We start from the raw sequence: 144,179 nt of genomic DNA, 5'->3' as shown, positions 1-144,179 counted from the left end.
TGGAGTGACAGCCAGAAAAAAATACCAGGGGGATCACCCTCACACCCACACAATCTTTATTAAGCTCCTCCAACCCCCACCCGCCCCCTCCGCCTTTCCCACGCAGCAGCCAGAAACGGCAGAAGCTCAACGACAAGCTGCTTCAGATACCCCGTGTTGGGTGTCTATTTTTAAACCACACGCCTGTGTATTGGGCCGAGTCAGCTTCGTGTGTTTCTTAGCGCTGAGCTCTGGCTTTTGCAACACAAATGCTGTAAACCCATGTTTCCTATCCTGCCGCAGAGATAAGAGAGTTTCTGTTATTCGGGCAGACAGGCCGCCTCTGCACAACAACAATGAGCCCTGCTGAAGACACTCAGGGCTCACACACATGCAAAACAAACATGCACATTCTTTCTCTCGCTCTGTAAACATGTTTCTGTGTGTGTGTGGGGGGGGGGACAAAAATATGTACACGTGCACAAACAAATGAACACTCTTAGCAATATGCATGCAATTCTTCAGTTATTATTTTTAGACCGAAGCAGCTGAGTTTTTTTTTTTTTTTTTATTCAACCATTCCGAAAAATGACCTTGATGATGAATTGTCCATAAAATTTTATTTTAGTCAAGGTAGAAAATCATCTAAATTTAACATTTGCATAACTGCTGTAATAATAAGAATGATTTTATAGTTTAAGAATCCATTGAATGGCTATAAACAAAGTACAGACAGGAACACGGGCATGGATAATACACCGGCAAACACACTCATACTTGCATACATGCACTCTGTCCCTTTGTCACGAAATTCATCAGACCCAAAAGTGTTTAAAAGGTGTGATAAGTGACACCAAACCAGCGACAACAGCCGAAACCTTTCTCAGGGGAGGACCCCCTTGTAGCTGCGCTGGATCTCATCCCATCGGGTTGTTTTTGTGTTGCTGCAGCTGTTTTTAATTGTCTTAATGCATATGCAACACTTGACATAGTTTGGCTTTTCTGACCTACTTTCACCTCCAGTACGTCTCTGCCTCTCTCTCCTTCAGGTTAGATGGAGGCAGAAAGGTGGAGACAACAGAATGTGAAGAATCTGGCAAGTGACTAAAGCTGTGCAGAACGATTAAGGAAATTTCTTGAAAACCTAATCAAAGCCATGCCGTGTCCGTGTTTCTGCAGGTTAAATCTCAAGGGAGTCACTCTGATAGCTTGTGATCTAATGTGTCAACCAGCTGCAGATGTTCTCATTTGGAAAAAAAAAGTCCCAGATAGCACAGCACCACTGTGGTGCAGTTTAATATCTCTAGTACAATCTGTTTCCCTTGTTTGATGCACCATGGCCCTTTTCAGCTAAATGCCAGTGCCGTTAATGGAACTTGTCATGCACAATGCCTGTTTTTGTCTTTAAATGTCACTTTAAAACTCATGTACTGGTGCATATTTTTTCCAATTTGCTACTTAATTATAATTATCACCCACATCACTGGAAATATGGCTGGAGAAGAAACGACAATAATGATTTTGGATGGAATCCTTTTAGCCCTGCCATGTACAGATTATATAGGCGGAGGATTATACAAACCTATTTCATTCATTGATTTGATTTAAAGCCCCTTGTCCACCAGCTTTCCTGTGTGCCTCTAACAAAGGAAATGACTGTTTAACTGCAGCTTGCAAACACTGAACAGGCTCATGTGTTTCATAAAAGAGGACATAGCCAATTCGATGTCACCCATTAGTTTGTGGACTACTCAGTCTCAAGTTTGGTATTTTGGCCATCAAGAGTGTGAAGTTATCAGCTAAAGCTAGTGCTTACAGCCAAGTTAGAAAGGTTCATCCATAATGCACATTATCTGTGATATTTACTGTAATTCTCAGTTTGGTTAGGGAAAAGCAGGCTTAAAAAATGTCACAGCTGACTCACGAGACTGTATTTTAGTACAGCTAAATGCTGAACAATATGTTTTTAGGCGAACAAGAAAGCCCTGCCTAAAAGCATAACCAGCTTTATCACCTATTTTACTCTAAAAAGGATCATAACTGGCCAAAATGAACATCATGCTAAAACGAAGAAGACTTGAAACTGGCGATTTAGACCATAAACTCATTAAGAAAATCTTTACTGAGGGAATAAATCAAGTGAGAAGTTGGGTCATTTTCTCATAGACCTCTATACAATCTGACATATTTTTCAAACCAGGGACGTCACCCCCTGCCGGCCATTAGAAAGAATGCAGTTTTTAGCATTCGCTTCACTTTTGTACAAGTGTTTATACATTTTTGTACGCTATCAGACAACTAGTAAATGCAGTATACCCCCTGACAAGGACAAACATAAAACTAAAATTGGTCCAGCTTTGTATATATAAACTGGTGATAACCAACTGCAGACACAAGGATTATGCAACATATCCTCATACAACAGTTTGTATGATATCTTACAAAATTCTATGTGTGATGTTGAAAAATCAGTGCGCCTGCACAAGCCTGTGCATTGCAGAACCTATATAGGAAAAAAAACTACTTGGTTCACTTGAGGAAATGATCGTGTCATTAAATTCCAGTCAACATAATTCATTTAAACCCCAGCAGATAAAACAGAAACTACTTGCACAGATAGATGTCACTATGAGAGTGTGTAAAAATACATGTATATATACTTTGTAATCTGGTTAACTGACCCTTTAATTTTAAATACATACAGGTATATTTGGTTGTCCGCACTAATAGCTTGTTGGGCTCCATGTTAACAAAGCCACTCAGGCCATAACAGAAAAAGTGATACACTTCACAACACATTTATATATCTGACATGTTGAAATGCAGACGGTGATAACAGGCAGGAAGTCGCAGATTAAAGTCAGTTATGAAACCTCACAGCCTCTAAAATAAATGTAACATGTATTTGGCCTCCATACATATGACCCCTGTAGTATGTATGGAAAGTTTTTCAATGTACAATATGTGGTATCTGTTTCTAAAACTCCAGTTTTTTGCTTTCTACTTTTAACGAGTTACATTTATAACCTCTACATTATGCACCATTTAATTAACCCTGGGAATAAATGACAGTTCGAATGGATAAAATAATCTGTAAACAGCAGCTTACATTCAATATTTCACCACTTTCCTACAGTTCACTGTACTCTCATTTTGTATCTGTATGGATTTCTGTAATATAACTAAACAGAGACACACAGGAGAAAAGATGAGGCTGTCTGATCCTTTAACTTTTACTTCTCCATGGATCTGTCTCTGACTGTCTCTTGCTCCTCAGCCCCTCCAGTCTCAACCTCTCTCTCCTCCCTCTCTTTGAACTTCTCTTTCATTTGTACTTCTTTCATCTACCTTTCTCTCATGCGATTGGAGGAATGCCAAAAAGTCCTCAGAGAGGCCAAATACGAGCGGCACTGCATTCCTGTCTGCTCTGCTGTGTCGAGGTGGACAGGTTAGACAGGCGGATGGAGGCACGTGACTCTGCTGGTGACAGATGGGAACACGACCCAGAGGTATCCACCTCTGCCCCCACAGCCTCCAACCCCAGCCTCACGCGTCTCTCTGGAGGATTTCACTTTCTCAGGCTCTTAGTTATGTGCACACCCGGTCATATGCAGCTTAGCTGTGGTGTGATTTAATCTAAATCCTTTATGATAGACAGTAGAGAGATGGCAAGAAATGAGTGAGAGAAAATGTAATAAAGGTCCTCGTCAGATGTTGTGGTTCATTGTTACAATCTGAACCAAAGCCTTTTCTCTGCTTTTCTGCCAGCAAATGACTTAAGTAAGCTTTATTTTTTGTAAATGTTTAACTAAATCAACACTTTTTTGCTAAACGTTTCCGTATGTATATCCATAAAAATATTAATAATGCCCTTTTGCCATGAGGTCACATTTGAATATTTGTTGACACATTTTGCAAAAATCTTCAGCATTAACATTTTGCATTGGCAGTGAACACGATGTTAAATATGAACCTTTCCTTATTATGCAAAAGAAAAAATCTGGGGGGGTGTAACATTCCCTTTTAAATGTACATTTTTTATTACTGCAAATGAATCTCATCTTTTGAATTTGTATTAAAAAAATAAAATCACTGAAAAATCAAAGCAGTACAGTTTTGTGCTTTTAGTTTTTGTTTCACGGGGTTGAAAGGTTGTTTAGAAATTTGCCCTGTGCTGGATTCTTTTGACAAAGCAGGCTCCACACACAAACACACACACACACACACACACACACACACACAAAGCTATGTCCCTTTCACCCTTGGGTTGTGCAGTTCTGTATGCAAACACACACAGTGTTCAAGTTCAATCCCATTTAATCACAAGAATCCTGACTGGGTGCATTCCTGTCGCACAGAGTTAGTACGATTTGCTTATTAGAGCAAACAATGGTATCTGTCAATTTCATTTTCATAAGCTGAAAGATTACAGGACGATGCGCTTATCCTCTGTATCCAGTCCAGCGCACCGCAGTTCCTCTGCTTTCCCACGTCCGACGGGCACCATGTTGTATGTGAGTTTAGTAAACTGATTGTGAGGTGGATTCAAACACTGCGGATGTTTCCCATCACGCAAAGCTGCTGCATGTTTTCTATATTATAATAACATGAGATGAGAGTGAAAACACAAAGGCGGTTCTTGTACTTGTTTCAAGAGACTCTTCCAATTCTTTTCTGCATTTTTCTGCCAGCGCTGTGTCACTGAAGTGCCAATATTCACATTAAAGAGCAGCCTCTCAGGTGTTATTGTTATAGTACAAGAGAGAAGCCTCTGTTCAGACCTGCTGACTCCAAGTTTAATGAGCTGCTGCACCTGAAAGTCTGCATTGCTCTGTCACTGACAACTACATGCTGATTCAGAGTAGTGAATCCAGTGATCTTGACAGAAGAAAATGATTAATGATGCACAAAAGTGCACAAATTGTTAGAATATAAGCAGTCGTACATGCTCTGTGTAAGTGCTTGCATATGGGTGGGTTACCTATGAATTTCAGTGCATTTCTTTTAACTATGAACAGCCACACTGACATATTTTAATGAACTGGTTAAATTTATATCTGACCATTCTATTTAATGTTGTGAAGCAAAACTACTTGGTTAAAGATAGGAAGAAAGATCAAGGTTTGGGTTAAAATAACTACTTCTTTATAAAACTACTGGACACAGTTAATATGATGTGGGCTGTACTGGAGAATTTGAGGTTTTTACGTACAGAAGTTAATTGACAGCTTACATTTAAGTTTGTGCACACTTTATTCAGAGCATTATAATTATTATTATAATTATTTATTATTATTATTATTATTATTATTATTATTATTATTATTATTAATAATAATAATAATAATAATAATAATAATAATAATAAAGCATTAAATAAATATTTAAGGACACAGGTGATACACGAAGATATGCACCATTGCTGTTTTGAGCACTATTTGCGGTGTTAGCAATATTAGGTGCTAGCTGCTAGCTGCTGGCTCAGCCACCGCCATGTTGAAAGCCATGTGCAGTTAATTGATATGCTCTGAATGTTGTGCAAAGCACCTCTAAAATGACTTTGACTTTTGGTTTCCTAAGGGACACGAACACCAGCTTCCTTGGAAAAAGGATTTCCTTTGAACCCTCTTTTAATAGTTACTACAGCCAATAGAGGTCGCCATCCATAACTACCAACGTCTATATGGGTCTTATAAGCTCCGCCTCCTTATAACTATGAACCATGGATGAGAACATTCTGACTGCACATGAATATTCCTTCTATTTAACTGCAAATCCATAAAAAACATCCAACTCACACACTTGTACAAAGACACACACATGCAGACACGTTGGCTGAATGCATGTGTGTTGCATGTAAAAGTATATTCATGAATATAAATGAATGTAAGATATATTCATGAGTGGATGTTTGCTGCAGGGCTGGATTACTGTTGCTTTGTTTCTGTGGAAATCATCTGGATGGACCTGCATTGTATTTGCCTGCTTTTGTGTTTGTTCTAAAGTATGTGCATTTGCATGAAAACGATTTTGTGAGCTTGTTTGTGCAGTGCGTCACATTCTTTCTGTGTGTGTGTGTGTGTGTGTGCAGGTGGAGGAAAGAGGGGGCAGCTTGCAGCAGGGAACCGAAGAATTAAATGAAGGAAACGGGAAGGAAATGACGAAGGCCTGCTCTCCGAAAACTGCAAAACTGCCACTCTCTCTTTGTCGTCCTGTATGGAAACTTGGACACATGCACACACACACAGCCTGTTGTTGTTGTGACTGTGATGAAAACTGTGGTACACAGGATCTGAGACACAGGATGGTAAACACTGAACTTGAAGAATAGAAGGAGATAAAGAGGGGAAAGAAAAAAGTCACGGGTTAGGTAGGCAGACTATAAGTGAGTGAGAAATAAGAAAAGAAAGTGAGAAAGATGTGGGCAGACACAGACGGGAGAAAAAATATTTTGAAAAAGACAAACCCTACTGCACGGGAAAAGTTAAATGGCAACTGCTTGATCCTTATATAACACAATCTTACTTTGCCTTCTCATGAGTTATGCTACTTTCTGAGCGCTTTCTAATCATAACAGCTGATAACTTCAATAATTTTCTCTTCATTCAGCACTCATTTTGTCAAAGTCAGCGTCCCATTTTTCAAGCGGCTGTCACCTCTTTTTGGCATTAAGCTCTTGAATTGAGTGGGAGCAGGTAAATCATGCACAAATAAAATGATTATTGCACATTTGAGCAGCGGCCAAATAAAGCTTTTATGTGCATTAACTTGAGAGCAAGGTTCTTCCACACAAACATCGCTGTCGCTGCCTCAACACAACAGGCCTGGATCAACAGGACGGGGAGATGTTTCCTTTTGTTTGTTGAACCAGCCTGCGATCAGCAGCATTAGCATCTAAAATGTTAATCGCTGAAAAGCTGCATTGATTTCAGGATATTTCTCTTTGACCTTCAGATTCAGGAGCTCTAAGACAGACATGATTCATCTGCAGGCGCCCGACACAAAAACAGGACCGTCAAAGGAAGGTCAAAGGTCACTGCAAGAATGTCATTGGTATGTTCGTTATCACATTTTTTCACACAAATGCGCATAATACACACACACACACACACACACACACACACACACACACACACACACTTTTGATGTTCTGTGTCTTGTCTTTCAGTTCAACAATGTTGTTTTGATTGAGGTTGTTCTGTGAAACTATTGTCTCCAGAATGAGATTTAATCATTCCCGTAACAGAAAAACAATCCCCCCACACAATCCCACACACACACACACACACTCCAGACCCATCCCCCTTCGCCTGATGAGCAGTTCATCTTCGAGTGACATCTTTTTTTTAGTTTGTGTGTATGTGTTTAGCGGAAAATTAATGTGTATTTGTATGTGTTTCTATGTCAGTGCTGTGCGGGCACACACTCGCTTGGCATTATGCACGTTTTCTTTAATTTGTCCTTGACTTGTGTGTGTGCTTACACATTAGAGCCATATTTGTGGAAACATTTGACTCTAAGGACCAGTTAATTGGGGACGCTTGAAGCCATGTCGCCAATTTATTTTGTGGGGTCCCCCACGGTTCTACTTTGGGTCCCCTGCTATTGACTCTCTGGGCTTCAGTTATAATGTTCAGGGGAAAATAATTCCCTCAAAGCTGAACTCTGTTAAAAAAATATCAAGAAGTAATTAAGAAATTGCCTGTAGCGAACAACTGTTCCACCACAGTTTCAATGAACTAAGAAAGATATTTACACTGTTTAATCCTATTTTTTAAATGACATTACTACGTCAAGTAGCCACATAAGTAGTCATTCTACCCCAAACACTGATCCTTTTCTTTAAACTTAACCAAGCCATTTTGTTGGCCAAACCTAACCAAGTAGTTCTGTTTCACAACGCTAACCAAGTCCAACTCTGTAACTGTTTCACAATGTTAAGTCATATTTATATATTATACACATATGTTATATATTATAGTCTTCAGTAAAAGTCTGTTTAATGTCTCCAAAAGTGACACAAGTAAATTGTGCGTGTGTGTCCCAAAATAATTGGGCGACAATTGTGTCCACACACATGCATATTTTCGAGCACAATCATGCTTATAATGATCTGGGTGTGGCACCAATCAGATACTGAACATTACATTCTGTAATATAATAGCGTTGCATTTTGTGCCACCTGAATATTTGGCACCAAACGAAAATCCACAACAGACACATACTAAAGGCAACAGAAGGCATTTTGAATGAGCCCACAGATAAAAACAGACACACTATCAGAGAGTTTCCCAGTGATAACTGCTGAGTTTGCGCTCAGCAACAAAGTAAATCTCTTAATCAGTTGTGTTTTTATAAAGAAAAATCTTCTCTCTGCTGCTAGTTAATACAACACAAAGTCCAGCCGGTTCATGAAAACTTGCTGGTCTAAGCACACAGTGTAAGGTAACTGTTTCACAGGAAAAATCCCCTGGTGAACAGGAAGTGATGTGTTTTATGTTCTTGGCAGCAGCAACAGGAGGATGAAATGAGGAAAAACTTTGTAGTTGGTATGACATGAAATAACAAACCTGGCTGAACTCAACTGTCAGTGGAGAAACTAAAGAGAATCTATAATGTTCAGCACAAATTAAAGATCACAGTCATATGCAGCCACTTTAAGGTTCAGCACTAGGTAAGCCAGGTGACATAGCAACAGCAAAGGGCAGTGTGCTTTTCCTCAACGGTGTGTGGCTCGTGAGAGCTGATGACATGCTAATTCCCTGGAGACAGCGTCGTAGGGGGGGTGAGATTACAGTCTGGCTGTGGAAGTCCAGCAAGGTTGCTCTGTTGTTTCCTGGAGCTCATGGCCTGTGTCTTAAGAGGCTTTAAGAGGCTTGGAAGAGATGAGCTGCCATCTGGCTAAATCCCGAACAGGCAGCCACACATGGTCGTTAACATGTTGAAAAGCAAAGGCCTGCTGGTGACTGAAAATATGGCTTTTTGTACCTGAAAAAATATTGTGAAGGGATGATGAAGAAATATGTTTATTAAGCAAATTAACGTTTTCTCATAAAAATGGTTTGTATGATATCTAACAAAAACTTATGCCCCATTTTTCTTGCCCAGTAGGGCTGCAACTAACGATTATTTTCATTATAGATTAATCTGTTGATTATTTAAATGATTATTCAATTAGTTGTTTGGTCAATAAGATGTTGAAAAATATCAATCAGTGTTTCCCAAACCACAAGATGACGTCCCCAAATCTCTTGTTTTGTCCACAAACCAAAGAGATATTCAGTTTATTGTCATAAAGGAACAAAGAAACCAGAAATATTCACATTGAAGAAGCTGAAATCAGACAATTTGGACTTACTGTCTTTAAAAAACTGCTCATACCAATTATTAGATAATAAAAATTGTTGATGATTAATTTAATAATCAGTTATTGTTTGATTAACCGATTAATTGTTGCAGCTCTATTGCACAGTACTACAAAAAAGCCACTCGATCAATCACTGTGCCTCCACAAGAGTCCACAGTGCAGAACCTGTCTGGGCAACAAAACGACTTGGTATTGTTTAGGAAAAGATTGTTGGTTTGATTAAAATGTCATGTGAGCAGAGTTGAGTGGTGAGAATTTCTGCTCCTTGCTAACAGAGCTGTTCGCTCTCTCTGCTCCCTGTCTCAGTGCTGATCCAGGCTGCTCCGCTCAATATCAGTCCATACACATCTCTGATTTTGTTTGCTCCAAAACAAAATAATCCTTTGTGATCGGCAACAGCCAGTTTTGATAGACAATAGTGTGAGAATCTGTGTGAAAATCCCAGTAGATCAGCAGTTTCTGAAACCAACAACCATGCCACCTTCACAGTCACTTAAATCACATTTGTTCCTCATTGTGGCGCTCCGTTTGAATTTCAGCAGGCTGTTTTCACCATGTCTACATGCCTAAATGCCTAAATGCACTGATATTTACATTAAAGAGCAGTTGAACATGTGTACATATTAAACTGGCCAGTGAGTGTATATGATTTCTGTTGCGATACAAACATGATAACATGATGGTATGGCAATGATTATAATAGGGATGAACAAAATGAACACTATATAACTGTAATTTTTTAATTCTTCTTAACCCTTAATAGGGCACTCATTGAAATACTAACAAATTCCAAATTTCAACCCTAAAGAATATTGGAGGATATTACATACAGTCAGAATGTGGACTGTGGAATGTGTAAAAAAAAAAAAACATACGGACCCGGGGGAGGGGGGTAACATTTTGAGAAAAAAGTTAACGAGATTAAAATGGCAAATTTACGAGAAAAAAATGTGCAGATTTATGAGATTTAAAGTGGTGAATCTGCGAGAAAAAAGTTGCTTTTTTTCATTTTTTTCTTGTAAATCTGTGACTTTTTTTCATGCAGATTTGCCACTTTAAATCTCTTAAATCTGCAACTTTTTTCCTTGTAGATTTGCCACTTTAATCTAGCGAATCTGCAATTTCTTTCTCAAAATATTGAGAATCTGATCATTGTTGATCAGCTGGAAGAAATCCATGTGGTTCTACGACCAAACAGAGACCCCATTTTCATATCCACTGAAGTTACCAAATATAGTTCTTCGCCCGATAAAGGGTTAAGCAAGAACTTGATTTAAGGAAAATAAGAATTAAGTTTTGACTTGTATTAATAAATATTAAGCATGAAGAGCCCACTGGAGATGTTGCCATGTTGCATCATCTGTTATACATACCATAGCAGTGATTTGGTTCAGCAGCAGGGCTGTGGGTGTCGACAGTTTCACACATCACATCAGTGTCAAGTACAGTACGAACCTGCAGGTAAGGAACGTGCTGGCATACGGCCTTCACCCTACCAGTCTGCTCAGGTTTGTCAACAGGCTTCAAAAACTGTTTACTCTGTCTTCTGTTTCAGCTGTGAAGATTGCAGCTCTGCCCTGTTTAAAATCTGTTTAAAATACCGCCAGGCTGTCAGTCATTGACCTGTCAGTCAGTAATGCAGACTGTCAGCTCAACACAAGGAGATTTAGTCTAATTACATTTTTTTAAGTATAACCAGTCACACGTTACACTGAAAGTAGAGTGTAAACATCATCAGCTGAGATCCAGTCACCTACAGCAAGTTTTACAGCAGTGTGATACTGAGTCGTGCTGACACCGAGCAACAACCGATAAACATTTCTGGGATTTTTGCGAACAAAAGACCCTGTTTTGTTTACATTCCCCTCGCAGGAAGACACATGGTTTGTACTGTCTGCCTGCAGCAGAGAGACACATAAATCAGGAACACAGAGCTGAAAGCTGTTTTGCTCTCTTCGTGTGGTTTCTTCTGTTAAGTTCTCAGATCTCCTGATCAGAGTGAAAGGGGCAATCCAGGGTATAAATGACCTCAATCATTAAATCACTAACCTCAAACCATCAAAAAGGCAAGCATTTGCAAATTGACCACGAGCAAGGCATGCAGCCCAAAGAAGACTGTTGGTAAGCTGTTAAAATGACTCAACAGAGGGGGAAAAGTGCAAATCTTTTCTTAAATTTTGAAGAAACATAGTTTTAAAAATTGTTGTTTTTTTAGTGTAAAGTATGCAAAAAATATCTAACACAAGAGGAAAGATGTGCCGGCACTGTACTATTATATCCAACATAATCCAAACATAGTTGGCACATTTCAACAGCACTGCAAGCTGTAGCCTTAAATGATCATAGAGTTTGATCAAAAACTGTTTAAACAAAAACTAAACATTATAACCGTATTAGTTTTAACTTGCTGTGCATGATTAAACTAGTAACTTTGTGATATTGGACATAGAGGACCGTATCTTACACTAAAGCGGTGGCACAATACCATTTAAATTAGCAACTTTAGAAACACGGTTTTAAAGGAAGTGAAAGGTGGCAGTCTATTCATGTTGTGCCCAAAACACATCTATGACTAATAATAAAGAATAATAATGAGAAGTTCAATTTATATTTTTGTTCATAATTTATGTCCCATACTGCCTGAGTTCCAAGCTTGAAACACGTGCTGAAACCCAGAACACCCAGTCCAAGCTTTTGTTTGTCCTTTGTGTCATTTGTGCACATATACAGGATATTAAAGTCCTTCAATTTCCTATATTCAGCGTCTCCACTCCTTTGTTTTTCATGTTACTTCTGCCCCATTATAGGTCATTACTGAGCTGTATGGGGTCCGTGTTATCCTGCTGCTTTTTATGTATATAGTTAATTTTGTTGAGTTTTCAACATGGACTTCTATACTGTATATATACATAAAACGTATGTTTTCCATGAAGAGTAGAAGCAGTAAAATGGCATCATATAATATAATTTTTAATGACCCCGTTATCTTGTCAGTCCACGCTAAAGATTTCTGGGACCAAAGTACTAATGTGTAAATGGGAAGGAAAACTGTATTTTGCAAAGGTGACTGCACCCCACTGATCAGGTCATCTATTGCTAAGCTTTGAGCTGTCAGTAGGACACCTGCTCACGGCTGTGTGACATGCTGGCAAAATGCTATGAATCGAACAGCAGCACACATACTTTCACAGCCAACACAATGCCCTGCACAGCATTGATCTAACTGCAGTGGTCAGGACATGTCTATCAGTGACAAGGTCTGGCTGTTACAGGTCACGCGGCTCAATGGAAAATTGAGGTTTGATTAATCTAATCAATGCCTCTGAGTGTGAGGAGTCTCTTAGTAAGTATGTCACTATGTTCAACACCACAAGTCCTTCACTGATGAATAAGTATTGACAGTTAAGAATAATCCCAAGCAGCAACCTCTGGGACTGAAAATTAAAGCAAATGCATTAAAAAGCTTTCGAATGGCCAGCAGGGGGCGACTCCACTGTTTGTATAAAGAAATCAGATTGCATAAAAGTCTATGAGCAAATGACCCTATTATTCGCTTGCTTTATTACCTCAGCAAACATTTCCTTATGAGTTTATGGTCTCAATCGATTGTTTCATCTCTTCTTTAATACAACATGATGTTTATTTTGAGTGTGCTTTAGTGCAGGGCTACTTTATGATTGACTCGATGCTGCAACAGTGCACTGTGTGTCAATTTTAACATTTTTGTCATGCTTTTCTGTCACATCATGGTCTAAAACACAACCTAAACTGACTGCAATCATTTGCTAATCCTTCGTGACAAATATTCAATTGAAAACAGTACAAACACAACATATTTTGTGTTAGAACTGATTATTTTTTGGGGTAAATTTCGACAGTCTACACAGCCTTTGCTCAAAACACAAACACTCTCAGCACAAAGTGCAGCATTCAATATCATAAAAGTTTATGTGTCTCGATAACAGCTGTCATAAAAACACAGCTATCTGCAAAGCAGGTGAACATAAAGGAGAATCTTTGACAGGAGTGTTAACTTTTACACCTTTTGGTTTTTGATTTTCTCAGATTGGGGATATAATTGTATTTTGTTCCTCAGATGTAGGATCTGGTGTCCCAGGTCTTCCTGCCAGCAAATAAAAGCACCTACAAACACTCACGCACACACACAGAAACATGTGCATCCTATGGGACATGCCAAAGAACTGAGGTGTTGGACATTGCATCTGTTTCCTGTCTGTATTTGAAACAGGAAAATTACACATGTGGATTTCTCCATACTTTCCTCAAATGTGGACAGATCTGAAAAGTAGGACACAGTATCTGTGGAATAAAGTTGCTCAAAACCTGCTTTCACTTTGCTCCCTTGCCTCTGAACAATAAAAGCAGAAGAAAGCGAGTGTTTTGGGGCCATGGATGTATCTCAAGTCTCCTGATACACAAAGCATGCTGATGGGTATCTTGTTAAAAACACAAAAAGGCCTCACAAATCCCATTTTGGATTCGGCATTCTGCTCAGACAGAAAGTCTGTCCGAGGGTCACCCCGTGATTTTCTCTTTCCCCTCTGTTATTATTCCATTTCCTCCCCGTGAACGGAAAGACCGAAATAACCCTGCTGAAATCTATGGCTCTCCAGGGGCAAAGCTTTTGTGTCGGAGCAAGTGGAAAACAAGAGCAGCGGTGGCTGAATGGGACACTGCGAGATCTAGAGTTTCAAGGCCTCATGGGGCTCCGTCCATAGACACAGACACGGCTCATTACATGAGCAGACTGTATGGAGACCAACCGAGAAGAGTCTTGTGAGACACTCAGCATGTATGATTTACGGGGGAAAATTGTAGGTCGGACTCTTGTCTGAGTGACGGCTGAGTGCACAGTGATGAAATATTCTGTAAGTACCTGTAACTGTGGATGTGGTAAACTGAGGAGAAGGAGAGGTTATGATCCTGGCTGAAGGAAACTAACGCTGAGTCCCATAAAATCTTTTTCTCCCATGCATCTGTTTGGAGCCCCACTACCTACTGTAGCTTTAAGGGTGTTGCTTGGTCCACCACTTGACAGACTAAAATATCACAACAACTTTTGGATGGATTGCTGTGACATTCTGTATAGACATTAGTATCACCCTCAGGATGAATCTTTATCATCTTGGTGATCACCTGACATTCAGTAAGCTCCAAAGGCAGGTCAAAGTTTTCCTTATTGCATGAAATATTGCAACATGCACTAAATCTTGCCACTGTGCCTTACATACCAACTTAGTATGTCATGTTCTATTCTGTGTTTTTTCTGTTGTTGTTTTTATTTATTCTACCTTAGTATTTTATTCTATTGTATGATATTGATCTGAAGAACATCAATTCATTTTTTCAGCATTCACATTAGTGCCACTATCAGGTCGACATTTGTGTTTTTCGTTGAGATAGCTTGACAACTTTTTTAAAGGATTGTCATGAATTTTGATGCACAGATTGATTTATATTAGACATGTAAACAGCTTGGTAGGAATATTGTCTTTTTTCAGAAAAAGGGCAAAAAATGAATATTTTGTGAATGTAAAAGTGCTCATGCATGGGGCACATGCAAAAACATTTTAGTATTCTTATCTTTTAGGCTTTAGAAAATAAATAAATACATTCATAAAATACAATTAAATAACACAATGTTTCAGTCATGAGAATATATTAAAAAAATAACATATATATATTTCTACATACAGTACATACCTATACATTTAATATTTTTTTCTTAATTTTCTCTTACTCACTATAATTTATAAGAAATTTTCCAATCCAAATCACTTCAAAGTTGAAATATACAAACCATTCCTAAAAAACTGCACATGATTCCTACAAAAGGTGTCGTCAACTTTGTTTGTGAAGAGAACATTTTTTAAAATGATGAATGCTGCAAGTTCTGCAAAATCACTGGTAGACTAATGAACAATATGGTTCTTTTAGTATTTTAGCATTTAGTCCTCAGGACTGCAGTGGCTGCATCCCACAGTTCTAGCTCCTAGCTTGGCCGTACACTCCTAATCTATGACTTTATTTTTTCATCCAACTTGTACATTTTATATTACATAACCCAACTTCCCAGCCACCGGTGCATAAAATCACTGACATCTATATCTGAATGTTTTTCAGACACAGTTGCTTTTAATGGATGTGCTTTCTCAATAATTCATTAAAGCAAGTCTGTCGCTGCCTGTTGATGCATCTGTTCTCCACTTCAGGTCGGAGAAGATGAAGACAGTTGAGCATAAAAATGACTTGCACCTACACACATACAGGAGTGGACTTGCATGCATAGACGCACACACATATGCAACCCCCCGAGGACAGCTGTCAGGTTCACACTAATGAGAGCTGAGACTGGCACCATAATGGATTTTTTTTTCTGTCTCTCGCTGTCTGTCTGTCTCTGTCCTTCTCACATTCACAGCATTAAACCTGTCTGACACTGTGTGCTTGTGAAGCACGGCATCAAAATACATCAAGCTCTCCAAAAAAAGGCCAATAAAGTTTGCAACAACTTTGCCTAAAAGGTCTGCTGCACTTTTAATTCTATGTTATGCGTTAAATGACCCTCAGTGGTTGTTTATGTAGTTGAGGAGTGTCTTAATTACACACCTTTGCGTCACAAATAGCAGTGTTGCATCCAGCTCCTCCTCACCTGCCTCTGCTGTCTACATAGAGCATCTAATTATGATCAGAGGGCATGCTGGGACATGTTGCTCTCTGTCACTATTTCTAGAGATTTGTTTTTAATGTTTCCACAGTCAACAGAGGGCCACCGTCCCTCCTCGCTCTGATTCAACCCCCTGACATCTTAGAGCTGCCGGTGTAATCAGATCCGGGCTCGCTAACTAACAGCTCCGGTGCTTTCCCGGCCGTCCTCATGCATTATAGACGAACAGATTTTCTGGTGTGGCTCAGAATGAAGCTGCATGTCTGCCTGGCACTGGTGACGGTCCAAAACAACTATGGCCTGCAGCTGCGTTCCACAGGCAGATAATTAGGAAACTCCAGTCTCATGCTTCTGTGTACCACCAGACAGTGACCGTCATTTATTTAATTTGGTGTCCTTAAAATTGTATCTTTTATTCAATTCTAATGAGATTTATCTTGAAGGGTTTTCATGTATCACAGAGAATACTTCATTGAGCCCTGAGATAAACTTATATACAGTGGTAGAGAGTACAGTTACTCAAATATTAGGCTGTTTAGGGTCCTTTACTAGAGTATTTTGTTTTTAGGCAAAACACTTATTGTTAAGTAGTTTATTTGTAGTAGTTTATTTTGAGGGGGAGAAACAGACAAGTTGTTAATCAAAACAAAGCATTTTTTGTCTGTATGGAATCTTTAAAGAAGGCGAGACACTACAGTCAAATGTGAGATTTTGGGCTATTCTGCTTCAGAGCAGTGGGAAGGAAACATCCTAAATATACATTTAGGTGTTTATTTTTACCACACTTTGTCTTTTTTTGTCTAAGAATTTCTCCTAAATTTACCCAAAGTTAGCATTAGTTAATGCCTTGTTTGAATATTTACACATAAAATTTACAGGGAGAAAAAAACAGAAAACATTTTTTTCTCAATGTTGTAATCAACTGGGTAAGTTTCATGGTGATACGTATGATATATATGTTTTTTTTTATTTATGTTTACTGCACCTTATACGTCTAGCAAAAAGTATGGAATTGTGTAATACATATATTTTATTAATTATTAACTTTTCTTATACTGCAGCAGTAGTATTCAGGTCCTTTACTTAAATAAAGGTACTAATAACACACTCTGCAATTACTCCACTACAAGTAAAAGTCCTGCATTCAAAGCTTATTTCAGTAAAAGTACAAAAGTTTCAGCATCAAAATGAATTTAAAGTATCAAAAGTAAAATTGCTTGTTATGCAGAATGGACCCACTCAGATTATTATATATACATATTTCAAATATATTATTGGATAATTATTTTTGATGCATTTATGTAAGCAGCATTTAACCTGTTGCTGTTGTCCAGGTAGGGCTAATTTCAACTATTGAATATACTTATATGTGGTCCTATTTATAAACATGTGTAATAGTTTTAAATTAATCCTATTTTTTCATGTTAAATTTTGACCTGAAATGTAACTTAAGCTGGTAGATAAATGTAGTGCAGTAGAAATATAAAGTTATATATGTGGAAATACTCCACACAAAGATTAATGAAGTTTAGTACTTGAGTAAATGCACTTAGTTACATTTCACCACCGTGTGTATATGAGTATAATATACATTGTGTGTTTAAAGTGTTTGTTGACGACAAGTGGTTGTCGAACATGTAGCTGTCAAATATATATATATATATATATATATATATATATATATATATAGGCCTCTGCGACTGCCAGAAATGTGTCTTGTTGCATAGCCTCTTTCACATAGACCTGGCAGTAGGTTAAGCAAACACCTGAGTATTTGTTCAAGGGGAAAGTGAACGTGACGTGTGAATATGAAAAGTATATTTTATTCTGTCTTATCAGCCGGGAACTCTTGTCCTCTCCTTTGACAGCTACGTGTTCGACAACCACTTGTCGTCAACAAACACTTCTTTTAATTGTGTGAGTGGGCTGACTGCACATGTGGCTCACACCCAGGTAACGCTGGAAGATTTCGAGATTGCTTCTGCAGAGGTTGCATGAGAATGTAGGTCAGGGACAATATTGAACTATAAATGCGTCGAGCAGCTGTGACAAAAAGGAGAAGCAGACAAGCGGCCTGGTGCTCTGTCTATACGTTCATGTGGTTCACTAATTATACTGAGCCGGGCACACGCTAGTGATGTCATGCTGCCTTTGCGGTACAAGGGCAACTCCTGTGAGGCTAAATAGAGAACAGAAACTGCAGAAGGGTCTGGCTTTTAACCTTCTAAGTATGTGTTTCAAACAAGGCTGAGGAAGTGCAAATCAAGATTTTATATATAATATAGGCCGACATTATCCTACTGCCAAATTTACAAAAAAATGGCCCTTTTTCTGCCCTTTTTTATACATACCAGAGAAACAAATATACTATGATTGTGAAATATCTTTGGATTCTCACTTTTATGAAGCTATTAACTGGTCTAGTCTTTAAAATATTGCTTGCTGCTATGATCATGGTGCTCTTGAGTATTTATGCATGTTATTTGAATTATTTCTATCACTATCTATATGTCTATAAAAACTCTTCAACAACGAAAAAGCAATACAGTTTAGGGAGTTTATGGTACTTTTTTCCTTTAAACCGCTGGCTTAATATGTCTGTATATGCAGTGGTGGAATGTAACTAAGTAAATTTACTCAAGTATTGTACTTAATGTTGATGTACTTTACTTGAGTATTTCCACATATGCAACTTTATACTTCTACTCCACTACATTTCATGGGCAGACATTATACATTTTACTCCACTACATTTAGCTGACGGCTTTAGTTACTTTTCAGGTCAAGATTTAACATAAAAGCGTGATAAATTTAAAGTAATTAGACTTTTTATTTAAATTAAAACTCATAACAGCATATAAGGTAATTGATATTAGCCCCAACTTGAGAAAATTAAAACTCAGCTTACATAAATGCATCAATAATAATAATAAAAACAATCTGAGTTGGTCCATTCTGCATAACAATATTTTTTACTGTTGATACTTTAGGTACATTTTAATGCTGGTACTTTTGTACTTTTACTGAAGTAAGTTTTGTCTACAGGACTTTTTTTTATATTGGAGTAATTCTGCAGTGTGGTATTAGTACTTTTACTTCAGTAAGAAATCTGAATACTTCTTCCACCACTGTATATATGTTTGTATATGTATGTAATTCTGATTTCTTTGTTTTTGTTTGCTCTGTCCTTTCATATTCTAATTTTAAGTTCTTCATATAATTTCATATAATTTACATATTTGGTATGTGCTGATATTGTTCCCCTGATATTTTTTACCTATTTCTTTTTTGTGCATTCATCAATAAAAAGTTTTTTAAAAAATTTAAAAAAACCTAACAGACTTTCTACACCATCACCCAATGAGGAAGCACACTAACTGTGTGGGTTTCTGCTGCAATTTAAACTCACGTACATGATTTAACAAGCCACAAACACAGCAACAATTTTATGTGTGTCTGTGTCTGTATGTGTGTGTGTGTGTAATGTAATGTAATGTGTGTGTGTCCTGAAAGCACGTCAATTCATAATGAGCTGCTGTGAAGCTTTTTATAGGGCTCACCAACCGCTGGCTGAAATACATTAACCTTCTGTCTCTGGATCTCGTTCTAAATCCATGGTGGGTGTGTTTTTGTTTTCAGTGAATACCTCAGCATGGCCAATGGGATTGTGTCAGCTGGTGAAACACTGTCTGTGCAGATAACAATCCCCATATCCACCTCCTCTGGGCAGCAGGGAGCCTGTTTTTCTCTCCCTCCCTCCCCATGTCTTATTCAGCCTGTTAGTGTGCAGCGTCAGGGCTGCTGGTGTTAGTGAGAATATGCCTGGCGGCTCTGGAGGAGCATCTCTGCATGCTGTGGGCTCTGGGGTGCGGCCCTGTCAGACAGACACATAACACTAATGGCTTATGTGCGTCGATACATCAATAACTGTGTGTTCCAACTGGTGCTTTTCTATCTGACTGACTGAGAACTGTGTGGCGTGTACCTGTTGCTGTATGTGGAAAGGAAGTGACAGTTTCCACACTGAGAGCAGAACGAGAAGTGGTGGCACTGACCACAGTCATGACAGCCAAACGTACCACCATCAAACACAAGGAAGTGGCTTTGTCTTTTATCAGCTTCTCTTCTATTTATTAACTGCTGTTTTAGTGCAGTCGTACGAACATGTGACACTACTAAAGCATGTCATGTCGTGGACACATTAATAGATCAGTGGTCTCTGGGGAAAGGCTTGCAAAAGGCACCAAACAACTCCTACACTGCAAATTATTTGTTTCTTACCAAGATAAAAAACTTCAGATTAAGAAGTGTTAGATAATATATCTTGTTTTAAGAGTTAATTTCTTATTTTAAGCGTTCAACATGCTTATTTCTAGATTTAATAATCTTAATTTAAGAAATCTTGTCAAGTGAAATTATCTGTCCATGCAGCAAGATCATTTCCCTCAGATTTAGTGTTTTTATCTTGTTTTTAGACACACCTTTTTTGCAGTGTACATAGAAGCATGATCCTCAGGTTCTGTTTGTTGTGTTTGTAATTTTTTCTTTACATCTCCATGTTGTTTTTTGTAGTTGTCTTTGGTTCACTTGGTTTGTGTTTATGCTGATGATGATTTATATCTCTATATAATATTTTTGTGTGGGTTTGTAGCTGTATTGTCTATTTGTAATTGTTTTTTTTTTTGTTTCTCTCCATATTACTGTTTTATCTCTCTTTGTAGATGCTTTGTGCCTTTTCGTGTTCATATTGTGTTTCCTTGTACTCAGTTTGTGTCTCTTTGTGATTGTTTTGGGTCTTGTGAGGTCATTTTGTGTCTCTTTAATGTACTAATGTATGTCTTTTTCATCATTTTGCTTCTCCATGTTGTTCTTTTGTCTCTTTTTCCAGACATTCTGTGACTCTTCATGTTCATTTTGTGTTTCTTTGTAGTTATTTTTGGTCTCTTTGAGGTCATTTTGTGACTCTTTGCAGAGGTTTGTGTCTCTTTAAGGTGCTTTTGCATGTCTTTTTATCATTTTGTTTCTCCATATTGTTGTTTTGTCTCTCTTCGTAGTCGCTTTGTAACCCTTGTGTTCATTTTGTGTTTCTTCATTTTTATTTTATGACTCTTTGTGACAGTTTTGGGTCTTGTTGTGTCATTTTGTGGTCTTTTTGTAGTCATTTTATCTATACCTTTTATTCTGTCTCTTTCATTGATATTTAATGGGTGAACCAGAATTCCCAGGTGTTGATGTTGTTTGCAGCTAAAATTCTGTTTAGCTCATGTTGGAGATGAAGAGAGGCTGTCTATCGTTCTGCCTGTGTTTTAATGAAATGTTACTGTAGCCTCAGTGTGACATTCAGCTATAATGTAAAATAAATATGATTTAAAAAATTGGATTTGGTTGACAGATATTGATTAACAGAGTTCTTATCTAAAGGGCCAACCTGACCCCTTGGGCCCCTGGGACTGAGCCTTGTAGACCCTGTTCAGTAATCAATCCATAAATGAAACTTCAATAAGCAGAGCAGATCATGAAATGTACCCGCTGGTTCTAAATGTACTGTTCTGCATTACAGTATAAATCTTTACAGCGCTTGTTTATACCCTTATGAGCTCCTCTGAAGGAGCACGGATGAATAGCACATAAAAAACAGTTAGTATGTTGTTAAAAGACCTCTGGTGCTTTAGCCGCCCTGTCATTAAAGGACCCATGTGATGTTCTAACAGCTTGCGCTCGTGGTGACGTCCTCCTGTGTGGCCTGGCTTCCCTGAGGCCGGGCAGGATGAATGGGCCTTCAGTGCCTTAATTGAATATTTTCTGCAGCCTGTTCCCTGAAAGCAATTTGCAGAGAAAGGGCAAAGATCCAAGACCATTAAAGGAAATATATATACGTAAAACCACGCAGATAGTCCAGCGACAACCTTGATGATATCTGTAGATATACAGCTGAGAACTATGTTCCCTCTGTTTCCCACCACCATGTGAGGTTTATTTAGCGCTGCAAGTCTGACCTTAATTTGAGCCTCTCAAGGTAAATCCCCACTTATATGAAAGAGCACCACAGGAAACATGGCTTACTTGTTTTCCAATAGAAATCTACACATGAATTTCAACCACTTTGCTTTTTTATTGATAATTCTATGAGGTTCACATAACAAACCACATTTCCTTTAAAAAATAACATATTTATACTTTAAACATCTTTACTTTACATCATAATACATAAAGGTGTTTTTTCTTTTGCACAGCAAAGATATGACATTTATGTTTCAGACAACATACCAACAGACATTATGTACATGTAGTCAACATAATACTTGAATGAATTCAACAACAACAGTGCAAAATAAAGTAAATGAACAGGCTGTTACAGGAACATTAAGGATGCCTGTTTAGACCCACTGAACCACTTAGGAGAAGAAACAAAACGTGCTTTAAAAACGGAATGTTTTTTGGATCATGATGAGCATCTTTCAACAGAAAAATGCCAGAAAAAAAAGTTAGGTAAACAAGCTTTAGGATACAACAAATCCTCTTAAATAAAAGAGATGGAATTAGTGCCGTGCGTCCTAAGGCGCACAGGGATTTCATCGGTTCAACCAGTCATCTCTCAAATTGGCAAGCACTTGCTTTTTCCATTTTTTCTATGTTTGCACATTCTTAAACATTCAGCAGCCTAACTGTGTCCATGTGCGGTAACTGTCTCAGCACCTTCTTTCCTTCCTGGATCATCTCAATTAGTCGCGGAGGCACCAGATTAGACAAACACTCCAACACAAGGTTGACGACAGAGGAAACTGTGGCGACATTGCGGCTCAACAAAAAACAGAAATTATTCAGGCAATTTCCTGCACCTTTACCTCCTCAAAGCCATTAGTGAGTGGAGGCGGCTCGTGGTTGCTCTCTATGGAGGATTCGCTCCCCGTGCTCTCTCCAGAAAGAAGTCTGGTGACTCTGAGGTCAGATTTCAGTGTCTGCACGTCGTTTCCTATACACATCTCTCCCAAGTCATTAATAATCTGAGTCAACTCCTGTTTGCCATTTGCAACACAATCATCCGTGTCCAGAATGTCCTCACACTCAAAGTGCATCGCCTTCTCCTCCTCCTCCTCCCCGATTAAGTCCTCCGTGATGGAGCCCAGTTTGGGCGCGCTCCGGCTGCGCTCCACCGGGGGTTTGTAGTAACACTGTCCGTTCAGCAGCTTCCTGATGGGCACCAACGGGATGGTCTGCTCCCCTATGAGCTGCTGCTGCTGGTGCCTGGCGTCGTCCCTCCGCTTAAGTCTCTTGAACTCAGCCAGAGCTGTCGCCGAGGTCTGGTACAGCAGCAGCGCCATGGCTTTTGCCTTCTCCGGCTTGGACACAAGCACTGCGTGGCAGCGCAGCATCACGGCCTTGTGCTTCATCTCGTGCCTGTAAACCCAGGCGAAGATCTTGGGTAGCCTCGGGTCCGCGACGCAGTAGGTTATCCGGTGCAGCAAGTACAAGTGCCCCGGTCTCCTGGCCTTATCGTCCAAATGCACCATCCGGATCCCCTGCGAGCTGATGGTCAGCCTCATCTTGGTGCCATTCTTGCCCATCTCGCTCTTGCCCCAGATCTTGCTCACCGCCACGTCCGTGCAGCCGTCCCCTTTGGACTGGATGGTGGTGGCGTTCCCCAGGTAGAGCACAGTGTACGTGGGGTCCTCGCTGGTGATCTTCACCTTTTTCCTCTTTGACTTGAACATGCTGCCCACCCTGTTGAGCGCGCTCTCGGGGCAGGACTTGGCGAAGGAGGTGAGCGCAGAGTAGTTGAGGCTCACCGCATAACCCTTCTGCTTGGTCTGCTTGTCTTCCTCAATCAGGTCGAACTTATTCTTCTTCCAAGGCAGCATTTTCCAGCTGTTTCCAGCAACAAAGTCTACTGAGAGAGAAAGAAAAAAATAAACTTTGTATTTCTACTAAATCCTAGAAGGGTTTTTCTCCCTGTCAGGTCATTTATGAGCTAGTCTACGAGCGCAAAGACACCGTACTTTATCTGTTCATCCCCTAAAGTACTCTTGTCCATTGTGGTGTCTGCCGTCCTGTCTCATTGTAGTTCTCAATACAGTCTGCCGCTGTAGCAAGAGCTTCAATGGTTATATGCAGGAAGAAACCATTTGAGTGAGACTGTAGGGGGGGCTGAACCAAATGAGAATAGACCTGGAGGCTATTGGTTTGTGCTCATTGATACAAAACTATTAGGTTCCCCTGGTGTTTCAAGGAGGCTGCAGTATAATTTTGTTTACAGTTCATGTTTATTATTAGAAATATACATTCCTTTATACAAGGGGTTACTGAGGAAGTCAATAAATATCTATATAATGTAGCCTAACTATAGGAAAATTATAAGACATTAGAGACATTATTAAGACATTCCCCCCTAAATTTCTATTGGACCTTTATTGTGATAGCATAAGTGATAAGAAATGTATTTTTTTGTTTTCAGTGAAAAAATAAATCACCACTGAGTGCAAACTGAGTCCCTAATGATATTTTAATGTCTCAGACATAATTAGGATACCGTATTCCCACAAAAATCAATTTGAAGATGTTTTGAGTCACTCTTATTTTTTTTCCAATTTAGACTGATAATGAGTATTTTTAAATTATTTTTATATTTAAACTTTTTATAGCCTTTTCAGTTTAAACATACGCTACACATTTAAAACAATAGCCCCATACGAATTAAAGTAAGAATAAGAAAATAAGAAAAAGAAGAACTAATCTCTTCCATTTAAAATATATACTTTAAAAAAACAACTTGGAAATTAAATTGTGTTCTCTGTGGCTGAGATACGATTTTAAATATATATATATATATGTATATATATATATATATATATATATATATATATATATATATATATATATATATATGATATATATATATATATATATATATATATATATATATATATATATATCAGATAAAATGCTAGGCTATAAAATTGAGAAATATGGAAATATCATTCAACGTAGACCAGCCAAATATTTACAATGTCTGTCAGTTCATCATGTAGGTTGAACACATACAGTCTATGGTTGAACTAGAAGTAATGTAGGAGAGTCACTGCTGTTTTATGCTGCCCTCTTTTGGTTCACATCAGAAATGCGTTTTTTAATCTTCTGTATGTGTTTCTATATGATGATGAGGAATGGAATTACTTGCAACATTACACATTTTGGTTTGTAAATTTTAATCAGCGTTACTTATACATTCATGAGGGTTTTATGTATTTATATTTATTATCTGGTAAAAATGACGGCAGTTTGGCAGGAGGAACGAATATTGGTACTGTCCCATTTTTTACAGGGCCTCTTTGACAGCTGGACCAATAAATGGACTGTACCATAACCAGTTCATTGCAGATGCTTACAATACATTAGTAAGTATCCCGGGTATTATTAGTTAATTGTGTGATATAGTGTGATAATTTTTCACAACCTAAATAAAAATATATAAAACAATATCTTTACGTAGTTCAGTTCAGTTCGATAGGAAACTCGATGGGTTGTCCCATTTCCGGTTTTTACGACAACAACGCAGTGCACATGGGGCACAGGAGCTAGTGAGTTTTGGGACAATTTAGACAAAGTATATTACAGTTTTCGCGTTAAGTATATCATATATTTCATCACAGAAGCGAAGACACATCTGGAATAAGAATGGGCAAGAAGAAAGCGGGCGGAGGAGCCGGACTGGGCCGAGCTTTGATAAAAGAGAGACTTCAGGCAGGCCGAGGGAAAAAGAAAGGCGACACCTGGGTATGTAATGGCAACAACAAGCTTATGTTAAACATGTTTACACAAACCTTACAGGATAGTTAATTCACCATTCATGATATATTCTGAAATTCACTGTTGTCCCTGTTTCAACTGCCACTCAACACGTGGGGTCCGGGAGAGCTGTCAGTAGCTCTGAAACGTGTGATTTGTTACGGCACCAAACTACCTTGAAAAAATATACTTTTATCGTTTCCTTGCATATCGGCAACGTGGAGTACTATTATTAATATTTTATCATAATTGATCAGCTCCTGTGTTAAATTCGGCATGGAGATAAAATATGCAGGGCCATTTATTTTTGCCATCACTCACAAGATTTTAAATGTGACATGGAATTAGACCATATCGCATATATCAATATAGTCCAAGTTTTTTTCTTTCTTTATATATAAATGTTGCCCTTACTAGGGTTTGTTATATTTAGTTATTTTGTAATGTCCGTTATTCTTTTCTCATATAAATATATTTATTTCAGATAAAGATTGGACTATTTTATTTAACAGGTCATTTTTATTTAAGATGTTTTTTTATTTAAATGTGCACTTTATAAAGCTTTGATTATGAAAAACGGTAGTTTTGTTATTTTGCAGTATTTATGTTCACTTAAATAAACGGTTTCAATAAAACTACTAGCAACATGGCATATTTGACTTTGACTGAACATTTGCTCTCACTTTGTGATAAAAATATTGGGATATATATCGTGTATTGATATTCAGCCTAAATATATCAGGATATGAATTTTGGTCCATATTGCCCAGCCCTAGGTTACAGTCAATTTACAAAGTCATTGTGTAAGTATGTATTATGTGTGTAGATGCTTTTGGTCTGTAGTACTTACTGTAACTCTAGATTAATATGTGGTTTGTTTTTTAAATAAAGGCTTTATTTAATCAGGAAGTTAACCTCAGGACTCTGTAGAAATCCCTATCATCACAGCCCTATGCACTGTAAATTATTCCAGACAAGTGGGCAAAACATCAGCAGGCTGTCTAATGTTTCCAGCTCAGGAGTGACAATGAGTAAGATGGTAATGTTGTCTCTTTTTCCCCTGTTTGCAGCTCCACACCAGTGAGCTGAATGATGGCTATGACTGGGGTCGGCTGAACCTGCAGTCAGTGACTGAACAGAGTTCTATGGATGACTTTTTGGCCACTGCCGAACTGGCAGGAACAGAGTTTGTAGCAGGTAGTTAATACCACGTTTAACTTATGTGTAGTTCTTATGTTTTACATGTACAGAATGTCGTGGCTAAAGATTGCTAATCATTTTTAAATTCAAAGACTGCAAGGTTTAATCATAGGCCCTATACATGTTATCTGACACAGTTGCTGTATGTAAACATCTACCTTTTGCTATTGTGTTTCATAAACTGCAAAGCATCTATTCACTCTGCTTTCTAGCCATACAATAGACTTATTGCTCATGTCCCTAATAATAATAATAATCACTAAACACATGGACTGGGAGGTTATTATTGTTATTATTATTTGATATATTTTCCATCTGTAGTTCTTGTGTGATCCACTGCTCCTCTGTCCTTTGATTTCACTGCTTCCTCAGACCGTTTCTTGTTTTGTTTTCTTAGAAAAACTCAACATCAAGTTTGTGCCAGCGGCAGCCAGAGCCGGCTTATTAACAGCTGAGGAGCGAAGCAGGCTGAAGAAGCTGCATGAAGACAACAAGCATTTCCTCAGAATTCCTCGACGGTAAGTGGAACAGATCTAGATCATTCAGGTCGTCTGTGCTGTATGTTTTGCATTTTTAATTTATGTGAAATCTCTCTCTTTTTAAGCCCCCACTGGGATCAAGACACCAGTCCAGATGCGCTTCAGCAAGCAGAGAAAGACAGCTTCTTGGAGTGGAGACGAGAGCTTGCACAGTGTGTAATATTCTGCAGACTCAGCTCTTACAGAAGATTGTTTTCCTATAAGCAGTAGTGTTGCATGTCTATTTTTTGAAATGTGTACAAAATTGGAGAACATTTAAAGTAAGAACAGCATTTGTTTCCTCTAAAGGCTAGAAGAGGAGCAGAAGTTAATTCTCACGCCGTTTGAGAGGAACCTGGAGTTCTGGAGACAGCTGTGGAGAGTGATTGAGAGGAGGTAATAAATTCAGCTCACACCTGTCTTTGATGAAAAGTGTGTGTCATTATGTAATACTCAAGGAAAAAATGTTTTTCATGTTTTCCTGTAGTGACGTCGTCGTTCAAATTGTTGATGCCAGAAATCCTTTGCTGTTCAGATGTCCTGACCTGGTAAGTACATTAGCTGTCTAATGGAAAAGGGAAGGTGTGTGCACTGTTCTGGGTGAATGTAACTTAACTGTGACTACACTTTCAGGTTTCCCATTAATTACCTAGACTCTGGCAGCCCACCAGACTCTAATTTGGCCCGACAGACTCTCGCGTGCCGCGATAACGTCACATTTCAAGCTACAGAAAGTATATTTACACTAGTCATGTAATGTAAAGTTATTTTTCGTTGTATTGTCATCCGTCAGTCAGTTGAAACCCCGACCCACCTCCACGTCCCCCTCCGTCATGTCAGCACATTCACACACGCGCACTGAATTTACCGAGCTGCCCAGCCTACTCCTCCGCATCAAACATTTCTACTTGTCTGTATCAGTCCCGACCCCGCATGGTCTCTCCGTGTATGTGTTTGCGCGCCGAATGAAATAGCAACCTGTCCGGGCCGGTCAGAGGTCCAAACACACTGCTGCATACGCCATTCGGTAGCTTCGAGCTAACATTAGCTAACAATTATAGTTGTTTTAATCACAAAAAGCTAAACTGTGACAAATTATTTCCTGTCGCTAAACACATGCAGCTTTCAAAATAAGAGGACAGTGTGTTAACAGAATCCACCTCAGAATTTACAAGAATTTACATCTTTTAAAATAAGATGCCTTAAATAAAACATACAATAACCCTTATTCTCCTTTTAAAATAATTCATTAAGAAATGCAATGATTAAGATCAGTGTATATGATGGAAGAGTGGCAGTAGAATGTGCAAGTGATCACCAGTTTGGACTTTTATGGAAAAAATATTTTTACTCCCCCAGCCAGCTATTTTTCCACACTGGCTGGCTACTCCATGCCCTAGTGGATAGCATGTTGACAGAAATTAAAAATGTCACAGTAGGATAACAATAAGATCACTGGAGGAGGTGGTGGAGAGATGCACTGTCAAGATGTTCGAGGCCACCCTGAAATAAAGAAGTTTTGATTTTGATTTGATTTTTGATTGATAAAGATTCTATAATACGGTATCTCCTGATTGTGAAAAATGTTATGTGAGGTGTTTGCTCCCCTTGAGCTGTCAAAGTGCACAAGATTGATGCATTTTACTGAAAAATGTACAAAATTTTCTCCTGGGTCCGGCGTGCCTCCGGACCCCCTAGATGGTTCGGCGTCCCCTCCGTGCTCTCATATAATCCTGTCGATAACACTGACTTTCCAATGATTTTTTTGAGTTGTGCCTGCAATAGGATTTTCTCTTCTTGTTATACTGTTTGTTCTCCTGTAGAGTTTATTTTAAGTAAGAATACAACAGGAAAGTTGTTCATAGGTGAACCAAACCTTTTCCTGTTCTGTGTTCTGCCAGGAGCTGTATGTGAAGGAAGTGTCAGAGCACAAGGTGAACATGCTGTTGGTGAACAAGGCCGACCTGCTGACCAGAGAGCAGAGGCGAGTCTGGGCCAGACACTTCCAGAAAGAGGGGCTGAGGGCAGTTTTCTGGTCCGCACTGGCTGAGAGCGACAGACTGGATGCAGAGGAAAAGGTGAGGAGGTGGAGGTTTGAGAAGCTGTTCTCTAAACATCATCTGTGAATTAGATTGACTGCGTTTTGAAACCATTTCTTTTAAAAAGTTGCTCTGAGGTCCTTAGAGGACAAATACCTGCCATAAAAGGTTATATTATTGTTATTATTTTTCACTTTAACAGAATTAATTATTTTAACCAACATCAGGTCTGATCATAACTACCAAATGTTTTTTTATGCATGCACTTTATGCATTGATGGCTTTCAATTTGGGCATTTTTGTCCTAAAGAGTCTCAATGTGTTTTGGATACAGTTTATTATAGAGCTAATGAACTTTCAAAATTTGAGGGGGGAAAAAACAACTCACACTCATGCAATATATATTAACAGCCAAAATGTAAAAAAAAAAAAAAAAAAAAGAAAGAAAGAAAGAAAAAAAGGAAAAGACAAAATTTCTCTAGAGATGCACAAGAGTTTAATTAATTTCATTTTAATGCATTTCTGTTTCCTGGGAGCAAATAAAGGTGGGAATCTAAATTCCCTTATCATGGATAGGTGATTTGTAATATCAGATTGCTTTGGGAAAATGCTCATGAGTATATATGAAGCTTTTTAACATACAGACTTGCTGCTGCCTTCAAACCCAATATTAAAGTTTGAAATGCTTCTTCTCACAGGGCATGGAGGTGGAGGTGGAGGAGGCAGAGCGTGAAGACAGTGACCCAGAAGAGGATGGACAGCCAGACAATGAAGACATGACCCAAAGAGGAGCAGCTGTAGAGGAAGAAGAGGAGGAGGAGGAGGACGAGGAAGACGATGATGAAGAGGGGGAGGAGAGTGGTACAGAGGAAGAGCAGCAGGGACATGTATTTGTAGATGAGGAGGACTGGCACACCTGCTCAGAAGATGAAGCAGAAGAAGGGACCGCTGGATCATCCGGTAAATCCTCCTTCCACAACTCCAGCCGCCTGCTGCATAAGGACGAGCTGCTGGACATGTTCAAGTCTGTTCACGACGGGCCCAAGTGTAAAGAAGGAGAGCTGACAGTGGGACTGGTGAGTGAAAAGTTAACACTGCAAAATGCATGAAGCCACCCTGTGAGCTTTCTCATTGACTGTGTATAAATTCAACAGGTCGGGTATCCCAATGTGGGAAAGAGTTCCACGATCAACACGATTCTGAGGAACAAGAAGGTTTCTGTTTCAGCCACCCCTGGACACACAAAGCACTTTCAGGTACAGCAGTAATCTTTAAATCTCTCAACTGTAATTTAAGTTTATTTATCAACAAAAAGCCTAACGTGTGATTGTTTTTGTCATCTTTTCTTGACCTGTATCACAGACTCTGTATGTGGAGCCAGGCCTGTGCCTCTGTGACTGCCCGGGTCTGGTCATGCCCTCCTTTGTTTCTACCAAAGCTGAGATGATCTGCTGTGGGATCCTGCCCATTGACCAGATGAGAGATCACGTACCTGCAGTCTCTCTGATATCCTTTGTATGCTGTTGGCTCACAACCTGCACAATCCCACAGCACTTATATTATTTAATATATTCCAAAATAGGTGTTGATAGCCATTAAATTAGCTGTTATAACTTTACAACCTGCATTTTTGAAAGAAAAATGTAATTTCTCTTCATGAGCATTGGGGCCTGCAGAAAAATAACGAGCAGTATCTATTTCAGCAGAAATCTTCTGTAGCGGGAACCAAAAGTAGTTTACAGGAAATGTGGTCCTAATTCTTAAAAAAACTAGATGTAGGTTGATTGTGCTGACTGTAATCACACCAGGAGATTCTTGTGTCTTGGTTAAGTCCTTAACAGATTTGTCACATCAGTCAGGTGATCCCTCGGCACGTGTTAGAAGGCACCTACGGCATCAACATCATCCGACCACGAGAAGATGAAGACCCCGACAGGTGCCCCACATCTGAGGAGCTGCTGATGGCTTATGGATGTGAGACTACCGGATATTTATTGTGTTTCTATCAAGAACAAATTAACAATAGATTGAAATTTAGGTCTGTATGAAGATGTGCTGTGAGAGTGATCCATCTAGCTAATATGTTACACTACAGGCCAAAAGTCTGGAAGCAAGATCAAATTTGTACAAAAAAAGATCATGGTTTCATTGGTATACTTTTCAACAAAAAAAACATGATTATTATATAAAGAGTCACTTATCAGGTCTTTAGGTTTTTCTTGCTTAGACTCTGCTTTCTCTAAAATTACCTCCTCTGGCTTTAACAACAGCATGGCATATACGAGGCATTTGTTCCTCAAGTTTTTTAAGATATGTGCCAGGAACTGATTCCAAGCTTTCTTAAGTTCATCACTGAGAGACTGCTGATTCGTGGGGCGCATTTTTATGACTGATCAATCCAATTCAACAAGCTCAAATGGAGAGAGGTCTGGAGACTGGGGGGGCAAACCATCTTTTGAAGAACACCTTCCTGTTCTTTTTCGGTCTAGTCTAGGACAGAGCTTGGAAAAATGCTTTGGGTCATCATCTTGCTTTAAAACAAATTCTTCGACACACAAGTCTATGTCCAGATGGAATTGCATGATGCTGGAGGATGGAGTGGTACTGTTCCTTCTTCATGATACCCTTTACTTCAAACAGATCTCCTACTCTATTACCTGCAAAACATCCCTAAACCACGGCTCTACCACCTCCATGCTTTATTGTCAGTGTTATGCATGGTGCTTTAAGACTTTCACCAGTTTGTCTGCGGACATAAACTCTGTGATTTGAACCAAATAGCTCAAACTTGCTTTCGTCTGTCCAGAGAACTTGTTTCCAGTCATCTTAGGCCCAATATTTATATGCTTTTGCCCACTCATATCTCTTTTTTTGTTCTTTGGACGAAGACGTTTTTTTTGCAGATACAACCCTTCAGACCAGTCTTTTCACAGTTGTCAGAGATATGCGGTTTGACCTTGTCATGGTGATTTCTTCCCTTATTTGTGGTGCTGTTTTCTTCAATATTTGGCCTGTATTGGCCTTGCTTCCAAACTTTTGGCCTGTAGTGCATATAAAATAATAAAATATATCTCATAGATTAATGTAGTATTAACCTACCTCATGTTAGCTTTTTCTTTTTCCATTGATCTGCTTTGTTTTGAAAGCATTGTCTTAACTATATACAGTCAGCATGGAGTTTATTATTGTGTTTCCTTCTGTTTCAGACATGAGAGGCTTCATGACGTCACATGGCCAGCCTGATCAGTCCAGATCAGCCCGCTACATTCTGAAGGATTATGTCTGCGTAAGTGATAGACCAAAGTCACAACTGAAATGTTAAAGTCGCTTGTATGTTTTGTTGTTGGTTTGGTTGAACAGGGAAAAATACAGGTTTTATTTAAGTACCAAAATGTATAGATAGTCTCATTAAAGTCAGTATGGGTCACCTTTTTCTGATTAAGAGGATAAAGAAGTGATTTTGATCAACAGGTTACCACACATCTGTTAACCTGCAGCCTAATAATAGCCTAAATGCATTACCAACATTCCAATTAACACCTGTTTTAGTGTGAATGCAGCCTCAAACACTCTTCCTAACAATGTTGACTTCTTACAGGGAAAACTTTTGTACTGCAATCCACCTCCACATATTAATGTTGAAGACTTCCAGCCACAGCACGACAACTTCCTGAAAAGAGACTTAGACGGCTCTGAACTCTCCTCAACAACAACAACAACAAACAAACACCAGAAAATCAGGAGAATCGAAAATGTGGTTGACAAGAACTTCTTCCATCAGGTACGATAGATCCACTGGCTTCTTATTCGAAAGAAAAACTCCTTAATAATGATTATTAAAATACTAAATTAAATGCTTGATGGGATCTCTCTCTTCAGGAGAATGTGCGGGCGCTCTCTAAGGGGGTTCAGTCTTTCATGGGCTATAAGCCGGGCAGCGGACCTGTCGGACCAGGAAAAGCTGGATCAGAGGCAGTGGCGGGAAAACCCTGGAAAAAACATGGCAACAAAAACAAAAAGGAGAAAGTACGTCGTCTTACCAAGCACCTGGACGCCTGAAGATGATCTGAAATCAAAGCACTTTAATTGCAGATCGTTTCAGCAGGAATGAAAAAACACTGTCCACACGTGATTCCAAAGGAATTAATGCAGAGCAGTATCGGTAGATGTAAGCCTCTTAACCCTGTGAGTGTGAAAGGCCAGGCTGCCTCGATATTCATACATGAGGTGTGTAATCTGTCCCCACTGCTCCGGTGAGAAGATCATCTTGGTGCAATACATTCCATCAACTGGATCACCAGTTTTACACCAGACCTCACCACAGCATTCGGAAATGGACTCAACATCCGGAGGGTGTGGATTTTATAATTCATTAAACCAGATCTTTTCAATTTGTATTTTGAAGGCATTTCCAAAGATCATATCATAAAGTGTAGAGTAATCAGATAAATGACTATGTTTGATAAAGCTTTCACTCATATAAAGTTATTATTGTAACTAAGCTGGATTATAAAATAAAATTATGGTTTTCATGTTCATGTGTCAATTATTTATTCAATTTCTATGAGGTTTGCATTGGTTAATACTGCGCTGCACAATGGGAATAAAAATAATCTGTGGGTTTGCAAATGTTCGGGGGAAAAAAGTATATTTACTCAACAACAAATTTGAGGTAGTTATGCTATATCTCCATTTTATGCAACTTTTATACTTTTACTCCACTATAGTTGTGAGACAAATATTATACTTTGCTGAAATAAAACTGCAATACTTTGTCCAACAACTTTAATGACTTTTCAGTTAAAATTTTTTAAAATGATCTTCCAGCCCAATGAAAACCATGTCTCACTACAATTGTTGATTTTTGAATTTGAATGTTTGTGATAAACTGAGGATGAAGTTTTCCTTTGTGAGTTAAGAAAGATCTCCTTAAGCTAAAAAAAAACAAAAAAACATTTTAAAGCTTGCTGGAAAATGCATCGTCACATAGCTGAAAACAGGACTGTTCTTTCAAAAAAAATGTTAGAGATGAATTTCATTGCAGTCTCAAAAATATAATGATGGCAGTCTTTCACAAAACCACATTTTCTCAAGCAAGTTAAAAAAGGGAGACTTCTGAAGCTGATTTCCCCAAAAACTCCAGTATAAGGTGTATCACAGGTGAGCTCCTCCCTAAAGATATTCAGGCACTTCCGTTCCGCTCTTGTGCGTCTGAAGGCTGCACAACTGTTGCATGGATTAGTTTCTTCTAGCACCAAGACATGTAAACATATCTGTAGTTAGTATGGGGGGACGTGCGCAGACACGAGAGGGTCAGATGCGAGGAAATCCCGACACTTTCTTCTTCGGTTTGGTTGAATTTTGCGTCGATTCAGTCACCACCTGTTTCTCTCATGACGCAGACAAACTTTGCGTCCCCATCGGTCTCTGCTGTCTGTCTGCGCTGCTTTTACTGCTGTCATGCTTCCTGTAAGTAGTTTTTCATTCATTTAATTTTTCTCCAGTAATTTGTTGGAAAAGTTTCAAGCATTAAACTAGTGTTACCTCTGCAAGGCTCGTGTATCAGAGGTGCACATTTCGGGGAGGAAATCCGAGAGAAACCATCACTTTCCTCTACAGCCTCCTCGGTAACCTGTGCAGCACAACTGGAGCCATTCTGTCCGGACAGCTGCATATTCAGGTAACTTAGTGTCAATCATGCTGCTTTAATTTTTTGATTGCAGTAATAAGTTATTTCTGCCCTCTCTGTAGGTTCTGATGGGAGCTTTTGCTGCTGCTTTGGATGCTGTCAGTTTTATTTCTGTGCTGCTGTGCTGGAACTCAAAGGCAGGTAGGTTTTAGAGAAATTATCTCAATAATATTCCAAACCTCATCAATACCAGACAATCTATCAGCAATACAATGTTCAACCAAAGTTATTATAGTTAACGAAATAACGAAAACTAGAATTGAAAAAACATTTTCGTTAACTGAAATAAAAATAAAAACTAGTTTTTAAAAAAGCGATAACTAGCTGAAACTGTATTGTATGGTTAGAAAACTAACAAAAACTAAAATTATAGTGAAATTGTCTTTAGTTTTTGTCTTTGTCAACTTTTTTCATACGTAAACCTGTTTGGTTGATATGAAATCTATTTCATCTATCTGGTTTTAACACTTAATAAACTTATTGGGGCTGAGATTGATAAGACAAAGGAAATTAAGGCAACATTTATTGTGACTTTTTTTTAACCTGGCACCCAACAAATACCCCATTACAAAAAAAACTAATAAAAACTAAACTAAAACTAAGCATTTTCCAAAAAATAAAAACTAATAAAAATGAAACTAGCAAACTCACTTTAAAAACTAATTAAAACTAACTGAATTTAAAAACAAAAAATCAAAACGAAATTAAAACTATTGAAAAATCCAAAACCATTGTAACCTTGGTTCAAACATAGTGGAGAAAGGTGTATGGAATCCAACTAACCAACCCCTTTTAGGCAAAATAGTAAGGAGACTTATCAGAGACGCTTTACAGATAACCAAAACCACCACAGAGGATGTGTTACAGCTGTGTCCAACTGCAAAAACATCCTTGTGTGTATGTGTGTGTTATTCATCAGAAAAGAGGCTGAGGGTGATCTGGGGGCGGAGGAGGCAGCACCTCCTTGCAGTGTGTGTACTGATGGTGGTTGCAGGAGGTTTTCTGAAGTCCAGGGTGGCCCAGAGTCCAGAGGACGGCCCTCTCAGCAGGAGGAGACTGCTGCAAGCCACCTTTCAAGTCAGCACACACCACCACTGTGGCTAGTTTTAGTCCTTTAATTGCACTGTACTTCCATTGAAAAATACATTTGAATTTCATATGAAGTGATATGGAATAAAATAACCTGCCAGTGTGTTAGATTTGTATATCTACACTTTACTCCCACTGAGCAAGATTGACTTGTGCTTCTTATCTTGTGCTCAGTAGGTTTAAATACTCAGTAGTTTATATATTTTACATAATCCTCTTCAGTTCCTGCAGTGTGAATGGATGTGTTCTTCAACATTGTCTATTTAATCCAAATATCCTTACCTCTGGTTTTATCTGACATTATTACAACTTAAAAATTGTTCTTCTGACAGGAAAACACTGAAATCCTGGGTTACATCCTTGGCCTGCTGTCCTTTGTTATCGCCTGCACCTGCAGGTTTCCTGCACTCTGCAGAGCTGTAAGTGACAAACAGTATGAATCTTATTTTTATTGCTTTCCAAAAGACTGTACCCAGTATTAAAGGGATAGGTCGGATGGTTTGAGGTGGGGTTGTATGAAGTACTTATCTACAGTCGGTGTATTAGTAGGAGGCAGTCAGCAAGCTTCCAAGTTGAAGGAGCAGGCAGGAATAATGTTTTGGACAGAGGCAGCAGCAAGACATATTTTAGAAACTAAAAAAATGGGCCATCATAAAACATTAATATTTGTTTAAGTGTGTGCTATATTTAGAATATTTTTTATCGCTTTAACATGCTGTCAGACAGCCTTTTAATGAACCAATAACTGAAGCTGTTATCAATGCTATTAAAGCCACCAGACTCCTTTGACAAAAAACACATTTTACCTTGCAGAACACTGTTACGGTTATCACTAAGTTTGTTTGTGCTATTGAATGACTTTGCTGAATTCAAACCGAATTTTTAAAACACTTTAGTCGCACAATGGCACAAATAAGTGACGGCTAGGTAAAACAGAGAAAACAGATATCAATAGGTGGTATAGAAGCTAAGCCAATACTTTAAGCCACTGAGGCATTTCAACAGGAAAACTGATTGACACGCTTTGACTTTGCCGTGAATGATGAATGAGAGTCCAGTTGCTTTTCAGTTTAAATGCGAAACAAGTCTGTTTATTTAGCATCTTATGCTTTAATCACACTTTCTCTCTTACATACATCCGCACCAAGCATAACGTGCTCAGCGCAGCGTTCAAAAACTGTTTTTCCTCTTCCGGTTGGAAAACACCTGACGAGCCCCAAAAGGTTCCCACACTTTATAGGCTGACCTGCCAATCACAATCAGACCATGACACACACAACAATTAACATCAAATCTGCTCTTACAGGTGGTTAAATATGTTTTTTGTGTCAGCGCCCATCCACAAAAGTACATTGCTTAGTTTCGGTGCTGGTACTCCTGCCTGGTTCTCCAATCTGAGGGCGTGCCAACCACAATCTAAGTAATACACTGACTGTAGAAAAGTACAACCACTTAAAAAAACTAACTAAACTGTCTCTTTAAATTAATGTCATTTATTTCCTCCCTTTAGCACAGAGGACAGATGTTGCCCCGGGCCTACGTGTTCTCTGGACTGCTGTGCTCTCTGGCCGGTGCCCTCTACGCTGCTGCCATACTCCTCTATGATACTCACTTCACGTTTCTTCTAAGAGCCATGCCGTGGCTGCTGTCAGCAATATGCTGTGTCACCCTGGACCTGTTTGTATCTTTTTATAGCAAAGACTGACTATGTGTTACTCACGGTCAGATTCAGGGCTTTACACCAGAAAAACACTCCTACTTAATCCTTTAACCAGGGCATTAGTCACAGAACTGCAGATGGTTCCTGGTAGCATTCACAACACAATAATGATTCAGCTTTTCCAGGTTATGACCTCTCTCTGGTAACTTTTTCAGCAGCAGAAACAGCGACAGACACAAGGAAGAGAAAGAGCAGCCAAAAAACAGAAACCAAAAAAAAAATACGAGAGAACTTCACAATACTGCCCACGATGTTTGCTCTCTACTAATATAACCCTCAGTATATTTAGATTTAAATTATGTTTTGTATGTGAATTGTGCTGATTTTGACCTTAAATCCAACGTCTTCAGATTGTTGTCATCCATTGTTTGAAGAGAGGAACCAGACAGCAGCTTACCAGATTTTCTCTGGACACACAGAGCCTTTTAGGTGACTCGGGCATTTCCACTGAGGATAATGCTGCCATGAAGAAACAGAGAGAACAGCAAGTTCGTTCTTCAGCGGGGACAAAAGCAAGTTTTTAAACTTAATTTTTTAGGTCCTTAAATTTTTACTTTTTGTCACTTGTTTATTTCTCTGGAGGTGTAGGGTAAAATGTGCATAAAATAAAAAGACAGTATGCAAGCATTCCTCTGCAAGATTTGAATCAGTTTCATATAATGGTTGTTGTAATGCCCTTTTACTATTGTCTTGGTTTGAGAATGAGTCCATTCAATCTTTTCTTCAAAGGCAAAAAATGTCCAGAAGATGACTGAGATGGGCCGTTATATGGATGTCAGTGTTCAACCTGCAGGAAAGGTCAGCAAAGAACCAGTGTGGGAACAATCTGCAAACTATTCTCTTCCCCTCAATCAGTGCTCATTCTTGCTGTGAATTATGTTTGTTTTTTGTTTTTCAGATATGCCTTAAGGAGGTAAAGTTGTCCAAGGAGGAGGCAGAAGCTCGGGCTCTCAATGGGACAGTGCGAGTGATCAGAGTCAGCGGTTTCTGTTCCTCAGAATCATCCTGTGACTCTTCAGTCAGCTCTGATCTGGAGGTGGGTTGGAGTCCTGTTTAGCCCTGTCATTGAACAGTATAGAATAAAAAAAAAACTTTAAATAAGTCAACCAATGCGAGCAGAGAACCAAAAGAAATACTGCATTCAAGTTCCCAGATTCCCAGATGCTTAGAGTACAGATGCAGAAAACCTGGAAACACTGACCAATCAGACACACCGGGCTTTATGGGAGGGGGGCTAAAAGAGACAGACGTGTGGTGTTTCAGACTGCATGGGAAAAATGTTTTTTTTTTTTTTTTTTTCAAATTAAAGTCCTTTTTTCCGTATATGTTAGTTAATTCATTTAAAGAATGCCTTGTATATGTTTTTGCAAATGAACTCATCATTCAATCTGCAATAACTTCTATATTTTTTAGCAATTACTTTGCCTTTTTTGTAGCTTTGAATGTGATCTCGGACTATGAAGTGCACTTCTCATAGTGTGCCACTAGGGGGCGGCAGCATGTTGACGTGTTGCATGACTGCTGTGAAAGTATGAATGAACATAACATAGTGTTTTATGACTGTTAACTTGTGCTGTTGTGTGGATTGTTGTGATTACTTGTTTAGTTTATTATCTTTTAATATAGGCTCATGTAACAGGGTTTCCTTGCACACAAAAGTTCATAAAGAGGTGAAAGTCAAAACTTAGCAACTGATCTGCTAGAATAGTTAAAACTTTACTATCTGCTTTCCTTCCATCTGTCTACCTGTATGTGCGGGCTGTAGCTGTGAGATTAGATCAGATGAAATGCCACAATGAAAAGTCACAATGAGTAAATGAAAATTGAGCCTCAGAGGAAGTCATAAGAAGAAGTAAGAGTCAGGACAGGTCAGGAGTTTTGGTTCAGAGCTTTGTGTTTTTCTCATGTGACTCTGAGTAAATCAGACAGTCGTCAGGGATTCTCGTAAGGAGACAAAAGTCAGCATCCTTTGGTAGAATTGATGAGTCGAGTTCTATTAAAAGCCCTGTGTGTGGGTTTGTGTGTAAAGTATGGAGAGAGTATTTGTGAGAAGCAGAGTTTGTATTTTAAACTGGTGATTTTGAAGTCAAGTGAAATGTGGCTTTATTCTGCAGTATACAATTGTGCCCAGAATTAAATATCGCCTACAAAGCGAAAAGCTAGTTCTTGTTTTAGAGGACGGCTCACATTTATATAATTTCCCCTCTTTAAAAAGGCATAGTTTGCAGGCAGAGTGAAATTACAAGCTTTTTCCCTTTCAGGCGCTCGAGCCACAAGAGAAACTCCCTCAGTGTTCTGCTGTGGAGAGCCGAGCTTTGGAGGATGTCATTTAATCAGAAACAAAGGCAAATGGTGCGAGCACAAACAATTGCAGCTTGATAGCGTTCACCAAACAGGAAAAAGCAAATGACGTGAATGCCTTTAGTATAAGTTGGTGTGTGAGAGAAGTAAGAGGGCTTCAACAAAGTGTTTAAAATGTAGCTCAGTACATGTACTCAAGTACTGTGCTTTAATACAAATTTAGAGTACTTGAGTATTTCCATTTTACTTAACTTTAAACTTCTACTACAGTTCAGTATAACTACGACTATTTTTACTTTACTGCATTTATCTGATAGCTTTAGTTCCTTTTAAAATAAGATTTTTTTACAAAGAAAACATATGAAGAGCTTATAAAATATGATGCTTTGTATTGATTTAAACGAATGTTCTGAACATAAAGTACAATAATTTACAGAAAATGAAAGGAAACTATTCATAATGTAATTGTTATGGCATTTATCACTATTTTCACAATTCTTATACATCAAACAATCAATCAATTAATGTGTAATAACCTGCATAGTTATCCATAAGGAAAATAATAATTTGTTAACCAACTAAAACAGTAAAATCTGGCTTTTATAAGAATGCATGAGTAATAACGATATAAACATATCATGTTTAACAGGCCCAGGAGACTTTTTTCTACATTTTCCTGATTATTCTTACATACTTTTTCTTAAGTAACATTTTCAGTGCATGACTTTTTCTGTGTGTCTGCAAAACCAAATCTGTACACTCCTGTTGATAACTGCTACTCTCTGCTGATCACCACTGAACGAAGACAACAGCAGGTGAATGTATAGATGAGTCCCTCTCTCCCTGGCACTCTTTCCACCTCTAGTTAGAATTAACAGAAGCTGTTTACTTTGTGATTTAAGGGACAGATTGTTTCCACCGTGTCTAATGTTTAATTTCCAATACACACAACCTCACATGAGTTCAACTCTGGCACTTTTTATTTGTTGCAAAAACTTTTCCAGCGTCAAACACAGAACTTACCAGCTGTAAAGTGTTTCAAAGCAAGCTGAAGACAGAAAGAGAAAGAGATCATAGTGCTGGTGAACAATTTTTAGATGGATTTACACATCGCATGAATTTAAATGTTGTCTGGTTCTCATGATATCTCCATAATAGCTATTCATTATAAAACCACACAACATTTTGGAGTGTGCTGCCTGCAAACACAGTCTGAGCAGTGAGAGTTCACAGCGCCAGCAGCTTGAATTGTCTATTGTGCTACTGTGTGTTTCTTGCACATTTCTGCTGAGTGCCGGTTCTTCGCTGAGGTGGAGGTGAGGAGGAGGGGGGGACTGAGGGGTACAGCGAGGGTTGGATTGTTCGAGATTTGCCGTGTGGCCCAATTGTTCTCCTGTAAAGATCTTTGATTAAAGACCAGCACTGGGTTGGGCCTGTCTGCCTAGGAAGTAGTGCAAAATGTTGCCTTGTCTATAGGGGGCCAGTGTTACCCTCTGCTATTTTGGGAGATGTTTATGGTCTCTTGTGTGATGCCTGCTGGCCAGGACTTAACTCTGTGTCGGAGCAAGTCTAAGCCTTTTTGCATTCTTGACATTTAGCTGATTCTTTACACAACATGAGACATAGAAAAGCTTTTAATTTCAGGATCTCTAACAAAAAAAAAATGTTACATAGGATAAGCATCAGGGCATTTATCCCTGTGCTCTAGAAATAATTAGGCGAGATGAAGAAGCGCTAGATGGAGGGCATTTGCAGCCTGGATATAGTTGGAGTCGTGCAAGCAAACTGCAACCATAAGACATTTATCAGTGAAGCAATACCTCAAAACACACCTATCTTGAAGCCTTATGTTTGATTTTGCAATGTTAACAAAATTGAAAAAATTATTTGTTTGCCTGCCCTGTGATTCTGAGCCACTTCATAATAAATTGGGTTATTCCTTGGTCCTTGCTACGCCCTTCCATCTAGTTTCATGAAAATCCTCCCCGTAGTTGTTCTGTAATCCTACTGACAAACAGACAAAAAACAAACAAAATACCCGAACATCTTTGGTGGAGGTAGGAAGTGAAGAGCTACAGAGATGGTAAATAAGCTACTAAGGTATCCTGACTCTTTGATAAGCATAAAGTAGTCTGTTCATAAAAAAATCTATTTCAATCTAAGTAAATAAAATGGTTTGGAAATGTTAAATAAATTCTGATGTGACTGATTTAGAAATTGAAAGTGAATGAAGACAAATTCATAATCATAAACTGTCAGAAACCTCACATAGGTCATCAGAATATATCATTTGTTATTATTTTTCATATATATTCATTAGTATTATTTAACCACTTTATGGACAAGTTGTTGTATTGTGAATACATGACCATAAAAACTTTGTAAAATATGACATATGATATTTGAGCTGTAATTCTGCATAATGTCTTGCTGTGTCCACATGTTCCAGTGGGATTGTGAAGAGGCAAACACCCGGTGGAGTGAACCAACAGCAAAACAACAGGGGGGGCAGCAGTTTCCACTGCAAGAGTGGCCAAAAAACCCCAAACCTTTTAACATCTGTGCCATGTTTGACCTCCCACAGGGGGAAGACGTCTCTTCTGTGAGCTTTGCAAAATGACAAACAAATATAACTCCAAATAAATATTGTGAGTCACATGTGGTGCATTGATTTAAGGGGAAATAAAAAAGAGCTAACACTTACCTCTTATCTATCTTATTTCTACTCAAGAGATTAGCTAAAGTGTGAATAATAATAATGTATGTCTAATGTATGTGTCCCATCACCCCAATAGGATAGTGTTGGTTAAAATAATGGTGAAAAGTGCTTTTGGTCTTTTGGTTGGTATTGTTGCATTCTAGTTGCATTGTGCAGCATTGTCTAGACCAGTGGTTCCCAACCTTTTTCTTGAGGGACCCACATTTTTACCATTGTAAACTTTGGGGACCCCCCCTCTTTGGTTTGAGTTTTTGCCGCACAGTGATGTGACACATATCTTTGTAATCAGCGTAGTTTCTGCTTTCACGGGACACCAAGTTTGTGTGGACTTTCGCTTTTAAGAGGTTACAGTTTAACCCTTATATGCTTAATTACTTACTTTTACCATTTGTTGTGAGCTTGTAGATTCACTTTTTTTCAAATTTATAGGTATAGATGTATATATTTAACCCATTAGATTTATTACACCCCTTAAAATCCCCCCCGTGGATCTTTGGCGCCCCCCTGGGGGGGTCTGGCCCCACCGGTTGGGAATCAGTGGTCTAGACTAGAGCTCAAACTCTGTCCTGACTGCATTCATCAAGCCCTCTGAGAACTGAGATCTGTTCGGACGGTTTACAGAAAACACCTCCCCTAATAAAACAATATTGCAACCCTGTTGCCTTGCAGGGTTATTGGGTCATATCCTGTATTTTGCTAGTAAACCCGGGTTATCAGGGCTGGACTGGGGAAAGTCCCGGCAGAGCAGATAAGCACCAGACTAGACGACCAGGGCTCCTCTGTCCTCTCCATCATCCCACAGACCTCTGTCCATCTGCCTGCTCCAGGGCTTTAGTTGACGATGCAGGAGCAACAGACTGGGCCATTTTTAACTGAAGGGACTTCCTAAAACCTGATAACGGAACAATACACAGATTAGAGCAAAGTTATGGAGTGCAATTTACTCCTCCCTGTTACATTTCCTCCAGTGACATGTCTGTAAGAGACAAATGACTGGGAAACAACTAATGAAGGGTAACAAAGCAATTGCTGATATCAGCAGGAGAAATTAATGTAACCTAACACTTTGTTTGGCATGTAAACATGACACGATAGGTCGGACTGGGAGATAATTCAATAATATTGTTAATTGAATATCAACAACATCATATTGAGATATGATCTTATCATGCTATTTTTCAACCAGTTCTGTTCATGAATATTATTTTTATTATTTTTAATTATTTGATATAAATTAATGCTTTTGTTTAGCACATGAAAAATAGGTCCTGTATTTTTTTACACTGAAAAAAGTAACTGCTTTCATCATTTTTTTGGGATCATTCTATAAGTGGTTTTAAATGTGTCATTTCATGAAATCGCTATAATTCTGCAATAACATTTTTAACCATGTTGTCCAGACCCCTTTATAAAGAAATTGTACATATGTGTTTTAAGTAACTCATTACATTACCTCCACTTTTGAGAGGATGAAAATAGCATCCTCTGCTACTTTTGCATGAAAAGATGTATTTAACAATTTATCATCAAAATAGTTGGTGACCACTTTCTGTCAATCAACTAATTGATCAGTCAACCAGCCATTGCATCACTATTTCAGAATTCACTTATTATGCATCAGCCCTCCTTTAAGGTAATCAATAAAGAAAATCCCCAACTAAAATAAAATGCTTTCTTTGAGACTCTTGAAGTATTACAAGAAATGTTCCCATTTCAAGTGGATCCTTTTCACAGACCCCCACTGTGGAAAATTAACCCTTTGCAGTTGTAGAAAAAACATGTCATACATAAAATATGTATTATATATTTATTTATGGTTAATACAGTTGGGATATAATGAATCAGCTCATAATGAAAAGCCATGCAGTGCTTTCTGTTGCTCAGCCAACCTAATGCTGCTGAATGCATCCCATGTGTATAGCTCAGTAAAGAGGCCTGCTATCTGAGATGCTGAATAAGATCAATCATTACACACATAGTGACTGTTTAACTGGAGCTCGTAATGCAGAACATGTCTCTCCAACTTTACTTGTGGCTTTACTTTTTGTATCAGTTTGGTTGTTGTACACCTGAGAACTTAAACTGTTAACCATCTTGGCCTTAGACCTAAACACAAGTTGCTGTTACTGGTTTGTATTTCCAAACAGATCCAATAAACTAAAGAAAAAAATCATGTTTTTGTAGCCCGTTAGACTCGTCTGATGTCATGACCAGTGCTGAGCTAGCATTTCTCCATCTCTGGGCCTCATGTCTGTCCCTTCTGAGACTGGACCAAAGCAAAACAAACTGCGTGTCCCATATAAAAAGGTGGAATTCTGTTTGCAGAAGTGATGAAGAGCATGGATTAGCACATCTGAAGCAGCAGTGGGGAGTGGGCCTTTCTGTTTTTCTTGGCCCGTGCGTCAGTGATCGCTCCACTGCAGAGGACATGGAAGACGCTGGATGATTTGAGCCTGCAGGACATTTTGTTCACCTTGCAGGGGGGAGGAGGAAAGAGGGGGAATTGTTCAGCACTAACACAGAAACTGAAATGTTGCAGTGAATGAGGAAGGAACAAATAAGAAACTGAACACTGATTAATGGATACCTACAGGTATTCATTAACTAACCATTAAGTTGGTTGTGAAAGAGAGACTGATTTAACTGTAACAAAGACTTTCTTCTTTGGGTTTTGACAACGGTAGCTGGCAGTAGGTTCACTGGCTATTTATATAAACAATATTACCTGTTTATTGAACAATTATTACTTCCATCTTTACGCAGATGACACTGTCCTTTATCCATGCGCAGATTCTATTCACTATCTACAGCAATCGTTTAACATCCTTTAAAACCATCTCCATGATGTGAAACTGGTCCTAAGCTGTGGCAAAAAAAGGATAAAATGTTCATTTCAAATGCAAGAATTACTGAAATAATGAATTGCTAATGAAATTGCAATAAGCCAATGCAAATGTATTTTCTCTCCCTGCTGATCTATACTAACAGTGGTGAAAAAAGTATTCAGAAAATACTAATATCCCACTGAAAAATAACTCCACTACAAGTAAAAGTCCTGCATTTAAAACTTAAGTAAAATATCAAAAGTACCAGCATGAAAATGTACTTAAAGTATAAAAAGTTAAAGTACTTGTTTTGCAGAATGGACCCACTCAGATTGTTTTATATATTTTAGACATATTAACGTAAGCATCGTTTTAGCTTTGTCAAGGTAGAACTAATTTTAACTTCTTAACAAACTGTAATAAGGTTTAATTTAAAAAAAAAAGTCTAATCACTTCAAATGTATCATGTATGTTACATTAAATCTTGACCTGAAAAGTAACTGAGGCCGTTGGCTAAATGCAGTGGAGTAAAAAGTACATTATTTGCCTAAAAATGTAGTGAAGAAGAAGTATAAAGTTACATCAAATGGAAATACTCAAGTAAAGTAGTACACATACCTCAAAATGGTACGAAAGTAAATGTACTTATTTACATCCCACCGCTGCTTATCATCATGTGCCATTCATGTGGTCGTTACAAACTGTGACACATGAGAGTATAAAGATTTTATTATTATTTTTTATAATAATATTTTGGTGATGGGCGCGCTCTCCACCTTGCGTCTTCTCCTGCAGTGACGTCACGCCGTGTCACTTCCTGCCGTCACACAGCAGCAGCCAGTTGAGGCCAGTTCACTGCTGCTGTAGTACTCAGTCTGTCCCACTGAGCTGTCAACACACAGCTACCCTCCGCTCTCTGTCCGCTGCGACAACATTTTACTATCAAACTTAGTCCGCTTCCCTCTTCAACGACGTTTTCCTTCAGATAACAGCTGCTCTCGTCTCACCATGACTCGGAGGTGATCTTCAGAGTGTCCCGGTGGTTCTGGGTGAGTGTGTTATTCACAAATGTGCCTTTGCCTACATGGCTGTCATCATTACCCATGTGTCAGTTGCTACCTAGCCAAGATGAGCTAACGTTAGCTTAACTAGCTGATGCGTGTCCGGGAAAACTGGTCAGGCTGGCTCTTGAACCGCTGTTTTGCTCCAACAGTTTCTGAAACCGAAAGCAGCATCAACAGTGGAAGACATATTCCCGCCGTTATTAATCTAGGCACTAAGTAGCGGCCAAACAATGGAGCTCGGCTAACGTTAGCCAGCTAGCCATCACCCAGCCATGTCTTCTCGTCTTACCGATGAAACCCTCCAGCACTGGCTGCTCGGGACGGGTAGCCACGATACATTGTCACTCATTAGGCTTTTATGGCAGTGAATGCCATCAAGGGGGTCTATAACATGATCCAGTGAAATATAAACCTAAGTTAGCGTTAAATATTCTTACAACATAGACCCCATGGCAGTTAGGAATTAGGACAACTGTGATTGTAAGATTGAGGTTTCTTTCATTTGGATGGTTGCTACAGTCTGTTGGAGTTGCTTTTATTCAGTGTGCGCTGTCATTTCATTACAATTCATATTTCTGTACATTGTTGAAGCTGTAAACTGACCAACACGCCTCCCTTTTGTTAACTTTGCCCTGTTCCTCCTAAACACCTGTCACTATGGAGGAGTCTTCAGTAACACTCAATTATCTTCTGCAAACAAGTCAAGCTTGCCGTCTTATTAACAACACTAATAGCCTGGGAAACGTTTATACGCCCATTTAAAAACAGCTGCCAGAACTTCAGTGACATGTTATTGAAACATCGATACAGACCAATGCATAACGATAAGGATAAGATAAGGACTGTGATTATACTGTTATTTCTAGCTGCGATCAGTACCTTGATTATACCAAGACTGTAACAACACAACAATGACTTTTCTTTTATTTTGCTAGAAGAGCAGCAACTGTAGTAAACATTAATAATGATAAAAACTTGTTTTTATGTTAATGAAAACAACATTCTTTTTTTTACGTAGTGAACATGTTCAGAGACCTCTGAAATTGCTGGTGCCTGTGTATCGATACAGTGGAAAATGTTTGTTGAAACAGTTTCAAATATTCATTTTGAATTAGTTTATTAGATCAGTATTGTTAAAATCCTGGCAGCAGCATGAATGGCCTGTAATTTTGCAATGGCTGCTTTTGGTAGGCCAGTGTATTACAATATTATAGTATGTTACTGTAGTGAATATGAACAGAAACAAAAGCACCAACAAGTTTCAGTGTCTGGCTGGATCAGTAACCTATGCTATATTGCTTAAATGATAAAAGGCAGCTTTGGTCAGTGAATTACAATTTACCTAAAAATCATTGAAGGAATAAATTACCTGTAAGTTAATTGATGACTTGTGAACAACATTTTTTTTTAAATGTTTGTCTAACCAGAAAGTTGGTTCAGATTGAAATCTCTTTTTTTAAAGGGAAACACAGATGACCAAGATAAAACACAATGACAAGGTTACAAACAAGATAAAATGCATGCCAAACAGACAAGGGACAAATTGAAACACAGCAAATGTTAAAACAGACAACAGATATATGATAAAACTCCAGTTTAGGAAAATCAACTGCACTCTTCAGTTACACATTTATTTCCAGAAATCTGAACTCTTGAAGGGAGACAAAGTCTTTAAGATGTAGTTTGTTCAAGAAGTTATTTATTTTGGTGCAAAATAGGAGGAAGATGTTCTACTTTGGATATAAATTAGCTCAAACTTTATTTATCTTTACAAATGTCTGAATTAGCCTACATTTATAACATAAACTAATTGATTTTGCAAGTCAATATTTAGTGGAGCCTCCTTTTGGCTTTTGTACAGGTCTTAATTTTGCACATCTGGCCTCGAACCCTTTCAATATTAAATTACATGGGGATCATGAGTGAACAGTAATTTTCACGTCCTGCCACAATTATCAATTTGATTCAGGTCTGGACTGTGTTTTTCCTACTTCACTTTATTTTTGAAAATCCTTCGAGCCTTCTAACGGTAGCCAAGGTATTCTGTGAGGTTTTTTTTGCATCTGTGGCTTTTTCTTTGACAGTCTGCGATAAAGCTGCGACTGGTGACGCACCGAGTAACAGTTGTTGTACAGTAGCTCCTTCAGACGTGGATTTTTGACGGTCTTGTAGCTGTGCCATTTTTTTGTTTTTTGTTTTTCTATTTTGTTATCGTTGGCCTTATTTACTTTAATGCACATTTAGTTCCTTTTTAATTATTTCATTAATTGTTACTTTTCAATGAACCTGTCACAAAATGTATTGCTTGGTCTACACAGTGTAGATCTGAGCATTTTGTTGACTTCTCTGTAATCAGGTCTTCTGAATGCAGGCCAAATTTAATGTAGAATCACTTGTCACAGGTTAATACACATGATTTCCATTCAGCTTTAAGCAACTTACATAAAACAGTTGGGATGATTTAGGTCAGTCATAGCAAAGGCAATTATTGCTTGTGTGAATACATTTGTTGTTAATTTAGATCCATTTAGTTGAGATGCTTTTCACTGCGATGGTAAAGAGTCATGAAGTAACTGTGTTGCTCACATTGCTTGTGGCTGCACGCTGTGACTGTGAATATCATTAATTTAGACTACTGACTGCTATTTATTTATTTGTGTGGCAGCATGGCTGGCGCAACCAGACCACAAAAGCTTCAGTAAAGGAAGGATCAGAAAGGGATTGGGTTTTATGATGCAGACACCAGTCAATTAAAAATGTCCTGATGGAGTTCAAGTTTGTGTCGCACAAATGCAGATCAAACAGTGCAGATCAGGACACATTTATTCATTGTCTATTCACTTTTCTGTTAATACATTAACAGAGCCAGTTCTATGCAGTCACAGTGAGGCTGAAGAGATAATTAGTTTGTGTGGCTTTAATGAGAATGAATGTGACCCTTGAGTTTATAATAGTGAAATACGCAAATATCGTTTGTTTCCACAGTTCAGATGAAGAAGAACTTCATACTCGCACACATAAACCTGAGAAGCCTGACCACATAATTTAGGATTCAGAGGGGATTTTCTTAAATGTTTTGGTGCAGATTTTTCTATATTAATTTAACCTTCATGCTTGCATGCAATAATTGGATGAGCTGCCTGAAACCAATATCTCATTGATTAAGTCAGATCTATATGATGAGTTCTTGGTCAATTCAACATTTATAACAGGAAAAGAAGACACGTGTTTGAGCAGAATTTATGACAAACTCGAGCTGTGTATCCATGGCAGTCAGAGATGCCAACTGCTGAGCATTTTAAAATATGTGTATAAGCAGAGCATTCGCTAAATTTAAGTTTTTTCTTTTAATTAATTGACATATCACTACCGTTAGTATTTAGTGTGAGTGCCTCTGTATCTGTCTGAACTTATATGATATTTGCCAAACTGGACAGGCAAAGAAGGATTGTCAGTATTTCAAAGTTTTGGTTTTTGTCTTATGACTAGTTTAACAATTTCATCTTTGTAAGCGACTGAATCGGTTTCTTGATTGTTAAAAAACCTTGTTACTGTGTCATTGGCATTATGAGAGCATCATTAAGGGCAAGCCTAACTAGATTAATAAGGACAAAGAACAAATGTGGAATCCTGAAATTTAACTTGCCCTATTCACCATCAAACTTTCTTCCTGTGAGAGCTTGAGGTCTTATCCAAACTGAAGATTTGAAAGCGGTTTAGTCTCTGTTTAGGAAGTGAGGCGCCGATATTCCACTGGCCTTTGAGCCAGTACCTCAAGACTTTTCACAGGTGAGCTTTAAGACAGCAGCCTGTGATGGAAGGCCTGCCAGTGTTGATTCAGAGTGGAGATGAGAAATATCCTGACATGGTAAAGTCCTGTCAGCAGCCCAGCACTGTTTGGTGTGGGAGCTCCACAGCAGCATGCTAGAGAAACAGATCTTTCTAGTGCCCGTCTAGCGGTTTGTCTCCAACAAGAGCAGGAAAAAACAGCGGCCTGCATCAGTGGATGTGAGATGAAACACTTCAAATGAAAATGGAAACAACTGTGAAATTTAACACAGTAATGCAAACCTGAGAATTGAGAAAACAGTTGTGCAATTAGATGAGTATATCGGTCATTGGTTCATGGGTAATCATACATTGATTATAGTGTAAATTAGGACTATCAAACAACTCAGATTGTTCTTTTTTCAATAATTGATTTGAGGTTTTTACTGAGGGCTTATAGGCCTTTGCATAGCCTGCCCCCTAAAAAGTTGAGCTTTTAATCTCTTACAAACCTGCCTGCAGTCTGCAGAGAAGAGCGTCTTGACTGCATCCCTAAAGAGGCTGGCTGTCAGTTGTCAGGTGCTGTTGGGACATTTATAGAGGACCATTATTCCTATTCCTATTTTTTTCTTGCACTGTCTGCTCTTACTGGCACTTGTCAGCAGCCATTTGGATGATTTGTGACAGAAAGCTGAGCTGAGTTGTGGATAGATCCGTCCTTCAAATGCTGCTCCCAGAAATTATGATAATGTAATTATGATCATGAAGCAGCCATTATTAATCTCTTCAAGATACTTGGTAAAACTGGTGAAAAAGAAATTGACAACACTAATCCATCTGACAATATGGCAGTGGTGCAGCCACGCACTTGTTGCATCTTGAGTTTTGCTGGTTAATTTTGTGGCTGCAAAGCTGCTGTGTATAAAAAGCAACTGCTAAAAAAACCAAACTCTTCTGTCTACAAAGGTTCTTAAGGTAGCGGTACTTTTGCAGTATCATGTTGTCAAAATGATATGGACTCAAAAAATCACAAAGTTTAAAAAAAGGGATCTACAATCGGATTTTCAACCCAAAGCTACTCAAAATAAACATCAGGGAAGAAAATCAAGAGTGTGTTGATGGTGTTTAGTGAGTCACGTAACAAAGGAATTTTTTTTTTTAACCTATTTTGTGTACCTAGACTTTTCTTTCTGTTTGCTGTGGTATCAAAAGGGGTATTGAGTAGGTTGAGTAAGTCAGGTAGTAGTAGTGTATCATGCTGGGAAAAAACACAAAAAATCAACCAAAAAAGCACACTTTTGCTTTGAAAATAATGGAGATATTCTCTGTCTTAATTTTGTGTGGGGCTGGATGGGAGCATGAACTGTCTCAGGGGCGTATTTGTTAAAGGCTGGGAGGAGACTTTCTGTACAATATTTATTTATTATTTCCAATATGTATAATTATGATAAACTTAAGCTGATTTATGTCTTTCATCTTAATTTGCCCTAATTAACTGCTGGCATTTACAGCTTTTTTCTCTCATTAAACTTTGAATAATTAAAAAATCTGCTACATCCATATTGAAATGTTATTTCTCACTTAGGGTCATTATACCAATAAGCCGTTTAATCAAGTAGAAAAAAGTGTTTTAATCTCTTGCACAGTGGTATGATGGTTTTCATAGACTGTCAAGCAATGGCACTGTTAATCCAAAAGCATGTGGTCTGACTTAAACCTCAGTACACTTTTCATCTGTGGGATTATTGTTTTTTCTCAGCCCTTTCCCTCCTTTTTTTTCACACGAATGGAACTCACTTACAGACTCCTTTTAGATCTCTTTTTGACCTCCTCCACTTCCTGATCTCATCCATGTTAACTCCCCTTTCCCTTTGCATTCATCATAAAGTCGGCTGTAACATCTGTAATTCTTCTTACTTGGTTGTGATCTAAAGTGTGTCAACATACAAATCTTCTGTTTGTGATGCATTTTGAGGCCAATGCTCCGGATTATTTTTGAGAGGTGGATGTTTGCTGCATCTTTAGGTGAGTTTGACTAGGTTATTTATATTTTGTTAAGTTTGAAGTTTGAGAAGCAAGAAAGTCTTCAGAGTTGTGGTTGTATGCTTGTTTCCTTCCACTCTGTATGCATGATTGAAAAGTACATTTTATGTCTTATTTATATGCATGTTTTCTCCTTGATAAATTGTTAAAGAAGGAATTGTGAGAATAATTATTTTATCAGTGGTAGTGGGCTGTTAAACTGTCTGTTCAGATTGCTGAGGAAGGGCATATAGTCATAGATTTTTAGTAAGGCCAGTGGTCACAGTGATAAAAGCTTGATTGGCCCATGACGGGGAACAAAGCCTGGCTATAATACCCCATGAGTAGGAGGGGAAGTGATAAAGAAAGCACATTGAGTGCAGAGTATGATGGCAACAAAACACTTTTTCCTTCAAATGCTTCCATGAATTATAGACTTCTGTCATTAGGTCATTGCTCATTGTTCACTTTTTCCTCTCTGTGCGTTGAGGAACAGGACAGAAAGGGAAAGGAGAATACGTCTAGTCGTAGCTGTCCTAGAGTTATTAATTTGTTTACTGCTCTTATTCGGAGTCTTGTAAGATGTATTTGTCAGAGCCGCTTAAAAAGGCTTAGCCTCATTCAAAAGTGTTCTCAACATACATACATACATATTTTGAAAATTGTGATATTAAAACACTTTATTTATTCTCATACCACGGGACTTGAAACATGACTGTAAGCTACTGTTGCAATATGATGATGCATAACAAGGAGCTTTTTAAGACTAAATTGAACTGACTTAAGAACTTCATGTGACATTTTGAATCATCAGTCGGCGATTAAAGATAGTCCCTTAATCATTTGTCTTTTTTAAAGCTAAATTTGTAAATATTTTCTGGGGCTGGTACTTTTTTTTTTTTTTTTTTTTTTTTTACAATAAACTTTATCTTTTAGGCTTTTGACTGTTGGTAGGACAAAATAAGCAAATAGAAAATAATAACTTGATATTATGACATGCTGTGACGAGTACAGGGCTTAATGCTAACCTTATATTTGAGTAATAAAGATATTATGCAGTTATATGTTTTATTCTTGCACATACGTTCTGATGTTGACAGTCAGAGAGGCATATTGGTGTACATGTTTTTGTGTTTTCTGTCTCTATATTTTATATTATATAAAAAGTCAAAACGCCAAGAAATAGTCCTTGCAGCATTTACTGTTAAGCACTGATGCTTTTTTCAGAATTTTAAACCTTTTTATAGACCAAATTATCTACTGATTGAGCAAACAGTCAGTACGTTAACCACCAAAGAAAACGTTTCTTAGTTGCAGCCCTCATTCCACAACTGTTTAAACATTGACAGAGGTCCATTTGCTAATGACAATGAATCTATTGCTGAGTCCGACAGCTCACAGTACAGTCAAATAAATTAATTATTAATTGTGTCTATAGATAAACACATAAAACATGTCTATTAGCCTGTGTACAATAAAATCTCGGCTCTGCGTTTGGACTTGTAGCTGTTCATCTTTAAATTTATTTCTAGGAACACTGATAGTTGTCATGTTTAATCTTATAGTTTGAAAAAAGATCAACAGCTGCCTCATTTGTTTTTTTTCCCAAGCCAGCGTTGCTTATTAATACAATAGCAGACTAATCAAATGAGAGACAACAATGTGGCTTTAGGCAGGGCTGGAGGAATCTATAAATATCTCTGAAGTCATGCTGACTCTTAGAGGCCCTATAAGGGGCCTCTCTATTCCAGTAAAAACTGTGGTTTCTCCTGTCATACTGATATTTATTATATTATGGCATTGGCATTTGGATGGCACAGAAAGACCAAGCCTCGTGAGTGGTTGGGAGTCAGGAGGAACCACCTGACAGTTTTCCATGTATATTGGAAACATTGCAGCATGAGGTCACGGTTATTAGCTCAAGGCTTATCATGTTGCCATATATAGTGCCCAGGTGTTTTAAGTCACTGTGGGTAATAATTAGTGGGAATGAGGCATAAAATGAACAGGGCAGGACAGAATTACAAAACAAGTCTGCAGAAGGCGGTGAGAACAGGAAGATGTGAATTTGAACTTGAGGTGATGGAAAACCTTTCACTTATCTTCCAATGTTGTCTAGTCCATGTTAACCCCTTTCTTTTAATTTTTCAACTTAAAAACAGATTCAAAATGTTATTGCCAATTGGGGCAACCAAATATATATTTATCAGTTGTTGAGATCATACTTAAAAGAAGGCTTTATCCAGTACAAACTCTCCAAATATAAACCACTGCACACCATGGCATGTGTGGCTCAGTACACATTAACCATTATTGTTTTTCCTTTGAGATGATATGTTACTGTTTTGTGAAAGTCTCTCTACATAGTTTATCATAGACAAATTACTGGAAAAAACTGACGTTTCAGAAAACAATGGACCTCATGCAAGAACTACTTGTATGAACAGATTTGTTCTTAAGTGGCTTGTAAAAGTGATTCAGGTGAGCGTTGATTCAACAATTTCACAAATACAATTTACAAGTGGTCCAGACCTGTTGTAGGCGTCTTGCAGTTTTTCTCTAATGGATTGTAATAATGATTTAAAGTTAGATAAGAATATGAAAATGTCGTTGCATGAGGCAGAATGTTTGAAATGTATATTGTGTTTGTTCGTCCCCCCCCAGGGTTCCAGGTTGGTGTGGTGAAGAGAGCAAGCTAACTGTGGGGAGGAGGACCGCCTGGGGCATCGTGTCCCTGGCTCTCAAGGTAGGAATATGCCAACCAGCTAATAAACCTTCATCTGTTTAATTCTGCTTGCTGATGAAATGTAAACATGCAACAGCTTTACCTGCCCAAAATATTCTCCAAACTCCAAGTCCCCGCTTTGGGCTCTTACTGAACTTGAAGAGCTAATTATGTTTTTTTCCCCATGGACACTGATGATATAATCTGCCACTTTTTGTAGTTTTCATGTTCTACTTAGACAGATAACCATCTCCACAGAACTCTACCTTCAATCAGACACCAGACCAGAGTGGTTTTGGTCGTACCTAAAAACCAGAACTTTTAACACAATTTTCTCATTTATCGTTTATCGTATCATTTACGTTTTTGTTTTTTTTCTCATTTCAAGGTAAGCCATGATTGCAATGTTTCTGTTTCTGTGCACAAAAACAAGAAAAAAACAACAAAAAAACATTGGTTTTGCAACAGTTCCCCATTCCTGCGCTTGCATAAGTTTAGCTAAATGAAAGTGTAACTGAACTTGTCTCCGGTCTTAGTTAACGTGTTACATATTGATACTCAAGCCATAAACAGAGTTCAATTGTTAGCTGCTCAGCCACCAAGTTTCAGCTCTGTTTAGATCCTATAATTATAGAACCCTGGATGTTTTCTTAGGTAACAATGCTCTGTTATCTGAACAGATGATTCAGCAAAACAGACTTTATAACAATCATTGGTTACAGTAACCGCATAAGCTAAATTCTTTAAAATCTTTTTTGGGTCCTATTCTCATTCGTGTGTTATCTGTGTGTCACCGTGCCAGACATCAATCTTGTTAAAGAGTGTGTACGCATGATGCACTGGTGTCGGCATTTCCAGTCATAGCAGAGATTGGGGAGGGATTGTTCTTGTTGCACTGCACCCACTGCCTAGCGCCGGCCAGGGGGCTGCTATTGTAAAATACTAGGAAGGGCTTGGTCCTAGCAAAATATCCCGCTGTATGCCAGAGAAAAAGTCCACCCGGGTGCAGCTGGCTGATAAAATCAGAGTGTAGGGGGTAGTGGTCAGTGGTTGTTGTAAGGTGGTGGGGGCAGTAGCAGGGTGGCCCTTTGGGCACCGAGCTCTGACACACCATGCCACTGGTCCACTGTGATAACTGGGATCAGAGTGATTTAAGTCTCCCTGTGATTGTGTCTCTTCAAATTTTCTGTTTGTGTGCTTTTCGCTCCAAAGACAGTCGCTGCACACAGGAAGGTCATTGTTTTTCAATGGAGAATGTGACTATGCTCTCCTAAACAGTAGCATTAAGGAAACTGGTGCGAACTAAATCGATATTGAGCACAAACCAGACATGTTTTGAACAGGCATTGCACTAGTTATACCAAGACCATATTTTCCGCTGCTATTTTCACTCCCTGATGTCTTCAAGTACAGATAAGAGAATGGTAAATAGTAGAAGGACCTGCACTTATATAGTGCTTTTCTAGTCGCTTTGCGACCACTCAAATCGCTTTACACTACAGACTGCGCTCATTCAACCATTCACACACACATTCATACTGGTGGCAGAGGCTAACCTAAATGGTGCCACCTGCCACCAATTCATTCACACACCGATGAACACAGCATCGGGAGCAATCTGGGGTTCAGTGTCTTGCTCAAGGACACATCGACATGTAGGCTGCCATGGTCAGGGATCAAACCATCAACCAACCAGGCGACCACTCTACCAACTGAGCCACAGCCGCCCGAACCACATGAATATGGAGAATAATGATTTTGTCACAAGTTCCTCAAGAAATCCTTAGTGAAATTCACAGTGTCCCTGATTGACTAATTGACTACCAACTCCTGGCCAATAGCCTAATAAACCTCTCCTTCACTTACACAGGTTGACTCCACACACATTCAGCTTTCAGGTTTTTCTCTGTAACTCAATACAATGCATGAGCAACAAAAAGGCAAAGAAGCCCAGCTGTGCTTTCAGCTGCATAGACAGATTGTCTGCAGCCTAACTGATGTTTCAAAGGGGGGTGTTCATCTTTTGACCTAGATGCCCCTCTCTGTCAATACCAATGCAGAAGACACACACACACACACACACACACACACACACACACACTCAGACAAAGTGACAGTGTGCCCTCCTTGGCAGCAGGCTGTTCCTCAGGGACAACTGAGAGGAAGAAATAGGCTCGAGCTTGATATTGAGTAACACACATATCTGATGACTCAGTTGGTCTGTGTGTGGGTGTGTTGACACTCTGAAGAGATAATCTCGGCCGTTCTGAGGTTGAGCAGCTGTCTTGGAAGTGCTGTTCATTCTTATAGCTCGATCATGTCCCATGTGCTCCAATGAACTGCTGACCTCGGTTAGCTTTCCTGCACTTTGTATCCTCAGACGTTATTACCTTCATTTGTTTTAGCGTTTTCCCCCACAGACAGTTGAAGAGTTCACATTGGGTTAAATAGGTTTTTACCAGACTTCAGCAAAACACTTTCATCCCTGCTCACTCTGCTACTCATTAAAGTCCATGTGCTTTTAATCGCTTTCACAGCATGCACTTGTCTCAAACTTGTCCTTCAACACTTTCTGTCCAGGTAGAAATTGACTGCTTGTTTTTCACATAAATATAGTCAAAACTGAAAAGTGTAATCATGCCTACGGCCCTGAGAGTTACTGGTTAGATGCATTGCAGTGTCATTCATCTACAGTTTCTGATAATGGGTGTACTTACTGACTAGGGGTATAATGTATCCTGAAATAACCACGTTTCAGCAACTTTCAGTATTAAATATGTTACATAAAAAACAAAAAAAATCACCTATCACACTCTTGAGCACTTCTACTTCCATTCTTCTTACATTTGAAATAATTTCTATGTTCTAGTCTGAGCCACATAGTCAGTGATGTGTTTGTGGTGGGACTAGGGCTGGCTAATCAGATTTCAGGGTCACCAGTGCCATCCAAGTCAATCTTTGGGCTCCAATGTACCGCTACATTGTGATACCAGATTAAATGTCAATCGGTTGCACAGTAATGGTTGCCAATCCTTCCAGCTCATAGACCTCAACTATGAAGTCATGTGTAGTGTAAGTATTATTTGCAACTTCAGAAATGCAATGAGTTAACTGCATTAGATAAAACCTGTCAAAATCTGGATTGTCCCTTTCCGGTGCATCATTATATAATGGAATATGCTATGCAAGAATATGATAAATATGTTTATGACAAATACACAGCATTTCCCACACGATACTCTTTTGCATCGTATCGCTTCAAAGCATCTTGTGACCCTGTTGGGGCAGCCTGACCCTTTGGTGTTGAGCCATTGTTTTGGTTTGCTGTTATGGAGCTGAAATCTTTTCCACAATGTTCATTCTGACATTTTGTCTGTTGTTTGCAGTGACTAAGAGAGGGGCTTGGCAAACTGTTCTGCAGCATGGAGAAGGAAGACCTGAAGGTCCTCAACAAAGGGGAAGAGGAGGAGATGGTATGCATTGATATCATTTTTCATTTTCCATCCGTGCCAAAGTTGGAATTTGTGCATTCTGACTTATCAGACTGCACCCCTTTATTTTCCTTCCACCCTTTAGGAGCTACAGGGCTACCGTCTGTGTCGTTGGCGGCTGGCCCTGGTGGGCCTCGGGGTGCTGTGTACAGGGGGCTTCCTCCTCCTGCTGCTCTACTGGATGCCAGAGTGGTGCGTCAAATCCACCTGCACCCGTACCACAGCGCGTGATGCTGAAGTGGTATTGCTACGCTCTACGGTAGGTAGCAAGTTGAGCTGCAATAATTAATTGATTATTCAACAGACACCAACTGCTGCTTGGTTCATTGCCAGTGGTTAATTGTTTCAGTCATTTTTAAAACAAATATTCTTTAATGTGAGGATTTAGCTCATATATGATCGTAAATTGAACATGTTTAGGATTGTTGGTCACACAACACAAGCTTAAATGTGCAAAAACATCACTGTTAAGCTAAAAAAAAAAAATCGTGGTCAGTTTATGCAACTTGACTTGTAGATTGGTTTCTCTAATTTAAAAAGTATAGTATCAGTTATCTACCAAGCATAATTTCATTTTTATGTGACTTGTATATTCTGTTTGTTGTTCAATAAAAACACTCCCAGGGTTTTTTTTGTCTTCAAACCATTTAACCACGGGAGAGTCAAGACCAATTGCTTTCAGGCACAGCTTGAAGATCTAAACCTCAAGCTCATGAGCTTGCAAAGCTGTGACTGAATACAACTGGTGTACTGTAGTAGCACAGTAAATACATTGAGCCTGACTGATTCCTACTGACAGTCACACCAGCAGGAATGCACAGATAATTTACCATGTGTCCAAGGTCCAACAGTGTGTTCATAACATTGTGCATGTTACTGTGTGTGTGTTCGCCAGTGTGTGTCTGCATTCTTTCCTCTCTGTGTTGGTCTCATGCTTGTGTACATGTGTTTGCATTCTTCCATGACCATCTGTGTATGAACCCATATGTCTGATTGTGGGTGTTGAATTGTATATATCCTTATTAGGGTTACAGCATTGGGAACAGCAAGTGTAATGTAACATTTTGCTAATGCTCACTTCTTAAGAGGCTTGTTCAGAAATCGGAATTTGGTTTAGGGTTAGTGTTAGGATCAGTAAGGGTAAAGCCGGGTCTGAAAATAACACCTGCTAAGCACTAAATGCAGTTTAATATTTTAGGTTGGATACGTACGGGCCATATGCCTTCTATATATATATATTGCCCCCTAATGTTTGAATGTGTGAAGATTAAGCTGCTTTCTCAAATAAACTCTGTCAGTGTCTGAGAATCAGGTCATCACATTGTCTGGATTGTCTGGCCTTTCACACCACAGGAGATATTCGTTGCCAGATGCTTTATCATCTACAGGAAATACTCTGGCTTCAGTGAGGGGTAGGGCAGTGTGGGTAGGGCGGCGTCGGTAAGCGGCGTCGGTAAGCGGCGTCGGTAAGCGGCGTCGGTAAGCGGCGTCGGTAAGCGGCGTCGGTAAGCGGCGTCGGTAAGCAGCGTTGGTAAGCAGTGTCATAAGCATACGTGACAAAACATAACAAAAAAGCATAACATAACACAAAAACACAACGCCCATGTGCCAGCTTGTAATTTGGTCTTGAAAAACTTGCTGTTCCTGAATTTGTCTGTTGATTTTGGCATTGGCCCTTATACTGATAGAAGTTCATGAATCTCATTGGCCCTCATTTATCAAGCGAGCGTAGAAACGAGCGCAGATCTGAGTGTATATTTTGTCTTACGACATGGTCCACGTGTGATTTATCAAACGATCGTATCTCGCCAATCACAGCGTAAGAATGATCGGCTGTTGATAAATGTGGCGGCTCGAAACATGCGTAATTTAAATACCACGCCCTAATATATACTCGATTCAGAAGACTCGCCTTAAGAGTTTACGACACAGAAGGGCGCAATACGGCCAAAAAGAGGATTTTTTCACCCTCTAAAGTCAGCTTTATTAGCAAAGTGCACCGTTACAATTAACAATAGGGGCAATATAGACATATTAAAGAAATACGCAGCGACGGAGGTTTATGAAATAAAAGTACTTATAGTTATAAACTCAAACAAGTTCACTGAATATTTTACATTTGAAGCACGGACTTAGAAGTTTTCAGCTTTTTGGTTGAAGGAGGTAAACAATGTTTTAAAGTAAGTTTTAATTCAAGAAGAAGAGGAATCTCTCAGTCAGAAAGTGAAACGCTGACGTCCAAGAGCTGCAACACAACAAACTGGTTTTGTTTGGCAGCATAAAAAGTGAAAAAGAAGGAAATCAGTGCTGCTGTCAGCAGAGTAGCGGACTATTTAACTCCCGGCGAGGTTTGAGTAATTACATTGTGATATATAAAGCCTAATAATCTATATAATATCCGAATATTGCTATTATTATGATGGAGAGATATTATTCACCTCTTTACATTTACTAATAATGATGTCCTAGTCAGAGGAGCGTGTGACAGCGCTGATTGGAAATGTTTCTATTCGGGCAGCACCGCTGGTAAAAGAGACGCTGGCGCTCCGGTGTCGGAGCGGGATAACAGTAAACGGCAAAAGACAACAACATTTTATAGCCTCGGCTGGTATTCTGTTTAAATAATTTCACGATCGCAGGGTGTATTTATTTTTGGATTATGTTTTAATGATAAATTATGTAGTCTAAACATGTTTTGCTTTGCCACTATTAAAAATCAAAACACCACAGAGTTTTATCAGCTCCAGGCATCGATACTATAGTCTAAGATCAATTCTCCGTCTCAGACGTGTGGACTTCACGCTGACTCAAATTTGCGTACACGAGCTGAGAGCAGACGTGAGATCTGATCGTACCGTCCGCTCACGTCCAAATTGATAAATGCCGAGGCTTGCGTAGAAATCATCTTACGCCCACTTTACGCACACTTTCTGACGTACGCTCATTTGATAAATGAGGGCCAGTGTCTCTCCAGTTATACATTTCCATTTGCGTTTTTTGTAAATTACCCTTTTTTTACACCCTCAGATGTTGGTATTCTTCTGGGGGTTACAGGGTAAATCAGTGAAGGAAAGTCCAGTTACACAACTTTGTGTGTATTTATTTGACTAGGATGAGTTCCGGCGCTGGTTCCTGGCCAGGGTGCGAGTGATGCTGGCGCCGGGGAGCAACCCCTTCCACAGCCTGGAGACCCAGACCACCTCCCCCTCCTCCCTTTCCTCCCCGTCCTCTCCCTCCTGTCCCTTCTCCTCCTCCCATCTGGCCAACGGACATACCCCTCACCCCTCCGATGGCAGCCCCGCTCAGGAGCTCATCACAAGATATGCCGAATACCAGCCCACACAGGTAGCACACCTCGCCACAACATACTTTACACACACTGAACACACCAATGATGGAAACCATAAACCAGCTGACAGACTGGCAACCACCTAGCTAGCAGTGTTTTGGGTTCCAGAGAAGGGTTGCCATATTTTAATGTTTTTATAATACTCCATTGTAGTGTTATCATAGTGATACTGGATATGTTACATAAAGCTGGATTCTGCCTTTGCCCTTTTCTTTATCTGTTTCAGTGACGGACACACTCATTTGCCTTTTTGTCCTTGTGTGAACTCTCCTTTTAACCACAGTGATTACATAATGCCTTATCTGAACAATATACTCAACAAATAATGTAATTTCCTCCACTAATCCAATAATTCTAATTGACATTATTGGAAACGGACTTGTATATTTTCCACTTTGTGAAACAACTTCTCATCAGTTTGTTTCCTTTTAAAATTTTCGTTGTTGCTTGCCTTTATTACAACTATACGATAATTGTTACATGTGTCCCCTCTCTCTGCCCCACCCCTGTTCTTTTTCCATCAGATTCGCTATTTTACCTTCCATAGCACAAAGTATTATTGGAACGACGGGGTGCAGAACTTTGAAGTTTTAAAGTAAGCATTCTTACATCATTTTTTATGGGCTATTTCTTTTTTTACCAGTTTGAATGCACAGAAAACATCCTTACAGTGAGCTCAAACGGCTAAGGGTTTTATCTGACAGCAATATACAAAGGTACTGATAGCTAAATCTGTACAGCCGTGTTTGTCAACTCATAAACAGCTATAAAGTGAAATGAGGAAAACAAGCCTTCGTCTTTACAGCTGAACTAAACGTTAGACTGAGACAGTTATATGTAATCATCGTTGAATTTGTCCCCTTCTTTGACTAATATTTCCCTACAGCGGCCTGGAGGATCTGCAGGTCAGCTGCTCCACCCTCCACTCAGAGAACAGTGCAGGCCTCACCAGGAACCAGCAGGAGTACAGGTAACATATTTCATGTTTATAAGCCCTTTGCCACAGAGAGATTCTTTTCCCATCGCTTTGATTTTATCCTGCCACATATAATGATTCCTCAAAAGTGGCCAGTGCAGACTTTTAAAATAACAATGTATACTGTAGAGAACCTGACAATTTAAATGAGCGGAGGAATTAATCAGAGAAATCATTGAGTAATTGAGTAAAGTAAGTAAGCACAACGCCACCTGCATACTAGGGATGTAATGGCACACAACAGTGAGGGTTCAGTGCATAACCTGGTTTAGGAATCGAGGTCTGATGTGAGGTTAATACGGCAGGGGACAATACCCAAATGCATGAGGATCTATTTTGTTGTTTATTTTAACCAGACTGTGGAGCGTGTCAAAGACCGATACGATCCTCTTGTTGGGGACTGAGGTAGCATTTTGCCCACTGGCAATTTTGGTTCACTTAATCAGAAAAATTTCAAACATTAATGTATTGCTCTTTATGAATACTGAACAAACACTTTTTCAGAAGGCAACAGGTCACGACAGGCTATGAAACTGAGAAGCATTGGTCATGTTATGATTGAAAATATTAAATCCACCTTGGCAATTTGCCAATGTAAACTGCAGCCGGGATAAGCATTTGGGCTCTGTCTTGCTTTTTCCCTTGTCCCCATTGATTGGCACATCGGATGATGCTGTTGAATGTATTTGAGCATGTCCGGTGTATTACCCATCAAAGAACATCAGCCTACAACAGTCGAGAAACATTCACACGGCCTTACCGGAAACCCGCAGCTGGTTCATCCAGCTTTGGGGTTTAATTTGCATTCCCCATAGTGTGACTGACTCACACACAAATCAGCTTGTTTTGCTGTCCTGTTGCTATAAAAGTTCATGAAATTAGTTTCTCAGTTATGTGCATCAATCATACTGGATATTCTGCGTGGGGCTGAACCGTTATCCCTCTGTATCATTACAGCTCTACTTCTTCCCCTCAACCATTAATGGTACATTGTTGTGTATCTCTGCTGTATACTATGTGCGTATGTGCATGTTTGTGGGTGTGTGGCGTGTGTGTGTATGTTTAGATATGATGGCTCATTATGTCTCTTTCACCTCTGTTCAGGAGACTGTTCTTCGGAGTGAATGAAATTGCAGTGAAAGTGCCTTCTGTTTTCAAGCTGCTTATCAAAGAGGTAGGGCCTCATTTGCATTAACACAGGCAAAATTTTCTTTAACTCTAGCTCTTAACTTTAAAGAGTGTGAATTGTCCCTGAATGAAAGACACCTTGTCAACTTGTGTGCTAATCCATTATAATGACCTACTTGTGAAGTTATAATTTCACGGTGTATGTACCGTATGTATGAGGTATGTTGGTAAATACTGCACTAATGCCCCCTGCAGACCAACACAGACCTGTGGGCCACAATTGAAAATGACCCAATATACCCAATGGACATGTCTATAAAGTCTCTTACTGCTTCATAGGCACTCTTGTTTGTTGTATCTCCTTTCCTTACACCTTAAACTAAATAATGTGTACAAAATGTGATCCCAATATATCTTAAGCTACAAAAATAAGTATACTTGTTGTAAATTGGAAGTATGGAGTATTTCCCCTCATTCTCCTGGGAGCATCTTGCTTATGCCCTCCAGTACATCTCTGTTTGTTAAATCATTGTACTTGTGTTTTCTCACGCTACATTTGCTGCACTCATCTCTCGGTCTCCTGCAGGTCCTCAACCCTTTCTACATCTTCCAGCTCTTCAGCGTGATCCTGTGGAGTGCCGATGAGTATTACTATTATGCTGTGGCCATTCTTATCATGTCGGTCATATCCATAGCTACCTCTCTGTACACCATCAAAAAGGTGAGCTCCATAAAATGTTGCTTTTTTTAAAATCAATCCAGAGCCAATTATCTGTGCTGTTCCACATGTTGACGTGCAGACTAAGAGTTCGTCAATTATCTCCTCATACTTTGTGACTGAATTATTAGTTTAAAGCTAGGAGTGGCAGTTTTGTTGAAAAAGAAAAAATTAAAACCTCCCCTTTCTTACATAAGCCTCTCCCACCAGAAACACTGGCATATACACAGCACAGTGCTCGTACTATATCCTGTAGTAGTCCTTCATTTCAGCAATCCTGATCATGATTCTAATCCTGATGTTGTTTTGTAGCAGCAATTAATAAGAATTACTGGCCTATTTTCCTTATAAACGTGTGGGCCTTTAAAGTCCTTTGATATGCCCTACTGTGATTTGTGGCTCTAGCTCGCTACATAAACATAATCTTGAATTATGTTTATCCCACTGTGGTCACTGAAAAAAAATAATTTTTGGTCGTAACTCAAGAATTTTATGCTAATTACCACAAAATGTCACACAAACGTAGATCGAGAGGCACATGGGATAAGCCTGCCTTCAGAACTTTCTCCCTTTCTATGAGAAATCTTGATATTTTAACGCAAACCAGGATTATTTTTCCTAAACCTAGCCAAGAAGAATTCCATTAAATTCTGGTATGTGGTCTGCTGGCGCTGTCTGCATAGTCAGACTCAGAAGAAAACAACCTCATGGTCAAACAGGTGGCCCTGGGAGTCAAGAAACTGTCTATAGTTAATAATCTATTTTCTTTTTTCTTTTCTTTCCAGCAATACGTCATGCTTCACGATATGGTGGCAACTCACAGTATTGTCCGTGTGTCTGTATGCCGACCCAACAATGGTTTGTAACTGTTCTTGTCTTTTTTTTAGATGTTGTTGTTTTTGCAGATTGCCTCTGTAGAGCTGTAGTACACCACATGTATTATTCTATTCAGTCTCCTGCTATCCAAACCAAACCTGACAATAGGCATTTTTCTGCTTCTGTGCTTGGCCAGACTCACTTACACAGTCACCCTGCTTTGGCTGTCCTCCAGATGGCTGCTAGGGTGGGACACTGCAGATTTTGAGAGAGAGTGTATGTTAGAGAGCGGGCAAAGTATATGTGTACATTCAAAAGCACCCTTTAACCGTCCTGCGCATGCTTTTGTATGTCTCAACACCTTTCAAAATTAGGGATAGAGTCTACAGAGGTGATGCATGAACATCAACAGTCTCATCAGGTGTCTAATCACCTTTAGTCAATTAAAATGAATTAATTTCACAAGACAAAATTAAACTATTAAAATCAGTTTGAACACTGCCAAGCAAGTTTGTACACAGATTATACTTTTGTTTATGCATCCGTTTACTGCACTGGCCCCTGCTTGTGATGCCTCAGCTTTTTCCCTGCTGTCTAGTGAGCCGTGAGTAATGAGAGATGTGCTGAACAAGACTCTGGGGCTCTGACACACAAAATATCTCCTTTCTCACCCTCGCATCCACCATCTGCTACTGTTGGCTCATTTACACACTTTTCACCTTTTCCCACACTCATCATTTTCTATCCTCCGTTTTGCTGCACCCAACCCGTCTGTATTAATGCACACGTTTACCTTCTCCACTCCTCCACTGCACCCCAATTCCTTGCAGATATCGATGAGATTATGTCAACTGATCTAGTTCCCGGTGATGTGATGGTCATTCCCAGCAACGGGACCATCATGCCATGTGACGCCGTGCTGGTCAGCGGCACCTGCATCGTCAATGAAAGCATGCTCACAGGTTAGAGTTGAAACTGTTCATAAACGTAACAACTAGAGCCGGGACTTTAACGCGTTAATTAAGATTAATTAATTAATTACACAAAAATGAACGTTTAAAAAAATTTGTTAATCACACTTATTTTTGCACCGCGGAACGTTTCTCACTGGATGAGTTTCAGGCTGACCGATTATACTGGAGCACCAACTAGCATTCATGAGTTCAGACAACAACAAACCACAGTGAACATGAAGGAAGAAGCTGATGAGAGCGCTTTGGTTGGCCCCGTGGATGATGGGACATTTAGTTACAAAAAACCAACGGATGGAAGCGTCGATAACAGCATGGTTGTGTTGCTATGCAACAAGGAATTCACATCACCACAGCACATCGAGCCTCAAGTATCACCTCAATGCAAAACATATAGCAGCTAGCGGCTAGTGTGGTAGCTAGCGTGGATTGTGTTTTACTTAAAAAAAAACAAAGTATTATAGTTTACAGAAGGTCTACCTACCTATAGCTTACCTGAATTTCTGAAATGTACTATATTTCTAAATATGCTATTGCTACACTTAATGGCAAAAATTGCACTGGTCTGTTGGACTTGAACAAAAATAAACAATATTTTTGTTGCTTAATCTTATGTATTCAGTCATTATTCAATGGTATACTAAAAATCCATGTGAAAAAATTACTTCTCACTGTTCTCAGGTCAAATATTTATATGCGATTAAAATGTGATTAATTTTGATTAATTACAAAGCCTCCTATTAATTAGATTAATTTTTTTAATCAAGTCCCGGCCCTAGTAACAACCAAACACAGGAGACTCCAAACAGCAAAATGCTTTTCCTGTATATTTCTCATCAGCCATTGCTAATATCACTCTACCCCCCATCAGGTGAGAGCGTTCCTGTGACAAAGACCAACCTCCCAAACCCATTGCCTGGGGACAGGGGGGAGGAGGCTGACATTGCCTACGACACAGAGGAGCATAAGAGACACACACTCTTCTGTGGCACCAACGTCATCCAGACCCGCTTCTACACAGGCGAACTGGTCAAAGCTGTGGTGGTCCGCACAGGTCCGTGTGTGTTTATGTGTCTGCGGATATGTATTTGATTGGATCATGTAATTTAGTGTAAAATTCCTTGATGTCTGATGTAGAAACTTAACGTTATTTAAGAATTAGGATATTCAAATGTGTTATATATTTAAAGGATTAGTTTGGGTTTTTTAAAGTGGTGTTGTATGAGGTACTTCTTCATAGTCAGTGTATTACCTACATTAGATAGCAGTTGGCACGCCTCCATTACCTAGCCCTATCATACAGGGAACTGAGGCTGTTATATGTGCTGTCATCAACGCCAGCAGACTCCACTGACAAATACAGTAATTTTACTTCACAGAACGTGGGAGTTGCTGGTCTACCGCTATTTCGATCTGTTCATTAATTTGGGTTATTGCGTGATTCTGGTGACTCTGAACTAACCAATTAAAATGCAAACTCGCACAATAACACATATAAACTGATTGAGGAAATGTTAGACCAGCAACTTTTGTGTTCTGTGAGGTAAAATGATTGTTTCTGTCAGTGGAGTCTGGTGGCTTTGATGAGAGCATAGCTAAAAGCCTCAGAAAATTCTTATACACGTCTCTGGACCTCAGTCTCTTGCTGGAAGCGTGAGCTGTACTTAACTAAGTTGATTGAAATGCAAGGATTTGTTAAGACTAACCGTAAAAGGAGTAACAGCTGTCTGAAGATACCGAAATCACTGTTTGTATTGTGGCTCAGTGGTCAAAAATATCCCTTTCATTCAGGAAGCATTCATATTACGTACTCTGCAGTTTAATTACAGTTCAGAGACCTGAGCCCCTGTCTAAAAGCAGTGTAAAATCAAATATTAAAGAACAAATTGTCATAACTTCTTCACCCAGGTTTTAGCACAGCCAAAGGCCAGCTGGTGCGCTCCATCCTTTACCCAAAACCCACCGACTTCAAGCTGTACCGTGATGCCTACCTCTTCCTGTTGTGTCTGGTGGCTGTGGCTGGGATTGGCTTTGTCTACTCCATCGTCCTCAGCATCATGAACAAGGTAATCTTGGAGCTGACGAGCAGATTAAACCAACCCTTATGTTCTGATTTTGAATTACAATCCAGATTACAAAAGAGTCCGGACGCTGTGTGAAAATACAAACGGAATGCATCAAATTCAGAATGAGTGTATACATATATTGATAACAAATTTTCACAGTTTGGGCATTAAATATCTTGTCTTTATAGTGTATTTAATTGAATGAAGGTTGCAAAGGATTTGCAAATCATTGCACTTTATAACGTTTTCATGGGGTCCAACTTTTATAGTATTGGGTTGTAACAGTGTAACAGTGTCCCATGGAACACCTACTGGCTCTGTCTTTCTGTTGATTTACAATCATAAAAATCAATCACACCTGGCACAACAACAATTTTATCTGTTGATAATTGATTGAAATTTAGAGATTTTTGCCCACTAGGGGGCAGAAGAACACCAAGGCGTAATTTCAGTAACTTGAGTCTCTCTTCTTGTCATCTGATAGTCACTGTGTGGTGTTTAAGCCATCCCTTTCCTTGGTACAACATTGTGCAAAACTTTTCCAACAACTAACAGCATGGTATTATATTTCAGAATCACTTTGTGCTGCAGAACATGAACTGTGTGACATTAGTTTTTCCTTCTATGTAACCCCTGTTGTATGATTGCTGGGTTGTTGTGGGATTAGCATCAGATTTAGAGGATCAGTCATGTTCAGTTCTTACTTTGGATTTATAATTAACATGAAATCACAAACAAGAGGACAAACTGCTGCACCACACTATTCAGTTAAAAAGTAGCTTTGAAAGCTATTGTCGGGAAATGTCACATATTTGACTTTTAAAAATGATTTTAGCTGCCCCTTTCTAAAACAGAGATTCTCAGTTCATGCTTACTAGCTCACTTGTTGGAGTGCTGATTCATAGACGAATGTTTATCTAACATGTCCCTACTTTTGTCTCCCTGTCTGCCCCAGGTGCCAGCTAAGACCATCATCATCGAGTCCTTGGACATCATCACCATCACTGTGCCACCAGCATTGCCAGCCGCCATGACAGCTGGCATTGTGTATGCCCAGCGACGCCTCAAACACCTCGGAATTTTCTGCATCAGCCCACAGAGAATCAATATCTGCGGTCAAATCAATCTGGTCTGTTTTGACAAGGTAAGTACTAGCGGATGAATAACTCTCTTTTTGCGCTTCGAGTCAGCATTAACCTTACATATCAATCAAGAAGAGATGTTTTAGGTAAAGGCACATAATCTGGAGCCTATAATAAAGTATACACCCCAAATTGGCTAAAACCATTTTTTACATTTTTCTCTATTTACAGACTGGGACTCTGACAGAAGATGGATTAGACATGTGGGGAGTCCAGAGGGCTGAAAATGGCAGGTAAGATGGTTTGTACACTTCTACTCTTGTACTGTATGCTGTATGTATTCTCAAAGTCTTAATTTCCCTCATTGTTAATGCCTGTCAGTCTCACTAATGATGAACTTGGATTGGCTCAAACAGCTCAAGTAAAGTTATTTAGATATCAGAGAGATCAACCAAATCTTCAACCAACCAGTGTCCACTTGTGAAATGTGTGTAACTTTAGAAGTTAGCTTGTAGTTATGGTTAATACTAGAAAAAATATGTGCATATTTCTGTGGCATAAATCAGTGGTGTGTATGCAGTATAATCATGTAGTTTTACTACTGTGTCTAAGTAAAACTTCCTTCTTTTTCACCTTCGTCTCCAGTTTCCACCTGTCAGAGGAAAATGCATACAAGGAAAATCTTGTCAAGTCCCAGTTTGTGGCTTGCATGGCCACCTGCCACTCGCTTACCAAAATAGAAGGCCAGCTGTCTGGAGACCCGCTGGACCTCAAAATGTTTGAGGCTACAGGCTGGGTGAGTTGTTCTGTATCTATCGAAAAGCATAATGTGATCAGGGAAGCACAGTGGGAATGTGATTACTCAGACCAGTCTACCAGTATGTGACAGAAAGAAACATGAAAGACACAAAGTATTTTTACACATTCTGGATCTTTTACCATTGCTGCATCAACTGTGTCTGAAACACATTTTCTCTGAACCTCTGTCTGTCCAGATCTTAGAAGAGGCCACTGAGGAGGAAACATCACTCCACAACCGTATCATGCCCACTGTAGTTCGACCCCCAAAACAGCTGTTGCCCCCAGAGCCTGCTGTGTCACCAGAGCAGGACATGGTATGTACAGCATGATAAAATGTCTTTAAAAAATGTTTAATGGGATTTGATTGATATTAATTAATATTAGAGCTGAAATGTGGTCTTCCTTTTTTCATAGTCAGCCTTAAAGCAGTTGATTTCCTAAATATAATTAAAAACTCTGCCTTAATGCTACATAAATAGACACTATCCTTTAATAGAAAAACAACAACATCATTATTATTTAATTAATTAATTAAGATTTTGTGTTCTCTTGGACTCATCCCACTCTGCCCTTTTTCTCATTTTAGGAACTGTACGAGCTCTCGGTAAGTCGCCTTCTACCTTTTTGAAAATATACTCATCAACTTCCTAATTTTTCTGCCAAATGAACAATTCATATTTTTAAGAGCATTAATATTAAGCAATAACCGTGGCCAGGCATTACCAAGCATTACCAATGTTGGCCAGGTAATGTGAGAGTCATTTTATGGTTGGGCTTTTAAACATTATTTTGAAGTTGATATCTTTTAAAGTTGTTTATTATTCAGTATTAAAGAAATTAGTATCTAATTTAAAAAATATATATTAATAGTAATGTGTTGTTATTATGTTTTGTCTGTCACTGGTTATTATCGTCTTGGGTGTTTTAAGAAATAGAAATAATATAAAGATAAATGGATAATTATAAAAATATAGCTGTTGTGATTTTGTCAACCCACATAAGTTACCCAACACCCAGCAATAATGATTTATCATGTCATTTATTTTATATAAATGGACTGTTATTTGTTTTTGTGTGTCTGTGTGGGTGTGCAGTCAGCGTATGAGATCGGTATCGTGCGCCAGTTTCCCTTTTCCTCAGCGCTCCAGAGGATGTGTGTGGTGGCTCGTCTGCTGGGAGAGAAACGTATGGACGCCTACATGAAGGGAGCACCAGAGGTGGTGGCTAGTCTGTGCAAGAAAGATACAGGTGAGGTTACTGTAACTGCTGATTTAAAATCCACCATAACAGACAGCAGCAGATAGTAAATGAAGTGCCCTTCTAATCAGTAGACGGAATGAAACTCATCAGTGTAAAATGGTGTAAGCTGTTCTTTCTAAATTTGTCTTTTTTTTAGTGTATGCGTGCCACTATCGAGTAATTATTACCCAATCAAATTAAATAGATATGTGAGACAATGGAATGAAATGTCCCCTGAGCTGCACGCTGTCATCATCATCTTGCCTAACAGATCTATAGTTCTGTCCATGATGCTGATCATTTAGCTATCTGAATGTCCCTGCTTTCGTGGTTTTGTTTTACACTGATAACTGACTGAGGCCTCGGACTGTTTGTGTATGAATTGTAAGGTTTAATGGTGCGGAGGGACTGCACAACCTGTGATTTAAGTCCCAGTAAGTCCATGCATTGGTGTGCCTTTGCTCCACTGAAAATCATTATTATTGGGGATGCACAGTACATCAGGGGCTGATATATAATTTGCCGCTTGATAAGAATATTATTGGTACTGTTGTGAGAGTAGAATTCCAGCCAAAATTCTGCCTGGATTGGTGCTTAAAAAAGATGTTTGATCATCTTTACTTGCTGTAAATCTTTCTCCTACTTTACTCATTTCATCCATGTCTGCTCTCTCTCTGCAGTGCCAGAAAACTTTGCAGAGGTTTTGGAGGGCTACACCAAGCAGGGTTTCAGGGTCATTGCTCTGGCTCATCGTCGACTTGAATCCAAACTCACCTGGCACAAAGTTCAGAACATCAACAGGTAGTGTTCTGTGTATTATTAATATTCTTGCATTGATATTCATTTTAAACCTATTCAGATATCTTCAAGTTAAGCATTGCTTCTGATTTAAAAAAAAAAAAAAAAAAAAAAAAATTCCATGCTATTTCACACTGTCTTGCCTGCATTATTCTAATCTATGTCATATAAATAAAAAGTAATTAGAGCAAATGTATGGGACTCCAACATGTGTTCTAGCTATAGCTATTTTGGTTTTATTTTCCTTATTGTCCTATTTTTCTCTAACCAGGGATCACGTAGAGGCAAACATGGAGTTCTTGGGTCTGATCATCATGCAAAACAAGCTGAAGGCAGAAACCCCAGCGGTGCTGCAGGATCTGCACCGAGCCAACATCCGCACTGTCATGGTTACTGGTGAGACCATGCACACATACGCATATTTACACAGACTCTAACTAAACCATGTATGGCATCAAATGCAAATGCCTACAGGTATGAAAATAACAAAAATATTCAGTGTACTTTCTGTGTGTAGTTACTCAAAGCTCTTATATGAGTTTGTTAATCTGTGTACTGGCACTCAAAACATTTAATCCCGCTGGCATTTACTCAGCTGTACCTGGAATCTCAAACTTTTCTAGGCTGCTCAGTGTAACTGGCACAAACTACCTCTAATATGCACCCAATGATTGTTTTCACTTCCTTGCTTAGCTTTCAACTTGTCATCTGTATTCTGTCTTGGAGAAAAAAAGCAAATAAAGTTTTCTGTACTTGCATTACAGGTGACAACATGCTGACCGCCATCTCGGTGGCCCGGGACTGTGGGATGATCCCTCCCCAAGACACAGTCATCATTGCTGACGCCCTCCCTCCCAACGATGGACAAGCCGCCAAGATCACCTGGAGATACGCTGACAAGCCGAGCAAGATAGCTCGCCTGGAGGTGAAGTGTATAGACTTGTGTCTCAACTGTCTCTGAAACCAAATCTTTTTTTTAGGTCAGTCGGCTGCTCTAAATCAGTGATTGCTAACGGGGGGGCCCGACCCCCCCCAGGGGGGCGCCAATGATCCACGGGGGGTCGCAAAGCCTTTTTTAGTAAAAAAAAAAAAAAAAGAAAAGAAAAGCTCTGTATGTGTTGTCCTTAAAGATGTGCTGTGTCATCAGTGCCATCTATGCCAAAGTTGGAACATGCAAGTTAGTTTTGAGCGATATCTGTCATAAAGCACTTATACCAATAGTTCACTGGTAAGATGAGCACACAAGGGACTTTAACACTTGGATGAGAGAAGGAAATGTGAAACTATCTAATTTAACTTTCAAGAAATGCTTTGCTGTCTTCCACAAAATAGAACTTGAATTAAGCTGCAGTCTCTATTCAAATTTGTTTCTCAGTGTATAGTAAAGTAAATAGTTTAATTAACTAAATATATTTGTTTACATAGTGCAATCCAATACAAAAGCTGAGTAATAAAATATATATAATAAAATTAACTGTGATTGACAGTCTGAGAAGTTGGTTTCAACTCTGTAGCAATTAGTGAGGCAACATTATATTGGAATGTTTTGTCTCTAATCCATACTTGCATTACTTTAACAGGAAGTGAACATCAGTCTGGAGGATGTTTGTCACATAGACGAGCCCAAAGCAACACAAGAGCTGTACCACTTTGCCATGAACGGAAAATCGTTTGCTGTCATCTCCGAGCATTTCCCCGACATGCTTCAAAAGGTACGAGGTCTCATATACGAGAGCAGACAACACAACAACAGGTGGTTGCTGGTACTTTTCTTTGGGTCCAGTTATCGCCATGATACCTAATGTTTCTGATATCATGATCGTGTTTTCTGCCTTGCAGCTGGTTCTGCATGGGACAGTGTTTGCCAGAATGGCCCCGGACCAGAAAACACAGCTCATTGAGTCACTGCAGGGTGTAGAGTGAGTATTTCTGTTGAACACTAGATGTTGATGAGCCATCCTAAAATACATGCTGCTCAGTACTGAAACAGTCTGATAAATAATCAGCAGCGGTAGCCTTCAGCCAGAACTGTAAAAAATAAATATACGTTGTATAATATCACTGCTTTTTTAATAAAATCTGATTTGCTCACAGCTACTTCGTGGGGATGTGTGGAGACGGAGCAAACGACTGCGGGGTATGTACAGCTACTTAGGGAAACTATTGATATAACAGTAACAGGTTAACATGGACATTAATTGATTGCAGTCTGGACATAACTTGTATTTCTCACTTCCCTCACCTGCAGGCTCTGAAGAGGGCTCATAGTGGCATCTCTCTGTCAGAGCTCGAGGCCTCGGTAGCTTCTCCCTTCACCTCCAGGACCCCCAACATCTCCTGTGTCCCCAGCCTTATCAGGTTTTTATTTGCTTCTTCTGATTTGTAAGCCACATAAGAATGTAAATAAATAAATGACTGAGAAAAGATATAAATGGTGAAAGAAATGACTAAAACTTAAAAGGAGAATCTAAACTCAAAGGCACCAGGATGTTGTTGTCATCACTTTTATTAATGACACACTTTTGAGTATTGCACTACAAAATGGGTGGAAAAAAACAAACGTGTCCATCTAAGATGTTTAAAAGTCTAGAGCAAAAATCTGGAGACTAAAGTATCAGGTGCTGTAAAGTACACGATAAGTTAAGCTAAGATATTCCTTTATGAGGAAACTCCCAGTGTTACAGCAGCAAAAAGTGGATAGAGAACTAAAAAGAAGCATCAATAAAATAACAATTAATAGAAACAAGCAATATTAGAAAGAAATATAAAAGTATTATCAATTGAAGCGAACAAATATAAAAACAATTTAAACAATAATAAATATACATCTAGAAACAATACATCTTATATAAAATTGCACCATCACACAGAGAAAATCATTTATATTGCACAAATCCAAAAGTTGGTGATATGTTTGCATAATATGCTACTTTATATGTTGCTGTTACAGGGAGGGGCGTGCTGCTCTCATCACCTCCTTCTGTGTGTTCAAGTTCATGGCTCTCTACAGCATCATCCAGTACATCAGTGTCACTCTCCTCTACTCTGTACGTAACGCTGCTTTCACAATCAATACTAGTTGAGGAATTAATAACATATCCAGCCTCTGATCTGTGGTGTCTCTGGTGTTTCATAGATCCTCAGTAACCTTGGAGACTTCCAGTTTCTCTTCATCGATATTGCCATCATCCTCCTTATTGTCTTTACCAGTAAGTATAAGGAAACTAACAAGGATAATATGTTTTTTTAACCATGTGCTTTTCCTAACCTATATCTCTACTTCTCTTCAGTGAGTCTGAACCCAGCGTGGAAAGAACTGGTGTCACGTCGTCCCCCATCAGGTCTGATCTCAGGGCCTCTGCTGTTCTCTGTGCTGACCCAGATCCTCATCTGCTTGGGCTTCCAGACCGTTACATTCCTCTGGGTCAAACAGCAGCCCTGGTACTCAGAGTGGACACCACTTTCAGAGTGAGCACCTGCTATCATTATCCGTAGAAACGAAAAGCCGAGCAAAAATAGCACCAGGACATCATTTTTAACTAGATATGTCTCAGCTGATTTAATTGTGAAGCATCATTATCAGAAATAACATAACCTGGTATTGCATTCTTCCTTTCCTTGTTAACGATGTCAAAAATACATAGGAGGAACACACTTTGCAGAAAAGGAAAAAAAGCAAGAATAAAAAATAACAAAGAAATATAAATAAAAAAATAAGGAAAATGTATACACACGTGTATATATAATCGATTTAATTTAAAAAGTAATATTAAATAACAGAAAGAGATTATAATAATTCCTAAAAAAAACACAATAACAAATATGTCAACTAAATATGATTTAAGACAACCTTTAAAATGTGCTTTAAACAGCTGCCATGTGCCCATATTTGTGTAACCGATCTCTGCTGTCACCCAGTGCCTGCAACCAGTCATCACATATTAACGTGTCTGACCACAACGACACAGAGGTGGACGACCACAACATCCAGAACTACGAGAACACCAGCCTCTTTTATGTCTCCTCCTTCCAGTATCTCATCGTTGCCATCGTTTTCTCAAAGGGCAAACCTTTCAGGCAGCCCAGCTACAAGAATTGTAAGAAAAGCTCTTATCAATAATTCTGTCCTAAAATAGGTACAAAGTTACTTTCATATGTTGTTAATGTATCTGTGTGTTTGAGCTTGCCTTTTTTCCCCTCTGCAGGGCCTTTTGTGCTGTCTACCATCACTTTGTATTTTTTCCTGCTCTTCATAATGTTCTATCCTGTCCAAGGCATTGACGATTTTCTCGAGGTAAGAAGACGTCAAAATCAAAGAAACATACCACTTTACTAATTTCAGTTGTTGATGCAAGCTTGTTTTACCTTGACAAGCTCCATATGGTTTTAATATTTTGATATAATATAAAGTCCAGTTCTTTAGTTTCATTAAGTATTGAAGCCTTAAAACAAGGCTGTCTTTCAAAAAAAATCTCAGTGGTCAGTGTTGGAGTATCTTTTTCTGTCTGTACAGATTGTTTGTGTCCCGTTTGAATGGAGGTTCAAGCTCTTCCTGATCATCTTAGTCAATGCAGCTGTATCGGTTTTCGTGGAGGTAAGGCACACACTTAAAACACATGGTAACAACAGTTGATGTTTTTCTCATGTTCAGCTTTTGTTTTTCCATGCAGTGTGCTCATCTTTGTCTCATTTAGCTGGACAGCAGGATCAATCTTGTGTTGTGAAAAATAATCTATTTTGTGTGTAAACTAAAAATGTTCTTTTCTTGAAAAACAATATCTTTATGTGAACATTTTTGTGTGTGTAATGTTTACATTACTTTGGCTTTTGAAAATCATCAAAGCAGCATATGTTTGTCCTGTCTAGTTTTTGGATCGAAGACGCTCTTTCAGAAGATATATTGCTGCATGACAATGAATAGTTTGTGCTGGCTTACCACTTTCAGTGGAGCAGTATCACTGTGCCTCTGCCTTCCTTTTAGATGACTTCCCTGCATACATGCGCTGCTAAGCAGACACCCTCGATGATGCTCTTTGCTATTAAACTTCCAGTGCAAATTCCTTTCACCATTTTAAGTGAATTAAAAAAAAAATCAAACTAAATCATTTTGCACATAATTAAGAAATGTCAGCATCTTTTTCCGTATTTTAAGATAGTTGTATCCATGCACTCTCTTACTAATCTGTTTACTTTTATTTTAACCTCACATGCAATGATTAACACACAACGTGATGAAAGAAAATAATTGCCACAGATGATCACTTACAGGGAAAATCCCCCACATTTTTGTTGGTGTCCAATCAGTGTTGATGGTTAATGTAGTCTATTGGAGAAATACATTCCTGCTTGCGGAGCCATGCTGGCAGTGCCTAGATGTACCAGGATGCATTGCGTACAAGCTGCTGATGCTCACCCAAAACATAATGAAGCTGCAGGCTATAACTGTACTTAAGCAGATAATAAAATACAAACTCAGACGATCCTGGTCCAAACCAGCTTAAACCAGCACGGAAACATCTCTATTATTTCAAAACAAAAATGCCAAGTTTAAATTCACTCAGCATTTCGATAATATTCAACTTATTAAAATAGCTTACTCATTATAGCCCCCCTCAGTCCTGCTGGTCTTGGTTGACTTTTACAGCTATTTTGGAGATCCTGAAGAAGGTCTTCTGTCTGCACACTTCTGTCCAAGTGAAGAGTATTTCATAGTCATGCACACACAGACTTTCTGTAGGTTGTTTGTAGCGACACCATCCAACAAAAACTGCTCCCGCAGGCGGTCATTGCAGCAGAATGATTGTGTTTCTGTTGGAGAGAGACTTGAGCATAGGCACCAGCAGTCTGTGATTGCTTACCATAGTTCAGGATCCTCCCTGCTGCAGTCGTAGCCATGGCCTCTTTTTGCTACATTACTTCAGCCTTATACTCTCAGTATACAGTACATTTAGCTGAATACCTGAGTCAGCCAAAACACTGTAAAATGTATCCTCCATACCATCCTCCTTGCTAATATTGGGGACACCATTTGTGCTGTTTAAAACATAACAAATGTACAATTCAAGCAAGGAGAACCAGGAATAAAAGCTTTTGCAGCTGCAAATTTTGCCTTTCAGTCAGTATAACATGCACTGAGGACTTTATTACATCAATCAACTACATTTACCATCAACACTGGTTGGACATCTACATTAAAGGTGGCCAGTTTTTTTTAATACTTTGCGGCTCTGCAAAAACAATTGAAGACCTCTGTGCAAAATACAATGCAGAAGCTATGTGAAATCAAATTAGCCTCTCTGTAATTCTTTCCCCTGCCCACTGCGCTATTCCATAGACCTTCGTCCTTGACATCATCTTATGGAAGCTTGTGTTCAGCCGAGACAAACAGGGCAGCTTTGGCGTCACTCCTGTCGCCCAGACACCACAGGTTGGGAAAATCTGACACATTCTTCTTCAGCCCTTTCACTTTCTTCTTGTGTGGTGTTCCCTCTCTCTGTTCCCACTCCTTTCTGTAATGTTACGGAGCGCACTTTTTCTGTTGTAACTTCTAACCGACACATGCATGTGTGAGACATCCGTCTCAGTCCTACCTGTCCTCTCCTTCTCATGTCCTACTGATGGGCTGTCTCTTCTGGGCTTGATAACGGTTGCAGTTTTGCAAACCATTCTGTTCTCCGACTCCGTTTTGCTTTTAAAGACAAGCATTGTACTGAATAACATTCTTGCTAAAGCTGAAAGCTGTTTTCAAATTTTGAGCTGGCCTGGCTAAGTACATTTAAATTCAGCTAAGTGTGTTTATGACAAGGAAGTAAATTGTGCATTTGAAAGCTTGATGATCAAGTCAAAGAGTAAAGCGCTCTCCTTTAGAAACCAACATAGAACCACCTTGCTAAATGCTTTTAATACCTTTAGCAAGGTGATAGAAGCCCTACTAAGCTCTATTTCCTGCACTTTTAAGTTTCTCTATTAGGTCTTAGATAACTGTGAGTCAACTCTGTCAGTGGTTCCTTTCCAATACAGTATATTTTAAATCGAAAGCAGGTTAACCTTAAATGTCTTTGACTCATTTACCTGCTGTGGAATTCTTTGTTTGTTTGATCTTTGACTCCATGAGCTTGTTTTCAGGGAGTGGCCTCAGTCTTTAAGCTGTCCACTGCCAACTCCTTCAAATTATTATCATGCTGAATTTTGTTTTGAATGAGTTGCATGCATGAACACTTGTTGCAGTTTACCAGTGTAAAGTAATGTGCCTGCGTTTCACGCAAATGGCTTATCTCCAGTTTTATATTTTGCATGCAACAGTTATATTAGCATGCCACCTTCAGATTTGCATTGGTCAGTAAATGTGTTTAAAAAAAAAAAAAAAAAACCTGAGTAAAATATGACCCCAGTTCATAGAACCTTTCATCCTTCTCTTTCCTCCTCTCTCTGGTATTTTTTATTTTATTTATTTATTTGTTTATTTTTGTGGGGTTGTGGTATTTTCAGGGGGGCATTGACCTGCGAGCGTACAAGTGTCTGTCCCGGTTGTGCTGCCCAAGCAAGATGGCACCCAAGGCTCGCTACATGCATCTGGCCCAGGAGCTCAGTGTGGACCCCGACTGGCCTCCAAAGCCAACCACCACCACTGAAGCCAAGTCACGTCCAGAAAATGGCTCCACTTATCAAATCATGACCAACTCCTAGCACCCCCCCACAGGCCCCTTCGCAGTATCTAATCTGTACCTTTCATACAGCTGACGTGTATGCATATAATGCGTGTTCAGTGAACGCACCCTGAACCTTTTCAAAGGAAACTGTCGCAGGATATCTACTTGTTACAGTTCAAAGAGACTTGCATTTAATACTGTAGTTCCAGAGATGTTGCTGCAAAAACCTTAGCATTACCAGTGAGTACCAAATAAAGTTTCAGTTCTCACTCTCTGGCTCAACCTCTCGCGCGCTCTCAGGTCTCTCATGCTCGTCGTTCGATTCCCATTCCTTATTGTAATGTCTGTTCACCAAAGCTGAGCAGCATTCAACCCAGGCTGAAAGGAGTAGTGATGAACCAGGTCAAATATGTGTTGACCTTTTTTAGATCGACTACAAATGCAGTTTTAAAATCCCTCTCACTTTTAAAGGGAGAGCGGGTAAAGAGAGCTGTAGTCCCATTCCACTTCAGAGCAAGCTTCTGACGTACATGTGCAGTCAGATGCCATGTAGAAGAAGACATACTTCATTAATCCTAATGAATCTGTTTTTAATTAATTCAAGTGTTTTCAGATTTAATGAGCAACCACAGTACAAGATGTCAATTTTAGAGTAAAGAGTAAAATAGCCTAATATTATTTCTGAGCTTTTCAGAATGGTCATTGACAAAACAGAATCAGGAGAAATATGAAATCGGATAGAAAAAGATGCTAGCCTCGTAGAGGGGTAGTACTTTGGCACACTGAAGTAAGACCCACTCTTATTTAAACAGCAAGTAAGATAACTGGTTCGCCCTAGAGAGTCCGGAGAGGGTGGAACAAAGAGATTTCACTGACTAAATGTATGATCTGATCACACCGTTTTAAAAATCAGCAGCAGGTCCACTGTATGTTCATATTTCCGGGCAACCATCACCTCAGTCTTAGGACGTTCGCAGTTTGTAACCTGTGGTGCGCGGTGCAGGCTATGATTGCTACTATGTAGTGGTCTTAGACAGCTAACATTTAGAGTAATTTTATTGAGCTAGCTTTACCAACTGGCAAGCACTAATGGAGAACAGAGAATCATAACCCAAAAAAATAAAGCTTTAAAGCTTACCAAGATTGGTTGTCAAGAGCCAATACAAGTCTAGAAAAGTACAGTAAGTTAAATGTCTCATTTATGGATTTTGTAAAATTTGGAAATGGGAAAATATTCATGTTTTTCCCGAGCTGACGGGACACTTAAAAGTATTGTGTTGTCATCAGCCACGTGTTTTGGCCTCCCTAAAAATCTTACTCTTTTTTTAAATTTAAACCCCTTAGAAACATTTGCCCTATAAGTAGCAAGGTAGGTTTAGGGAAAGCGTGCTTTTAAAATCACAAGCCTTAATCACAAAATACATGACATCATACATCAGATTGATTATTGAATCTACAAAGTGATGGACCACACAAAGTAATCTGAAGTTACATTGTTCTCATAATTTGGCCAAAAGTTTCATACAAAGTGAAAACGTTACAATTTGTAAAAAGTAAACAAACAGTAAGGGAGACAGATGTGGTCTTCTATCAACTACAGGCTGGGACCTGTGGTAGGATCTCTATCCAGTTTGTCAGAGTTTACCTTTAGGGATTTTATTAAAGATATTATTATATAGAAAAATGAAAAGTTGGAAGGAAAAAAAAAACCATGAACAAAAGTTTCATCTCAGCTTTTTAGGCATGCTGGTTGATCCACTGACTGGTCACCAACACTTCATAACAGGATACCTCTAAATCTGATTCTCATCAACCTCAGCTCTACTTCCTAACATAGCATGCTAACAGGGAACAACTTTCCTCTGGCGCGCCCTTCATGCCAAACATTTGCTCTACTCGTGGTAGAGATCTAATAAAACGTTTCTACTTTTCATCCATTAAACATGTTGTTTTCAGGGTATGATGAGCTTAACACCCTCTGGGCCTCCAGTTTTGCGTCTATGAGCCATGTCCTGTGAGCACCAGACAGGAGACTGAAAACACAGCAAGACTTGCATGAAGCCCAGTTGTCATGATCTGAAGACCTGATGGTTGCAATATTAGAAATATTACTACAAATACAACACTACTGTGGAATGGAGGAACATTTACATTCTCTGTATTAAAAAAAAAATATCGGCATGGACCTGGCTGGTTGTCTTCGACAGTTAATCACGTGCATGAGACCATACAAATCAAAGCGTCCTACATATACAAACCGTCAGATTGGCTCCAGAAAGCCAGCAGTACTACTTACATTTCTTTAAAAACTAATTTCTTCCTATGGAAGACTGATTAAAAGAGTGATAGTACATTATAAACTAAGGCAAGGCATTGTGCATCTCATCAGCTCTCTGCATATTCAAATCATCCAGCAAAAACACGTGCTGCATATGATATACACTACACGTGTATTACAAATAGGCTACCTGCATAGAGAGTTAAGGGCTATATTTTATGTTCACTGCTCTTTCTTTGACATTGCAAGTGATGCTCCCCCCAAATCTATTGTTTAAGTATCAAACATTATTCAACTTTGAAGATGGCTGTAGAAGGTGTGTAAACTAACAGATGGACAGCAGAGAAGCAGTTTGTACTGCAAAAATGTTGTTTTCTTGTTTGTTTTTTGGCATATTGCTCTTTTTTTCCAGCCATGAAAATCGGTACTATTTTAAACTTATGGAAGCCCAATTTTAAAAAAGCACGTAACCCGTTATAATGAGACATTTTTCGAAATTATTGCTTAGTATCTAATGAGACTAAGTATGTTTAAGAATTTTTGCTCATTATTTTGAGATACCAAGTCATTATTTTTGAAATACTTCTTTCAAGAAATGTTCTCATTACATGGACTAATAACGTCTTATTTTTCATCACAAGGCAGAGTTTTATTTGTTTACTGCTGGATATGTGATTCCATAGAAATCATAATAAATGATTTCGAGCCGATCACAGCCGCTGGAAGGAGGAGAAAAACAAGCTTTTTACAGCCAGCTTTAAAGCCACCAGAGATGGTGTTGATCCTCAAAAGGCAGATTCAGGGTGGAGAATCACTTTAAAGCAAAGACACCAACACAAACAGCTTGTTCTCAATGTCAATATAACTGTATACTCTGCCGCGCAGCCTGCCTTTCACCAACTGTGTGTTTTTTTTCTTAATGATTTGAAATTGTGTGTGTCCCAAAGTAATTTCAGAGTGCTAATCAGTGGTTATGAGATGCCATGTCAGAAGAATGTCAAACTAAATGTAATGTTACTCTCAAGCAAACTATTTCTCAAACATCTGGTAACAGCGATGTACCATGTGACCTATCCACGTATATATCACATGGCTTCGCATTTAGCTTGTTCATTGATTTTTAATGATTTAATTCATATACAAACAACAGATTAGTTTAATATCTGTCTTAACAAGTCCAAAGTTGCTCCTAAAAGCCATTGTCTATTGAAATTCTTGCGATATTACAAAATGCATTGGAAACTTGGGATCCAAACTGTTTTAATGACAAGCTCAAATATGATCTGTGACTAAAGGTTTCAATGTTTATTTGATGTGCAAAGTTATAGTATTTTGTTATAGAATTTCTGGGTAAATTGTCAGTCTGGGAAGCATATATATTACTGTAGATGAAGCTGGTGAGAAATGCATAATGTGGCTCAAATGGACATTCTTGTGCCAATTTGCAAAAAGATGTTGTCAAATACATGGGCCACATGGGTTTTACACCTATGAATATTCAGTGGTGTTTTTCTTATTTGCGTTCAGGGTTTTTTTTTTTTTCTCTCTATATACCTACTGAGGCTAAAACTGAATGTTTGTAAAGAACAAAAAATAATGCAATGCAATACTATGGTTATTGATTATTTTTCCAAAGATGTTTCATTAGATCTGTATTGGTTATTTGAAAAAATAGAAAAAGAAATATAATAGTAGCCTGTGTTCAGTTCTGTCAGATCTTATTTGTTTCAGCAGAAGTGGGGTTCAAAAGGTGATAATAATATTAGAGGTTTGATTCTATCTGTATATATAAGATGTAAATTTCTAGTGTGTGCATAAAAGTTTAAAAAAATGTAGTTATAAAAAATGTATTGGTTTTTGGATTATCAAAGGGCTGGTGTGTCTTTTTCTACTATTTTGGTACTGTGTTACAATCAGTTGTCTGTCTTCTTTTGATTTGTACTGTCTGTTGGATTTATTTGTACTTTCACTTCTGTTATGGAGTTGCATTAGCTTTGATTTTTCGTATTTGGGCATAAATCCTGGGCATTTATTTCACAATTTGAATCATTTCTTGTGAAGTATGATTGGATCAATATTTTTTTCTGTCTTGGGTAGACACAAAGCAGCATTTTAGAGTTTGAGGAAACTCTGCAGGTTCTAAAAGTAGATCGACTTCTCTGCTTTTTTTTTTTTTTTTTGCTTTTATCTCAAAGCTTTGTGCGATACCAAGGACCTGACACAAGAAGGGAATTCACCTGCTGTGGTATATTAAGCGCCTCTTTTCAGCGAATTCAGAATTCGAGCAACATCTGACAATCTTTTTACTCCTCTGTTCGATCATCCAATGTACATGTTGAACTTTCTTTGTCTGGAACTTTTTAAAGATCATTTACATCCATGTGGAATCAAAATGTAATTGGCAAAAAGAATGTGCATTGCTGCTCAACTTTAGCGGTCTATTGTAGAAAGTGACCATATTGCTGCTAAAGGCAAAATGATTCAGTCTCAGCTGTGTCAAAACTGCACCTTGATACAAGTTCATCAATTTAATGATGTGCAAACTGTAAATACTACTACCGCTTGTCCTCTGCGCTACAGTTTTGCCTTCTATTCTGACACCGCTATGTCAAAGCAATGGCTTTTATGCTGAAACCTCTATGCTCTTATACAGGTACAACATATACCGACTGTTGACAGTTAGCATTGGCCTCCTATTCATGTCATGTATTTTAAACAAACCATCGAATGGCATTTAGATTGAGTCAGCCACTGAGTATATGAAGCCTCACGTGGATGTTGTTTCCTCAGGGAAATGTGTCTATTTGTAACGAATAAAGAAAATAATAAAAGTTGATACCCAAACTGAATTGAAAATATACTGTTGGTAAAACCTTTTATCACGGTCCATCTGTATGTCGGCTTTCAGTACAGTTTATCTGGTGTGCTTTTTATTATTTCCCACTCCTCAGCAAGAGGCTCATCTGGGGTATATGTGTTGTTTTTATTGGCAGAGATGTACTTTTTGTACTTTATAATTTATTTTTTATTTATTTTCATTTCTTTCTCCCTGAGGATTGTATTTCAGATTTATCTTGATTTCTTTCTTTTCAATAAATGTTCTCAAAATGACCTGCTGCACGTCTACGAGTACTTTGTTTCCATTTTGCATGAACAGGATACCACAATCCTGCAGGAGCTACAGTAACTTTATTCTGATAGTCTGCCTTCAGATATGATATCAGAGTATGTAACATTTATACAGCTTATTAGTTGACATTTTTGCTTTGTAGTTGAACTACTCAACCTATATTTGACAAATGCTCAACAACTATATGGTAATAGTGATTATTAACAGTTTTCATTGTAATACTTTTGTTTTACAGCAGTTGCTTAAGACAGACTCTAGATGAGTGAAATTGCCAAGGTCCCAGGTGAGAAATAAAAACTAAATGACACTAATTTACTAATATGAAACCAAAATAGTGATTTCACTTTATTTGTACAGTTAAAGCTTTGATAGATTGAATGGAATAAAATAGTCCATAGGCTCTTATCTAGTTTTTATTCTACATGGGTACAAATGAAAATCTACACATGCCAACTGGTTATGAAAGTGATAGTTTCATATCATATTTACTTACAGGTCGTTAAAATTCTGTGTATTTAATGTTATGTAGAAAATGTTTACAATTTGCCAATGTGTAAATGGTGTTATAGTTTGCAGTACCTAAAGTGATGTATTCACAACATATTTACATGAGCCCTAACTGTAAACAACTGAGTTGCACACAATCATTCTTGTAATGCAGACTTTGGATGATCTAACCCATGATTTGTAATGTATGCTGGTGTTTGCACTCACCCTCAAGTACACAAATACAGATGCAGGTGAACAGTTTAAACAATTTCCTGTAATTCTTTTATAAGTGAGATCAGATATGAAGTTTGACACACAAATTTGAAATGTGTTTCCTTCTGGATCCTCAAAAAATGCAAAATGACACCTATGCAACAATACTTAGATCTACATTGGCAGCCTTAAGCTAAGCTCACAAAACTAACTTCAGAGAATTCTGACATATTTTCATCCTATAAATGGGCAGCTGTTTGTCAGTCATCAATTTAATCTCAATTACACTTTGCCCTGACTGGTCAAAGCTGCACCTGTTTATTCAAATGAATCTTTATCAATTGTGTTATCAGTATTGCCCATGTAAATGTGCCAACTAACATTATTGCGTCTGCTTTTGACTCCTTTATATGCACTTACTTTGCTAATCTATTATTTATTATTAATTTAAAATGGGATGTCCAGGCTACAGAATTTAGAACCCCTGCTACAAAGCAGCCTACCATACGTAGGAACTATTTTACTGATATATTATCTGTCAGTGCTGATTTTAAAGTAGTACCGTTCACCGGAAGCTGACTATCAGTCTGGCTGTGTCCTTTAGCTAACGAGCTAGTTAGCTGCCATAACAGGCAAGCAAATGTTTACTCTATGGAAAGATGAATCAAACCGCGCTTAAGGATTGATTTAGAAAGAGATTCGTGTTAAGCCGCTGTTGATAACGGCACCATGTTGCGTGTCGGGAGTAAAGCTACCTGGTAAGTTCCCATTTAATGAAGGTAAAGTTAGCAGAAGCTAGCTGTGTTAGCTGTGGCAGAAGGAAAGCACACACACCGTTTGCTAGCTGGTCATTCTGACAGCTGAGGACAGCGAAGCCTGGTCCCTTAATCATGTCAATAACCATCGTCCTATATGAAAATATGTTACAGCTAACTAATTGCTAAATAACATCTCTAACAAACTGTCACTGACATTTATTAGAAGCAGCAAAGCGACCGTTGTGGGTTTTGATGTCACTTTAACGTCAGCCAGGTAGCGTCAGTAACGTCAGCTAGCTAACCTGGTTGTTTCTTAATTAAGATACTGAGTCTGAAACAAATCGATGCCTTTTATTATGTAATACTGTTTGCTAAGTCAAGCATATGATAGTTACATAACACACCGTACTCCAAACTCAATAGATTTACGCATCATTACCGTTAATTACCAAATCTTGTTTTCTCATGTCTGTCGCAGCATTTTTGTGAGTCTACTTTTACTCTACTTACAGATTCAATCATCCGTTATAGTATTACATACACACTAGCAATAGTAACTTGTGTATTCTTTTACACTTCAGACACTCAGATACCATAGGATATATCTTAGGGCAGGCTGAAAGGGAAGAAATGTTTGTTTGGCTTACATTTTCTTAATCATACTACTGCTACACTCATTGCTTATTGATGTAACAACACAACAACGACTGGCTCTACACATACAAGCTCTGGAAAAACATGAATGCATGAGTGGCGACTCATAATGAATAGAGATGCTTCCACTCAGATGTTATGGATGGTACAAGTAAGCAGTTAACATCCAGTCATGCTCTTTGGCATGTTTAAAAATGCTGAGTTGGACAAGTTGATTCAGATTTTCTGAGTGATCACCTTTTTCTTATGATGGACCATTTCTGTCCTGATGGAGGTGATCTGTTATGATGACAATGCCCTATCTATAGTGCACAAGGGGTCATTGAATGGTTTGATGAGTATGAAAATGGTGTAAATCATATGCTATGGCCTTCGCAGATCTCAACCCAATTGACACCTATGGGAGATTTTGGCCCATTTTAGACATTTTAGAATCAATGCAAATGCCCATTGAGGCAACACTTTATGTTGATTATTGATTATTTCTATAATTTGTCACCCATCTGTTTATTCAGTGGGTATGTTGTGTATAGGCACATGCACAGTATACAATCACGCTTACATAAGAGGCAGTTGCAACAATTAAATTTCCTGTAATTATTTTCAAAGTGACACAAGATAAATAGTTTTGACAAGCACAAATCTTAAGCCCAACACCTTACTAAGATTTTGGTCTTCCTTTAGGTTGTCACCTGCCTCTCTATTCAGTTGTGTTAGGCACATAAGGATGGTGATCTTGTGTAATTTATTGCCCAATTTCTCTGTCTTCTCAGCATGGCCTGCAGGAACCTGGTCTCCACCAACATGGGTGTGAGATTTCGGGTACCGCTGCAGAAGCTGCACCCTCTGTCCCGTGCCATCCACCACCGCTACTCGGGAAACACCAACCCCCAGCGACCACCTCATCGCACGGCAGCCCGCTATTTTACCTCCATGTCACGGTTGCCCATGCGACCTCCCAAGCCTCCCCCAGGTTCAGGGGGCCGCGGCCACCAGCAACAGCGAAACTTTTGGGTGGCCCGCCTCGCCGCCCGGCTGCTAAAGCTCCGATACATTCTGCTGGGGTCGGCAGTGGGAGGAGGGTACACTGCTAAAAAGGTCTGTATTGAGTGTATCATCTTGGTTTCTGAAAAATTCTGAAAGTTTTCAGTTTTTGCATCATCAAGAGAGTTGTAACCTTGTCATATTAGTTTAGCGATAAACAGAAAATTTAGGTCAACAAACGTAGTCATCAACTATATTATTGTTTTTTAGTTTCCATGGGCGCCCTTAAGAGCTGTTCCCTGCCATTACGAGCTTCCATGTCACACTGATGCTTATTGAAAACAGTAGAGAACATTCATTTATGTGACGATAACAGAAGCTTTCCATTTTTTCTCCAGACCTATGATGAGTGGAAGGACATGCTTCCTGATTTTAGTGAATACAACTGGGTCATTCCAGATTTTGTCTGGGAACTGAGTGAACAAATTGATCTTGGTAAGTGTTTTTATAAAAAAAGAAATACTATTTTAATTAATGTTCTAATACCTCGTCTTCACTGTAGAAGACCCAGGGTGTCAGAAAGTCAAATGGGTAATTAATGTTAGTTATAACATGGCTGAACAATTAATAATCATGAGATAAGACTCCCAGCCTTCTGTCTTCTCTGCTTGACTTGCTATCCTTTCTGTTCGCAGATAAACTGGCCAAAGCCCTACCAGAGATAGAGGAAATAGCCAAACTACTACCTGATCTTGACAAGATAGGCGAGAACTTCACTTTCCTCAAAAGCCTCTTGTCCTCCGGTGAGTGAACAAAACCTCAACTATTTCTTCATAAAGATAATGGATAACAACAAAAATAAAAGTTGCCAACATTACAGTGTCTACTCCAGAAGTAATAACAGTAATTGTACCCCAAGAATCCTGTCCTCTGTGCTTTTCTATGATATATCTAGCAACATATAAGCCCAAAACCAAAAAAGTGGGATTCTGTGTAAAACATAAATAAAAACAGATCATATGAAATTCAGAGTTTACATTTACCGAAACAAAAGTTACACACAAAATACACTGTCTTACAGTTTTCATTCATACACACATATATGAAATAATAGCATTCTGTTTTATTTACACTTTAGTTTTCAGTCAGGGCTGGACCTACACTTCAGTTGGCTGCTCGATCTACACAATGTGTGCTATCTGTGGTTTCTCCTACCTCAAAGTGACCTTAGCAGAACGAGATAACATAGACGTATCTATAGACACATACAAAGAAGAAATGGAAGAATGTGAGGCAGTAGCCTGCTTCATGCTCTAAATGCTGCTTTTTCTGCAACAACCCTCCTCTCGTCTACAATTGTGTCTGCTAAAATAATCTTTTCACCAAAAATCTTTAACCATTGTCTGGAACAGTAGTTCTGTAGGAAATGCAACACATCTTGAGTCATGGTATTACAAACAGTCTTTTCAGAGGGGACCAATTCTTGGTAGTAGACTATTGTCAGATGTATATGTATGATTATATTTCTATTTCTGTTCAATTCACTTTATATTTTTAAAATCATTATCCAACAACACACAAAAATGGGTTTGTATTGCATCATGGGTTTTCACAATGCCACACATATCTCCGCTGTATGAAAGAATCCTCTAATAACCTGTGCAGTCTTTAGTGCAGGTGTTAAAAATTCAGCTCTTCTAATCAAAACGTATTCATTCTATCAGGTTACAGGCTAATGGAAGTGATAATGTTCATTTCATAGTCGGGGAAGGATTAATTTGCTTTATTCAGGTCCAATTCTGGTAATGTTAATAATCAAGGAGGATGATAACCAACTTTTGCTTCCAATTTACATTTGGAGTAAAATTGTAAATCTTAATGTCAAAATTTAGAATAACTCCACAGTATGTAACACAGTAGCTTTTAGTGTTGATAGGCTATTATACTCGTATAACCAATTAGACAGACCTGTAGGCGGGACATTGAATAAGACTACAGAGTTGTGACTACAGACAGAGAGGGACTGGCTGCATCAGAGCCAAAGTAGTGCGTTTTTTAATATAGAATTGCAATTGAATTTAAAAAAAAGTATTTCTATATTCATAAAAATCACTGCCAATAATCGGGCTGATAATGCAACACTAACAAAGACATCTTGTTCTACCAGTAGAGGCCTTTGAAAAGAATAACCTCTGGACTGTGTTCAGGCTCAGTTTGGTGTGTGCTGATCTCTTTTCTCATTAAGTGGCTACTTCATTCTGGCACAGCAGTGGCTTTGTTTTAATACACATCATTTAGCTGTGACCCTGCGTGCTTTGACCACCATCCCTCTGCTTCTGTCTTTTATGATTTTTTTTATCTTGTGTTGTTCTTCCTTTCTCCCCCTCCCCAACCCTCCTGTCCTCCTCCACATTCTTCACAGGTGTGAGTTTGGGTAGTGAAGTCAAAGGAGCTTCTGGTCTGCATCTGTTGTTAGGTGTGTAAACCCCGCACTCAGTAGCGCTGCCCACTCCCCTCATTTCTCTCTGCTGCTGGTTGACCACCACCTGGCACAGTGTTGGTATGGTTGTTGGCTCCTGCTTGCCGTGGTTCGGCTCTAAAGGCGCTAGCGGAGCATCTTTCCAGGACGTTGGCTTCCAGTTTCAGACCAGTGCTGCTGCCAACAATGGCAGTGTTCATGCTTAACGCAGGTTCTGTATTCAGTGAAATGTATGACCTGTCACGCTGACTGTTGGACTGGGTATTCAGAGGAGTATGCTTATTCATGCAGACATCCAAATTTACCCAGTGGCATCAGTTTAAGTTTAAGTTTCTGTCCTCCTCTCTGACTTCTTTAAAAATGTCTCATGTGGTTAATACAAGTGCAGTAAAAGTAAAGTGGTAAATAATGGCAATAACCCACCATTATTTTAATTTTTTCTTCCTGGTCTGCAAAGCTGGTCTGAAGATGTTTAGTATGACCCCCTCTTCCCTTTGACTCTCTTTATCCTGACTGTCCTTGGCTGTATTTTCTTCTACCTGTGTGGTTTGTGTCTCCTTTGACTTCCACCCTCTCTCTCCCCTGGCCTGTATGGGCTGCTTTCTTTAATTACACCCGCTTCACTAATATTTGGGGTGATCTCAGTCTGTCTTTAGTTATTTCCCCTCAAATGTTTGGAAAATGCACACAAAACACATTCTAATAGAACATTTGTGGAAGTTTTAATACATCAAGATGTTTTCACAAAAGTACACGGTCTTCTTGAAGAAGAATAGATAATTTATGACAATGATAATTGAATACTAAAATACTTTAGGTCATTTTTTAGTGATAAATAGTAAGTCATTTCTACAGACGTTTTTTCAGACCATACTGGACCACACCCACTGTGAGTCATCAGATCGGCAAAGGAGTGTTCCTGCCTCTTTTGTTTTCAACCTCCCAACCTCACAGCCTTTCATGGCTTAGGGAAAATATAGTATGTTTTCATATTTTGAAATCGATATATTTAGTGTATTTAAATTATATATTTGACTATGCACATTACACTATAGTGTGGTGCCTCTCTAAACACCTGCCTCATTTATATGGCTCAGCAGACTTTGCTTTTTGCATGGCGATGACAATAACAGCATGTTATTTATTTACTTATATGTAATGTTACTCACTATAGACAAAGTGGATCTTATGGGAACTCATTTTAATAAGAAGTGAGTAATAAGCATTTTTTAAAATGCCCTGTAGTATTTAAACATTACTGTTGTTTATAGAAAAATACAATAAAGTTAATGCAAATTAGTTCAGTTAATTAGGTCAATAATTCAATAATCTAAAAAAATAAATGTCCTGATTGAACTGAATTTTGAACTGAGGTTGTGGTCAATGTCTATGTAAATAAAGTATGTATAGTATGTACATGCTATATGTATATATTTCTATGTTGGTGCAAGATTTTCCAAGCATTTGAAATTTAATCACACTGTTCTTTATTTCTCATCATATGCATGCTTTAAATGATGGCTATCTGGCATATTTTCACTAAAGGCATTTTTGTCTCTCTAAACTTTATTTATTATTTTATTTTCAGCTCTCAGCAATCAAAGATGCATTTCCACTAGTAACTCCATTCTGTGTCGTTGTGTCTCCTCTGGTAGAAACGTCAGGCGATCCCCCTCTAAAAGCCACAGATTCTTCTACAGCAGCCGTGCAGGAAGGCAGCGATAAGCAATACAAAAAGGTACGTTTGTAAAACTTCTCAGCTTTGTTCTCTGCACTCTACTGCTGCTCAGTTTCACACAGCTCCTCTCTGCAGCTTGGCTACTTTTCACGTCAGTGGTGAGAATGGTAGTAGATTGAATCAAAATCTACTGGTGAAACCCTATATATGTTTAGTTCAAGACAAAGATCTGCAGCATTTAAGGGCTTATAAACAAGACCCTAATTCTATAGACATAAGCACTCTTGAAGGTCTTTGAATAAAATGACCCCTAAATGTAACATACTTTATAATACAGAGAAATTAAATTTTTTTGAGTACACTGGGATTCAATCAGTTCATCTGAACGTGAATTGTGAGTTTCACATGCTAGCAGCCTTCAAGAAAAGCTTTTTAGGGCATGTAGCAATTTTACAGTAACAAATGGCTCTTAGTAACAGTATAGAGTAAGAGTAAAGTAAGAGTAAAAATGTATGTGTCAATGAGACGGAGACCAGAATCAGCCACTTTTTTAGAAAGAAGGAAAATCTGAATCGGCTAAAATCAGCAGGTCAGACTATAACAACTTGAGAATCAGTCAAGAAGAACAATTAGTCCATCTTTAGTATAAATCACAGTCAGAAATACTTTATTCATCCCTAGGGAAAGTTGCTTTTTGTTACAGCTGTTGCTGCTGTATAAGAATAGCAAAAGAAGTACTTCTGTAAACAAATACAGGTAAAAAAAAAAGTAAAAAGCACTCTACACTAAATTTAACAACATAATATAAATACAAATGCCAGTCGTAAGTAAATAAAGATATGTACAAACAGAAATACAAAATATAGAATAATTTGGAGTAAAATAAAATAGAGATATGTACAATATAATTAAATACAAATATGGAAATATAGGTACAAATATGTATATGTGACGACAGCGTAATAAATTGAAATATTGATGATTCACTTGCATCATAAACTTGGACTTTATGCACACTGATATTTACCATTTCTTTAAAAGTGCCTTTATTACTTGTTATGCATATTAACCGTTCCAGAGATCTAGTTCATGGACCGCATTCATTTTTTGGGCTTGATATTTTACAACAAAAGTCTGTGGCAGAACACTATGTTTCATTGCTGTTGTCCTCTTTGTTCTTTCTTCATTTTGTGTTTTCTTCTTTTCTGCAAAGAGACCTGTTTCAGTGTCCCCGTGTTCTGTTTTTATGTTTTTATGTGTTTTTTTATCACTGTACACAGCTAAAGTTTAAACAATGAGAACATGATATGAAATTTTACATTTTCAAATATGAAAAAAGTGTCTTTCCTCTCCTGTACCCTGCTTTACCCTGCAGTCATGGTCTCCAACATGAGCATATATAAAAGGCAACACATGATGTTTTGCTTCGAAATTCCATTTCACAAATTTAGTAAATTTCTTAAAGCAGAAGGAAGCTAAAAACAGCATAAAGTTAAATGATGATGTCATGTTGGGGACCCCTGAACTAAGGCAATTTCACCTGCTTACCGTATGCTTTGTGCTTCGCCCCTGATAGAGCAACATCCCAGTGCTGGCTACGCTTATCTTAATTATCATCATCATCTTCAGCATCATGTGATCAGTAACGATCAGAACCACCTAACATCATTGTGTTGCAGCACATTTAAACACTGTGGTCTTACCTTGGTTATACTTTTACCTCTTATAGTAAAACCTGAATTTCCACTTTCTTATTGTGTTTTGAACTATTAAGTATGAATATCAGTGATAGCGCTGCCTGGAGTTGTTGCCACTTGCTAAGAGGTGCTGGTTATGGTATTAGTCACCTCCTCCGCCTTCAGTCTGGCAAAGTTTAGCATCTCCCCTTTGTGTTTGAGAGAGACTGACTTTGTTGGGTAGCACTGATGATGGTGGCAAGATTACCAAAGCCAAAGACCTTGATTTTTTTTAAACTTAAGCCTCAACTGAGTCATTGTTCTCCAGCCTGAACAGATTCAGTCCAGGTTTCCTGTGTTGTAGCCCTGTGATTGGATGCAGCATCTGCCTGTACGGCCGAGCCCAGTGGCAGGTTAATGTCTTTGTTGCTGCTCCTACATGTCTCTCATTATGACGTACCCCCAGCAGGGTCTGCTTGGCGAGCTCATTCTTATTCAGCAGCAGATCCAGCGGCACGAGGAGGAGGTCCGGCGGGCCGCTGCAGCCAGTAGTGCGCGTCCCCCACCGCCAGAGCCTGCTCCCAGTCCGCCTCCGAACCCCAGCCCCCCTCAACAGAAACGCAAGGTGAAGGTCCCACCCCACTTAGATCCGCCCTATCCCACCAGAGCTCTCTTAAGCTGCAGAGAAGAAACAGTCATAGAATTAGAGTATATAGAGTATATATATTCCAGGACTCTTTAAATTTAATTTCTACCAGCTGCCTTGTCTAGTAGAGTAATTTAACACCAAGCTGAGAAGCAAACTGTGTCACTGTCCTCTGTGGTAAATGTTTGAAGTCTGTTGCACCTCTGACCACAACCAGCATCACTGATTGGTGTGGTTGGATATGCACTTCATCAACACTCTAACAAGGTGAAAAAATAAACTCCTGGAGGTCAGTGAAAACAAGATGTGTAGCTGATGTTAAGTTGCTCTTTAACTATTTTAATTGGCAAGAAAAGAGCTGGTTTGAAAATAAAACTCTGTCATAAAAGAATTGAAGAAGCTTTCTCATCCTCCATAAGTTACAGTGGTGTTGTGGTGGTTGATAAAGTGGGTGTACTACGAGGTACATGTTTAGGTTACAGAGGAGGAAGTGTCTACACTCTCCCACATATTCTAATGGATTTTTGTCAGATACTTGGTTGTACTGTAAACCACCAGTAATACAGGTGGGTGTCCCCTTAATACCTGTGTATACCCTCCACCACACCACCACTGATATACAGGGCATGGTAGACACAACAACATGAACAGCTGCAAAAATAATTGAATGTGTTAATGCTTTCCAGTACTGTGGCCATGCAATAAATGCAATGTTTGCTATGTGGAGCACATAAACTTTAACATCAACACAGTACAACGCCTCAGATCAAACCACTGGTTCCCAACCTGGAGTCCTGAACCCCACTAGAGGTTGCTAAAACCACTAGTGGGTTGTAAAGGACCACTTTTTTTAAAGTATGAAGTTGAGTAATATGTCAGCATTTCATTCATTTCTGTGAAGAAAAGTGCACAGTTAAAACAATAAAAAACTAAGAATAATGGTGTCACAAGATTATTTTAATAAAAGTTCCTAAAAGTAAAATTATCCCTGATTCAGGAAATGCTGAAAATTCATCCAAATCACGTTTTAAACAAATGTTCTGCAGGTATTTTGTTTGTTATTTGGGATCATTATTCAGTTATCAGTTTTCCCTACAATTATTGTTATGCTTTGAATATAATATAAAATATCCATAAAATATGTCTCTTAGTCAGGAGTCATCAGTTTACTAAATGATTGGAAAGGTTGGGAACCTTTGACTGAATGCATTTATTGCATTGCTATTGCATTGGATTGCATGATATGTTACTGGTGTTTGTGTCCAGCCCTCTATTTAAAGCCATGGCCTTAGCGCTTTAAGATCATTTTGTGGAACCCTTTCAGCTTATTTTATATTTGTAGAGCAGATGAATTACCCTGTTAAATACTTTAGTCCTTCCCCTACAACAGCCTACAGTAGCCTCCATGTATCACCTCATAGTCTGTCAGGCTAAGCTTTGGCTGTGAAGAAGAAGGCATACATGGACCTTCATAGCCTGAGTCAGGGAGCACAGTATTGTAGCTCAGTCTCACTCTCTCATGCAAATGGATGGATAATCAGCAGCAGCACTCCATTAATGTACGGACACACTGCATGGAGTGGAGTGGCAACCAGCTGCATGGTGTGAGCTGCACTTTTTGAAGCTACCATGAATGGACTCAGCTATATAATAATTTGGGATTTTACTAACGGCAATGTAGAAGCCTAAAACTCATTAGCAGTGTTGTGATATATACAAGTGTCTTAATTATGGAAATTCAAAACATTTTAATACACTGTTGACGCCTATCAGTAGAAGGTAACGTATCGAACACTTCTTGTTGTATAGAAATAGTTTTTGATGAAGTAGTTTGGTGTCTTGTTAATTCCCTTTCTTCTGCTGCCTATCCCATTCGTTCATGTTTGCTGTGTCTCCTGCTTTCTGTCCTGTCTCTCATCCTGACAAACATGTGCCAAGTGTACAAAATATATAATCGAAGGAGGTTTGCCCAATCATGAAAAATCAAGCTGTAATTAAATGGTTTTGTGGTTAAATTCAGCTGTATTTTTCACGGGGTCATTCTGTGATTTGTGCTTGTTGATTGAAGCAGAGTAATACCAGAATGAGTCGTGTCTGCCTGATATTTGTTTTTTCCCCCTCTGTTTATGCATTAACTTGACTCTCAATTCTGGTTCTCTCTGTAATACAGTGTGCACGAAATGAACCTTCGTGGTGCTGGTGGGATTTCGTGCTTGTTGCACAGTGAGAGTAACGGGAAGCCCTTATTTTCAAAAAGAAATAGAAGCATAAACTCAATTTGTTGCTGTTCTTTCTCTGTTTTTCGACAAATCCTCCTCTAGTCATCAGACAAAGAAAAGATAGACAACCTTCAAGAGGAACTACTCCGTACGCAGGTACAGTAGATTGAGTGTTACTTTGGATTAAATCTATGAGGAAAAAAAGTGCACAGTGTAACATTACAATGGTTTACACATACTTGACTACATTTAAAACAAAGAGGAGCAAACTATGTTTTGCATGTTATTCATTAGATGTGCTCTGTGAACACTGGAACTATTTTGGAACAGAGGAAAGTTAGTATCATGCAACTCCTCCACATCCATTATTTTCAAATATTTTAAATACTGTGTCTTATTGTGTCTTGATTACTGCATGATTGATTTCAGTAATATGAAATCGATAAAAAAAATGGAATAGGTTAAGATCTTTGTTATATCTCGGTCTATTCAGTCTATTCAGTAGTACACTATTCATAAAGATCCTAATACTGCACCACTAGATCAAATGTTGGCTGTAAAGTGTTACTGATGCTGGTTGTTGATTGGATGCTGCCGTTTATACCCTAGCTAAAATATCAGCGCATGCTGGAGCGTCTGGAAAAGGAGAACAAAGAGTTAAGGAAAGTGGTTCTGCAAAAAGATGATAAGGGGATTCACCAGAGGAAAGTGAAGGTGGGTTGCACATATGAACACATACACACAATTAACACCATTCACACTAACATGATCTTAAGGTTTTCAGTTTGGTAATAATAGCTAATAATGCTCTGTGTTGCCTCTTATATAAGTTTTGATATACCTTGCTGTCAGTGTTACTGTGGATAAAAATGTATTGATATTCATTGTTATTCTGTCCTCATATAGAAATCTCTTATTGACCTGTATTCTGAAGTCCTGGACATCTTGTCAGACTATGATGCCAACTATAACACCCAAGACCACCTACCCAGGGTAAGGAGCAGACAAATGTAGTTCGACTTGATTTATGTCAAAGAGGAGCTAGATGATATGAAGTTAAATCCTCTGACCTCCAAATTCATAAATGCTTATGTTGTTTCTTAGATCACAAATTGTCCTCTGTTTCTTTTTTTACTTTGTCCTTTCACTATTAAGTCTCCTCTTCTCTCCTCTCTCTGTTTATCTGTATTTTGTTCAACCTCACGCCCATTTCCTCCTCCTCTGTTTCAGGTGGTTGTGGTCGGGGACCAGAGTGCTGGGAAAACTAGTGTTCTGGAAATGATAGCCCAGGCCAGGATCTTCCCCAGGGGGTCAGGAGAAATGATGACCCGCTCTCCTGTCAAGGTATGTGGAACCACACCGGCCAATATATGTATTTATTTAAATTATTTTATTTGCACAATCAACAATTAATTAACCAATTAATTAATTGATTAATCAACAGTTTTAATGTATGTCTGTAATTGAAGCCCTTGACTCATCTTCTTGCTGCAGGTAACACTAAGCGAAGGTCCCCACCATGTGGCGATGTTTAAGGACAGTGGTCGAGAGTTTGACCTTACCAAGGAGGAAGACGTGAGTCACAGTCACTCACTCCATCCACTTCAGACTCATTTTATCACCTTTTTTTTTTAACCAGTTTACATCATTATACCTGCCGTCTGTCCCTGTGTCCTGCAGCTGGCTGCTCTGAGGCACGAGATTGAGCTGAGGATGAGGAAGAGTGTAAAGGAGGGACAGACCGTCAGCTGTGAGGTTAGACATAATGCTTCCATTCAGATTGCCAACAAAGCAGCTACTCACTGATTTACTTCTGTAATGCTTCAGAGAATAATGATGTTTATTTTTTGCATGTCAGACAATATCCTTGAGTGTGAAAGGCCCCGGCATCCAGCGGATGGTGCTTGTTGACTTACCAGGAGTCATCAGTGTGAGTATACATTCTTTAATTAATTAGGGTGGGAATGTTTACACATTTCTTTGACTGGATACTTTCTGTAATGTTTACACATGTACCAATACAGTAATGCAAATACAGTCTTTGACAGGTTTTTTAAAATGTGTGTTTCTTTCAGACTGTGACAGCAGGCATGGCAGCAGATACTAAGGAAACCATCTTTAGCATCAGCAAAGCCTACATGCAGAACCCCAATGCAATCATCCTCTGTATTCAAGGTGAGCCATAAGTATACTAGTCGCAGTTACAGCGATTATTTATAAAGGCAGCATTTGTCTTAGTTTGATGGACGGTCAGAGGACTTAAAGAGCCCCACTGTTGTTCTTAAGCAAAACACCATTTCCCAGGTTTTTACTGTTTAATACTCCTTGTTTACTATTGTCATGATGTGTCCTATCCACTGTGCCTTTCTTGTCTCCCTCCAGATGGCAGTGTGGATGCAGAAAGGAGCATTGTAACAGACCTGGTCAGCCAGATGGACCCTCATGGGAAGAGGACCATCTTTGTCCTGACCAAGGTGGACTTGGCTGAGAAGAACCTGGCCAGTCCGAGCAGAGTAAGACGTCCTAAAACAGTTCAACATTATACTGACTGGGAAATGATTCACTTATTTCACAGTTATTGTAATGAAATTGTGGATCTCTCCACAGGCTCATCTTGCTGATCATCAAAAGGGACATTTGACATGTACAGTCATGGAAAAAAATTATTAGACCACCCTTGTTTTCTCTAATATCTTGTTCATTTTAATTACTGGTACTATTAAAGGTATTTAAGGCATTTGTTTGGACAAATATAATGATGACAACAAAAATAGCTCATAAGAGTTTAATTCAAGAGCTGATATCTGGACATTTTCCAGAATTTTCTTGATGATGATTTTGGTTATTATCAAGAAAACCATTGAAAATGGCTAGGTAATCAGTATCAGGTATCAGCCCTTAAATTAAACTCTTATCAGCTATTTTTGTTGTTACCATTATATTTGTCCAAACAAATGTAACTTAAGTTGTACCAGGCATTAAAATGAATGAGAAATTGAAGAAAACAATGGTCTAATAATTTTTTCCATGACTGTATATGTATATATGTCAACATGCTCAAATTAAAAAAGCTAAAATAAAAGTGATAAAATCAATCATAAATATTATCATCCTTTATAGATGATAATAACCAAACTAAGCTGAATTTCATTTATTTGCATTTGCAGATTTCAAACAGTTGCAAGTTGCTCCACAAGAGGGAGCTCATCACTTTTATTTTTACTCTATGGCCCCTCATTGCGCCAGGATTGGATGAACTACAGGATGGAGTAGCGTGAAAGTTATATTTTTTTGTTTTACCTTTCTCTTTCAGATCCAGCAAATAGTGGAGGGGAAGCTGTTCCCCATGAAGGCCCTGGGCTACTTTGCAGTGGTGACAGGAAAAGGTAACATCTAGTACTGAGTAATCCTTCATGCTGACTAACTTAGCTTTATGACACCAACTAAGTTAACCTTAGAGCTAATTGGACGTTCTTGTGGGTGTTTTTCTAACATATTCTTGTTTGTTTACATTCTTTTGTAGGTGAAATTTTGCCCTACCTTACCTGCATCATGTAGCATTACATTCATTTAGATGTTATTAATATTATGTATGAAATCTAACATTGCCATTTACTCACACCTGTTGTTCTGCTGTTTTCTTGTGTGCAGGGAGCAGTGGTGAAAGCATAGACTCCATTAAAGACTATGAGGAAGACTTCTTCCAGAACTCCAGATTACTAAGGCAAGTTGAATGTGATTCACCAAACATCATTGCTTCAACAAATGAATGAATTAAAAGCTTACAATAAATGAATGTATTTATGCACCCTAGAGACGGCATGCTGAAGGCCCACCAGGTGACCACAAAGAACTTGAGTCTGGCCGTCTCTGACTGCTTCTGGAAGATGGTCAGAGAGTCTGTTGAGCAGCAAGCTGATGTCTTCAAAGGTACGACTGCACTGCAAGGACTAACCTTAGTCCCAGGGACGGTTGACTGAAGTGTGTTGACCTTTCAAAGTCTGTCCCTGAAATTTTTAGGAACATTTCCTGCACAGAATCATGTGTAAATGGTAAATGGGGTGCACTTATATACATACACTACACACTGCGCTTATTCACCCGTTCAAATACACATTCATACCGGTGGCTGAGGCTACCAGGGCACACTGGTGCCACCTGCCACCATTGGGAATTAATTCCCACACCGATGAACGCAGCATCGGGAGCAATTTTGGTGCTCAGTATCTTGCTCAAGGATACTTCGACATGTAGCTACCATGGTCGGGGATCGTACCACCAACCTTCCGGTTACTGGACGAACCAACTGAGCCACAGTACGGCTGTGTTGTGAATGAAAGTAGTTGCATAGCGTGGACAAGCATGTGAAGGGTTACATCTGTCTAAATCGCTTTCATGTGGAGCATGAAACTACAGTCACAAGACTCAGCTGTTGGCGTATTTGAATTTTTTAATTATTTTTATGCATATTTTCAGGGGAGGATTGTATCCATTAACTGCACAGGGAACATGTGCTTCACCTCCTCTTCTACTCTCCCACCTCCCTGTATTGGCCTTGCTGAGCCCACCCTGCCACACTTTTCCACCCTCTCCGTCCTGCCTTCCAACTGCAATTAGTCTAGACAATCTCAAGCCCATTGCTAACAGCACAGGAGATTTATGGCCGTGAGACTGCAGTTCCCATAGGCCCATTGTGTGGCGTATCGATCCATATCCCATCAAATCACACACAGCCGGCCTCCATCCTCCATGCTTGGCGCCATCGTGGCCCCACAAACCAGCAATTAGCCTAATCTCCACTGTGGATAGGGAGCTGTGGAAAGGGACAGCAGGCTTGGTGTGTGTGTGTGTGTGTCTCTCTCTCTCTGTCTCTGTGTGCATATGTGAGAACTAAAACTCTGACCTTTTTGATTGGACCCATCCCCTCTCCTCCTGAGGGATCAGTTAAGAAAGCGAGTGTGCGAAGTCCTCACCCACTTTTATTAAAGGATAGGCACCATGTGCAGTCTGAAAGCTGCCTTTATATCATACCAAGTTAGCAGGCTGTGTCCCTCTATGTGTCCTCCATTGCCTTTGCACTATTGGGAATGACCTTTTAATGGAGTGTAACATCAAAGGTGTAAAAGGATTTTAAAAAAAAGCAGGAGATAAATTTCGTCCAGGTGTGAGGATGAGCACATTGTAAATGATACATCAAGAGGGATTTGTTAAGAAATCTTAAGGAGCTAAGTTTAAGTTAAAGGTTTTATAATTGAATCACTAATGTTCAAGCTAACACTTTACAATAACCATCATTTATAAATGGTAAACAGAGTTTATTAATGTTTAATCATCATTTATAAACTGCTTATAGGCCATTTAGAATGGTAAATACATAATTTATTAATGTTTAACTAACTACATCATTTATAAATGGCAAATAGATGATATATTAATGTATATTAAGTATGTTAATGATTTTTGAAATTATTCATATACCTTTAAGAAATTGGTTGAAAACATTTAAAGATTAAATTTGTATAGCACTTTGTAAATGGTTATTAATTGGTCTATAAACCATCTATAAACATCACTGAGTTGGTTGGTTATTGTAAAGTGTTACCATATTCAATTATAATTTGACCTGCGTAAATTGTAAAGATAGATTTCACATTCTGAAGTTTAAAAGGGTTGTTTTAATCCGAAATTCCCTTTCACTGTCCCTCCTCACCCTAGCATCTCGCTTTAACCTGGAGACAGAATGGAAGAACAACTACCCTCGTCTGAGAGAGCTGGACAGGGTGAGAAACACAAACAGCAAATGCACCTAAATGACACATTTACATTGCTCTGCTTAAAAGATGCATACATAAACCAAAGTATTTGAGTTTGTAAAACAGTTACAGCATTTAAGTTTCCAAGGCAAAATATTAATGATGCGGATACATTTTTTTTTATTGCAGAATGAACTCTTTGAAAAGGCCAAAAATGAAATCTTGGATGAAGTCATAAGTTTGAGTCAAGTGACCCCACAACACTGGTAAGTTAATGATAATCTCAGGGTTTATTATTTGTGGTTGCTGTCCTAAAAAAAGTAAGTCGATACTGTTAGCATGTCAATTGTGAATATGGGTAAAAATTTGTGCAAAAATTCCAGAAATTCATGAGCTTAACTTTTTTAATTTTTCGGGGAAATTTATCAGAAATTTTCCAAAACATTTGCAACCTTAACAGTTTCCAATTTCACAGTCTTCCCTCCTGTAATCATTCTATTATTGTTAGTATAACTGTTTTATCCACTCTATGTGGGATACAGGACTAAGTGAGATGCCACCTTCTGAGGACTGAACTGTGTTTCCTCTCTGGTCATTCCCTAAAGGCAATTAGATCATGTATTTGCACCTCTCCAGCACTCAACCAGACATGAGTGGAAAGCTATTTTAAGAGCAAACTGTGGATCTTTGTCTCAAGATGCATGAATGTATAGTCATACCTCACCTCGGATGAGAGAAATCTTGCTAAATGAGATGTATGCATGGTGTTGTGGCCGTCCCCAGTGTGCGTGCCGTCAGTTCTCCCTGATCAATACTCTGATGAATGGCCCACGGACGGGAACAGGGGTGGCCCTGTTAGCCAGCCAGCAGCCAGCCAGCACTATTGGAGATAACGCTTATTGACAGTGAGGAGTGCTAGCCTGAACAAAAGGGGAGCCTAATGAAATATGAGCGTGCGTTTATGATAAATGAGAGAAGCTCAACACTGGTCTGGTCCCAGGGGGGACTTGGGTAGGGTTTTGTTCCATTGTCACACTGCCCTGGAGAGAGAGAGCGAGAGTGTGGAGGCTGTTAGCTGCTAACAGGGTCACACTGGAGCTGTATTGGAATCTACAGTCAAGTGCAATTGCAGCAGCACTGACTGCACAAGTGAAAGCAGCTGAGCTGAGAACGATCCCTCTTCACTCATTGTTTTCTTACCCGATGGGTCACTTAACTGAGCTGAGCTGCACACCTGGAAGCAACTTTCTAACAAACAGTATTGCTTGCTTAATCCATCTGAAAACGTAATTTTAATATATTCCAATAAGTTTCATTTATGGTACAGTCTAAGCACCTTCAGCATGAACACTGAGCTAGAGGACCCAAAATGATATGATGATCTTTTTCACTCTCAGGGAGGCCATCTTGCAGAAGAAACTGTGGGAACGCGTTTCCACCCATGTGATTGAGAACATCTACCTGCCTGCTGCCCAAACGATGGACTCGGGTACCTTTAACACCACCGTGGACATCAAGCTCAAGCAGTGGACCGACAAACAGCTTCCACACAAAGCATTAGAGGTAATGCACACAGTCTTTATGCAACTAGTTATAAGGTTGTTGGGTCATTCCAGTTAATGCAGCAACATTTCAGCCTTATAACTTTTGAAAAGGAAGAGGATGGATTTTTCATGTTATTTGCAGTACATAAAAAGTAGTGCCATGTTGGCGACCTGTCCAGACTTTAACCCGACTTTGGCTCAATGTCTGCTGGGATGAACTCCAGCCCCCCCACAACCCTAGTTAGAAGTGGTCATAGATCATAAATGAATTTATCATTCTAAATGAATTATTCTGTGTTAATCTGAAGAAGACCGTAATTTGTATCTGAGATGAGATTCAACTTTATTGTCATTGAACAGAGTAACAAGTACTAGGATCTGAGTAATTTGTTATAAATATTTCACTAATTTCAAAGAAAATGTGAGGAAGTAACTCATGGAGACAGACATGTTGCTGCATAATAGGAATTATCCAATTCAGTTTGTTTAAAAAGAGATTTTGAATATGACATGAAACCAATAATAACATTGACTAAATCCAATTTGTGCAGATATTAGGAATCTTCTAAACACAAATATGTTTGTGAGATTACTCCTGTATTTGTTTCAAAATATGTTGTGATGTTGGCACAACTGAATTAATACTGAATGATTTGGCATTTTACTGATATTTCAACTTCTGTGCCACAGACTGCAGAAATGTAAAAATTATTTCATCAACCAGTGGCCTTTTGGTAATGTGAGCCTTCGTTTTCCCCACACATTTACTTGGCCTCCCATTAGGTTGCCTGGGAGACCCTGCAGGAAGAGTTTGCTCGCTTCATGGCTGAATACAAAGGCAAAGACCAGGACGACATTTTTGACAGGTTGAAGGAGGCTGTGAAGGACGAGAGCATCAAGAGGCACAAGTGGAATGAGAGGGCCATGGACAGCCTGGTAAACACATAAAATCCTCTCAACTTGTGTGCAGCATATCTAGTTAATATAGCACTTTACAAAGGAGACACAATTATTTCATGATCATGTGCACTGAATATAAAGAAACCAGTCTTGCTAATGTTGATGCAGATATTAATGAATGCTAAAATGTGGCACATCTGGTTCAAGACTTAATATGGATTTAATTTATTTGCAGCTTAACTATGTGGTTTCTTTCTTGCCCTGTGTGTGCATGCATGTGTGTGGTTTAGAGGGTGATCCAGCACAATGCCCTAGAGGACCGCTCCATCACAGACAAGCCCCAGTGGGATGCAGCCATTCAGTTCATGGAGGAAACCCTGCAGTCACGCCTCAAAGACAGTATGTTAGCCACGAGGACCTCATACAGTGTCATTTATATTTATCCAGTACTAGACTCCTCTCCTATTCTTATGTAATGTAATAGCTTATGTGTCCAATTGTTTCAAACTCCTATACTAAGTGCCATAGTTAATCAACTGATCTATACATCCAACACGTTTGCACAGTTACAGTTGTAACAAAGATTGAAAATGATGAGTAGAATAGTCAGATGTGGTAACCATGTTCAAAGCCTTCTCCATATATTGTGATTGACAACACTTTCTCACCTACTGGAAATACTCTGCATGGTTTAGGCAAGGGGTAGGCATGGGTGGAGCATGCAGGACATAATTTAATAAGTGAAATGCAGAAATCATCGCCATGTTGTAATTTGGTCATAACGCTTAAGAGTTTCTTACCCTTTCTTGAATTCTGGATTTTAAGATTTCTGCCTTACAACAGAAGTTCCTGGATGTTATTGTCTTTCATTTAGACATTTGCTTTCACATCAGCATGTAAATTAACCTTCTTCTTCACCTTTTGAGTGTTTATATTTTTCACATCAGCTGCATGATAGAAATGTCATCAACATGCCTTTCCGCTCACTATGAAACCTCCAGACGATGACCTGCTCTATTCACACATGCTCAATCGGAGAATACTCACACTTTGTACTAGGGAGCTTGCAGGCTAAATTAGTTGAGGGTTGCAGTGCATGTGTGAACGGGGCTACAGACACACATATTAAGAGGAAGACAGCTTGTGAGAAGTGGTCATGCTTCTGTGATATCTTGTCTAGTCGGCTCCAGTCTTCTACAGTTCAAGCTCTGTGTCTGTGGCGCCATGAACACTCATGACATATGATCTCATGGTTGTCTGAAATAATATGGATAAAGGTTGCTAGTACTGTAAGACAGTCACGTGGTAAAAACGTGCATTTTGTTCTCTTTTGGATGTCTTTTCTCACCGTCTTTCTCTTTTGCTCTTCTCTCTTCTTGTAGCGGAGTCAGTTATCAGAGATATGGTGGGTCCAGGCTGGAGGCAGAGGTGGATGCACTGGATGAATCGCACACCAGATCAGGTCAGTGTTTGAGGGGTCTCTTTTCAAATTTCTGCGTGTAGCGTTTTTTTTAGAGGCACCACAAAGACTTTAAAGTGGAAAGATAATGAGGCACTTCTTAGATCTTTTGGCCCATTAATGCTAATCCCCATGTACAGTACTTAAAGGCGAAGAGGTTGATATGAGCCCGCAACACATGACATAACCATCTCTGTTCTTCTTGACACACATTTGCCACCACTAGGACAGTGCTCACTTCCTTTTCTTTGACCTTTTAGCACATTCGTAATGAAACAAAAAATGAGCTGGAGCGTTTGCTGAAGCTGCATGATGAACACACAGCCTACCTGGCCAATGACGAGGTCACTACAGTCCGGAAGAATTTGGAGGGAAGAGGGGTTGAAGTCGACCCTGTGCTGGTAAGATAAAAAACACCTGTGTATCCGAGCTTTAAATAAGAGTTGAGGACAAATATGTTAATTAGAAATGCTGACAGTAGTGAAAATCAAATGCTCCTTATTATAGATAGTTTTGATGTTTGATGCCAGTTTGAATTATCTTGGTCCTCTTAAATTTAAAACACAAGCTTGCTATTTTTCAGCTCTAGCGTGTATACAGTGTGTGGGACTTGTTTTATTGGGCAATACCATCCATTAATAGCTGAACCACTGATCTCCTTACGCCTCCAGATCAAGGACACGTGGCATCAGCTGTATCGCCGTCACTTCTTGCAGAAGGCACTTTCTCACTGTAACCTCTGCAAGAGAGGCTTCTACTACTACCAGAGACACTTTGTTGACTCTGAGGTAAGAAGAGAGGATGAGTTGTGTTTCATCTTGATATATAATGTATAACCATATTTAAGGTCTCTGTGTAAAAAGCTAAGCTGTGCATCTGCATTTGTTTCTCCAGTTGGAGTGCAATGATGTAGTACTGTTCTGGAGGATCCAGAGGATGCTGGTCATCACAGCCAACACTCTCCGACAGCAGCTCACCAACACTGAAGGTAAGAGTTAGGGATACAAAATATGGTATCCATAATTTAAATCCCCCCTCTATTAAAAAAAAGTGTTTTTCTTATGATTATGTCGGCTAAATATCTGGCCTTGACTATACTGGCTTTTATCTGCAGTTTGTCACTAGAGAGTCGTTTTCAGATTCCTCTACAGAAGAGGGAGATGTCTGTGAATTTCCCTAAAAAAAAACCTTAAAAGAAACCTGAAACCTCCAGCGCAGAGCCAACAGCACAGAGAGTGAAGAAACAGTGTAATATTGTAGCATATCATTGTACATTTCACAGCCACTAACACTGTGTCAGACAGTGTCAGCTACAAGATGACAAACAACATAAAGATGCCAACTACACCATTCGTATATGTCTGCTAGTTGTCTATTTTGGAGCACAACAGACTAGTCCAGAGGCTCACACATAAATGGCAGAGAAAATAGACCAGACACTGACAATAAAATGAATTAAGATGTAACAATTAAAATAAAACTTCAACTAGTAAGAGTAGGTAAACCAATAGAGAAAAACATTATTCAGTTTAACTTCAGCCACGATAGTGTCTTTGACAACACTAGTGTGGTGAAAATAGAGAGACCAAGCAGACAATCATGCAACTATGTGAGATGGGAGATTCTCCATGTAGTTGATAAAAGGCTGCCAAATTTTATAAGAAAAGAATCCCACTCCTTAGTGAGTAAGTTATCTTTCCAGAGGTATGCAACTGTTTACTTCTGACAGCCTCATTCCAACTGGCACACTGAGATCTGGCTCATTGCTGGAACTTTGACCCCTTTGCTTTTTCTGAAGTTCAATGTTCAACAATAGCCCTCTGTGTAATTTAGGGGGAACATTCAAAATGGAGTTCATGGACTCAGTTTTATTTATTTTTTTAAATTGTTGATCACCATGAGAAACCGGACGAAACCATATTGTTCATCGTGGTTCAGAATCAATGGTTGATTGGGGACGCTGGGCAACCTTTACTGATCTGAGCTTTGTGATATAATTTACCCAAGAGCCTCAACCAGTAACCAATAACCATTCAATAATGAATCAGTCTTAGTGAGAATAGACAATTCCTCTCTAAACCATTTATTGATGGTCAAACTGTGTTGATCATATGATTCAACAATAGAGAGAAAATCAGATGCATTGTTGTTTCATTGAATATTGATTGTTCTCGTGTGTGTGTGTGTGTGTGTGTGTGTGTGTGTGTGTGTGTGTGTGTGTGTGTGTGTGTGTGTGTGTGTGTGTGTGTGTGTGTGTGTGTGTGTGTGTGTGTGTGTGTGTGTGTGTGTGTGTGTGTGTGTGTGTGTGTGTTCCTTCTTCTCAGTGCGCCGATTGGAGAAAAATGTGAAAGAGGTACTGGATGACTTTGGGGAAGACATGGAGAGGAAGACCCACCTCATTACTGGCCGCCGGGTCCAGCTGGCCGAGGATCTCAGTAAGACACACACAGACTTAGAGCAAAAACATCTGACTGTCACTTGAGGGCCATGAGTATGGAGGCAGTTTGTCACTGTCAGCCTCTCACATTGGTCGTTGTCGGGATCATTCCAATGATCTAAATTACTCCTGTGGTGCAGCTCATCCATACCTCAAATTGTTTTAAGTTTAGTTAACTGTTCCTTTATAGGAAATTTTGAAGTTGTCAGCAGGTGGCAGTGTTGCTAAAGGAAATAGTATTGACCAGTCTGATATAGCAGTGTTTATTTAGTTGAAGCCTTAAACTGATACAGTGAATGCAAGTCAACTGGAAATACACCTTTTTAGTTTCTTTTCAAGGCAGATTGAATGTTGCTGCTCTCTCAGACACTTGCTTAAACAATCCTTAATATTATAAGCAGTAGTGCTGCCAGGGTTGTGTTCTCTGATGTACTGATAGATTGGTGTAAAACTATTAAACTAGGTCTATTGGTTCGTTCCACACTTGCATTTAGGCCTAAACCCACCATGCTCAACTCAATTACGCAACTAACTGATTAGTCAATTTGCTAGAAAACTATTTTGTAAACAATTTTTCCGGAACTTTCCATGCAAACATGGCGGAAAATGTTGTTTTTACCCTCTCAGAAATGGAGATCTTTTGATTTTTTTGTTCTATCATATTGAACTGAATAGCTACACTGAAATATAAACAGATTAATTGATAATGGAAATAATCGTGCAGCCCTCGTGCATCATGCATGTATGTTATAACATAACTGTCCGTGATGACATCCTTCATACATGCAAGTATATATTATGTATTTAGAGTCTTTCACTGGTGAGTGTGTGTGTCGGTAGCAGCAGCGTGCTGGCTGTCAGCTCGAGCCACCAGTCCAGCTCTCTGTTAACACAACCCTGCTGATTAAACGCTGCACAATTTGCAGAGTGCCCACATGACCAAAAGACAAGCCCAGACTTGCTTTCTGTTTCTGTGTGTCCATCAGTGTGACACACATACACATCAGAGAATGCTGACTATAACTATTTCAGCGACAGTGCATACATTATAATCATGCCCTCTTTGATTTTGGCAAAGGGCATCTTTCTGAACTTGATAAAATGTTTTTAGGCACTTCAGGCTTCAAAAAGCATTTTAGATGGCATTGCTAATTATAAGTCTTCCTGCGTATTTGTGAAAAATCTGGAACCAAAATCAAACCCACCACTGACACCCACTTAAAGAAAATAGCCAGTAAAGTGCCACCTTTTATTGGTTGCGTCTAAAGTTTGGCTAAATATGTGATAGAGTTATGGTTTTCGGCACTAGATAAAAATAATTTGGGGGGTAATTTTTTTTAGACTCATCAGGAAAATATTCTCGCACAGTTGTTTAAAGAAAATGAATCATAATTTGGAAAACCCTTGTGTTTTAAGAGGTCGTGAACCAAACCCAAGCACACAATATTGAGAATGGCCTGTGTGCTCATTTGTTTAGTGTTTGGGTGGGATGAGGCTTCTATGAGTCACACCACCAGTATGGCTCTGGTCTCAGTTTGAGCCTGGCGTTAATGGTAACCAGAGGCTGATGGAGATGGCTTTTGTTTTTTGCACCGCCAACTACTCCACTAGTTGTTGACTATTAGTCATGTCTTGGATGCTGCCACCACCAACATGACCAGACCTGCACATATTGTCTGGTGTTTCCATGGAAATGTCAAGCTGCATTTATCTACAGGGGGTTGATTGAGGCACACTGCTGGTCAGCAGCTGTTGGAAGTGCAGTACATGAGAATTTCTGGCCTCATTTTTCCCTGCTGGTGCACAATTTAAGTCATAAACCTTCTGTGAAGAGGCTGTTAAAGCAGATGAGCAATCTTCTCCATTCCCATGATCTGCTGGAAACTTGTGTTTCTCTCCTATGAGCGAATATGCACATCAGAATAAGTTAATGTACAGGAATTTTTCAGATATTCAATGGTTAAAAAGCAGTTTAAAAAGTATGAACTGAATATACGAAGAATGTACTATTTATGCACTGATTACAAGTTTTGAGGTGGTCCGACGTATCTGCTAATTTCTACCTGTCTGCTTGCTGAAGGCTTCTGTTAACTCGTACAATGAGGGTTGAGTCTTCTCCCGCTTTGTCTTAATCAGCAAAACTCTGCTTGCTAAGCAAAGTCTGTGTTTGCAAAGAAGCATGCAAGGCTTGCTGCCATTTCTGAACTCTCTTTATGACACACACACACACACACACACACACACACACACACACACACATAATCATAGTTGCTGTCACCATGAATGCACACACACCTATCTCAAAGTGTAAGTTGCACACACCATTATTCTCTCATTTACACTGAATAAATCTTCAAAACCCGTCCTTGCATGATTTTAAATTTTAGGGATTAAAGAACATTACATTTCTTAGATACACTAATTAGAGGTCATTAAAAATATGAGTCGTGAATGTGTAATTTTGAATGTCCTATGGCTACAAAAACATAAGCCTTGACAAGTCAGTCAGCTCAACGGCATCTAAAAGACTTGACTGACGTGACATTTGTGGTCTAGACGCTAGACCACAAATGTCACGTCAGTCAAGTCTTTAAGTTTTTCTTTACAATAAGCCCTTAAACATAGGGTGGAAAATTACGTCAACTCAATGATGATAACTAAATGATGACAATTTAGTTAATCATATATTCTACACACCATATGCACTCCTATTGCTTTAAAAAAGAAAAGAAAATTGCAATGATGACTGTGAGGAGCTCAACCTTGCAAAAGGCATCACATTACCATGGTATTACTGGTCAATTAAACAAAAATGATCCCTGATTCAAGGAAACTTGACACTTAAGTGTCTGTATTGGAATTGGCTGCGCTTATCTTGCCTCATTTAAGTTTTTAAATGTTTTTTTGTATTAACACTTGGCTGATTGTGGGATTTCTGTTTCCTAGAAATGTTTTCTTTGAGGGCTTTTCATTTACTAATCTCAATCAATTTTGTAAAAGCTTAAAATGTGTTTAAATTAGAATTGTTTCCAACTTGCAGATACCCTGGCCTCATGACTCATATATCAGCTGTATTTCTGATCTGGCGATGTATTGACAGGATTCAGTTGGCGTTACTTTGCCCTCTGGCCCTAAGAAACCTCATCCTGCTGTCTATTTCCTGCTGCCAGATATTCTTGGCTTCTATAAACGGAATTTAATTGAATGTTTGATGCCTGAGTAACACCCATCAAACATTAACCCTGTGAGAGTCTACATTTATTTAAACTCTTCCACGTGCACACAATCCCTATTGTTTCACATCTGAGTATGGACTTCCTGACTGCTGATAGGGGACTTTACTGTTGTGAAGGCCCACAAATGAAAGACGCAAGACTTTAAGTTGGTCTATCTGTGTGTGTTTGGTTTGGTTGGCCAAGACTCTGTTATCGCCTTAAGAAAACACACACACACCCCTTCATTGACTTTTTCCCTCTGTTACTACCAGTGAAAACACACAATGTACCCACATCATATTCGAAACAGGATACACACTGTATTGTGTGTTCAGGTAGACAAACATGCACACACACACACACATTTGACAAAGCATAGTTATACAGTACATATAAGCACAGTCGAATCAAGGCCTTCTTTATTCCCTCTGGCGGGTTTTTCTGTGACACTAGCAGAGAGAGCACACGCTCCTCTCTCCACTCCACACACTGTCAGGAATTCCCAGACCTGCCCGGCCTTGCAGATCCTATGAGGCAAGTCCATCCCAAACTTGCCCAAAACATGCATGAAATTCCCACTTCCCACCACCAAAGACTCCACTCACTGATAGATGTGGGAATGTGGTTGGAATCTGTCATGGGATTCACACACCTGTGGATGCAAACTATACCCTCATGGGTCCCAGCATGGGAACATGTAAAATTTTATCTCCAGTAAATCTTTATTGTAGTCGTTTTCACTTTCACACCTGCCAAGTGTCTTTTTCTTTTCTTTTTGTGGAATAGAAAGCAATTGTTGAAATATAGTTGTTTCAGTGTGAAAGCAGCTTGTAAAGTAGACAAAGATCCTGCCAAAGCTCAGATGTTCTGGAAATTCAAATTCCATTATTTGTGCCACAGAGAAAGCTTCAAGTTGCATTCAGACCAAATCTAGCAGTACGGCAAAAAACTCCAGTAACCCTGTTCATTTGAGTGGGGGTAGTGACGGCCTGTGGCGGAAAAGTCAAGTCAAAAGACAGTGTCAACTTTTTGGAAAACACAGCCGTCACGCTGAGGTGGCCAATCACATAACAAGTAATAAGAGAAAGAGGACAGTACACATTCTGCCACAGGGCTCAGGTTGATGACGTGAAGAAATATTCCTATTATTGTACAATAGCTGTTTAATCTCAATAAATGGCACAAGATCTTAAGAAAATGTGTTAATAAATTCAGCAATGTGAAACCAAGCCTCACCACTCTGCACGTCCTGGTGCTCTAGGAATTTCAGGTGCTGACCATGACCCCCACTGTTCCCGGTTCGCTTTGGGCCGGGAACATTTGTTGCATGTTACTTCCCACGTCTCTCTCCCCTCGTTTCCTGTCTGTCTACTTTCCAAAAGCTGCATAAAAATGCCCTAATAATGCTAAAATAAATCTTCCGCCTCTCATTTTGTTGCAGCTCATACCTGCAATATATTCTGCAAATAGGCCTCTCAGCATGCCTATATCACTAAGCCCTAATTTTATGGTGATGGCAGATTTTACTTTTTCCTCCTACCAAGAAAATGTACATTTCAGAGTTCTAGCTTTGTCAATCTGTCGGGTTGAGTTAGTGGGTGAGTGGAGGATCTGGGTCATTAGCTGCCTGACACTTTGCACAGACCTTACTGTGTAATGCAGCCCAGACCCGTCTGTGTGGGCGTGGGTATGTGGGTCCGACAGTCTAGACTGAACTGCATGGCTGATGGGTTGACTCTGACACGCCTCAAAGCACAAAGTGAGAAGCTTCTGAGGGGTAAAAGTCTTTTGAACAAAAAAAATGTAAAACCAAAAAAAAAGTTGTATCTGCAGAAACTTTTTCACTTGTGTTCCTCTTTTGTTCCAGGTTATACCTAAATTTGTTATACATTGGCGTGTTCAGTTATTGCAAGGTCTAGTTCTAATGACTCTGATTAACAGTATCTGGGGGAACGATATGCATCATTTCTGTATGCATTCCTCCGTTTTACTGAAACACATTACAGCAGTTTACAGACATTGAACCTGTGAAACCAAATGATTCTTCTGTTTCTCATACAGAAACCTACAAATATATTTCCTCTTAACTTCTCTTTATCATATTAAATTATATTTTTTTTATTTCTGAGGTACATATATATTATTTTATATTATTATACCTGGAGGGTAAAATTTATCCAAAAAATGTATTAACGTGAAACTGAAAAAATATCTGGCTTAAATAGTAATTAGGAAAAAAATATTTATTTTAAAACAAATTCCAAATAAATAAATGAATATTAGAAATAAAGAAAACTTCTACAATAAGCACTGTTGCTTACCTTAGCAACTTTATACAGTTATTGACACAAGTAAAAAGCGCTGTTTCATAGAGATTATGGAGATCTAATCATTTTTTCCCACCGATTTGAATTTGTATGGCTAATTAACTGTCTTGCAAAGTGTCGTTAACTTGACAGGCGTCACACACACCTGTCTCCAGTCAGACAAAAACCCCTTTTCTCTGCCATTGTGTGTTTATGGAGCAGCTTAACTCAATGCATTATGAAATCATCATTCTTCAGAGCTGTTGTTCTTCAGCCCTTTAAAAGACAGCAGGTCAGATTGCCTCAGGCCAAAACTACGGCCTGACCTCACAGGTCAGCCAGCTAATACCACAGGCTACTTGATCCGGCCAGCTTTCTTTTCCACCTCTCTGGATCGTTCTGTCATTTTTTTTGCTGCCTCTGTCAAATTCTGTCCAAGTGACCCTGTACCTCCCTCTCTTTACTCTCCTTTGACCGAGGAGGAGAGGAAAACAACCCCACCTTCACCTTAAAATCTCTACTATAGGAAAGGAGGGAAGACAGGAGGGAAAAGAGGGACAGATAGAAGGCGAGAGAAAGGATAAACACACTTAACAAAGACAGAAATGTGCTCCCAGGGGCAGTTTGTTGTTAAGCTGCATTTGCCCCTACTCGCAGGCAGGCTCGGCATTGCTCAGGTTACAAATACAGGTCAGGTGTGCACCTCAGTGAGTGAGGGCGTGAAAGCACTGTTAATGAGTGCTACGATGTACACTGCAGAGAGGTGTGTGTGTGTGTGTGTGTGTGTTTGTCAGCGTGTGCCAGACCAGCTGTATGGCACAGTGCCGTCTCTGGAGCAAAGCCCAGGATTAATGTTCAAGCAAAGGCCTCTTAGGAGTCCACTGGGATGTCGCTTGGCTGCTTCGTTGCCTCTCATAGTAATTGTTTTTTTCTGTGTGTGTTGTACTGGAAAAAGTACCGTGGTGCCTGATTTGACAACGTGTTGAGAAAGAGAGTGTTTCCAGAATGACTACTCTGTTATGAAGTGTTGGATGTCGTATTTGATATTGTGAGCTTCCAGACACTTCACACTCATGAACGTAAATCATAACTACACCATTTTGCTTATGTCATATGGGATATTTGTCATTTATAGCATATAGACCCCAAAGGAGCCGTTGTTGTGATTTAATGCTGTTGTGAACTTCAAGGCTTTTGGTATTTTTTTAACCATTTTTGTGTTCCCAAAGTAACCCTGACTGACCTACTTTGCTTACAGATTTGGCAAATTGCTGTGTAAATTGTAGCAATAGTTCTTTTCTGTTCCTCTGCTTCACCTCTTCCTCTGTCACATGAATTGGCGGGCTATGAAGGGGAAGAAGCGGTTCTCGGTTGTCACTCCCCTTGTGGTGCTTTTTATTGGCCCTGTCAGCTTGATGTAGAGCTTGTGTACAGTGCACTGGCATGAGCACCTGCATGCACACACGCAGAGTCACAAACTCACACATGCAATGGCTCTTATTGACACATTATTACATCAGCTCTTTTCTTCAGTGTGAAGTTGAGGTCAGATGTTGAGTTTAAAGCTCTAGTCACGGGAAAGCTGTTATGTGAGAGACCATGACGGAGTATATACATTTTATATGGGTGTGTGTGTCCACTGATGCTTGTACTTACATGTACTAGTTACTCTTAAGAGAACATTATTTAGACTATGCTAATGGGATATTTTTGTGTTTCCAATATGGCAGTTTCTCAGTTCTTTAGTTTTTGGACTCAAATAAACCTTGGCAGATAATGTTGGATATTTCAGATTATTCCATTAACTCCTGCAATTTTTTTCAAGTCAACGTGCATCTTGTAGTGCATCAAATAAGAGATTTAATTTCTCTTTGGCTAATTAGAGAAAATCAGAGCATGACTAGTATCATCCACTCAAAGATGTTGGTATATTAAGAGTGAAGGTTGAGGATATGTGGTGAGTGACTTTCCTGTTTTATATTTTATTAGTGTGGGTATCCTGGACAGTACACCCCCTCTATTATACCTGAGGTAAAGCATCTTACAGTGTTTATATTTTCAGACACTAAAATTAAATCAAGCCACTGAAAACACAGCTTTTTAAAACTTCTTCCAGGTTGAAGATTTTCAGACATTTTTCAGTGTGCTGTGTGCAGCGTTATCACCTTTTGTAAGGCGTCACTAATGAGTCGGCACTTAATGTAGTTGGTGTTGCCAAAATAGTGACATGGCTGAATTAGTGCTGGTTCTAACATTGTTAACGGGACTTTTTACATGTTTACACATACATTTACAGTTACTCTTCCATTTGAATGAGGAACAGATGTGTTAAAATGTGCAATGGAGCGATTGGTGCACCATGACAGTCAGGTATCCTTCCAGTAGTAGTTTTTTACAGGTTTCTAATTTGTCAGCATCATCTTCTTCTTTGTGTGATTGGCTGTATCACCACTTTTTGGTTTTGAATGGGCCTAGGTTTTGCTTTTTCATTTGGACAGATATTTTTCCAGCAGTGGACATTTTTTTTTTTTTTTTTTGAGCAATGGAGGGGAAAAAGAAGGTTCTCAGAAAATATCCGAATGTGTGGAATAGGCTTTAATGCCACACTTTGCTGTTTGCTGGCACATTTTTGGAAGAGCAACATTCAAATGAACACCTGGCCGCCACAAAACATCTTTACTATAAGTTCACCATATTCACTGTATGTTTATTTCTACCGGAACAATGTGCAGAAAGTTTTAGTTTTGAGGCTGTTTTGAGGGTTAAGGAATTAAAGGTGTCAGCAGTAGGTGCTCTCAAGAACAGTGATAATGTGTGAAGTGTTTGCATGTTTGCACACGCAGTCACTTTCTCCTTTTTCCTTTCTCCTATGTGGAAACAGAATACAATAAAGCTCTGGTTGTCTGGGCTTGCTCACCGGAATGCCCTCTCAGACTCACGCTCACTTCGTTTCCTTTCATGTCCGCCCCCTCCTCCTCTGCCTTTGAGCAGCTTCCTCAGAGTGATTAGTGAGGGCTCAATGAGAAGTGCTCCTCTGTAAGGGATGACGTATCGTCTTTAGGTGCTGTTGTGTGCCTGCAAGATCACAGTGTACAAATGGTTCACCAAAAGCCAGGGGCACTCACTTCTGACCTGCTGAATACAGAAATGTGTCTTTTTTAACATTGCTGATGGTTGTATAAGTGAAGGTTGACACTCACACATCAGTATTTTGGAAAAGTTTCTTACGACCCTTCATAATCTCTGTCCACTCCGGACAGTGTTTTTCGAAAAGTCTCCTTTTCAGGGGTCGAAAATGCCACCTTGAAATCGATAGAAAGCCAAAAACAGGGAAAAAAGATGCTGTTTTTGAATGTATCCACATCGTTGTAGACATGGCCTGACTCAACTCGTCTGCATTTTGGAACGTGGGGGTGGTTCTGTGCAGTACAGATAGTGGGCAGACTGTCTGCTCTTTGGCACATTGGAAGCTGTTGCCCTTACATGCACTCTTAAATATGACCTCTTATGAATTTAAATCACTTCCTTTGTTGATTTGTTTCTCCGTCTACACTCTATCTGTTCTCTACATATCTCTAACACACTTTTTTTGTCTTTTGCTTCTTCCTTTTCCACCATGATCTTTTTTGTCTCTGAATTAAATACACACTGGTTAGACAACATTGTCACTGTGTAAACTAAGGAGGCTTAGTAGTGATACAATATAAGTTTGTTTTTTCCCACGGAGGAGGAAACCTCAGGCTGCAGGGTTGCTGCCAAATGATCCATTTTCCCCCCTGGGAGCATCAAGTACACAAACAGTAGCTCTACAGTTGTCATAACACTGGCACAGTTGAAGCTGCCCCTCCTGTGTTTAATCTAATCTTATCCTGGTAATGTTGTGTGAAAGCGGCTGCCTTAGTGAACTTTTCTATCACAAGGCGCCCTAAACCATCTGTAAATCTCTTGAATAATATTTTTTGACAGCTCTCTTTCTTCTGCGTCCACTACTCGATTAGTGAAAAGAACAAAGTTAACCCAGTATGAAAGACGTTATTGTCATCATATCTAGTTTACTACAGAAGGCTTCGTTTCCATTTTATAACTGATTTCCTTCTGCCCTTTCGATACTGCCTGTATATAGTTTTAATTCAGTTATAATAGGAACAACCAGGTCATGTTTTAATTTGAACACGATGTTACATTTTCTCCAATTATCAGTGAAGCTTCAAAGTCCAGTAGGGCTGATTCCCACTCAGTTTTCAAAAAGAGGCTGAAGACCCAGCTCTTTACTGATCACCTACACACATAATCAACACACGGCACACACAAAAACACACAAAAAAAACTGCACATGCGTCCCAAAAGCACTTACGTCCTCAAAGCACTTATGTCCTAACAGGACTCAACATAATATATGCAACTTATTCTCGCTTATTCTTGTGTTTTTTCTTGACATCGTCCTTGCTTGTGTTGTATTATCTCTCAAATGTCCGTTGCTTTGGATAAAAGCATCTGCTAAATCACATTGTAGATTGTAGGGCTGAACTATTTATCAATATTATGTATTTTCAATTTCAAATTTGGCTTCCAACGATTATGAAAACAAGATAATCGAGATACAATAATTTTATTGTGCCGTTTCACAATAATGCTCTTGTTTTGTCTTTTGTTGTAAATGAAGCAGATCTTTTTCTTTACAGCATTGTGTTTTCGCCGAGTTACTGACTGGACTATGTTGAGTATAGTTTATAATTTATATTTTAATTAAATTAATTAATTAATAACAAATAAATAATTATTTATTTAATTATTTAATTTTATTAAGTTGATAAGTAATAATTTGTATTTTGTAATTTAATTTGTATTTATTTATTATTTTTATTAATTTTAAGTTTAATAAATGTATATTTCCAAAGTCAGTGGGTATTCATGTTAAATATTTGCGATCTCAATATTTTCCAGAATACTTATGATTATGATTTTGTATAACAATCGAGCAAACCTAAAGTCTAGTGTTTGACCTTTTAGACCCTGTATTGCTCTAGTTGTCCCGTTGTTTCCTCTTCCACACAGTCATACTTGCTCCTCTCTCGACTGTGTCATTGTTCCTCACGATATCTGAACGTCTCTCGTCTCTGATGTTTTTCCCCTTTCTCCCCACAAGACAGATCACAGGAAGCATGACTGATATTAAGCATGTAGCATGTGTCTTTTCACTGTTGCACTCTCTGCATTGACTTCCTCCTCATGTCTCCCTCTCTTCCACCATCATAGCTCCCCTGTTTCTGCCTGTCTGTTACACGCTGCTATACACTGTCAATATTTTTTTAAACTGCTACAAAACACCGGAGTCTCTCTTTCACCTCTCCTTGTCCTCCTCTTCTTATTTCACCTCACTCCATCAAGGTTTCAACCAGCCACCTGCCACCATTTACCAAAGTCATGACCTGCGTCTCTTTCCACTTTCCCATCATCCATCTCTTCCCCCTTATTCCCTCCCCGTCTCTTTGTCTCGCTTGCTCTCTTCACTCTCCGTGCATCCATCCTTCCTCTGATGTCAAGAACAGGGAAAGACTCATTGCATAGACATATTGTACACAGCTGTCCAGCATCTGATTGACATGCCCTTGAAACTACCGCTATTGATCGGTTTACTGAAACAGTCTTGGGCCCTGTCCACATGTATACGGATGTTTCGAAAATGTTGATATTTTCCACTACATTTTAGTCAAAATATACTGTGAGTGGCAGTTCTCTGGGCAGTACTGCCTTGTTGATGCCAGAGGTCAGAGGAGAATGTGCAGACTGGTTCAAGATGATAAAAAACCAACAGGAACTCAAATAACCAATAGTTACAACTAGGGCTGGGCGATATGGACCAAAAGTCATATCCTGATATATTTATGCTGAATATCGTTATACGATATATATCCTGATATTTTATGGCAGAGTGACAGGAAATATGTCCATATATGACCAAATATGACATGTCACAAGTAGTTTTATTGGAACTGTTTATTTAAATGAACATAAATACTATAGAACAACAGGAGTACCTTTTTTTTTTTTTTATTAAATCAAAGCTCCATGAAGTGAACATTTAGGTAAAAACATATCTTAAATAAAAACAGAGATATGGTCTAATTCCATATCACATTTAAAAATATATCGATATATCTTTTATATCAATATATCGCCCAGCCCTAGTTAAAACCAAGGTATACAGAAGACCATCCTTGAATGCACAACATGTCCAACCTCGAAGCACATGAAGCAGCAGAAGACCGCACCACCACTTTATTAGGTACACCTTGGTAGCTAATAAAGTGGCCGTTGAGTGTACAAGGAGACAAGCCTTAGATGAAACACTAAAGTATCTTTGCATGGTAGTTTAATTTGAAAAAACATTGAAACCCACAGTTGTACTGTACGACCACAGTGTTTCTACTGTTACTTGCATTAAAACATCCACTGAATGTCTGTCCTTATAGTTGTTGATAACATTTAGACAACCCTGCTTATTACCAGCTGTTACAGCACTGACAGCTATGTTTTGTAAGCTGATGAACCATCTGCAGGTGATTTTGCTTCTTCTGAATTCCCTCCCTAGATATAAACTCACAAAGGAAATGCATCCATTGAGCTGAGAAAACAAGGCAAAAGAGCTGTGTTTTTTAGATGACAACCAATCAAGTGGGGATAATGGCAGTGGTGATAAAGAAGTAAAACTATGACGGAGAATGTGAAGCCATCTTTTATTCTCCTCAGGGAGAGAGAGAGGGAAAGCAAGTGTGGGAAAATGGGAACGAGAAGGAGGTGTGTGCTTCTGTTCACATCTTTCAAGCACTGTGTGGCCACCGGGGACCCATTCTCACTGATCCTCCTGTCACTCAAACACACACTCACACACATGAAAAGATCTGACATCAGATGCTGGTTAAGATGAGGTAATCATAAAACAATATACTTCCTCTTTGGGATAGGTGGGAAAAATGCACACTGAGGAGCAGATTTTTCTCATGTCATGACCAAGCTGCCCTCTTCTTGATTTATTGTTGTCTAGTTTGCAGATACAAAGGTTAAGTTGTTCACATAGGACACACTTTGGCTGCATTTAGACTCAATTTATCTCTAGTAGTAGTATTTAGTTTGTTGGTAAGCATTTTTAGGAGTATGCCTATTGATTGTGTTGGCATCTTTAAGTGTTGAGTATCAAGAAAGAGATGGACTGGTTCTAGAAATTATCTTATGTAGTTATGTAACCTCTATTAGATACCACTTCACTTTTGAGGCACCAGTACTACTTTGTTGTCCAGTGCCTCCAGCCTATAGGCCTGAACAGGCCTTTGCTAAAGGCTCAAAGGAATTCCAGGTGCATTTGCTGGCTCTTCAGTGTTATATAGATGTGGCGGTGTGTGAGGTCCAGAGCAGCTGGGTATGTATTTACCTGAGGGCAGCAGAGGAGGACCAGGCCTGTCTTATCTAACCTGTCGTCCTGTTTGATCGGCTGGTTTGGGGTCAGTGGCATGTCAAGAAGGGACTGAGAGGAGGTGATTAAAAACGGATCCTTTATGTTTAGGCCCAGGTAACAACAGGGCTGGAGGTATGACTGCCTTTTCAGACTTTTTTTTTTCAGACAGGATTTATTTTGTTTGCTCAGTCACACAAATTCTGCTTTAGTTAACTTGGTCCACAGTAGGGATTAATAATGAGGAGATTTGAAAGGAAATTTGACTTGTTTCTCTGATACAACTTCCGATATATTAAATGCATTATTCATATTTAATGAAACACACAAACCGCAACAATGTTAATACAGTCGAAAGAACGCCATTCATGTTAATCAACATAGAATGAAAATTACAATGTTCCCATGCTGCTTGAACTTCACTATAGCTGCAAGGAATATGAAAAGTATGCCTGTGATGTCTCTACTGAGATCTGCCTCATGGCGATAATATTGAAAACTTTTCATTGTTTTAAATAAACAAAATTTGCGAAAGCAAGTCATTTGGTGTTTTCAGAGTGACTCTGTTAATCAGATGCTGCTGGTGCAAGCCTTCTGTACTAAGCCAAGTCACTTTAGACAAAGTAATGTCAATGATCACTCAAAGTTGGCAAAACCTTTCTGTATTTTTACTGAAGCATTGAAAACATTGTGCAAAGTGCATCGGAGCTAGTACATTCGGTTAAATGTAAAACAATCACAGTAACCTACATGGTGCAGTCATTAATGTGCTAAATGCAAATTAACTTGCACATTTTTAGAACAGGGCTAGCCTGTTAGAGTCTACAATGGATGAATATGGATGTAAAGGACTTCTGTAGCAATGCATATATTCTGTTGGTTAATGTCTGGTTATTCCTGTTATATTTTTCTGGAAAAGACAAATAGTTTGAATGCGTATTCCTGGGAAACCCATTTGCCGAGTTAAACCCTAGTCCACACACCTGGCTGATTCAGCAGAGGGGAGTTTTCTCTGAGGAATTATGACAGGATCGACGTTTAAACCCGACTTGTCAGCCTCACATCCTCAGGCTCATGCGGCTACTCAAGATTGATTGCCACTTAGCCTCAACACAGGGCTCCATCTGAGTGTAAAAGGTGAGTCTTGGAAAACGTTATACCTCTGACTTTTTATTATTTACACCATGAGTCATGACCAGACTTAATGTCTCAGACCTGTTTATTTTTAAAATGGGAAGTGATGGTGACTGTTATTAGTCTGCTAGTTAGCCTGTTGTAACTCTTCCCTCAAACCCATCAGACCTAGAGCCAAACCCATGACCGTCTAAAATGTTGTCAACTCAAAGTATCCTCATCTTTATAACCCCCTTTATTAAAATTTTTGCACATGTCTGGGTCATCAAAGGCACAAGCAATTTTTGCCAATAAAACCTGCCTGTGATTTTTCTGTGCATTTTTCTGTTTGTGTTTAGTCTAGCCTCTGGCTGACCTCAGGCTTTGACCTGTTCAGACCTACGTATGTCCCTCCCTAGGTAGGGCTGCTCTCTCCCAGGCATCTGTTTTCTAGATAAGAGCCATGAGTGCAAGACCTAATTCATTGCTCTGTCACTGACATGGCGTTTGGGCCGTCGACATCTCCACTCTCCTTGTGTCCAGGTCTCCCGTGGGCCAGTTTTTTATAGCATGACAATCCAGATTTAGTGACAAATCAAGCCACATGCTGAGGAAAAAAGGCTTTTCTGTTTGTTACATTAAGAGATCAGCTTTCAAAGAAGGAAACGGCAGAGTGTTAAAATGCTCAGTGTCCCCACCTACACTGTGACCCTGGCAGTCATGAGATATAAAAAGTTTTTTTTTTTTTATGAATGATGACAGGTTGGGACAGGAACCAAGCCTTCCGTCCCGATCTCTCCAGTGACCATGCTGTGAATTTCTGCTCGGTTGTCTGTAGAAAACTTTAGCACCGTGTTAAAGTAGCCTCAACCTTGGCATCAAACTTCATCTGATGAAATCTTTCTGTTGCCACTTTCTCATAACAGCCACCCTTTCTTTACAGGAGAGTGGCCATCTCCCATAGTAAGAGGATTAGTTTTTTTTCTCTATCTCACAGTAAGTTGCAGGCCTCCCTGTCCTCTCACTCTCATCTTTTTATCTCCTCTGTTCTCCCTCTCTTCTGTGTTGGCTACTTGTCCAGCAGGGCCACGCAGTTTCACAGTCTAATTACAGGTCAATTAGAGGCTTTGTGGCTCAGCCCTCCTTCTGCCAGCGCTCCGGCCGTAGCAGGCTTAGGGGACTCGACAGAGTGAGAGTGAATGAGATATCATTTCATGTGGAGATCAGCCGAGAGAAGGCCTTGAAAGAGGGAATTTGGGGGGAAAGGCTCCCCTCCTTTTCTCTCAATGGGCGAGAGTCCCTCCACCCTCGCCAACCCACACAGCACCCAGCATCCTAAAGAAGGGGCCTCTGGGATAGAGGCCAGAGGATTATGGGAATATTCATGACCAGATAAAGGGGTGAGCGGTTGAATGACTGTGTTTTGGGGCTCATCTCTTAGGTAAACAGGAGCCTAAATGGAGTTTAAGATCTTTACTCCCACTGCTCAGTGAGGAACAGGCAATGGTGACTGTCCACTGTTTTTTGTTGCATTTCCACAAGACGAAGAAAAGAAAGCCTTGTTGTGGCCTTTTCTTCCCTGGCTGCTGTCTTTAGGTGGCAAACAGATGGTGTGGGGGAAATAAATATCTGTTTCTCACAGTTTTTATCCACAGAATATTGGCTTTTCTGAAAGACACCATTCATAGTCACCAGTGGCCTCCTGGGCTGCTGAAAGCTGCTGAGGGCTCATTTTAAAGTCATTAAGCATCCCGTTGTAAAGGGATGGTTGAGGTTTTTGCTGTTCTGATTTTCTCTCCAAAATATCATGGTGGAACCTTAATGGCGCAGGTAAAACTCAAGCTAAAATGGATAGGTGGCCCTCCATTGCATGGTACAGCTGGTTCAGTGTTTTTGGTTCTCCATTTGCAAAAGTTATGGATCAAAGTACGTTCAAAGTTAGCTGAACGGATACTAGAAAGTGGAGGTAAAGCACTGCAAACCCCTGATTGGTCAGAGAGAATCATCACTAGTGCGACAACTGACATCCTGTGCAAATCTGCCATTTTTAATAGCCAAGCTACCATCAAATTGTTTTTCCACTCAACCCATGTTGGCAGACTGCAAAGAAACCACATAAACTACAGATGCCATTTGACGTAGTGTAGACATTCTGCTGTTTGGTTGTTGACGAAAGGATCCAGTGAGTGTCACGTTAAGGATAATGTCATGGCAGTTTCGCATGGTGGCACCATGGTGTTCAGCTGAGAATGTCACGAGTGTGTGCTGGGTGGAACCTAGTGTAATATACTTTACTTGTTTTCCTGAAAGGTAATTATACTCATGTTATTTCCATTCTGCTGGTTTAACTGTGGATCCCCCTCTTTCTTTTTCCTGTGCAAGTTTTTTTCACATATATTTTTTTAATTTGAATTGAAAAGTGCTGGGTGCTGAAACAACCCTGCATTAAAAAAAAAATCAAATGAGGGAGCAGCACTAAATTCAACCTAAATGCAGCCTGGGGATAAAAGGGGTGTAAAACCTTTATAAGTCAAATGAGTGACTTGAAATTTTTGGCTGTATAAAAAATTTGACTTCAGAAGTGTTGCCCAGTACAACCACAGCTTTGTGCACTGGATCAATGATAATGAAAAGAGATTTTCATCCAGAGACAGTAAACTTCCCCAGCCATTCTATGGAATCAAACCTGCGTCTTTTCCGTAACTCAAGCCCTAACTGCTGTTGCCCCCAGTGATTTAGCAGAGCTTGGCGTCTCTGCCCGACAGTTGGCAGGATCCTTAATGTTTGACCCGTGTTAAGCGGTCTGCATGTGAAACGCTGAGTCTCCATAGAGCACCTTATCATCAGCCACATCTAAACCCACTTAGAGGCTTTGAAGCTCGAGCCAGGGGATTTCCCATGTTTTGATGATCCGACAGACAGTCAGTACCCTCCTTCCTTCAAACCAGCCTAAACTCCACCCCCACACACCTCACATCTCTCTTTCTTCAGGTCAGACAGATGTTGGTAATCCTGCTCTGATTGGCTTGGATTGAGCTGTGTTGTTCTGCGGTCAGGGCACGCAGCCCACACGGCTGAACTCTGTCAGTTGCCTTTGAGCCGTGCCCTGCGGTGGGCTGCGTGTTGGAATGGCGTACCGCAGGGTTATGTTTCATTCAACCCCACACCTGCTGCAGTGACTTGTCAGCATGCCCCTCGACAGGCCCCCTTAATGCCTCCATTAGGTGTTGTAATCTCCACCTAACGCCCTGCCATTTTGCCTGAGTGTGTTAACAAAGTATCAAAGGCTGGGGATTTTTTTTTTGCCACCTGCCAGCGGTGAGTGTGTAGGAAGGTGAAAAGAGGTGGAGGTGGCATGACTGTACAGCTTCAGCTGGTTTTCAAGACATTAGGGAGGTTTTGTCTCTGTGTCTTTCAGCTTTTCTGGCTGTCAGTTATATTTCTCAGTTATGCCGACCTGTGTGTGTGTGTGTGTGTGTGTGTGTGTGTGTGTGCGTGTGTGTGTTATGCAGCGTTTCTTAAATCTGCTAGTGTTTCAGGACGTGTGTGGGGGTGTGCCTGCATCTCCCCTAACAACCGTGTACTTTTCATCCGTCAGAAAAAGGATACCTCAGCAGCCGTGCTCCCATCAAAAGGGGGCTGCACACAAGCCCCTGAGTACGATATTTAGTTTCACTCCAAAGCACGCACACAGTTATCACCTTTGTGCCGACCTGAAATGGACACTTAGGACACTGTTGCTCTGAGGTCCAAACCACAATGATTTATCTCCCTGAAAACGGGCAAGTCTCTTTTAAAGCTGTGTTTTCATTTGGCCTCCTCGGAGGAAAATAATAGGTCGCCTATGGATCTCGTGTGGCTGATTGATCAAGATAGAGCAGTGCTAGTTTGTTCTTCAGAGCCGGTGTTTGAGTTTGTGCTTGGGGGAGATCCAGACAGATTAGCAAGGGTGACGGAGGAGCCGGAGAGCCAGCCAGTCCTGGAGGTGCAGCTGGCACTGCGAGCCACGGCTTCCTTTTCTCTGTGTTGGCCCGCAGACTTCCTTCAGCCACTGTTTAATCAGCGATTAAGACTGCTTTAGATGGCTCGCTCATCTCGTGTGACAGTACACGTTGGGTGGAAGGATTGCTCGTCTCTGCAGTCTCCGGACAAAAGGAGTGTAATCATGAAAAGAAGTGACTGGCTGTTTTTCCAGTAGATTCCCCGCCCTTTCATGTGAAATGTTGTTGTTATGGTATCTCCTTCTGTCCATTAGTAATGTGCCCGTGAGGTTCGTACCATGAAGAGGGGCGGGTGAGAGCTTTGATGTGGTTTATGCTAACTCAGAAAGGGTACACAAGCCTTCATCATCAGATGTGTGAAGGAGGTTTGGCTGTCACTGTCAGAGGGGACCATCTGGTGTTTTGGTGAAAATGTGAGGGAATTTCTACCTGCAGAAGTTTTCGGTTGGGATGAGAACACTGTTCCATATTTTCTCTGTTTTAAAGAACACATTTATAACCTTCTGCCCATCCTGATCATCAGCTTCTTTTAGTACACATCTCTGTGGCTTGCTTAAACAGAAAAGCAAGAAAAACACTACAAGTAGGGATGGGTACCGAATTCGGTACTTTTATAGGTACCGACCGAATTCCGTCGGTACTACCGAGTACCGATTCATGTAAAATCAAACGGTACCATGTTTCGGTACCTAAACGGCGTTAACTTTAAACTAATCATTGATTTCAACCCGTTTTCATTTGACGTCTTTGATTAACAAGCGTGCTGACGATCGCACTATTTTTTTAAATTTATTTACCTCCTCGTCTGGTCCTGTCTGCTCACCGCGGCCGCTAGCTGCTGCCCTCTTCCACCGCGGAACAGAGACCAACAGCTGGCTCTAGGTCTTCTAGCCGCCTTCCTTACTCCGTTTGCTCTCTCCATTCATCCGTAGACTAGTCATTAGCAGCTAGCAGCTAGCTGCTGCATCTCTGGTCCTCCGCTAATACTCAGCTCTTCAACTCAGGAATATTACCTGCCACTTTACTCCAAACTGCCTCGCTGAAATTAAATCCCTCGGACTCCTGCGTCATCCCCGATATGTGCACAGAGCAGCCCGACTCAACTTTGCTTATTCCATCATGCTATGCCCACAATACTGTCTGGCCGGTGCTGCGCCGCATAGCTACGACGTCATCACAACAAATCACACGTGCACTTGCAACTTTTTTTTTTCTCCTCCGTGCACTTGCCACCTGAGAGCGCTCCTCTGCATTCTTTGATAACACTGCAACCTTCATGTTACAAAATGCACGTTCACTCAACAATAAAGCACAGCTCATCCTGGATTTTATATTGTTTTGATATATTTTTTAAAGTTTATATTTTGAGAAATAAATATGTTACGCAAAAGTACCGAAAATTGGTACCGTTGAGTACCGGTACCAATTCCCAGGTACCGGGTATCGGTACCGTATCGATTCAAATGTGAAAGGTACCCATCCCTAACTACAGGGCATTCAGATTCACAGTGTTTAAGGGCTGCAACTATATACAGTTATATACAGTATCAATGAACTTGCTGTTTATTTTGCTTTGGTTACTCCTCTTATCTGTATGTTTATTGGTTAAAGAACAATGTCTGTCACTGTTTCCAAGAGTCCAATTTGTTGTTCTTTAGCTGTCTTTCAGCTGACAGGCCAGTTGTCCGAAACCAAAAGATATTCGGTTTGTTAGGGCTGCAAAATTATTTTTTTAATTGTTGTTTTACGTAATGATTATTAAAGGCCGAGCTAACATATTCAAATATATTTTACAACACTCCAAAAGATATCTGGTTTGCAATTATTCAAAACACAAAATAAGCGGAAAAATCCTCACATTTGAGTAGCTGGAACCAGAGGTTTTTTGGGGACAAAGTGACAGAAGTAGCTCCAGCGTGTAATACAGTGTGAGATATGTGAACAAATAACAATTTGTTTTGTGTATTTATCAGGGCATTGACTAACCAACCTGCTTAATGTGCTCTCCTACTTTTCTGCAGAGAAAGTTCGTGAGATCCAGGAGAAACTTGAAGCCTTCATAGAAGCTCTTCACAAGGAAAAATAAGAGAACCAGGTATTTGTCTCTGTGCTGGATATTAACCTGAACTAAAATGATCATCGGTGATGCAGCAACATCATTGCACATTGTTATTGGATTGAATTGTTATATTATGGTACGAGTTCTGGCAGTGTAAAAATGCTAACTGTATGTAAATCTGATATGTTGTTCTTTCCTCCTTTTTCTTTACAGAACTATGGGAAGTAAATTCATGGATCACAACAGAGAAATGCACTGAACAAAGACAACTGAATCTGTAAATGACCGTCATCACCCCCCGACCCTGCGCACATCTCTCACCGGATTTTAACTCCCACGGCTTGGCTTTTGTCCCTCTTTGATGGAAAGATGGACCTGAACTGAAGGAAACAGTTTTCAAGCTTTCTCTTTGATTTTCTTGCAAACTGTCCTCCCGGGTCAAGAGGAAGGGGACCTTGCTGCACAGGAGCCCAAACACACTCAGATCAGGAGGAAAATAAGAAGCGAGCACAGTGTTTCCAGACATCTGACCTCTCATTTTCAATAAATGAGGATTGTGTTCATGTTAATCTCCCCATTGTTTCTTTCAGCTGATGGTGTCTGTGCACATGTGATTAGAAGAGTGTCTTTTCACTGATCTCTGTATGAAAAAACTTAATTTGTGCTGTTTCTGATGGGGTGAAACAGCCTTGAATCTTGCCTGGTGCTCCTAAAATACGCCATGATACCTACCTGAATTAACCTTTATCTAACACCAATTCTTTTAAGTCGCACATAGGATCCAATAGCACTTAAGTTTTCTCTCGAAGCTGCAGCTTTACTCTACATTTACGCTTCATGTGCCCGTAAATGACACAGTGTGTAGCTCTAACAGACTTTATATCTATAGAATAGAAAGTAGCTGCCTGGTTCAATACTCAACTTCCCTCCCATCAACGACCTCCATTGTAAGACCACAACAGCCACTCAACAGGACTAGCTTTGAAGTGTTGAAAATATGTATAGATTTAATTTCTTATTATTTTGTCCTAATGGGGTTTAATTGACAATATTATTTTTATGCCTGCCAAATGCACATTATGTCCTCGTCATGCCACCTTTTGTTTCTATCTTTGTCTGTGTGTGTGTGTGTTTGTGTTTCATTATTGTACATTAACATTTCATCTATGTTGCAGCTGACAGATAATAACACAACTTCCAAAATAAATAATAGGACAGCCTCTTTATAGATTGACAGTTTAATTAAACACATTCAGGATGCTTCTCGAGCGTTTTCACGCTTTATTTAACTAAGTGCTGCTTCTTTTCTAAACTGGTTATGTGATGATGTATCTTAACATATCACATCCTTATATCATGTCTAAGGTTTAGGATGTCATTCACATTATTTATTTAAAGGTATAATGTGCGGGTATGCAGGTTTTTGCTAAAAATGGTGTAGACTCTTCCAAAAACAATCCCTTATATTCATCACTAAATGACCCACTAGAAGTGTGTAGTGTTGTCTGCAGAGACCCTGCCCTCTGCCTGTGTTTTCTTTTATTTTCATTTTGCTGTGTTTGGGACATTTCTGGGCATCACCCTCTGTCCACAAAGCTATGAAAATGGCAGGCACAATGCAGAAAGAAATTACAATTTGGTGAAATACCAAGTGGGCAAAATGTGAATGAATCTAGGATTTGTTTTCACTTTCGTTGAAACAAAAAACAGACCCAAGTTTAAATGTTGTATTAAACAGTAAGCGGTAACTCCTGCATAGTATGCCTTTAAATATGTTATAATAACCAATTTTAAGTTAAATTTCATTTGATTTTCAAAAGATATGACACCATCTGTCAGTTGTTAGTCTGTTCTGCTCTTGTATCCAGTGCATCTCGATTAGTTGTTGCAGTTATAGAGGGAAAGGTGGGTTTTCTCAATGTATTTCTAATCTGCACCAGGTTTGATAGCAGCACAGTTTTGTGTGTGTACACGTAGACGGCACAGGTGAACATGTACTAATCCACTTTTTCTCTCTTGTCTCTGATTGAATGGTCATGAACATCTTGTGTCTCTTGCTGCTTCAAGGTTGAGATCAAACACCCAAAAAAAGAGAAATCCTTCTCTCTCCTTGTATCTAATGAAAGGGAATTGTCCTCAAAGTAAAGAAAAAAGCAAGATATTGAACATGCTGGTGGGTTATTTTAAACTGAAGGTGTACGCTTTTGTCAGCTCACTGATTCTTCTCCAAGTCACTGTTCAGGTTTCCACATTGCTCCTGATCGCTTCTTCTTGAACTGCTTATCTTGCATCCATCTCAATCATTTGGATATTTCTGACTTTTTCCATCACCCACTCACTCTTCCCAGCCTGAATACCCTGTCTGAATTTTGACCGAAAGGGGGCTGAGAGACTGTGTTACCCCTATCCATTCATTCATTCATGTGTATATGGGTATATATATAATATAAAACATGCCGTGCATTCTGTACAGGTAAAGTTAATAGAAAGTTATGGAGCTACTATCATGTACAGCACGTGTATGCGGCGTGAGCAACTTGTGTAACAGAAAATCGGTGAGTTGGTTCAACAAAATGTTTTATGTTGTAGAAAGTAATGTTTGCATGGTGTACCCCATCAGATGTGCTTTATTTATTAAATTTGTGTTTAAAAAAGAAAAAAAAAGTGAAAATAAAATTGACATAAATAAAAATGACCTTTTTTCGTGACGTGTCAGCTCGTCCAGTCGGTGCTAGATTAAATGATGTTTAACACAGTGCAGAGGCGGCTGATGAGAATGTTGTTCGTTTTGCAGATAATTGGTTGTAAACCGTAAAAGTATCGGATACATTTTTAAATTTTGACCTAATGATGCCACTAGAGCAGGGATGGGCAACTGGAGGCCCGGGGGCCGCATACGGCCCGCAGTACAACTACATGCATTTGAGCATGAAATCTTAAAAGTGCAGTATAAAAATGCACAAAATTACTAATGTTGGTCTGCTGTTCTTATTGTGGTTATTTTTTATTTACTTCAAACATTTTGTTTTCCTATTTCTACTGTTATACATGCATTTGAGCATGAAATATGTTAAGTTACTGAACTGTAAACATTAAAATTTGCAGTTTCATCATAGCTGGTTAAGTGCACAGTCCTGTATGTGGCCCTGTGGTAGAGTCGATGAAAAATTGTGGCCCCTCCAGCATTTAAGTTGCCCATCCCTGCACTAGAGGAACACCCTACTGATGTTGACCCTAGTTTTTGCCTAGTCGGCCACATTCCTGTTTGGCTTCCCTAGACAAAACTTTTTTGTGTGTGTGAACTTACCTGGCCTTTGTATTTGGCTCTTTGTTTTGGTGAGTGCAAGACGTTTGTTTTTGACGTTAGCGGACTACAGTTCTAGGCTAATGTTACCTAGTTTAGCACACGATTGCTGCTGTAGTGAAACTTAAAATAGGCTCGGACAACATGTTCATGTGACTTCTTCCAAAAGACTTTGCAGGACGAATTGTATGATATCCTGTGACATGTGACATGTTAAAGCTCTAAAGCTGTTGGCCATAGATAGATAGATTTTATTGTCCACCTTAGTGGAAACACAGCAACACAACACGGTAAATATACATAAAAACTTAACAGTGTACATCAGTGCGACTGATTAGCAGCAAGCTTCAGTAACTGATACACTCATTGTCCTTGAAGTAGTCATTGCGTGTTCAATGACTGTGTGACTTATGGGATAAATTACTTTTAATAAATGTTTCAACTGGGCCTTAGGCAACAAACCCACTTCCTTCAGGTTAAGCACAAAATCCACAACAACGGGGTTAGGCTTAAAAATTCTACTCCTGGACGTACTGTAACTTCCGTCAACAGGACACAAACACTGATCTCCAGGTTGAAAGAGCATGGATTTGACCCATCTGTCACTTGGCCTGCCCACCCAACAGTATGTAGCTTTTAACAATATGGTGCTTGCCCACTGAACAAAATTTCATGTAATTCCAGTGTATTACATTACATTCATGAGGACGGCTTGACTTGATATGTCGCACGTATATGTCACTTTCTTTTGATATTACCGGCAAAACAGTCCCAAGTACTTTACATAAGAATCAGTCCACATGCTTTTACTTCACATTGTACATTTAAGGGATCATAAGAGGGGGTGGCTGATGAATTTTAATGATGAGTTTCATGGCATTCCATCCAGGAAATGTTAAGTTAAATAAAAAACAAGTTAAAGTTAACACACCTGTGATGCATTTCTTCCCTCCTCCTTGGAGAGTTGTGTTGCATGTACGTGTGTTTCCATTACAGAGTGTGCTGTCCTACAGCTGCTTGCATCTGGATGCAGTGACCTGTGTGCTGATGTGATGAGGCCTCTGCTCCAGGTCTGGGTAAACCCTCTGAGTATTTGACTCTGCAGGCTGTTATCTCATCCCTGAGCAGGCTGGAGACACGTTGCAGCCTGAGGCAGCAGCTCGGGAGAGGCAGGCAGGCAGCTGAGGGCCTGACTGATTAATAAGTCAGAGTCCAGAGGTCCTCCACTCCTGGGCATCCTCTCTTCTTTCACAAGAGCGCGGTTGTTACTTCATCTCCAAAGGGAAGCACAGTGGGGAGGGGTGGATGTTGAGGGGGCAGGCCTCATCCTCACTACCATCACCTGAGGCTTTACACATGGAGATAACTGCCTCATGTCAACTTTCTGTTTTCTGTGTGGCTATTATATTCCCCTGTTTTCTCAAAAACAAGGGAAAAGGATAGAAAAAAGCCTAATGACTTTGTAGCAGCCGTGAAAAGAAAGGGGGAAAAGTCAACCTCCAGCAGAAGGCCTTTGTGCTATCAGATAGCCACGTTCTGGGAGGAGGGAGGCCGGCCGGGACACTATACACCATTAGCATCTGCAAAGGCCGTCACGTTGACTAATAGCCAGTGCCACAACGGCACAGTGGTTCAGTTTGTGTTTTCCCTCAATCCCCATTATGTTGGTGACACAAAAGCAGCCGGGCCAGACTTTTCAAATGTGCCACAGCAGCGGACGTGCACAAAGCTTCATTTCTAGTCTTTCTTAGGAAAAAGAAAGGGCCGATCTTGTTGCTTCGTTTTTTTAATCCCCCACCTCATCACACAGACACATTCTGGGTGTTTTGGCAGGGGGTGTGGCTGCTCGGTATATGATGAAAACGTTGAATAAGTCTTAGGAAAGGGCAATAAATTGTGGGGATGGGCGTTTTTTGGCAGTAGCAGCAGTGTTACCATTTGTTTGCCTTCTTGTTGGCGACACTGGCTTTGTTCTCGTCTTTCTGTTCCCTCTGTTATCGAGCTGTTTGTTGAGGTTGTGGGAGAGGCAGAGATTCTGGCAACCAGATTAACGTCCGTTGCCGTCAACTGACGTCGACAAATTGGCTGGTTGGCACTGAGCAGTCCTCAGGAGGACATTTACCAAAAGTAGAGTGGGCTAAGAAGTCCACTTTAACATTGTTTAATAAATCATAAAGCTACCAAGGTCATATACAAGTGTTAGGATTTATACATTATATTTGAAAGAGTGGAGTGCCTTTCAAAATAAGAATCTTAGGCTTGAATCGTAGATCATAAATTGTTTGTTAATTCAGATTTTGATGTAAATTACAGATTAAAGGCTAGAAAAACGTTTATACATTATACTTTTAAACTGTTTTTCTGTATTTTGTGTTTTGTCTGAACTTTTGTCACTGATAGGAAGTGGGCGGGATTCAGATGGTTTACAGGTGATGTCACATATTTATGTACACCAATCATTAATCAATCAGTTTAGCATGCTAAAGCAGAGTAGCTAGGGTTTTTTTTTAGTGTTTTCATAAATAATAACTATTTATTTTTCTCCCCAAGAGACCAGATGAACAGTTTGACGCTACACACACAAATTAACTTAAGAGTGAGTAATTTAAGAGCTCAGGTGTTGCTTATCAGAATTTTTAAGCAGGGATGTTGCCACAGACATTGTGATATCTCATTGCAGTAGCTAATTCCTTAAAGATCCAGTGTGTAAGATTTACTGGTGTCTAATGATGAGGTCAAAGCTTGCACCCTCTCTATTTCAGGTGTATTGGAGAACCGGTAACGTAAAAAATTTAAAAGGTTTGTTTGGTAAAATAAACAGCAGAGGACCCACTCCTGATATTAAGGGCTCATTCCAAGCTAATAAAACACAACAAATCTTAGTTTCAGCTTGTTATACACTATTAAAAACATTATCATATCCCATTTCTGCCTATAGATCACCCTTAATTGTACCCACTGCTCCTTTAACAGACATTTATTTAACTTAAAATCTAAATGATAATTACTTTAATCACTTAAATGAATAAATTATCTTTAACAGATTCTTTTTTTACATGCATGCACAGTACAAAGCTTCACAATGTTTTATTTTTGACATTACGAAACGAGCATGAGCATAAAAGTCTAAATGTAATATTGCATCACCTGTTTGGAATATTTTATGTTTAAGTATAGACTCATTTCATATTGGTTTTACGCAGCAAGCGAGGTATGTTTATTTACTTTTTTTATGTTTTATCATGCATATTTAGGGTTAACAGTTTGTGTGTGATGCAAATGTGTGTGTATTCTGTACATCCATGTATTTGAACACTTTATCGGTGGATTTGATGATTCATATGTTGACAAGAGCGTACTGAAGACGTTACGGAAGATCCACGGTGTTGTTCCAACAGAACATGAATGTGTGATATCTGAGGAGACACTAAAACACATAAAAGACACTGATTTGGCCAATGAGAGTCACTTATCAGCACTTCAGTCAACAAGTGCAGATAAATACAGTGGATGTAAATCTAACACTTTGCGCCCCGGGAGACAAACTGTCACTGATGAGTCACACAGATGAATCTTATCAGAGGCTTGTTGGAGCAACAGGCTTCCTTCTCCGTTTCAGCCAACAAAACCTTCTACTGTCCCCGGGGCCCGCTGCTTTCTGCCCTGCAGAGAATAGCGTCACAATTGGCCTTTGTGTTCATTATGTTCGAGGCATCTTCCCATTGCGCTGTGGGGTCCATTCCAATGCTGAATTAGGCCCATGGGGATTTTAGCCAAGTCACAGGGGTCAGTGACCCTTCTTGTCACACCCCCAACACACACACACACATACAGAGAGCCCTGTTCTTACTCTGTGTGAGCTATAAATTATGGCAGTACTCAGCGCTTCAATTTTAGGTATTGAAGGAGGCTCGACCGTGTGAATCCTGTGGTGGTCCTGTATCTATATATATATATATATATGTGTGTGTGTGTGTGTTTCCACAGGGGTGGCCAGCAGAGGACCACTGCATGTTCTCACCATTCAAGTCCGACGTCCATAAAATGACCTCATCGGCTCGCGGCACGGGACGTCATAAATGAATCAGCCCATTGTGGCGGAAAACAGCCTCCATTAATAAATCCCTGATGGTAAATCCTAAGATTTTCCTTCTACTCCCACAGGATGCAGGGTGTCTGCTCACACACGGGGTCGCCTGCCTCACAGCAGAAAACTAAAACAAACAGACTGTTATCACACTGCCGCTTAAAATACCACATTAAAGATTTACCATTCACATATGAGTCATTGGGGCTAATGCAGGAAACGATAAACAAACAAATTCCTCTTATTTTTGTTCATCTCCACAGATTGTTCATCAGGCTCAATCAAACTTTGAATATCATATAATGAAATGTGAATTCTTGATTATTATATTTATATATTACATTAATATGGTTAAGCTGCGTTTTTTAATGTCCTGTAATGCCAGTACAGGCGATCTGGAAAATCCCATGTACTATATCAAAGTTTATTTAAATAGTGCATCAATTTCACTACAGCGGGAGTTCTTGTCTTACAGACGTTTTTTGGTGGCATATCTCCAACTATTGGGCATGTCCCAGAGTATTTGCATACAGCACAACACCTACACTTAAATAGTGATTAGAGGGTGTTAATGTTTGTTAATAAACAATTATGATCAAGTGGAATTCATTATTCAGCACACCTGGTTATGAGCAGATTTCGAGGCTTAACAATGTTTGGTGCATTTGGCAAGAGAAAAAAAGAGAAATATAAGAGTATGTTGCTTCATGATGCCCATGATTCCCAAATTCCTACCTGGACTACTAAATTGGATCCCAATATACAGTATTAGCACAGTAAGTCTACTAAAATCACAACCTTTATTTTGCAATACAGAAAGACTACAGCAGCTTTTTCTTGCCAGCAAAATGTTGTAGTTCTGGGCTTCAGATTGTGTGCAGAATACTTTCTTGATCGTTTATCCCATTAGGACTTCTCCATCAAACCAGCCCCTCAAAACTGTCAAAGAGAGACCAAAGAGAAGGAAATCTTTCTACTGAATTCTTGAATCACAATTCATCAGTGATGCTGCAACCATGACTAAATGTGACAACATTCAACTGCAACAGTCACTCACACTAGATCAGTTAAGCCAGTGTTAGGATGTGTAACTGAACCAAATGAAAGCCAAATAGCTATTTTGATTATAATTTGGTTTAATGTCAATGTAGTCAAAAAATACTGCTAGTAAAATGTGCTGGAAACAAGCAATAAAAGTGTAGGAACTGAAAGATTTGCAGCCCTCAGAGTGAACACTAAAGACTGTGCCACACTGGGCTCCTCAAGATGACGGGTAAAGTGTGACTTGAGTGATAAAATGCTTTAAAAAAAAAAAAAGAAGTGGGTAAAGAAATGAACGGTGTGTGTGTGTGTGTGTGTGTGTGTGTGTGTGTGTGTGTGTGTGTAACAACAAAAGGGGTAGGGACTTTAGTGTGCAGAATGGAGTTAAGCAAAGTTGCCATGGAAAAAGTGATCGTCGCACAAACTGTTTCCTAATCGAGTGGAGGTCTTAGCGAGTGGGAGGGACTCTGAGTTTTTAGCACAAGAAGCGGCTCTGGGTTTGCATGGACTTAGTGGGATTATGTGAGCATTCATGGCAACCAGTGAGGCCAGCAGGTGAGGTCTGGGCTCAGTTGCCTCAGCCTTTAGGTAAACACAGAGAAGGGTTGCCAGATCCTGGCTGCGTTGCCAGGCTGAAATTGTATCTGTCCACACTACTTACGTCAGTCAGGCTGATCTGCCTGCAGAGTGGCGCTGACAGGAGGCTGCACTTGTTGCAGGATAGGAGTCGCTGAGGACCGGCTTTCATCGTCTAAGTGCCACAGTGAGGCCGGACCAAAAACGGTCTGGTGACATTACTTGACTGGCCTTCAATAGTATCTTAGCAGGCGCTAAAACCAAAAGCAAACACACAGTGAAGCCGAATGTTCAGCATCGTGTGTTAACACAGAGCAGAAACGACAACAGGGCTGGTAGAGTGATCAAGATGTGAGCTTTTGTCTCTTTTCAGGAAGTCCTGATCTGATTTTCACCGAGCTTATACTTTTAATTAGATTTGCATTTTCAAAACACGCCTGTTTTACATGTGTTTTTGGACTTAAACAGTAAAACAGGCTTATCGGAATGAATAGTTCAGTGTTTCACCAGAATACTTGTATTTCAACCCGGATGACACGGCGTCAGATTAAGACAAGGGGAATTGCCACGTTACTTATTCAGTGTTGTCTGGAATTCCTGCAGAATTTGTTTCACAAAAACTGTTTTTCTTTCACATGACCTTTGCATAAATAAGAGTTCTCTCAGCTCTGAGAAGATGGGAAAGTGAACGCAGACTGATCATCTTGTCCTGCTTTACTGATGTAGAGACACACGGAGGAGTGAAAGTGAATAAAAATCAGAATTAATATTAAAACTAAAATCTTTGTCTCTGTTTCTTCCCTCCTGACACAGTCGTACCACAGTAACTCTGCTCATGAACTTTTGTCATCTGTATTTTTAAAATCTGAGCTGGTTTCAAAACTTTTTTGGGTTTGTTTGTGCAAATTTTAAAACTGCACTTTTAAGTGAAATCTATCTCTGTGGCGACCTATCACCATGTCATCATTGTGCTGCAGCCTCTCTGTTTGTTCACCTGCCGGTCAGTCGTGCCCGGCCTGAAAGGCCACCGCTTCGCCCCGCTGACCTCCTGACCCCCTGCAGCCTCCACACGCCTCCTCTCTGGACCAGCAAATATTGAACCAGTCAGTCAGGGTTTCTCTGCTGCCCACTGAGTGTTTGACAGTTGCCGGAGAACAGCTTTAGCACCATCGGACAACAGCAACAGCAGGCCAGAACATGCCCCTCTGTCTCTGTGTCAGCGTGTGTGTGCGTGTGTGTGTGTGTTTGTGTGTGTGTGTGTGTGTGTGTGTGTGCACGTGTCTGTGAGTTTAAGTGTGGGCTGCACCAATTAACATAAACCATAAATCTGGATTAAATGTGGGTCTATTTCGTATTACATCAAAACTTCTATCATAGTGAACAAGCATCTCAAGCCTCTTTGGTCCTTAAGATTCACATCATCGCTATTATATAATATTATCATTTAAACAGTGATCACTGGTTCACCCACGTATGTGACTGTTTCGGCTTAAAGTTCAATTTTCAAACAGTTTGAAAGTTTTCAGCTTGAGTTAAAATTCTGGGTGTATCATTTTAAGGACCAGTTCAACAAAACCGTGGTTGACACTTACAATGAAATGAGATTTGAGTGAGGTGTAGAGATACTTTGACCTGTAAAAAACACTCAAACTTCTTGATATTGCTATTCACAAGAAGCATCTACTCATGTGAACCATGCCTCGCAAAAAAAGAGATCTCCAAAGAGCTGCAATCAAGAGTTGTTGATTTGCATCAGACTGTAACAGGTTATAAAAGTAACCTCAAGACTTTAGGTATTCACTAGTCCACAATTAGACAAATGGTCCACTAATGGAGATGATTTAGTGCTGTGGCTACTCTCCCTAGAAGTGGACGCCCAGCCAAGTTCACTCCAAAGACCCAAAGCAGAAAGCTCATTGAAGAAAAAAAAAAAAGAACTCCAGAGTAACAAGTAAAGACTTGGAAGAATCACTGGAACTGTACTACATGTCCCATTATATTAGATTTTAACTTGCATTTTATGGGGAATATTTATAATGGAAGTAATATACTGTTTTATGGCATTTACACTTAATGTATAAAAAACAAGAAAAGCTACCATAAAGTTCTGGAAATCTTTTTTCCCCCTTTTTTAAGTGTTTATTAAGGCTCTGCATGTGTGTTTGTGTGTTTGATTGCATTAATGAGTTTACTTTAGATTGTTTCTCAGAACCATTGCGGGGCTGCATGTGTGAGTCCTTCCTTTGCATTGTGTGTGTGTGTGTGTGTGTGTGTGTGTGTGTGTGTGTGTTTTCTTGTACTTCCTACATAGTGACGACCCGAACACTTTTTTAACCAACAGAGTGAGGACATTTTTACGAAGTGAGGACAATTTCGGCTGGTCCTCACTTCTTTAAAGGCTTGTTTGAGAGTTCAGACTTTGTTTTAGGGTTAAGGTTACAATTAGGGTTTATGTAATGGTTAGGGCTGGGCATCTAGTTGTGATGGTGAAGGTTAGGTTAAGGGTTAGGGTAAGGGGCTAAGAAAATCACTGTTCTAATGAGGGACCTCACAAAGATAGAAGTACAAGAATGTGTGTGTGTGTGTGCGTGTGTGTGTGTGTGTGTGTGTGTGTGTGTGTGTGTTCTTTTACTTCCTACATAGTGAGGACCAGAACACTTTCATCTTTGTCATCTTTTTTCATACATAATGAAGATGGATCAGGCAAAGGAAATTAAGGCAAAATTTACTGTGACCTCTTTACAAAAAACTAAAACTAACACCAAACTAATAAAAAATAAACTAAAACAAAAGCATTTCACTCTAGAAACTAATTAAAACTTACTGAATTTGAAAACAAAATTTCACAACAAAATTAAAACTAAAACTAATGAATAATCCAAAAGTATTATAACCTTGCAAGAGAATTCACTATTCCAATGAGGTCCCTCACAAAGATAGAAGTACAAGAATGTGTGTGTGTGTGTGTGTGTGTGTGTGTGTGTGTGTGTGTGTGTGTGTGAGATCCTGGGTGCTCAGGAATGTTTGCTCTGCCAACACTCAGTGACTGTAGCCATCGTCGTCTCTCCAGCCTCGAGTGAAACAGACACTCTGCAGCCTTTTATCAGGCGGACACGGCCCGTCCCTTTAAGAGGAGGAAGGTAAATAATGGCAGGACTTTAATAGGTGGATAATGTGGTCGCAGGCCACAAGACTGACTGTCCCTGAGCAAACAGGACCACAGCAGCCTACACACACAAACATACACACAGACACACAGACACAGGGGCCAACAGCTCTCCTAAACACAAATACAAAGAACGTAAAGAAGAAACGTATACGTTTAGTCTGTTATCTCTCACACACAAACACAGTCCAGCAGCTTTCAGTGCTCTTTGAGGATTTGAGGATCCTTAAATCACTCTTTTAAGAACCAGAAGTTTAAATGTGTCACCCTGAACTCTACCTTTATGTTGTATTGTTCTTTCTCTTTGGATTTCTATCCCCAACTTAACAATGTTTTACCAGGAATTCACAACAATTCTTTGGCATTTGTTTCCCATAGCCTCATGTGATGGATAATGCTCCTGGTGTCTCTCTGTTGCTGTATTTGCTTTGTAAAAACTCTTAATATTTGTTTCCCCTTGCCTTTACTGTCTTATATTCATATGTTATGTTACAGTTCCACCTTGTAGTCAGTCCCCAGAATAGACCAGCATGCCCAGGGTATGTGAATGATCAAATGAGATCATGAATGTTATTAATGACAGAGATTATTCGTGATACAAAGCTCAAAGGCTTGTGTGGGACTGTTTTGAAACGTCATTTTAAAATGAACACATATTTGTGAGGTACATCTTCTCATAAAATAATATTATATGCAATACATTAGATCAATTAATGCAGTGATGCATCAGAGAAGCAGTAATGCAGTCAATAAACATGAAATTAAACCTCAAAAATTCCCATTTGTAAGAAGAATTGCTATTAAAATAAACCTTAAACATGATGTCGAAAAGACAACTCATGAATCAGAAAGCAAACAATCTCAAAAATAGTCAGTTATATTTCATTTCCATGTGTCTCCTCCTCTCTCTAGTAGTACAGTATGTTTACCTGGAGGCCTTCTCTACCATCATCATCATCATCATCGTCATCATCACCATCATCATCATCATCATCATCATCATCATCCTCTCTTGTCTTCACATACAGAATCACTCACATACATTTAAACACCCGCGGCACACACTCACAATAACTCACACACACACACTCCCTGAAATCTCCAGAGGCCAATTAAGATGGTCTACCTACCTTGGGGGCATGTGCCCCCCCCCTCATCCGACCCCCACCCGTCTCCCCCCTGAGTCACCACCCTCAACCCCCCCACACAGACCCTTTGACCCCTGACACACGACCTCTGTGCTGAATGAGTACACACAGGGGCGTCAGAGCGAGACCCCCGGCCATTCCACACACACACACACACACACGCACACACACACACACACACACACACACAAATATATTTAGAGCACCATATACATCCACAAACCCTCTGGCTGTGCACAGTGAGCAGTAAAAAAAAAAGGTATGGACCATTGGTCATACACAGGGTGTCTCAAACACACACACACACACACACACACACACAGCTGGGCGGTGAGGGGTTAGTTGTGGGTCGCAGGTTAATACAGTCCAAATGAGCAGGACAGCTGCACGAAGCAGGGGGAGCTGTAAAGATGTTCGTTTAGTTCCTAAAAGTGTCATTGTTTTATTGTGGGAGACAGAGAATGATGCAATCAATTAAAAAACAGACCTTTAATGTGGATAAATTGAAGGAAAAGAGGAGGGAAGTAAATAAGAAAGATGTGGGAGGGGAAGGAAAAAGAAAGGGAAGAACTTTAGGTTGAAAGAAATGATGGACCAAAATTTAGGAAATGCATCACAGAAAAGAAATATTTAGGACTGAATCAGGGTTAAATAAATAGATTTGCTGTGTGCTGATGTTTGTCACAGAAATCAAACACACACACAAAAATATCTTATTTACCACTTGTAGTATTTAGCCATTTTGTTTTCATATGCCTACATGCTCTAATACAACAGAGGTGAATTTAGTTTGTAACATCCCACATCCTGTCCCAGTTAATCCCACTAGCCTGTCA

At 39.4% G+C, this 144,179-nt stretch overlaps 5 protein-coding genes and 1 long non-coding RNA gene across 13 annotated transcripts; 4 read left to right on the top strand and 2 right to left on the bottom strand.

The window, feature by feature from the left end:
* Positions 1 to 22,126: 22,126 nt before the first annotated feature.
* On the bottom strand, positions 22,127 to 24,105 carry fam43a (family with sequence similarity 43 member A). Its single transcript, XM_059341345.1, has one exon. It carries the CDS (start codon positions 23,891 to 23,893, stop codon positions 22,856 to 22,858), a length of 1,038 nt encoding a protein of 345 aa, XP_059197328.1. The 5' UTR covers positions 23,894 to 24,105; the 3' UTR covers positions 22,127 to 22,855.
* Positions 24,106 to 25,392: 1,287 nt separating this feature from the next.
* lsg1 (large 60S subunit nuclear export GTPase 1) lies at positions 25,393 to 34,100 on the top strand. The gene is made up of 14 exons (XM_059341256.1): positions 25,393 to 25,805; positions 26,888 to 27,014; positions 27,415 to 27,535; positions 27,622 to 27,708; positions 27,845 to 27,931; positions 28,023 to 28,083; positions 29,437 to 29,613; positions 30,273 to 30,650; positions 30,729 to 30,830; positions 30,937 to 31,071; positions 31,416 to 31,548; positions 32,781 to 32,860; positions 33,173 to 33,355; positions 33,454 to 34,100. Exons 1-14 carry the CDS (start codon positions 25,707 to 25,709, stop codon positions 33,631 to 33,633), a joined length of 1,950 nt encoding a protein of 649 aa, XP_059197239.1. The 5' UTR covers positions 25,393 to 25,706; the 3' UTR covers positions 33,634 to 34,100.
* Positions 34,101 to 34,759: 659 nt separating this feature from the next.
* Positions 34,760 to 44,511, top strand: tmem44 (transmembrane protein 44). 2 transcript variants are annotated; one of them, XM_059341485.1, is made up of 10 exons: positions 34,760 to 35,043; positions 35,128 to 35,254; positions 35,326 to 35,404; positions 36,183 to 36,340; positions 36,685 to 36,771; positions 37,863 to 38,033; positions 38,423 to 38,584; positions 38,802 to 38,870; positions 38,971 to 39,108; positions 42,958 to 44,511. In XM_059341485.1, the coding sequence occupies exons 1-10, from the start codon at positions 34,859 to 34,861 to the stop codon at positions 42,991 to 42,993; spliced, it is 1,212 nt and encodes a 403-aa protein (XP_059197468.1). In that variant the 5' UTR covers positions 34,760 to 34,858; the 3' UTR covers positions 42,994 to 44,511. The 2 variants fall into 2 exon arrangements, with proteins under 2 accessions (XP_059197468.1, XP_059197467.1); XM_059341484.1 differs by having other exon boundaries at positions 42,823 to 44,510.
* A 638-nt stretch (positions 44,512 to 45,149) lies between these two features.
* On the bottom strand, positions 45,150 to 46,605 carry LOC131978427 (uncharacterized). The gene is made up of 3 exons (XR_009394958.1): positions 46,536 to 46,605; positions 45,818 to 45,955; positions 45,150 to 45,565 (listed from the first exon to the last, which is right to left on the bottom strand). It is a non-coding gene; the product is annotated as an uncharacterized LOC131978427 (long non-coding RNA).
* Positions 46,606 to 46,759: 154 nt separating this feature from the next.
* On the top strand, positions 46,760 to 85,969 carry atp13a3 (ATPase 13A3). 2 transcript variants are annotated; one of them, XM_059340556.1, is made up of 34 exons: positions 46,760 to 46,966; positions 55,436 to 55,517; positions 58,883 to 58,969; positions 59,073 to 59,246; positions 62,099 to 62,332; positions 62,861 to 62,931; positions 63,223 to 63,306; positions 64,417 to 64,486; positions 65,027 to 65,161; positions 65,944 to 66,016; positions 66,805 to 66,936; positions 67,817 to 67,999; positions 68,854 to 69,011; positions 69,967 to 70,155; positions 70,325 to 70,386; positions 70,739 to 70,889; positions 71,089 to 71,208; positions 71,481 to 71,498; positions 71,989 to 72,142; positions 72,814 to 72,934; positions 73,203 to 73,327; positions 73,696 to 73,856; positions 74,512 to 74,643; positions 74,771 to 74,850; positions 75,026 to 75,068; positions 75,180 to 75,289; positions 75,882 to 75,978; positions 76,068 to 76,140; positions 76,222 to 76,399; positions 76,850 to 77,028; positions 77,137 to 77,225; positions 77,445 to 77,525; positions 79,266 to 79,358; positions 80,420 to 85,969. In XM_059340556.1, exons 3-34 carry the CDS (start codon positions 58,919 to 58,921, stop codon positions 80,615 to 80,617), a joined length of 3,819 nt encoding a protein of 1,272 aa, XP_059196539.1. In that variant the 5' UTR covers positions 46,760 to 46,966; positions 55,436 to 55,517; positions 58,883 to 58,918; the 3' UTR covers positions 80,618 to 85,969. The 2 variants fall into 2 exon arrangements, with proteins under 2 accessions (XP_059196539.1, XP_059196540.1); XM_059340557.1 differs by lacking the exon at positions 79,266 to 79,358.
* A 1,155-nt stretch (positions 85,970 to 87,124) lies between these two features.
* On the top strand, positions 87,125 to 132,742 carry opa1 (OPA1 mitochondrial dynamin like GTPase). Of its 6 annotated transcripts, none has more exons than XM_059340771.1 (31): positions 87,125 to 87,448; positions 88,876 to 89,200; positions 89,485 to 89,581; positions 89,782 to 89,889; positions 91,509 to 91,562; positions 93,221 to 93,303; positions 95,386 to 95,544; positions 97,887 to 97,940; positions 98,394 to 98,498; positions 98,691 to 98,777; positions 99,015 to 99,128; positions 99,279 to 99,359; positions 99,465 to 99,539; positions 99,643 to 99,714; positions 99,860 to 99,959; positions 100,167 to 100,297; positions 101,098 to 101,170; positions 101,436 to 101,503; positions 101,594 to 101,714; positions 103,500 to 103,564; positions 103,727 to 103,803; positions 104,935 to 105,100; positions 105,865 to 106,017; positions 106,272 to 106,380; positions 107,364 to 107,443; positions 107,701 to 107,841; positions 108,112 to 108,228; positions 108,335 to 108,428; positions 109,765 to 109,875; positions 129,984 to 130,057; positions 130,235 to 132,742. In XM_059340771.1, the coding sequence occupies exons 1-30, from the start codon at positions 87,420 to 87,422 to the stop codon at positions 130,046 to 130,048; spliced, it is 3,114 nt and encodes a 1,037-aa protein (XP_059196754.1). In that variant the 5' UTR covers positions 87,125 to 87,419; the 3' UTR covers positions 130,049 to 130,057; positions 130,235 to 132,742. The 6 variants fall into 6 exon arrangements, with proteins under 6 accessions (XP_059196754.1, XP_059196755.1, XP_059196757.1 ...); XM_059340772.1 differs by having other exon boundaries at positions 87,126 to 87,448; positions 95,389 to 95,544; XM_059340774.1 differs by lacking the exon at positions 91,509 to 91,562 and having other exon boundaries at positions 87,126 to 87,448; positions 95,389 to 95,544.
* The last annotated feature ends 11,437 nt before the right edge of the window (positions 132,743 to 144,179 follow it).

The sequence above is a fragment of the Centropristis striata genome, chromosome 9 (assembly GCF_030273125.1).
Source record: "Centropristis striata isolate RG_2023a ecotype Rhode Island chromosome 9, C.striata_1.0, whole genome shotgun sequence".
NCBI lineage: Eukaryota > Metazoa > Chordata > Actinopteri > Perciformes > Serranidae > Centropristis > Centropristis striata.
Note: the sequence above shows the minus strand (reverse complement) of the source record. Positions and strands in the feature narration are given on the sequence as shown.

Coding starts and splice junctions, on each gene's coding strand:
- atp13a3 (XM_059340556.1), top strand. CDS start 58,919: ATGGAGAAGGAAGACCTGAAGGTCCTCAACAAAGGGGAAGAGGAGGAG. Junction 64,487..65,026: donor TCAAGCTGCTTATCAAAGAG/GTAGGGCCTCAT, acceptor GGTCTCCTGCAG/GTCCTCAACCCTTTCTACAT. Junction 69,012..69,966: donor TCCTCAGCATCATGAACAAG/GTAATCTTGGAG, acceptor TGTCTGCCCCAG/GTGCCAGCTAAGACCATCAT.
- lsg1 (XM_059341256.1), top strand. CDS start 25,707: ATGGGCAAGAAGAAAGCGGGCGGAGGAGCCGGACTGGGCCGAGCTTTG. Junction 30,831..30,936: donor GACACACAAAGCACTTTCAG/GTACAGCAGTAA, acceptor CCTGTATCACAG/ACTCTGTATGTGGAGCCAGG. Junction 32,861..33,172: donor TTCTGAAGGATTATGTCTGC/GTAAGTGATAGA, acceptor GACTTCTTACAG/GGAAAACTTTTGTACTGCAA.
- opa1 (XM_059340771.1), top strand. CDS start 87,420: ATGTTGCGTGTCGGGAGTAAAGCTACCTG. Junction 105,101..105,864: donor TTCCACACAAAGCATTAGAG/GTAATGCACACA, acceptor GCCTCCCATTAG/GTTGCCTGGGAGACCCTGCA. Junction 108,429..109,764: donor GCAGCTCACCAACACTGAAG/GTAAGAGTTAGG, acceptor CCTTCTTCTCAG/TGCGCCGATTGGAGAAAAAT.
- tmem44 (XM_059341484.1), top strand. CDS start 34,859: ATGGGGGGACGTGCGCAGACACGAGAGGGTCAGATGCGAGGAAATCCC. Junction 35,405..36,182: donor GTGCTGGAACTCAAAGGCAG/GTAGGTTTTAGA, acceptor GTTATTCATCAG/AAAAGAGGCTGAGGGTGATC. Junction 38,585..38,801: donor GTTCTTCAGCGGGGACAAAA/GCAAGTTTTTAA, acceptor TTTTCTTCAAAG/GCAAAAAATGTCCAGAAGAT.
- fam43a (XM_059341345.1), bottom strand. CDS start 23,893: ATGCTGCCTTGGAAGAAGAATAAGTTCGACCTGATTGAGGAAGACAAG.